At 38.4% G+C, this 139,766-nt stretch overlaps 8 protein-coding genes across 9 annotated transcripts; 4 read left to right on the forward strand and 4 right to left on the reverse strand.

The window, feature by feature from the left end:
* Nucleotides 1-3,997: 3,997 nt before the first annotated feature.
* On the forward strand, nt 3,998-8,513 carry LOC149841442 (protein TIFY 6B-like). Of its 2 annotated transcripts, none has more exons than XM_090003838.1 (7): nt 3,998-4,185; nt 5,665-5,849; nt 6,117-6,424; nt 6,519-6,618; nt 7,035-7,368; nt 7,696-7,753; nt 8,030-8,513. In XM_090003838.1, exons 1-7 carry the CDS (start codon nt 4,062-4,064, stop codon nt 8,175-8,177), a joined length of 1,257 nt encoding a protein of 418 aa, XP_089859964.1. In that variant the 5' UTR covers nt 3,998-4,061; the 3' UTR covers nt 8,178-8,513. The 2 variants fall into 2 exon arrangements, with proteins under 2 accessions (XP_089859964.1, XP_089859965.1); XM_090003839.1 differs by having other exon boundaries at nt 7,699-7,753.
* Nucleotides 8,514-21,135: 12,622 nt separating this feature from the next.
* LOC149841443 (ADP-ribosylation factor-like protein 8c) lies at nt 21,136-29,293 on the reverse strand. Its single transcript, XM_090004803.1, has 6 exons — nt 29,075-29,293; nt 24,296-24,377; nt 24,183-24,215; nt 23,742-23,863; nt 21,804-21,965; nt 21,136-21,443 (listed from the first exon to the last, which is right to left on the reverse strand). The coding sequence occupies exons 1-6, from the start codon at nt 29,113-29,115 to the stop codon at nt 21,326-21,328; spliced, it is 558 nt and encodes a 185-aa protein (XP_089860929.1). The 5' UTR covers nt 29,116-29,293; the 3' UTR covers nt 21,136-21,325.
* Nucleotides 29,294-50,972: 21,679 nt separating this feature from the next.
* Nucleotides 50,973-52,321, reverse strand: LOC149841444 (uncharacterized). The gene is made up of 3 exons (XM_090003840.1): nt 52,176-52,321; nt 51,935-52,064; nt 50,973-51,857 (listed from the first exon to the last, which is right to left on the reverse strand). Exons 1-3 carry the CDS (start codon nt 52,306-52,308, stop codon nt 51,086-51,088), a joined length of 1,035 nt encoding a protein of 344 aa, XP_089859966.1. The 5' UTR covers nt 52,309-52,321; the 3' UTR covers nt 50,973-51,085.
* A 14,588-nt stretch (nt 52,322-66,909) lies between these two features.
* Nucleotides 66,910-69,782, forward strand: LOC149841445 (Tetratricopeptide repeat (TPR)-like superfamily protein). Its single transcript, XM_090005264.1, has one exon. It carries the CDS (start codon nt 66,910-66,912, stop codon nt 69,040-69,042), a length of 2,133 nt encoding a protein of 710 aa, XP_089861390.1. The 3' UTR covers nt 69,043-69,782.
* A 4,666-nt stretch (nt 69,783-74,448) lies between these two features.
* Nucleotides 74,449-76,938, forward strand: LOC149841446 (non-specific lipid transfer protein GPI-anchored 9-like). The gene is made up of 3 exons (XM_090005265.1): nt 74,449-74,788; nt 76,467-76,499; nt 76,802-76,938. Exons 1-3 carry the CDS (start codon nt 74,449-74,451, stop codon nt 76,936-76,938), a joined length of 510 nt encoding a protein of 169 aa, XP_089861391.1.
* Nucleotides 76,939-97,181: 20,243 nt separating this feature from the next.
* Nucleotides 97,182-100,809, forward strand: LOC149841447 (glucan endo-1,3-beta-glucosidase 3-like). Its single transcript, XM_090005266.1, has 4 exons — nt 97,182-97,236; nt 98,259-99,515; nt 99,976-100,003; nt 100,647-100,809. The coding sequence occupies exons 1-4, from the start codon at nt 97,182-97,184 to the stop codon at nt 100,807-100,809; spliced, it is 1,503 nt and encodes a 500-aa protein (XP_089861392.1).
* A 6,219-nt stretch (nt 100,810-107,028) lies between these two features.
* On the reverse strand, nt 107,029-110,524 carry LOC149841448 (GDSL esterase/lipase At5g37690-like). Its single transcript, XM_090005267.1, has 5 exons — nt 110,305-110,524; nt 109,550-109,677; nt 108,982-109,221; nt 107,570-107,819; nt 107,029-107,423 (listed from the first exon to the last, which is right to left on the reverse strand). The coding sequence occupies exons 1-5, from the start codon at nt 110,522-110,524 to the stop codon at nt 107,155-107,157; spliced, it is 1,107 nt and encodes a 368-aa protein (XP_089861393.1). The 3' UTR covers nt 107,029-107,154.
* Nucleotides 110,525-111,978: 1,454 nt separating this feature from the next.
* LOC149841449 (F-box protein SKIP28-like) lies at nt 111,979-128,435 on the reverse strand. The gene is made up of 2 exons (XM_090004804.1): nt 127,733-128,435; nt 111,979-112,700 (listed from the first exon to the last, which is right to left on the reverse strand). Exons 1-2 carry the CDS (start codon nt 128,252-128,254, stop codon nt 112,101-112,103), a joined length of 1,122 nt encoding a protein of 373 aa, XP_089860930.1. The 5' UTR covers nt 128,255-128,435; the 3' UTR covers nt 111,979-112,100.
* Between the last annotated feature and the right edge of the window lie 11,331 nt (nt 128,436-139,766).

The raw sequence follows: 139,766 nt of genomic DNA on the forward strand, positions 1-139,766 counted from the left end.
ACTCCTCATTTGCAATCATGAACCATGGAGAGGCTGACCAACAATTCTGGGGTAGTCGGGGAATCCTGCACAACTCGATCGGGAAGAGGCCATTGCAGTCCGGTGGAGAAGGCTGTGCTTTTGGACGCCACCCAAGCCAAGATGGATCAAAATCAGCATTTGCTGCCTGTTCGGCACTTCGGCTTCACGACTGACAGCCACCATTATGGATACTTCATTAAAGCCAGCTACTGCTTCACAGTGACTATCTAACCTATAGGATAAGGAGTGGTGTGGGTGGTACCACATTCTCAAGTTGGTGGAACCCAACTCGTGGGTTGTTTTGGAAAGTGAAAGAATAGACCTGATAACCAAAACCAAAACCAAATACCAATCCTCCAAAGTACGTACCAAGCCCCTTCATTCCCATTGGAGCTCTTCCCATCCTTGTATAGCTTTGATAATTTTTGTATACATGTTACCAACGGGGGGCTCTGCATGTCTTGCAGGATCAGTTAGTGTACGTCACCGGTTGTATAACAGGTAGGGGTCTGCCTAACCCCAGCTTAATAATCTGTAGATATATATATATATATATATATATATATATATATATATATATATATATATATATATATATATTTTATACATGTTAGATTTCACTCTAAGACAATGGTGAAATATGTTATCAAATTGGTTAAAGGGGGGCTGCACAAGTCCCGGACTTGTCCCCATTGAGGGACGACATATAGACAATTGTATGGTATTCAGTTTAATTAATGGAACCTGGTAGAGGTCTTGCCTTTTAAAAAAAAACATTACAGAACGGGTAGCTGATTTACTAAATTACTGATCAAGATTAAACTGGGCAATAACTTTTGACACCGTTCTCTGTTTCTGCTACAACTGTAAAAATACGTCAAGCATATTCAATTGATTTTCTTTCCCAACAGGTTTGTTTTTTTTCGTCGCCTAAAAAATTAGACATCTTTGTTTGTTTTTTTTTTAAAGGCAAGCTGGGGTTGGGTAGCAGAATCCACCCCATGTGGCAGAGGGATTCGATCCTGGGCCTTCAGCTTGACACAGTACCCCGCTTTACCACATGGGATACCACGTCGTGGTAAAAAAATTATACATCTTTATCACAACCACTTTTGCAAATTCTCGTTAGAAAAAAATCAAGCCCCATGTAAGTTGTAGTTTTAAAAAAAATCAGTCGCCGTGATTTCGATAACAATGCCAAAACTTTTAGGTGACAAAAGAGCAAATTGGCGACCAAGCACACAGGCTCTGCTCATCTGGTAGGGGCGACTTGTGAATGTCACCAAGTGAACAGAATGTCACAAGTTCGAAACCCATGTATGGCATCCCCTTGCTGCAAGGTTGAAGCTGAGTGCACTCCCCAGTGAGCACGTCGACCTACAGGGTTTTACCAAGGAGAGGCCAGCCAATGTGCTATCGATCGGTGATGGAGGTTTTTTCCCTTGAATTATCCAAAAGAAGAAGAAGAGCAAATTGGTCATGTCTGTCATATATTTTCTAGTTTGCAGCTAGTTACGGTATTGTGCTAAAAAGTATTCCTATGTGCATGATTGTGGGATGTTTCAATTTGGCAGTTTTTCAATGAAAGAGTAGGTATGCAGTTGAAATTTACAAAAAAATAGTTACCTCACGTGAAATATCAACTAAAATGTGGGCACTGGGGGAAGCACGTCTCGGTTGATTTGGGGAATCGCCCGAGTCGACATCCCTGGCTTCAACACGTTGTGAAGGACACTTTGGTCACGTGCCCTATAAATGATGACTCTTACGCTAACGATCTGATCCTTTTGAGCGATGCGGTAAACCCGGACGTGGTCAGATGGACGGTCAGAAGCACGTGTTTTCCATCGATCCGAACGCTGTACGGGACACGTGTCGTCCTAGAAGGCGGTGACAAAGTGACTGTGTGGTTTTCCCCACGCTCATCCTTCACGTGGACGCTTCTTTGGTTTAGGTGCATGCATCGTCAGCTGTTCGCACCAATTTTTTTTTTAAGTGGTCTCCCAGGTAGCGGTTTCGCTTTTACAGAGACAAAGGCGGCTTTTATGAAATTACCAAAACGGCGTTCCGGTTTTTTGATGATGACGATGACCGTCTCTGTCGACGGGTCGGGTTTGGTTCGGACCCGGTGAAACCAGATCTAGCCCCAATTTTCGGGTATTGTATCGGATCCGGACCCATGTCTATTAGGACTCACTATAAAAGAAACTATACCCAAACCCGATAATAACTACATGAACCAGACCGGGGCCATACCTGAGAAAATAATATTTTTTATTATTTTTACATTGAAAAAATATGGGTCTTAATCGGGACTCAAGTCAGGCCCAGGTCTGGTATAAAATTTTACAAACTATACTCAGCTCCATGTATAATCAGACCTTAATTTGAGTCCGGAGCCAGGTCTTCTTGTTTATCACCATACCGGGACCCTATAGGGTTTGGTACGGGTTGGATCTCGGTAAATGAACTGGCTGACACCCCGTAAACTTTATATTAGATCCGCATTGGAGTCCGAATATCAGGAAGTTGGCCCAAACTGAACCCGATATGATGGAGCTGTATCCGAACTTTAAAAGCAAACACCAGATCCAATGAGAGGTTTAAAATCTATTGTACGGGGACACGCTCCGGCACATGACACGCAGTAAAAAAAAATTAATAATATTATTTTAATGTGTTAGACTTTTTTGTAAAGGGTATTTTAGTAAATATGTCTAAAAAATACACCTGGGAAATTCAGAAAAGAAAAGGGTAAGCCCGTAAGGGAATACCGCGTGCCCTCCACTGGTGGCCTTTGGAATTACGCACGTGCGTGAGAAACCACCGGGCCCACATTCTGGGACGAGGGCAGCCAAGTCGGCAGGGTGGGGCCCTCCTCGGTGGTGACGTGGTGGGGTCCGCGGGAAAGAAAGGAGCCAGGGAATGTCGAATGTGGATGGCGCACATGCCGTTGACTGTAGGGTGACATGATCGGTTGGTAGACGCTGATAAGGCCGGAATTCATGATCGGACGGTCCAGGTTCGTCGGCAGTCAGAAGTTTTGAGTGTTAGAAGGAGAGAGAAAGAAAACCAACAAAAAAAAGGGAAATTTTCAATTAAATCAACTTTTTGCCCTAATTCAAAAATTGGGACCATGTTTCAGATTTTTTTTATATGAAGCAGATTTTCTTGGAAATTGTGAAAACCAGTTTTTTTTTTTTTTAATTACGGCTGCAAATGGATGAGATTAGGTCAGATATCTTTTTTTGCATTTTTACTCAGAAAAACGGCCTCAGGTGCAGAGACTTAGTCACGCTGGCTCAGTCTGCCCTAATAACGGTGTCAAAAATAAAACTTTGAGGACTTACCCCTCCACCCTAGGGAATCACCAAGCTTCGCCTTAAGCAGGAGGTGATGCTCATGAGATTTGAACCTCGACTGCCCATCAAACAGTCTCTGCTCCACCGGGGTCATATCCTGTCCGTATCTGACATATTATTAAAGGGTTTGGATCTTGAAATAAGAACCGAATTTAAGTTGAAATCAGATTGGACTTTTTCCAGATTAAGATAGTAGATCAGCCTTTTATGTTGGATTTACGTTGGATAAAATCCAACCTGTTTGCTATTTTTACATATTACATGTTTCCAACCCTCTTTTGTTGCATCCTATCTGTACAAACATATTAATTTTAGATCTGGATTCAACTTCGCTACATCTGACCAGGTCCAGGCTTATATCCTTTTTATAATGTTTGGGTTTGGATCTGAATCTACTATTATCTGATCCATATCCTACCCATTTGCACTCTTATTATGAATTTCTGATATGGAAAAAAGAGATCCCTGTTTAGGAGTTTTTAGAAAAGTAGAGCCCGATATTGATAATTCAAGCAAATTTCTAAATTAAAGCAAAAAAGTTGAACCTAAATGAATTTTTTTGTGCGGGTAACGTTTCATTTGGTGCGGATCGAAGCTACCGTTTTTTTTATATAATTCTTTTTTTGTTCTCTCTCTCTCTCTCTGTTTTTTGAGCGTTTATTTGTGAGGGTGGTGGTAATGGAGAGGGATCTCATTGGGGTATATGCGAGAGCGGCGGAGCCTGCTAAAGGCGAGGGGAAGGTCAGAGATCTCTGCAGACTCATGGTGAAGCACTCGGTGGAAGGTCGTCCCAAGGACTCCAGTAAGTTTTCTTCTTCTTCCTCTTCTTCTCTCTCTCTCTCTCTCTCTCTCTTGCTTCGGTTCTTTCGAGTTTTATGAAGGTTGCAGCAATAGCACCTGGGATTTGGAAAAGTTCCACGTTTCTATATGTTTTCTGGGTGGTTCTATTAATGGATTCGGTGGGTGTCGGTATTTGTTTTGCTATTTTTGGTTATTTTTCGAGTTTGTCTTTCAAGCTGAGGTGTGGATTCTGTTCGTGAATCCATGGTGCTATATGGAGTTTGTGTAAATGGTTTTTCTGGGTATTCTGATTTCTTTCTGTTTGTACTTTTTTTTCATATTTCTGAGACCTGGATTTTGGATTCCGTTCATGAATTTGATGAGTTCGTCTGGAAATTCTTGTGAATAGGTTTTGTGGGTAATTTGTAGTTTTTGTTATTTGTACTTAATTTTGGAGATTTTGAAGCGGATTTGGATGATACTCATCATTTGATCTGGTTTTGTGGACTTCTCGGATAGATTTGTGCCATTGTGTGTGCGTCTGCGTGTTTTTGGTACGTTTTTATACTTCTCAACCAATTTTCTGAAGTTGGTTTTAGATTTTTTTTTTTATGAACTGAAGATATGTATATAGTTTTTATGGACTGGCAACTGATCTGCTGCTATGGATTTCATCAATTTGTGTTTATTTTCGGGATATAGATTTTTTTTCTTTTGCGGTTTCTTTGGAGGGATGATATGAATGTTTTTGTTGGGTATGAACGTGTTTTTAAATTTATAAGGAATGCTTTACTAAATGTGAAGTTAAATGTTCCTTTTCTCTTTCCTTTTTGAGGGATTCCTTTGTTCTGTTGTTTCCAATCTTGGGGGTTTGGTTTTACTACTTTATTTGCTCTGAACGTCTCTGGGGCTGAATAGAGCTTGCTTCTGCTTGTTTTTAATCTTTCATTTCATAAATGTGCAAAATGTAACGGCAGCCTTTGTCTTCAAGTATGCCCTCTTGAATGGATTTGTGAATGTGTAACAGTCATGTTTAAACCAAATTAAATGCTGATTATAATGCTTCAATCGTTGAAACAAATGCCTTGTACACTTGGAACTTGAACAGTGGTTTTGATTTCTATCTGTGAGCACGAGGATTCGATCTTTTATCTTTGAAAGACAGTGTTTGCTCGCTGATTTATGCTTGGTTTACAACTCTGTGAGATGATGATGGCTCAGAACATGTAATCAGTGTGGTTAAAACCTGCTCCGAGCCTCGCGCTCGGAGGAATCTGTCGAGGGTCTTGGATTACTTGGCTGAACCTTGAGCTATATCCGGGACTGGGATTATTGGGGATCTTTTGTCTATATACAACTTATAGTTGTGCTTTGTTTAGAACAATTGAAGTTTCAGTGAGTGGGTAGAGAATGCTTGACAAATGTAATTTTGGTTCCCTTGCAGTCGAGTTTGATTGGTGCCTTTCTTTGTTATTTTTTTCCCTCTTTGCATCTTTCATAGGGAGCTCTGAAATGCAGTGGCTTTTCTTGAACGAGGCATCCTTACAACAGTTCATGACGATCGAGGGTGGTTATCAGGAGAAGCATAAGAAAATAGGATCTGATCAACTTTCTTCGTCTGGGTTTCGGGCCATTTCAACCGCAGATGCATTTGAAGCTAGTCACAGAGTTTTGACTGCAACCAAGGTCTGTCATATAACGAACGATATAAATTTGTTGTTACGGTCTGTTTGGAGACCTCATGACCAGACTTGGACTTGGCAATCCAATCTGTCTCGACTTTGAGCATTGGGTTGAAGGTTGGAGCGAGCATGCTTCTGCCCAAGTCTTTGGTCGTTCAGGTCTGGTTTCGTCCTTGATCTGTCACCAATATTATCTGAATCTCCAGTTGGGTCATATTCTTAAGATTTACCTGATATCTAAGTTTTTACTGGTAAATCTTTTTTGTTTCAGAAAAGCTTCACATTAGATACCAATGGCCCACACCTTGGGCAAGGGAGCCATTTTAGGCTGCCTTGTGCTACTTATCCTCTCCAAGCTGTTGGTCAGGGAGCCTCTGCATCTCATCTTTCACCAGAATTAAAGGCATTTCCTGTTTCAAACCACTCTATTTCAGCCTCAGCGAGCAGTCCCTTTTATAAGCTTTATGGTGCAGCTTCAAGCGCATCCTCCAACAATCCTGCATTAGTGAAGCCCTTTGGAAGGATGCCACATTCTGGCTTACCAGTTGTTGGATCTGTTTCTGCACCTTTTACTTCTAGGTAATGGTGCGACCATGGGAGTTCAAGCTCTGAGATTCCTTTATATTGGACATGTGCATGAAGAGCCCGTGCTAAAGTCAATTTGTTTTCTCAGGAGCGTTTCAGGTGCCTCAGCCAAGCCTATTCCAACTACACAATTGACAATATTTTATGCTGGTTCGGTCCATGTCTATGATGATGTTCCTTTGGATAAGGTAATTTTCTCTATTTCAGCCTAGAATGCCAAATTATTGTTAATATAACTGATTAAGCATTGGCCGGTTGGTTCTTCAGTTGAGTCACCTGACGTCTGAGTTGGGCATTCAACTTGGTGAGGTTACATCTCTTGCTTGTTCAGCTTGTTTACAGAAATTTTGGCAAATTGTTGTTCCAATTTGGGCAAAGTTGGACTGCGACCTTTCTGTCTCGGGCCGAGTTGAGCTGATGCAGTTTTCTGATCACTTGATGTTTTGCCAATTTGTTACTTTCACCTGATTATTGTATAATTTTCTATTTACATTTAGCTTCTCGCTGTAAGAAGCGTTATGTTTTGGACCTATGGTATAGATGAGCAAGTCTTTATGATCTGCCTAAGTTGATTTATAATTGTTAATCTTCCAATTAACTGTAGGCTCAGGCTGTCATGTTCTTGGCTGAAAATGGGACATCTTCACCTGGAAATGCTCAGAATCTTATGGTCCAAGTACCATCTGCAGCTAAAGCTGTCACAGATGGTTTCCATGTGAAGACAATGGCATCGACTTGCTCCAGGCTTTCTAGCCCCGTTTCTGGAACTTCACACCCGCAGCCATCAGCTGGTCATTCAGGTGTTCAATCCGCCGGTGGATCTACAAGTACGGATGAGGTGATGGGATTTAAGACCCTCAGCCCTTTAGCTTGCAAGACCCAACAGGAGCCTTCAAAGATAACTCCTCTGTCACAGGCTGCAATTCTGGCTCCAACAGGTACCTTTCCCTCTGTTTTTCCTAGTTCTCCAAATTTGAGAAGAAAAGCCAGATGGTCAACATGAAGTTTGTTTGGTTAGATTCAGTTGTCTGAAACTATGGATAAATATCCTATGGATGCTAATCACTACCTTTGAGAGATTTGATAAAAACTTGACCAGTATGTTGGAGTTGCATGTAATGACAATGGATAGCGGGCGGAGCGGTCCGCCCAGATCTTTTATTATCAATCAACGCTTCACTAGATGTAATCCTCAATATGACTCGTCGAGTCTTATTGCAGGACTTTTTATGTTGCAATCTAAATTATTTAGTTTGCTTGAGCAGCAGTTCCTCAGGCGCGGAAAGCCTCACTAGCTCGATTCTTGGAGAAGCGCAAGGAGAGGTAATTGTCAAAATTGTTTGTCTTCTGTTTTTTCATGGTATAGTTAGGTGATATTATGGCTTTCCACAAGAATGGTTATTGCTATCAGAAGATACAAATTCTATGTTGAAAACAGAATTTAGCTTCATATTTCTAAGAGCTTTTTTGGGCTTGCAATCAGACTTCTGAATTCTTAAAAACATTTTGATGCTGTAATTTCCCTAGCAGGTTATCTTCTTAATTTCCTTCTTTTTTTTCTTCAACTTGTGATCCTTTGTTCATGCCTCATTTATGCAGGTTTGCGACTGCGGCACCATACATTAAGCCATCGGAAGCTTGTAATGAGAGTAATTGTGCTGCACTCAGCGCTCGCCAACAACTGCACCGGAATGAAGCCCAGCATGAAGCGACTGCAGCAAACCAGTGTGGCACCTTAGTCAGCTGAGAAGTGGGATGAAGGGGAAGCGGCTGGTGAAGAACATCAAAGAGCGATGTTCTTAATAATCTACAAACGTGCATTTCCTTGTTATCATCATCCTCTTTTTCCTTTCCCTGTATTTCAGTCAGGTTTTTGAATCCGAGAAACCTATAGCACGAATATTGGTTTCAGGGTGTCAACAATTCATGCATCAGCAAGTAGCACAAGAACATTTAAGTGCATGTTTGTATAATTTTTTATCAAAAATTTAAGTTTTTGGCAGCTTACATTTGGGATAATATTGGCTACTCTTCACTGTACTGTACCCTCTAATAGAAACTGCCCTTTTCTTTACATTTTCTATATTTCTTTTCTGTGGATCAAGCCCTATCGATATGATATATATGGTTTGTTTAGTCCAATTTTGTTTTTTGGATAATCCAATCACATTATATAAGTAAAACTTTTAGGGCTTCGAATTTCACTGTCCACGATGCCATAGAATTTCACGCTGAATGAACAAAATCATGTTTTTACGTGGAAACCGCTTAATCCCAAGTGCATTTCCCACTAAATGACCATGTTAAACGCATCTGTAAGGTCAAATTGATCAAAGGTTGCACCTATGAGTTTCAGCTAGAAAGTACGGTACTCTAGAGTGTAGTGAATGCTTTTCCCTAGCATTCTGATCACTGCCATCCATGTACTCTTTGTGGATGAATGAATCTGATTCATATAAAGAGAGAAGAATATTACAGCAGAGAAAATGAATAGCCAATTCTTTGGGTGTTGTGCGTATCCGCCTGTATGCATAGTATCAGCAGAAAATAGATACGCTTCACTCCTAAATCAGCTGTTTTTAATTAATATAAAAAATGCTAAAAATTAATTTTATTATTATTATTTTACTAATTTTAGTACATGTGTCACGTTATGATTAACACGTTATTTTTTTTTTGTCTGATAAAGAATGATTCACTTGAGTATCCGATACAGCTGAATTGGTGGCCCAACGATTCACGGCCGATGCTGATACTGCCAACATTCCAAAGTTGTGTCTTCTTCTAGGGAAAACTGGAATAATTTTACCAACCAAATATGTTTGCTGGTATGAATCGAGATTTTTATCGGTTTTTTGGTAAATTGGCATGGTCCATTTGCTATGAATCGATTGTTGGATTATCTTAATGGAATCAAGAAATGCTATTTTTTTATAGTTGAATATTTATGAAAAATCTAAGTCATTGATTTTTAACCCTTAAAAGATCTTTTTATACATAATTATTGGATGATCCAAGAGTATTTTTATAAAACCAAGAGTCTAGATGACATTCCTTTCCTAATTTTTTTTAAAAAAACAAAAACAAAAACAAAAACAAACCTATAAAAATCTTGGTTTTTGATTGGTTAACATATTTCAGTTACCTCTTCCTCTGTGTGGTGGTTTAGTAGGGGAGGCTGCACATGGGGTGCCTTAAAAATTAAAATAATATACAAGGCATTTAGTGAAGTGGTGGGCCACCAATCATGTTATTGTGCTTCCTATCTAATCTTGTATGGTCAACATCAACGGGATGGATGGAGGGTGAGGATGCCGTTTACATCGTGTCGGTAATAAAAACAGAACATGATGTCTATTCTTTGGAATATTTTAATTCAAATAAATCATAAATTAATTAGGACATGTGAATGCAACACTTCACATGCATACTAGCCCAAGTCAACGCAGATTTTCTTGCCGGCAAGCATTGTAAGTAAGGGTGTCAACGGGTCGGGTTTACCTGGACCTGACCCGGACCAAACTTTATTGAATCCGGGTATGGTGACAAATAAGAAGACCCGGGTTTAGACCCGAAGGTCCGATTAATAAATGGACTTGGGTATAATTTGTGAAATTTTATACCAGACCTCGGCCCGACAAGTTCCAATTAAGACCTGTAATTTTTCAATGTAAAAATAATAAAAAAATATTATGTTATCGGGTGTGGTCTGGGTCTGGTTCACGTAGTTCTTATCGGGTCCGGGTATGGTTTCTCTTATAGTAGACCCGATTAGACTCGGGTCTGAACCCGATACCATACTAAAAAATTTGGTCCAAGTTTGGTTTCTCGTAGGTCCGAACCAAACCTGACCCGTTGACACCACTAGTTTTAAAGGCACAACGCATGTTTAGGGAAGAAAATTAAATTTGTGAGTCCCATTTAGGAGTTAAGCCCTACAACCATGGTCCTTCGGATCCCGTTCATTACATGGATGAACATTACCCTCAGGGGTACGTACTCCTGACCCTGATCCACTCTTGTTTGGAAGCCTCGAATAGAGAAGCAAATTGGGTCGGATCCAGTAGCAGGGTTTTGTGCTTTTTGGCTGTTTCAACCTGGTCCGGATCCCAACTCTCATGTATTTAGCTGATCCGAATCCGATCCATTTGCATCCCTAGCCTCGAAAGTGCCAAGGCAACGTTTAGTGAAGTGCAGTTCAGCAATGTTCCAGAGGAATTTTCCCATGTTATATTTTTCTTTATGAGTGTTGGAATTCTTATCTTCCAACCGTATATGTAGAAGGGGGTTTTGTAGCTTCGGAAATGTGAAACGCGCTTCCCAAAAAGTGAAGGAAGCTGTAAGGAGTACACTTGCATAATACGAGAATATACGTAATAGAGTGTCCTTTCCACTGACCTCTTAATCATTTTTTAGTCTGTTGGTTTTTTCTCTTATCATTTCTTTCTCGCTTTCTCCTTGTTTTTAATGTTTTTTTATATTATTATATGTTATTTTTTTACTAAACCAAGACTTATATTTACTTCTCTCTTGAATCTATCTTTTTTTTTACTCGTTTCTCTGTTTTTTTTCTAATAACAAAAGAAAACCCTCACCGAGAACCAGGTCACTTAATGGGCCTGCCTCTAAAACTCCAGGTCAAGGACACTACCACCCAGCCTTACGTTCTCCAACAATGATACTTCTCATGCCCACTTTTTATTTTAGTAGACATGGTTTTACATAAGTTTATTTTTTTAATTATTCCTTGTTCCATAAACCCTTTAGAAAAATAAAAAATCAAGAATATCACAGAAATTCATAGCCAGAATAATTGTCGCTTTGGACTTTTGGCACCATGGCTTAAACCAACATGGCACATAAACTCTTCAAGACAAAATAGAGGACCAAAATTAAAATTAATTGTGTAGTAACTAGTGAGGTGAAAAGATCAGGTGCAATATGATTGCACAAATATTTGTGCATTAAGCACCTGATCACCCACCATTTGTTGCACGCATGTCCTTACCTTTTCCAATGTTATCGTTATTAGACTTAAGAGGATCCTTCAACAAATCGTTATGTGATTTACGGTGTTCTTCAATAAATCGCTACACGGTTTTGAGGTGTTCATCCGCAAATGTTGTTAGGGTAAGGATTTAGTTTCAAAAATTGTGGAGCCAGCATAGGCAACTATATCATGCAAGATTATCGTGTCGTGGGTTATTTCCTGTTTTCTCTAGATGAAGATATCGTCTATCTCGGGCAATTGCTATTGTTGTTGTTGCTAGTAATTTTTTATATATCGTATAACCAACAGTGAGTAAATATAATATGAGACAAAGCGACTATTTTTTTCATAGATGTAGGCTGAACAGCCGAACCACGTTAACATGTTTTCTTCATGTGTATGGTTACATTCTCTAACATGGTATTAGAGCATGATGCGTTGAAATGATTGACTTCGTATTGAGCGGAGGATCAATAGTCGGCAATGCTGTCAATACCATCGAAGGTTTCACTGCTGAGAATTGTAGGAGTTCCTTCACTCAAGTTATCGATAATAAGGTTAGTTACTATGAGCCGAATCATCTTCTTAAAATCACTAATACGCAGTTCTCTGGGACCGATTATCTAAGCTGGGCAAAAGCCGTTAAGTTATTTCTCACTAGAAGATCCAAACTTGGATATATCACTGAAAAAAATGAAAAACCAGAACCCTCCATTCTCACTTATGAAAAATGAGAATCTGAAAATGATATGATCATGAGTTGGATGTTAAACTCTATGAAACCTGCTATTGCCAGAAGCTTTTTATTTATGAACACTGCAAAGGAAATCTGGGATGCGGTTAAAGAGATCTATGGTGAACAGTTCAATCTTGCAAGTGTCTACGCGCTTCAATTGGAAATAGCTAAATATACTCAAAACGACAAACCCTTTAGTATGTACATTGGTACACTTAGAGGGATGTGGGACGAATTGCTTCAATATCGTCCCCCTACTGGTGATATCCTTGAAAGTAAAAAAAGGTTTGAGGAAGACAAAGTGTTTAAAGTTCTTGCAGGTCTCGGCCCGGATTATGAAAACCTTCAAAGCTAGATCTTGATGACAATATTATTTCCTTCATATAACACGGTATGCGCAATGATTCAGCGCGAAGAAACCCGTCAAAAAGTTATGAATCTGAATATGCAAATTAAAGAAGAACAGGCCAAAAAAATGACATTTTAGGTTGATGTAAAACAAAGTTATTCAGCCATAGAGCCTCAAAAAAACATAAGATTGGTCCCAACCAAGGTTGAAACTCAAATGCTCCTATTGTAAAAAGTTGGGTCACTCCAAAGATCGGTGTTGGGATCTCGTGGGTCGACCCAGCCATAACAAGGAGAACAATACTAAGTACAATGCTGCAAACTTTGTTACCAAAAATGATCTTACTCATTTTTTTCAACATATGGCTAAAACTAACTTAGCATCGTCATCTTCCATCAATGATGCTCTTGTCGTACCTCAAGGTAAGACTCATACCCTTCTTTCATGTATTACAAACAATGAGTGGATTATAGATTCTGGAGCCTCGAACCACATGACAAACCATGATAAAGGCTTGAGTAGCTCAAGAAAACCGGTATATACCACCGACGGTTCTCTCATGACGGTCACCGGCATGAAGAAGGTTAAATTTATGAATTGTGATTTCGATTCTAAAGTCCTCATTGTTCCTAAGTTTGCTACCAATCTTATGTCCATAAACCATATTGCAAAGTCTCATGATTGTTTGGCTGTTTTTTCTTCTAAGGAGGTTGTCTTTCAGGACAAGAGATTGAAGATGATGATTGGTAGAGGCATCAAACAGGATGGTCTATACATCTTCAGTCAACCAAAGACAGTGTTTTTGAGTAGTACCCAATCAAGTAATACTTATAGCCTTTGGCACTCCCGCCTTGGACATGCTTCTGCTAAGACTATAAAATCTTTGCTACCTGATTTGAATAATAATAGCCTATAATGGGATGCTTGTGAATTTGCTAAGGCCACCAGGCTTCCATTTCAAAACACCTCTAATAGAAGTAGCAATTTTTTTGAATTGTTGCATTCTGATGTGTGGGGTTCAGCCCCTGTAGACTCTGTGTTCGATTTTAGATACTATGTCACATTTATTGAAGATAGATCTCGGATCACCTGGGTGTATTTCCTAAAACATAAACATGAAGTGACCAAAGTTTTAAAAAAAAATTATAATCTTGTGTGTACTCAATATGATCACAAGATTAAACGTCTGAGATCTGATAATGGAGGAGAGTATATTAATGAAGTTCTTGGTGATTTCATGTCTAAGCAAAATATAATGCCTCAAACTACTTGTGCCGAAACTCTACAACAAAACGGGGTTGCCGAGAAGAAAAACCTTCAACCGATGGAACTCAAGTGTGACAACATGGCTGCAATATACATTGGAGCAAATCCAGTTTTTCATGAGAGAACCAAACATATAGAAGTTGACTGTCATTTTGTTAGAGAGAAGATTCAAGCTAAAGAAGTATTTGTGTCATATGTTAGCAGTAAATAGCAGTTAACATACTTTTTTACTAAATCCCTAAGCCGTGAAAATCATTTCAAACTAAGTTCCAACTTGGGCTTGATGGATATCTGCACACCAACTTGAGGAAGAAATTGTTGCACGCACGTCCTTACCTTTTTCAATGTTATCGTTATTAGAGTTAAGAGGATCCTTCAGCAAATCGCTACGCTATTTGCAGTGTCCTTCAGCAAATCGCTATGTGATTTGCAGTGTTCTTCAGCAAATCGCTACATGGTTTTGAGGTGTCCGTCGACAAATGTTGTTAGGGTAATGATTTAGTTTCCAAAAATGTGGAGCCATCATAGGCAACTGCATCATGCAAGATTATTGTGTCGTGTGTTGTTTTCTGTTTTCTCTAGATGAAGATATCGTCTATCTTAGGCAATTGCTATTGTTGTTGTTGCTTGTTTTCTATATATCGTGTAACCAACAGTGAGTAAATATAATCTGAGACATAGCAACTATTTTTTCTCGTAAATGTGGGCTGAACAGCCGAACCACGTTAACTTGTGCTCTTCATATGTGTAGTTACATTCTCTAACACCATCTGGGGGACAGACCTGCCAGTTGTGGGAACCAAGGCCTGATGGAGGGCAATCAGGTGCTTAATGCACAAATTGTGTGCAATGTGATTGCACCCGACCCAGACTCATTAGTGAGAGTAATTGATTAATTGCAACGCCTTCTAAAAAACAAATGGTCAAGGGAATGCTGTCAGTATGGGTATCCTATCGGCCCAAAAATAATAAAAAATTATTATGTGTCAATAGTAACATGACACATGTTAAAACTATTAAAATAATTTTACAAATGTACTTTTTGTGTTTTTTACATTTATTAAAAAATAACTGATTCAGGCTCACAGTGTATCAAATTTCTCCGATGTACCGGCCGATACACACACTGATGCTGATAACATAGGAAGGTACCACAGTATGAAACACTTCCAAAGTCTCTCTTCTCTCTTTGTGGTTCATGTGATAACTTTGAGTAGCGTGAACTCTAAAGAAAATAAAGGAGTTGTTTTCATTCACATTCACGTGTGAATTATTTCATCCATATGTTTCTTCCTGCCAAAATTATATATAGTAGATGAGCCATGTGAAGCGTATCCGGGACCATCTTCTGTGGGTCATGTGGTTGGTGAATCCATTTTTGTATAAATTTTTTTTTTATGACAACGAACCCTCGCCAAGAACTGGGCCACTTAATGGACTCGCAGCGAGGCAAACCCCGAGTGGAGCCCATAACCACCCTGCCTTACGTGGCCCACCTTCGAAAACCATTTTGCATAATTTACAATTGGGTCACACCTTAGATCTGCTGTATGTAGTGATTACTTTAATTGCAACATGATCATTACGACCTTTAACCCAGAAAACAATGGTTTCATCATGTTAGATCAAATGATCCGCAGATGGATCCACTATACCAACAAAGGCCAGCCCCAAAAAAGGATTGTTTGTATTCTATGACATATGATGTCGCTGTGCATCATATGGCTGTCCTAGCTGTCCAACCGAATGCATCTTTTCTTGAATCTATAACCCGAAGAAACTGCACTCGGCACGAAGATCTGGTCGCACTGGCTCAACCTATCATACTTACGGTCATCATGCCAGCAGCATAAAACTCCAAGTCTAGGACCCCTGCCCCCGGAACCTATGCTGCGTGTTGATTTGCATAGAGGGGGCAACACTCACGAGAATCGGGCCTTGATAGACTGTCTAGCAGCCAAGGCCCCACTCAACTACGCCAACCCCCCTTGGGCCAACCGAATGCATCTGGATGGCTAGGATCATATGTATGAACAGGTGAGAATGTGGACAGCCAGGATGTATTCGGTTGGATGGGTAGGATCTGACATACTGTACTTCTGCACATTGGGCAGAAAAATGAATGGAGCAGAGCTCATGGTTTGGCTCGGTTTGACTCATCTTGAACTCGTTCCTGATTGAATCATGTAAATGGCGACCTTAACCATAAGCTGCTCACTAAGCATATACATGACAGGTAAGAGACTAATTCTCCACCCGGACGATCACTTGAAACTGTTATTTTTATGTAATGAATACAAGTTCACCTTTTCCTCTCTTAAAAAAAGAAAGAAAAAAGAAAGAAAGAGAGGTTAGATTCTCAAATCCCTGACCTATAAAAAAGAGAGTGTAAGTTTTCATACAGAAGCCAGCTGGGTCATGTGGTAAACCAGCCGAGCCCAAACACATGGTGTTCAGTTGGTTGGGCTTATTATCGAGTCCTATGTCAACATTTTCCTAAGTACCCCAGACAAACTTCATCTTAGATTGGATCTTTTTGGGATCAATCTTAGGTCTGGTCCTAATTGTGACTCAATGTCCATCTCTCTCTCTCATAGTTGTGTTCAGCAGGATTGATTTACTAGAAATCAACATTTGGATCGTACAATTTGGATGAAAAAATGGTATTTAGAGCCTAAAAAATTATGAAAATTGTAGGTTGTTGATTTTTGAAACTTTATAAAAACCTATCCATGCATCAGAATCAAATGTTCCAAGAAGTGATTATTATAAAAACAAACATACAAATCACATCTGTAGTGTCAGAATTTCAAAAAAAACACTAGAAATTTTACGAAAATCATGTTTTATATTTAGTAGGTTTTGTATTTCGTAGGTTTCCATTTCTCATATATATATAAAAGAGACCAATCAATACGACAAAAAGTTGAATCAAAGTGGCTTGTGCCTGCGACTCGGTATATATATATATATATATATATATATATATATAGAGAGAGAGAGAGAGAGAGAGAGAGAGAGATGCAAAAGATATGTCGTATGTGCAAGTTGAAGTCTGATAAGGGCAAGATGCAGATATAAAGTTATAGCTCGACATGATCCTTATATACCTTTATAAATTGACGAAAACTTTCATGTTTGTTTTTTTGAGAAATGCAAGTAGAAGTCCAAGATCCGGCCAACTTGGCAAATAAAATAATTATGAATAATTGAACGGCGGTCCTTTTTTTGGTTTCATTCCTAAGGAAATATCTTTGTACTCTGATTGCCTTTGTAGCCACCTTACAAATGTGGTGCGTGTTTTCAACATCATGAATTACGACGTTTTCATTGGATTCTAAATGCAGCAATTGAAGAGAGAGTTGCCTTTATGCCTTTAACTAGTGTGCTTCGTAAGGGCTTGGGTGTCGGGGACCCTACCCCGAGACTACCCGCTTCGACGGGGAACTTCATCATCAAAAGGCAGAGTTGTTCATTCAAGACTAAACACAGCAAGTTGTTGGTTGTCCTTTTTTTTTTCCTATGCCAATGAAATCCAGTCACTGACTGCACCTTGGTTGGCTTCTAGTTGGTAAAACCCTTGAGGTTCTGTTTTTTACTTTGCTAAGTCTGATTCTCTCCAACTGGTCGAGCAGTAGGTGCAATGATTTACTTCATGGGCCAGTCTCTGGCTCAAAGTCTAGAATGGCTACCTGTGCTTAGGCCTGAGAAACAAGATGAACCAGCTTGGCTTGTATAGAGCTCATTCAAACTCAAATGTAAAATAAGCTCGGCTGGCCAAACATGAACAATAGGTGTTTGCCTCAGCTCGGTCAGTGCAAGCTCGTTAAGTAGTAATAAATATATTTTATGTCACATAATGTAGTGTAAAATAAATAGCTGAATTGAAGTGTTTGGCTTGCAAGCAATAGGTTTAGAGTTTGAATATTTTTTTATTTTTTTATTAAAAGCAAGCTGAGAGAGTTTGAATATTATTGCTTCCAGCTTTAAAACAATTTTTTTTTTCTGAACGATTCATTGAACTTGCCTCAATAGGTTGAAAGGTCAAATCGAATGACTTCCAACTTTGAACTAAATGAACCAAGTACAGCTCATCTCAACTTGCTACAAAACGAGCCTTGCTTGAAATGCCTCAGTTAAGTTTATTAAGCTAGCTTACCAACCCTTACTGCACCAGGAAAAAGGATAAAAGAAGCATCTGACTCTTTCATGCATGCCCTACCTGACTCACAGGAAACTGTCACAAAGACACGGGTATATAAGAGAAGCATCTGAGTCTTTCAACTGTCACAAAGAACAAAATACGCATCATTCCTGTGCAATTTTCTATTAAAAATAGTATACCAAAGAACATGGCAAGTTGAAGAATCCCAGTGAACGAAGACAGGAAAAGACAGTTGAACCTTTAATCATTGAGATTAACGGTATCAACGGGTTGGGTTGGGTTCGGATTCAGGTAGAACCAGGTTTAATCAGGTCCATTATCATAGAAACCATACCCGGACCCCATAAGAACTACATGAATCCGACCTAGACCATACTTGGTAAAATAATATTTTTTATCCATTTTATATATAAAAATTGAGTTTCTTAATCGAAACTCAGGTCCGGCCCGGTCTGGTATAAAATTTCACAAACTATACCCGGATCCATGTATTATTCGGATCTTCGAGTCTGAACCCGAGTCTTAATCGGGACTTCTTATTTATCACCATACCCAGACCTTATAGGGTTTGGTCCCGGTCTTGTTTGGGTAAACCCGACCAGTTGACACCCATAATTGGGATTGAATGAGATAGCTGGATGGTTAAATCATAAACTGTGGGCTCTCTCGGGTTCCAATTTATGGAGGGTTGTTCCTCAGCTTGCCTATCACAAAAAAAGAAAAGAAAAAAGAAGGAATGTTTTATCGTCTAGGCAGTGATGTGGACTGAACTTTAGTGTTGTCAGTCAATTGGGTTCTAAAGTGTTGATGGTTCATGAATGACATTAAAAGCATTGAAGAACACTACATTGACACAACTTGCTGGTTTGTTTATGGATAGAATAAATGATGCCAGCATTATTCATCGTTCCATAAAAAAGAAAGAGTAATTTATAAAAGCTGTTCAACTTAACAGCTATTTGCAAAAGGCGCCTAATATTGCAGTAATAGAAGACTATTTTTTTATATTTTACTGATGAAGACTTATATGGCACTAGCTTTTGGGCATACTTCATTTTTTTCTTAACAGTTTTGCCCTTTTGTTGCCTGAAAAATTAGATGTCCTGTTTAAGTTGTCCCTAATAAAATTAGGCGCCACGCAAGTTGCCCTATGAAAAAAAATCAAGTGCCATGCAAGTTCTCGCCTAAAGAATCAGACACCATAATTTCTATCAAGACATTTGATTTTTCAGACGACAAAAAAAAGTAAATTGGCCATGTTTGTAATATTTCCTAATTCGCGACCAGTGGTGGTTTTGTGCCAAAAATGAGTACCATCAATGTCATTGCTCGTATAATTTATGTTTCAAAGACATGCTTGGTCTTAAAATTATTTAGTCATCTTTGTTTATTCAAACCAAGTGATTAAAATGCCCTTATTGTTGATTTGTTAACCATAAATCATTTTACTACGTAACATGAGTTATCCTACAATAGGACAAAATTACCAGTATACACATTTGGAAAATATTTTAAATGCATTTAGATAAAGCAGGAGGTCGAGTGTAATAACCCAAACTTTGAGTGGTTTTTTATGAATAGTCAGTAAGTTAGGTGGATTTTGTTAAATTACTCAAAAAAAAGGGCAAAAATCTTAGCTCAAGTTAGAAGGTACAAAGGTGAGTTTCTAAAATGTCATGACCCAAAAAGAAATTTCTCCCGAGGATACAAGCAAATAATCTGATCAATGGTTAAATTTTTCATATGATCTTCATCATGGTGAGCCGAGTTAAATAAGGTGAGCACGAGCTGGCTCATTAACAAATATTTATTGAAATAATATAAATTGGACTATAGACCTACTAACCCAAGCTCAAACTGACCCTTTTATTTATTTATTTTTTTATGTAAAAGGAAAAATCGAAAACCGGGTCACTTAACGGGCCCACCTCCTTGAAAGGTAAAACTTTGGGTTGAAGACACAGCTACCCATCCTCATGAAACAGCAGCCCCCATATGCCAGCGGGATTCAATCATGGGCCTTCAGCTTGACACAAGACCCTGCTGACCACATGGGTTAACTGACCTTTTTACAAAATAAATACTTTGTCTTGAAGCTGTATGCAATAGGTTTTGAATTTTAAACTTATTGCTCCCAAACCAAGCACTTCAAACATCTATGTTCTATGATATAAATGTGTAAAAAATATTTTTACTGATTAATGAGAGTACACATATTACATATATTTTTACTTTATTTTGCAAAACTATATATATATACATAAAATATATGTAAAAAACATATAAAATATAATTTTACTGGTTTTGTGCTTTCTATGTGGGTATGTGTGGCGGCACACGTATGGGTCGAAGCTGGATTACATGTGAGAGTGGCATGCATCCCGCAAGAGAACCCCCCTCACCTTGATACATCAACTTACCTTCTTGTCATGTCCACTTACATCTATTCTTGGAAAGATACACGAAAATGGCCTATCATGTGTCCTTTTAACCGTGCCCTTCTGACCCAGGGCGCTGTCATTAATTCATCTCATCATGTAGACACAATTAGTCTTAAAAACCTACCAACGGGGGCTCGATAGCGGATCCTGTAAAACACTGGGTGAGATTAGCAATCTCACCCAATCTTTACAGCCACAAAACCCTACCGCTCCGTGGGTCCCACTTGAAATGAGCTACAGTACAGTGGGGGTGGGTTTTGTGGTTGTAAACGCTGGGTGAGATTGATCAGCTCTCCAGCGGCTCCATTTTTTTTGGCACGAACAGTTAGTATACGTCACCATGTGTTGGGACATTGCAAGTTCGATTGCCAATGGTATATGGTTGTATAACTGGTAGGGCTCAGTCCAACCCTAGCTTTCTCTATCAAAAAAAAAATAGTCTTAAAAACGTTCTTTTATTTTTGCTCTTGCACATTCTCACAGCTCAGCATTTTTCACAAATGGCTTCTGATAACAAGAATGTTAAGTTCCGTTGTCTCAAAGAAAGCTATAGCCATGCACAGACAGGAAGAAAGGGGCAGTGGTAACGTCCAGGAACCAAAGGGAACTCAGCCCAAGCTTTTCTGATGGAGCACAAGTGGAGGTCGTCTTTTATACCACAGATTAAATCCTTGAATTCTCTGGGGTTTCAGTTCAGTATTATTCTACAAAAATTAGCTCAACGTCTTTCCAGTGAAAAAGAATCACAAAGAATCAGGTACAGAGCCAGATAGAGCTGATCGTTTTATAGGCTTGTACAGAACAAAACTCAAAACTGAACACCACACAGAATGATCCACCAGACAGTGTAATGAAAAATTAACTAAACTGGGCTGCACGTCTGTACATAATACAACATACACAGATACGAACAAATGCAAAACCACAAGACGACATTACCAAACTTGATTATTTTGCTGATTTCGAGTGTTTAATAAGCCAGTCGATAACAACGTCTATGTTGATGGAATCCTTGCAAGAAATCATGTAGCAGCATACCTCCCTGTGTTTGACCGACTCCAAGGCCCTGTTGCAGATGACGATCATTAGGGAGGAAACATTAGTCACGATAAAAAAAAAAAGAATAAGAATGAAGATTAAAAGAGGAGTGCAGAAACAAAGGAGAAATAAGCAATAATGGTCGGAGCAGCACATGGAATCAGGAGGAAGGTTGAATAGCTAAGTGCTGAAGACATAACTGAAGTGTGAGTAATTACATGGAATGTTAAACTGCAAGTAACCAGATATTACTTGAAATGCCCTGTAATTGTTTGATACATTTGACTAAGCAAAACAAAAGCAGAAAACAATCACATATGGACAGCTCATACGTTACAACAGAAATAACACATAAAATGCATACAGAGAAAGCAAATTATAAACTCACATTTGATCCACTAATGCCTGCTTTGACAGAGCTTCAGACTTGTCAATCTTATTACCAAGAACAAGCAATGGGATCCCATTCAGAGATGGCTTTGTCAGCAGGTCATGCAGCTCGCTTTTAGATATCGGAATGCTGTCTCTATCAGCAGCATCAACAACATATCTGCAGTGTGCACAAAGAAACCATAAATTAGCTGACTGATGGAGACAACAAAGGACAGACCAGACAAATGTGCCAACGATATAGAAATTAACTGAAATTATTTCCACAAGCTGAAACTAACATATTTACTCAAGGTTTGGACTCAAAAGGTATGAGGAATAATGAAAAGATAAGAAAGAAAAAATGCAAACATGTAATTAACTTCAAAAGTTGAAGCAAATTGGAGTAAAGGTTGACACCAAACAGCGACCTATGCTTAAATTCCTTTAAATGTTTCGTGTAACAAAACAAGATTCACATTAAATCCAACATTGAATCGATTAAACTGATTCTCTTTTAAAAAAAGCGCTTAACAATGAATTAGCGGGTCAAACCACCCTGAATGATATTCACAGGAACATTTACAGTTCCATTTTACCTCATGTTTGAATAGATTAACCTGTTTAAAATATTGAACTAAGATGCATTTGGTGTTACCAGGGTAGTGGATTTAAAAACACAAATTTGAAGCTGACTAAGTTGACCTGAACAAATCTGGCTTCCATAAAAATAATACTTTCAACTTGACCCACCCAAGTTGATATATGCAACAACATTTTGCAGAGCAAAGTGAATACATAAAATACTAAAATTGTCATGCATGTATAGGTGCATGTATTCCTGTGCACTGACTTCAAAGTAATGGGGTGGCTCCTCCCAGAGAAAGAGGGCCTTAAACATGATGAAAGATATTGGTGAGGATTTAACCATTATACAGCTATTATGTAAAGGGGGGGGGGGGGGGGTGCGCGCTGCTAAAACATGTCTAGCACCAACATGTCTTAGATAGGAGTGCAGATGAAGTAAAATAAGAGCATAAAGCCTAGATGAATTGCATAACCAATTAGCTAGTAAAATTTTACTGATCCAAAGTGTATCATAATCTACTAGCAGATAAGAATGGGTGACAAAGAGTCCTGATAAGACTACAATGATGATACATATAGAAACTTAAGTCAAGCACGATGATCAAAGATCTTCTCACTGTTGATTAATACATATCGGGAATCTAAAAATCAAAGGTTCATATAGCATCTAAATTTTACAATAAAAAAATCAGGTTTTCCCATTGAAATGGTTTGATCCCAGGCATGTTTTCTAGTAAACAAGCAATGATAAACACATCTGCAGATTCAGATTGAGCAAAAAACCACCTGTAACATTGAAAACCAAACTGTCCATCCCACATTGACACCATAAGGTGTTAGGAGTGAAAAACTACTACTACTACAAGAACAACACACACGCACACACACACTTAACCCTTTTTTTCCATTGTTGATTGAAAAGCTTGATCAATCCTGCTGTTAACCACCTCTGGAACAATATATTCTTTTCCTTGATATATCTAACATGAGCTTACCATTCTTATTTTATAAGAATCCCTCCGGCCATCATGTGTGCATCACCTGCTAACCTGGTCTTGCATGGGAAAAATTATTTCATCAGGTCCCCTACCAGATGATACAATCTTTCAATCGATTGCACACCACTCCTATTAGCATGACATAGTTCATGTTTCATGATATCATTCTAGTCCTCATGCAACCATACAGTGAACAATGCCACAAATCCCATAACTATCAATTGACTAATCCACTCACTGACAATTAATACTAGCATGGTCGGATATTTTTCCTAGGGCTAGAAGAATTTATTCGGCTTCCTTACATCTTCACTTAAAATGGACTTTGGATATATGTGTGTGTGTGTGTGTGAGAGAGAGAGAGAGAGTACAAGATTGAAGAGACCCCACGACAGTAACGCTCCCACATGGTGCGAAATCTCCGTTGACCTCCAAGATCCCACAGCTTAATGGTCACATTACCCTTTGTAACCTTCCGCATGTTAAAGCCTACCTGGTAATCAGACAGCACAAAATTTTAACCTATGCACAAATATCTTCCGATCCTAAAATACCGATGATTTCACAAGGAATTTCTAAAACCATAAAATCATAAGAATATCTGGGTGTTCTTAAAGCAACATATATACCATGACATTTTGTATATCTTCACGACATTATCATGAGATTATGTCAATAGTGGGAACTTAGAAAAAATTGGCAATTTAAGAATCTAACCAGATATCCACTTTCTTGAATAATCTGGAAAACAACATTATGACATATAAGGACTGAAAGGATTGAAATAACATGGTTAGAGAAGTGCTGCTTACTGTGGGGATCATGTCTTCGCTGTAGCCTCCAGTCTGAATGGCATAGAGAAGAACTATGTCAAGAAAAGAAGTAGCTACCAAAGAGGCTAAATGAATCATAATTAGTTACTCACAGCAATGGCATTAACAAGTGATGTTTTCCCAGCATTCTGCAAGCCTATTAACGAGAGCTCCATTTCTTGTTTGAAGAACAAACTGCAACATATCCATCATGACCGACAACATTTTCAAAAGAAAATTAACATGTATATACCACAACTGAATCCCACTCAGTATAAACTATATTAAAGCATATTTGGTGGTAAATCATCTGAAAAAAAGCTCAATAATTATAAGAAAATCCAAGATATTTCACATAATGAAAACACAAGCCAGAAATAAATATTAAGGAATCCATCCATCTACATGGAACAAGGATGTTGCTTATAGGAGATAGGACAAACCTAGTGAAATAGAGTAACAGAAATACTGAGGTTCAAACCCATTAGGTAGAATTGGCTCAGCATGGCAAAGCTATACGGTTAACATTAACAAGGCAGGTAACAGAAGATTTGTGCAAATACAATAATGCCAACAGTTAGAACAAAACTGCCAGGCAAAGCAAATGGGAGACTTTTGACAGGATAGATAAAGCATGGACAGCTAGTTTTATTGCAAAAGGACAACCAATAGTTTGAACAAGCTGACGAAGTATGGCACAGTGATGAACCCAAAGTTAAGACAATCGTGTCACAATGCAATGTACACCTTTTTCAAACCAACTTTGCCTTCGATGGCTAATTGGCTATGGGGCAGGTTCTTTTTATGTTACGTAATTGCAATGATCTTTTGTGGAAAGACAAGCCACCTGATTGGTTACCTGTAATGGGTGATCAAATGTAAAGTTTTATTTTTACTTTTTAATAGAAATCAGGGGTAACCCCCAGCGTCCTTCCTTCAAAAAAAAATATGAATACTAAATTCGGTCTTTGCAAGAGCAACAAAATAACTATGCCAAAAGAACCTAACATGGGTGATATATGAAGATCTAAAGTCTGCTATCATTAATTTAACAGAAACACAAAATGAGACTCTATAGTAGATCTTCTTCAAAAAGCTCATCTTAACTTCTTCAAAAGGAGGAAAAAAAACTCTATAGCAGATATTCATCTCACTTTAAGCAAAAGTGAAATCATGGTTGCCAAAAGATTCTACTAATCTTTAGAAGCTTGCTTCCAGGGAAGCTGCTTTGAAAGCAGGAAACTAAGCACTTCCAAAACTCAATTCTTTTTATGGGAAGCATACTTCAACAACCGTCCAAACTATCATCTTATTATAAGAATATGTACACCATCAAGACTCCTTCTATGTAATTCACAAGCTATGTCACATGGGTGCGGGTGCGGGGGTGCGGCACTTTCAAAAACCTTGGGTGCGGGGGTGCGGCAAATATATATATATATATATATATATATATATATATATATATATATATATATATATATATAGAGAGAGAGAGAGAGAGAGAGAGAGAGAGGGGATCCGGGGTCCCCCCCGGCGCGGGTGCGGCAAAATTTTTTTTTTTTTAAATTCCACAAACCATTTCATAGGGCAATTTTTTTTTAAAAAAAATCCAAAAAATGGACCAAAATGACCCTAGGTGCGTTGACCGCACCCAGGTCGAGTTGACCGCATCGGGTGCCGCACCCGCATCGCGTCACGTCGATGCGGCACCTGTCTGGCTGAATCCCTGTGACATAGTTCACAAGTATGTTAAGCAAGCCTTCACCTATTATTTGTTGCTTACTAGCTATTATAATATTAATAACTGATGATTTGGTTCCCATATGTCCAAACAGATTTTGTTTTATATTCGATATACTCAATCCCACCACCAGTCGAAGGCCTTGGATTTATGATAAACTAATTTTAGGTCTGATAAGTATTATTTTAACATATACTTTATATTTTTAAAAATATATAATTTAGTTGATAAATTTAAATGAATTAGTAGTATTATATAGTATAACACAAGGTTGTAAGTATTGTATCGTTACCCGTATCGGTCGGGCCTGAAGTAACATTGTATCATATTGTATCGTAAATTTTTAATAAATTTTTTTAAAAATTCCAAAAAAATAGAAAAATCACATCACATAAAACAATGATGAATCGCACAAAATACAACCATAAATTCGCATATGAAGGCAACTACATAATTTAAATTAATAACAAACCATGCAACTGATAACTGACAATGTAAATAAAAGAAAACTACATAATTTAAATTTTAAACACAATTAAAGCCTTACATTTAACCAATAAGAGTTCATGATAACTAAAAACATTACATTTAACCAACATCTTACATGCCAATCTTCATCTCTAAAGTTCTAAACTCTAAAGATACTAAAACTAAACTATCTTCTATAGCCTATTTGTCAAACTTTAGGATAGTATTTTCTTAGTTTTGCGTCCAACTGTTGCTCAATAATCTTTTTATGTTGGGCCATTTTTTTGGCAAGTGGGTCATCATCATCATCTTCAGAATCTGGAACAATGGTCAGAAGTCTTTCATCGTTGCATTTTTGCAAAATTCTTCTTCAAATTTCTTATATTTCAGCAATAACATCAGTACAAAAAGTTGCAGTAATAAATGAAGAATCTCATGGACGTATATTTTGATCTTGACATGCAATATGTTGCTTAAATCTATGTAGCTCACCTCTAATAATAGAACCACAAAACAAACATCTTAACTTCAATGGTAACCCTAATCGTGGTACATTATCAATGCTTCTGCAGTATTGTCATGCAGGATCATCTCTAATATGACATGAACGTGAAGACAACATTGAAAGATCTAAAATAAAACAAAACTAATTAAAAAGCTCAATAAAAAGCAAAAAATAAGAAGCAAAAAACACACATTTTCCCAAAAACACTCAATAAGAAGCAAAGAATAGAGATTTTGTACCTTAACCCACTTTCTTGAGTGAAAAAATGATGGAAATGCACTCTTGATAAAATCGCAAAAGCCCTCTCTCATGCGCACGAATCGGCCCCCAAATCGATCTAACGAAACTTAAGGTGCGTGGGTTTCCTTCTAACGGACTCTAGACATATGGAGAACTCAACCCTCAAGAAGCCTTTTAAACCCAAAATGAAAAAAAGTTAACTTTCGGCCTTTTTTAAGTACGTCGACACTGTGTGGTACGATACATACAATATGCATAGTACGATTCAGTACGATATGGGTGTATCATATGATACACCCGATACGGATACGAGTGTGTATCGTATCGCAAAACACAAAATTAACAATATGCATCGTATTGTATCATACAATGTGATACAATACGTACAAGCATGGTATAACATCTATGACTCATATTTATGCAATCTAAAAAACTTCTCAATTCACTTACTAAATGTTTTCTATTCTCTTCTCCTTTCCCACTTCACATGCATTTTATAAACCCTTTATTTCTTGCTTCTATTGCCAATGTTGCTTCTCGATTTTGCTTTCAACTTTCACAACCTTGGCATAACTATGTTTTGTCAATAAAACATTTCAAATTTTGAATGAATTTCAGCCAAAATCCTCTAGAGGAAGCACAAACAGAAACAAAGAACAAGTAGCATCATGAAAGTTTTCTACAATATTAGATTTCATAGAGCACAATCATGCATTTACAGGATACATCGTAAGGTGCCCTCTAATATTTGTAAAAATCTTGACTCAAGTGATTGTCATGGAAACTGGAGAAAACAAGAGGGCATGCATCTGTAGCAAATCTTGAAAAAGACAGTGCACGAATATTGCAGCGGCCTAGATACAAATGAAAGTTGGAGGAAACTAGAAGTATCGTAATCACATCTATCACCTGCTACAAAAGGGACTAAAACAACATCTTTTCACTTGAAAATGCAAAATGGAGGTGGCTACCAAGTACCAAGCCAAAAAATGTATTGTACCCAAGGAAGTAGGAGAGAAATATGACTATCAACCCTGTCCTTGGTACTTTATATGAAAATCCTTTTTTTAGACAGCACCGTGGTCATAGCAAGAAATGATTAAACAAGAAGATCCGACCACGCAGCCAACCATTCTTGTATCATGTCCAGACTTATCTTATCAAGCAGGACAAGTAACTGCATTACGCACTACAAAACATCAAACATGTTCACTTACTTATAATCATTGGGACGACAGAGAAAATGCACATTTTTACCAAACTAACGAACGAATTGCTAAAGTACATTGTGGCACCATATAAGTAGTAATAAAACAAATGCTTCATCCGTTTAGGGATCAAAGACAACTACAAAATGTAACCAGTGAATCGTGATCTATCACATAAATAATCTCGTAATAGAAAGAAAATACATCCGTTTTCTTCTATCGCATCATTAACAGTAGCAATTTGAATATCAGAACCTAATAATCCCAACCGTTCTCTTTCGTAGAGCATCCTTTTCTCGGACGAATCTCCAATAGTTAAGATTCAAACAAAATCAAGACGCATGTAGGAAACAGAATCCCAGGGGGAGAAAGAACTATAACCTTGTGGATCCTAATGGCAGAAGAATTTTATGTGTTATCATCGGCAACAAAGTTTTCCCCAAAAAAATAGATATAAGCAACAAAAATCCACCACCTGAATTCGACATAATGAGTATTTGTTTCCCGGATCATCATCGGCAAGATCATACACATCAAAATTTATATCATACAATCAAACATGTTTCTACCGCACATTCAAACAACACCGATGCCTAAGAGTTCTCGTTTCTGGCAATTTCGTCGAGAACAGAAGAGAAAAAAAACAGGAGTCTAACCAGAAAACTAATAATTCAGGGGAGAATGAAGAAGAAGAAAGGGATCCGGGAGAATCGAGAGAGGGCATTACCTCCGAAGCCAGTTGAGAAACCACTGGAAGACCCCCGCCATCGATGATCGTGGAAAATCCGCTGCTGGATCTCCTTGAGAGAGAAAGATTGAGAGATCAAGAAACCTTAATTGGGCCAAGAACAGGAGATCTGCAAGGAGTTGCAGGAGCCCCAATTCATGGCTCAATTCTCTCTCTCTCTCTCTCTCTCTCTCTCTCTCTCTCTCTCGTGAGAGTGCTGGACGCAGTTTGATGGACCCTTATGGGCACCCCTTAGATTTGCCGGGTTGTGTAACCCGGTTTTGTTTTTTATTGAAAACGGTTCCGTAATTTATTTTTGAATCTTGAAAACAAGTTCTGAATTTTTCGTTGCCACGGCAATAAAGAAAGAATTCTATTCCAAAAATACCCTAGACATTTTTTTTAGTTGCAGCATGTATCCCTAGCTTTTGTGACAATGGCAGCAAAAAAGAATGTGAAGACGTGAGGTTTGGGTCTGCTATTGGATCGTCATAAAGAAAAAAAAGTTTGCACATGAACTGGGTGAGGGCAGGGGTAAAGCTCGCTGCCAGGACGACAACTGTAAACCTTTGACCAGGGGTTGGGGGATGTTAACTTTCGGGTATAAACCGATTCTGACTGGATCGGATTGGGTTAGGAGTTAGTGATTAAGTCCAATTAGCTAATCAGTTTGGACCTATAGGATCCCAGTTTCATTTGAACCTAAGTCTGGTTTAGAAACTTCCTTTCCGCAACCGGGCCCAGATTATGATCAGATATTTTTCAATTTAAAAAAATAACAACAAAAAGGATATGCAATTCTAATCGGACTCAAGCCTGGTTATGCCTAAGGTAGGCTAAGATAAACTCAGACCCAGACCCAGACCCAGACCCGATACTAGCATCTTAAAGTTGGTCTTTTTTTTTTTTGAGAGGGAAAGTAAACTCGATTTTTATTTAATAAAAATAAATACCACCTACTCCTCCTCGGCGGCAGACCACCTTAAAGTTGGTCTTAGTTATGGATCCCACTCCCCCAGGTTTAGTGCAAGTCTGACCCGTTGACAGCCCTAGTTTGGCATTTGACATAATGCCTGCTAGCTCGAACTGAGATGGAACATGATGCCCCCAACAAGCTCAGGTCTGATCTTCTGAGCATTAAAAATGTCAGCAAAAAGTGACAAAGTTACTTAGAGAAATACAAAGAGAGAGATCACTTGGTGGAAAAGTTCAATTCTTGATTTTCAATTTCATACCTTGAACATAAGATAGGCATTAGGAGGGCTTAATAACGACACTCACTTCTAATCAAGAGGCCTTTCATTTTTCAAGGCTTATACTAATTCAAACATAACACCTATTATATCAGTGTCTAGCTCTGCTCTGTCCAACCGTGAATTGGATCGGGTCCCAAATGTGATGCCTTATACCAAATGTTGTACTTACTCGATGATGCCATAAATGCTATTATAGCACCTTAGGGGCGGGTCTCATTGCAGGATATAACTTGAATCTGGATACGGAGAAAATAGGTCCTTATCGATTGCCTGGATCACAAAACTTTGATTTGGGTAATCCACAACTCAAACCGGGTCTTAGACATTTGAGTCTATAATAATGTTTGAATCCATCCAAATATCTTGATATAATGGATTTGGATCTGAATACACCATACTTAGATCTATTTGGGTCAATGAGGTCTTCAACACTGGAATCCATTTTGCTTGACTAGGGTATTGCATTGTATCAGAACGATGGGATCAGCCAAAACGCAATTCATATATGACTATCATAAAATCTGACATTTATATATATTTTGATTTGTATTTTAGTCATATTTGGATTTTACTCATTCGTAGACTCGGAATTGGATGCACAACTTGATACCAAGTCCAGATCCAATTATTTACATGATCCAAATTTGTCTATCAAATCTGACTAAACATATTTGGATTTGGCTTGATATCCAACCTGAATCCAAACTCGTTTGCATCCCTAATTAAAGCTCTAAACAATGTTCACAAACAAAGGCTTGAAGTATGTGATATTTTGTAAATACCACATTTTTATTTAAAAATGATAATGCTGTGATAAGTTAAACGTTTAAAACAGTTGATAAAATATCGCTTTTCCTTTCATATTTTTTGAAAAAAATACGAAATTTGCCACCATGCTTGTGGGGTATTGATAACGAAACCTAGGTCAGATACAAGTTAGATTGTCCTCACTCACACCTTGCACCGGATCATAAATCTGCCAAGATCCGATCCACATCCGCAATTTCCCATGCCTGATCTAGCCAGTGTAAATTAAGAACGTGTTTGATAAGCAGGACCCGGCCCTGCCCAAGCACTGTCCTGCGTTTAATACGATAGGCTAGCTGCGTTGAGAATAGGACGCATACATCTGCATAGGACGAGCTAGTTGCCCCCCAGGGTTGCGACTGGCAAGTCCAGGACAAACGCCACGCGGTCGAACCAAGTGGTGTTTGTCCTGCAATGCAACGACGCCCTAAAAAACAAGGATAAAATTGGGCTTGGATGTGGGTTATATATTAGAGATCTTGATTTGAGCTAGGGCAATTAGCCTAATTAATAAATTGAGCTAAATCATATGCTTTTAATGTTCTTAATTTATTGCCCACGAGGGTCTGAGTTTTTGGTTAGGGGCGACAATGGTTTGTCACCGGACATGGAATCGTAAAGGTTCGCAACCTAGGGTGTTGTCCCTTGCCCCTTGGTTAGGGATGGCAGTAGACTGGAGGAAATGGGGCCCCGCCCTGCCTAGTCCCATTTGGACCAGGGATGGAGGACATGAAACGGGAACGAAGGCAGAGATGGAGCTTAAAATCAAAACCCGTGTGGAGGCGGGGATGGACTTACGCTTCTCCCGCCCCGCCCCATCTCTGATCCTTATTTAGGGATGGCAATGGACCAAGGGGAAATGAGCCCTTACCCCGCGCATCACCCGGTTTAGACCGGGGATAGAGAACATGAAATGGGGATGGAGGTTAAAATCAAAACCCGTGCAAGGATGGAGGGCAGAACTTTGAGATGGGATGGGGGTGGAGACCTTGTCCCCCTACCCCGGTCCACTGCTATCCCTACCCTTGGTCGAAGCTATGTGTACCGTTGGGTGAATCTCAAGGGTTTTACTAACTGGAAGCCTACTAAGATTGGTGATTTTGAGCAAAAAGTTTCCTTAGCTAAGAAATAAAATAAAAAGATCAAGCTTAAATGAGTTGCCATGTGCAATATCAAAAGACCAATCACATGGAAACCGCATTCAAGTGTTATGTTATGAAGCCCATGTAACTACTTCCCTATATAAGTATGAAATAGAAACCTACAAAATACAAAACCTATTAAATGAAACGTGATATTATATATATAACATTTTGGTAATGATGCCATTATCTACAAACTTTTTTTGTTGTTGTTTTTCATAAAACTAACTTACGTTTTGCTTAGTGGGAAGTGGTTCTTGAATCATGTTTTTATAAGGTTGATCTACATGTTTTGTTCATTATTTTTCTTCTGAGTTGATTCATTACTCTTTTCTTCCCTGTTCTATATATATCGTTTGCTGTCTTTTTTGTACAATTTCTGATTAATAAAAGGTTTGGCCTTAGGTAATCACAACCCTCTCCCCTATATCTTATTCATTAAAAAAACCTCTGAGTCCAGTGGGATTGACTCCGCCACAAAAAAAAAAAAAAACCATGAGCTTTTTGCCCTTAATAAGTCTTTTTATCGACGAGGAAATTAGAAAAGAAAGGCTAGGGCTGTCAATGGGTTGGGTAAGTATCAGGTATCCAACCGTACCTGAACCTGATTTTTTTGGGTATGAGCATAAAAAGTGTCGAGCTGAATAATATTGGAGTTGACCGAATCTGACCTGACCAATATGCGGTTTATGATTTTTGCAGGGTATCTCACCAAATCCGAACTTTTTGTTGCATATCCAACTTGACCCAACTGTTTTTTTTTATTAAAAGTAAACTTTTGAAATTATATGGATCCGAGCTTAGGATTTTATTTTCATGACCGGGCAAAACCCGACAGCTTGTTATTTGGTCAGATTTGGGTACATGGGTTGGGTACTCGACCCATTGACAACCCTACTCAAAGTACAGTGATTTGGTAATGCTTATGTTTAGGGCTGTTTGATTGTCCAAGATGCCATTAGAGTAAGCTACCAGAGAGAGGGATTGACCCAGGCTTGACCTGTTGTGGTGTTGGATCAGGGCACTCCCGCCTAGGTCAAAATTGACCCATGTGCGTCATGGGCCTGACCTACATTAGGTCTGATTGGGACACGACCAGACCCAATATTTAGGCATGATAGAATAGGCCGGACAGGCCTGAAGCCGGTTAAATGACCTCTTTCTCAACTGATGCATTGAAACATTGATATGTAAAGCAAATGGCGGTCATCAGAAACTAAAGACATAGTATAGGCCTCAGGGGTAGGGATCGTACCCTCCAAGTTTTACATTGCTGGTATGATGACTGTAGGTATGGCAGGCTGAGCCCGAGCGATCAGGTCTTTGTGCTGGATGCGATTTGGTGTAACATTTTTTAATGCATTTTTAAAAGGATATTTTGATGAAAAGAATGTATGAAAGTTGGTCACCAAATTTTAAAAAGCTAAATCTCACAACTAGTGAGAATCAGGATCGAACTCGAGGAATGGGTTGATAAAACTTCGTATTTCACTCAAAACGAATTTATTTATTGCCTTAAAAAAAATTAAACTAATTAAAAATAATTACAAAATGAGAATTAAAGGATTATTACAAACCCCAAATAATGCTAAAATTGAAATTAATTACAAATCTTAAATGTGGTAAAAAAGGCCATAATTAACTAGGAATTGAAAATGCTAAAAAAACTAAAAATGAAGATTCTTTGCATTTGCTTCTTCACTTCAATTTTAAATCCGCTTCATTTCAATCATGTGGAATCAGCAAATAGTGTCACCTCCTACAAAAATACATGAAATGCAAAATATACAATAATTTAGATTTCTACCTAAAATTATAATTCTGCCACTAGCTATTACAGAATTTTCTATCAGAACAAGTTTATGACTCAGTTTCTCTATTCATCAGAGTTAAGGAAAATGCTACAAAAGATAGCTTTCAGGTCACTTCTGCAGAAGTTTGGATGCATCCGCAGGCCACCTATGCCTTTGAAGATTTAAACTCTTGGTCATTGGCCATCTCCTTAGAAGCAAACTCAGTCAGTCATTCAGAGTATCATAAAATACATAGCATAATAGACCCCCGGATTGATCTCGACTGTTTTTACGTTTCATGCCTTTTGCGTACCCATAACAGCCAGCTAATAATTAAAACAAAATACAACTTACATTATTATGAGATGTGTGTACTGTGACGTGAATTACTTGTTTGCTTTGTAGTTCAACGTACTACTTGTTAAACTATGCACGTCTGTTGTGGCGCTGCTCTAGTTGGTGAAACTGCTTACATAGTTTTTTGCTAGTAATAACTAGTTGCTCGTACTAGTTAAATGCTTATGATAACAACATTATGCTAGTTGCAATATATTAGCATGTGACTTGCTTTACTACTTGGTTGAACTACGTGGTGCTTGTTGTGATGTAGCACTTATTGGTTTGCATCTCTTATGACGAATGTGATTGCTTACATCTGGTAATCTACTAACTATTTACAACTAAGACTAATGTAGTTGCTTGTCTTATAAGCTGCCTACATCTTGTGATTAATATATAATTGTTGTCGTGTGATTTCTTATCGCGTGTAACTTATAAACTGGTTGTTGTGCAATGACTTGTATCTTGTGATTAATGTAGTTACTTGCTAGTGGATTGAAGAATTTAGTGGTAATTACATGCATTGTGAGCTATGTTTATTCAGTTACTCTGCTTACTATGATTGACTGCTTGGTGGAGTTAGTTACTCCCTACCTGTAAAATTAGTCGGATTGCTACAATTGCTTTGCTTGTTTAATACTTTATCTGTTACTACTTGCTTTATTTGAGTGTTGCTTGCAATACTTAATAGCATGTATGGATAGCTCTGCTAGATTTGCTTCTCCTATTTAGTTTAGTAATTATCTTGCTTATTGCAGTCTTTGTTCTTTTTTGTCTTTTGCACCCCTACTAGTTTTTCATGAAACTGACCCATTTCATGGGCAGGTGGTGAACAAGATGATGCAGCTTGTGATGACACGATAACGTGATAAGATCAAGATGAGACTCTTTTCCTGACGTTTCGCTCTTGAGGATATTTTGGTAAATTTGGTAATAAGAGTTTCTTTGAAAGTCTCTTTTTGATTAAACTGTATTATAAAATCTTTTTTATTTGTTTCAATAAATAAAATGAGTTGCAAATTTGTTGTACAATTCCTAACTATTGAAACTGCATTTTGAAACCATTTACTTTCAATGGTTGTACGGAATTTAAAAATGAAAGTTTGTGTTGTAATGCACCCAAGGTCCATTGACTTGTTATTTCAAAAACCCTGCTTTTTGATGAATTATTATCTGATAAATGAATGATTTAGGGCACCAGGTGTAGAACACCCCTCGAGCTTACGTATTTGAATCCAAGAAGCCTCATATGATAATTGCACAGAGAGTTTTGGCATTCTAGCTGCCCTATTCACTTGAGTACAAACACTTCAACCCATGTCTGGGCCCAATGATTAGAAATTCAATCACATTAGTGCAAGCACTTCAACTTGTGTATGAACCTTGCTTTTAAATGCACTACAGCTAGAAGTGTCAAAATACTATTTGTATGCTCTTTCTTTTTTTTCTTTGTTAACATTTGCTTATTTTTGAAAAATTCAACACATCTATATTTATGTAAATCATAATAGATTTTCACAGTTATAAACAAATATTTTCTTTAAATGCTATATAAGTAACATTTTCATCTAAATTAATTTTTGGAAAAAAAATTTACATGGGGCTTAAAATTCATTTCAAAATGTCAAAGATATGCAAAAACCATCACATATTGCTAAATTTTTGCTTTAAAAATGCTCAGTTTTTATGAGTTTTTCAAAAAATTTATTCATGGACAAAAATTTTTAGGTAGATCATACATTCCCCCATGCTTGAATGTCACTGTCCTCAGTGACACTCCCCCATGCTTGAATGAAACTATATGAATGCATGAATGCACATAAAGACATAGGAAAGCAAAAGAAGGAAAAGATACAACCGAAAAAAATGCTAGAACTCTTTTTATATGGTGCCTTGTGATGTGAAACGCAGACTGTCTTAGTCCTGTAACTCATTACACTATGCATGATCTATCATTCACGTTCATGACAAAAAAAGTAAAAGAACTAAAGCAATAAAACAATAAAACAACAATACTACTAACTTACAACACTAGTGTGGGCTACCTCCCACTAAGCGTTAAGTTTTACGTCTTCGTCTAGATGGATCTCTGGTTTTTCTTCATCGTCCATGAGATCAATGGACGGATGGTCATGCTCAATCTGAAGGTTTCAGATATATTGTTTCATCTTTTGCTCTTTCAACCACATTATCCTCAACTGGTCCCAGACTCACCCTATGGTAGCTCTTTTTCTGATTTTCAATATTATCATCATCCACACCTAATTGTAATTCAGTGTAAAGTGTGTGTGAATGTGTTGTAGGGCAACAAATTGAGCATTTAAATATGCCCTTATCCAATTGTGGATCAAAATGCTTAACAGAGAAGCATTCATCATTTCTTGAATTTCTCATGACAGTATCAAAGATGTTTATTCTGACTTTTTTATTGCTAAAGGAAAGATTCATGTCCCCTGTTCTACAATTTATACATGCATTGATAGTAACCAAGAATAGTCTGCCTAGAATGATAGGGGTTTGATGGGTGATGTTGGTGCCTTCCATATCTAGAACAAAGAAATCTATAGGAAAATAAAAATCCTTGACCTTTACTAAAATATCTTTCAAGATTCTACGAGGAAGCTTGGTGGACCTATCAGCCAACTGAAGAATGGTCGTAGTGGGTTTTAAATCCTTAATCTCAAACATGTCATATAGGAAGCCTGGCAAAATATTCACACTAGCTCCAAGATCGAGCAAAGCACGCTCGATATTTTTGTTCCCAATAACACATGAGATGATCAGTGCCCTAGGATCTTTAAGTTTATGTGGTGCTTGGTCCAAAAGCACTGAGCTCACCTGTTCAGTCAGAAAAAATTTCTTCGGCAAAGATCTAGATTTTCTTTTCTACATACAAAATTCTTTAAGGAACTTTGCATATGTTGGCACTTGTTGGATGACATCAAGCAAGGGAAGATTTATATGAACATGCTTGAAAATGTCAATGATTTCTTGTATTTTGGCACCCTACTTGTTAAAAACACTTGGTTTATTTAAGGCTTCAGAAAATGGGGATTTAGGAATGTATGAAGGAGAAGGCTTAGGTCGTGGGCCTTAGCCACTTTCTTTGGGCCTAGAAGAAGAAGTTGATTGTTCTATGGGTGGGTCTTTGTATTCTTCAGTCGCCTTCTGAGGTGGGTGAAATTCCTTCCCACTCCAAAGGATCATGACAATGTTGGCCTGCTCTTGATGAGTCTCTGCCATGTGCAAGTCATTATGCATTGGTTCTTTACCTCTTGGGTTACTCACAGGTTGACTTGGCAGTCTCCCTCCGCTGTGCTTACTCAAGGCCTCAGTCAACTGACCCATTTGAGTTTCTAATTTTGTTATTGACTGTGTATGTGAACAAAGGTTGACCTTTATGTCAGAAAAGGTCTCGAGGAGCTTCTCCTCAAAAGATTGACTTGCTATAGGTTCCTGGGGAGAAGGTAGGCTCAACTGAGGAGGTTGTATGAAAATGAATTTTTGATAACTTTGATGAAAGTTAGCTGGTCTGACCTGTGGGTGGGACTTGTGGATTTGTCCATGAGAAGTTGGGGTGGTTTCGCCAACCTTAGTTATAAGTGGGTGCATATGGGTCATGTGTAGGGCTGGCGAAACCTTGGGCAACATTCATCTTTTCCTGAACAAATTTATGATAGAGTGGTGATGCAGGACAATCAGAAACATAGTGTGCAGGGCTAAAACATAGCTTGCATACTTGACTCACTTGATTCAATGAAGTTGGGTTAACTAATAATTGATCTATTCTTTTAGTCAACTGGTTCACTTTTATATGAAGGTTTTGGTTGGACTCAACTTCATAAATCCATCCTTTTTTCGGACCACTAGGATCAGAAGTGGTCCTATCAAATCTTAAAGATAAAGCATGGTGCATAGAATTATCACTTAATGTTTCAAATAGGGACCAAGCTTCGTCTTCATTTTTTAGCATGAATGTGCCCCTTTTTTCGGACCACTAGGATCAGAAGTGGTCCTATCAAATCTTAAAGATAAAGCATGGTGCATAGAATTATCACTTAATGTTTCAAATAGGGACCAAGCTTCGTCTTCATTTTTTAGCATGAATGTGCCCCCGCAAGCAACATCCACCATTTGACGGTTCTTTTCAGTAAGACCATCATAAAAATATTACACTAATTATCATTTTGGAACTTGGTGGTGGGGACACTTCTTAAGTAGGTCTTTCAACCTATTTCAGGTTTCGTGAAATTTTTCTCCCTCTATTTGAATAAAACTGGTTATTACTTTTCGAATCTGGTTTGTTTTACCTATGCAAAATACTTTTTCAGAAATTATTTTTGCATTTATTCCCAACTGGTAATTCTAACCATGTTTAAAGATTTAAGCCAGTGTTTAGCTTTATCTTTTAGAGAGAATGGAAAAAGTGTTAACCTCATAGCGTCATCTCTAAAATTGTGCATCTGCACAGTAGAACAGATCTCCAGAAATTCATTGAGGTGACGATATGGGTCCTCATTACTAAGGCCATAGAACAAACGTAGCATCTGTATCACACTGACCTTAATCTCAAATTGGTTTACTCCCACATTCGGTCTCGTGATGCAGGTTGCAAGGGTATAGACATTATGAATAACATATTCCTAAAGTGGACGGGTAAGTCTTTAATCTTCCTTCATGGGGATAGATCGATTGGATTTCCTGACTAAAGACTCGGGGTCCTCAAATGGAAATACAAGCTCTGGATCTTTTGACCTACACCCTCGCATACACCTAACGCGAAACTGGTGTAAGCAACCATCCTAGATTTAGATTTTCTACCTAATTAAGGTGCACTCGTGATCAAACCACGCAAACCACGAAGCAACAGTTATTTTGAAAAGTAAATAAAGCACGTAAATAATCAAACAAACAACACGCACTTGCAATTATGCAATTGATTTTCAAAATGTAAACTAAGTACAAGGTACCAATCAAACACAAGTCGTCACCTATGATAGGTTTTTCCTATTTGGGTGAGCCGTGCAAGAAAGTAAACTCGGCACTATGGCTTTGCAAGCAACGTGGATCTAATCCTAATTTGCAAAAAATAAACTATCAATCTTAATTCAAGTGCAAGAATTTAAACTAACAATCCTAATTATTTCTCAAAAATCAAATCTAACAATCCTGATTAAGGGTAAACAAACAATTAGGTAATAAATGAATATTTGTTTTTCAATTGCCATTCCTCAGCAACGACAAAAAAAAATTGGTGTAACCTTTTTTAATGCATTTTTAAAAAGATATTTTGATGAAAAGAATTTATGAAAGTTGATCACCAAATTTTAAAAATTCAACTCTCACAAGTAGTGAGAACCGGGATCGAACTCGAGGAACGGGTTGATAAAACTTTGTATTCCACTCAAAGCAAATTTATTTATTACCTTAAAAAGAAAAATTAAACTAATTAAAAGTAATTAAAAAAAAGAATTAAAGAATTATTACGGACCCCAAATAATGCTGAAATTGAAATTAATTACAAAGCTTAAATGTAACAAAAAAGGCCCTAATTAACTAAGAATTAAAAATGCTAAAAAAATTAAAAATAGACCTTCTTCGCCTTTGTTTCTTCACTTCAACTTTAAATCCACTTCATTTCAATCATGTGGAATAACCAAATGATACCACCTCTTGCAAAAATAATACAAAAATACATGAAATGCAAAATATACACTAATTTGGACTTCTACCTGAAATTACAATTTTGCCACTAGCTATTACAAAAATTTCTGTCAAAACAAGTTTTTGTAATTTGACAGAATCAGATAAAAATTGGATCCCAATCCTTCTCAAATTTTTTAGATATGTTCTCAAAACATGAATGAAAAGATTTCAATTTACAGAATTGAAAAATTCAAAGTAGAACTTGATTTATTAACAAATGAACAACAACTTCAAAACTCTAGAAATTGCTCTCAAAATTTCTGACAGCTTCCAAATTTTAACAAATTTACTTTAGAAAAATAGATTAAAAATAAATGAAAATTTCACAACAGAAATTAGATTCATTCATAAATTCAATCCATTTTATAGATTCAGATTTGAATTCCGAAAACTCCAGATATAACAATAACAAAAACAAGAAAAAATGTAGGAAATAAAAGTTGCAGAAAATAGAGATGCCAGAATATATGGCTAGAAAAAGCTCAGAACGGCAGTCAATCGGACTTCGATCGTGCTGAATTTTTGCAGAGAGCAATTAGACTCAAGCACCAATCAGATCCAATTTACGGATTGTAATTTGAATTCTGAAATCTTCAAATATACTAAAAACAAAAACCTACAGAAAATCAGAAAAAACAAAATTCCAGAATTTCACACTTTGATCTATTGCATTAGATCAAAGGATGAATACTTAGAAATTCATGAAAATGAGATCTAATCATTTAACTAATCTAATTATAAACTAGAAACAAAAATACAAGAATTAAAATGCTAGAATTAAGATCTAACTGCAAAATAAAATGGATCTATCTAATGCTTTAATTGAATTGAGATCAATTAAGCATAGAATCTCATCTTGTTTTTGAATTTTCTCAAGAACAAAAAAAGAACTTGATCTAAAAGAGAAATTACAGCAAATCAAGAAATTGCAGAACTTAAAAAATGAAGAAAAATCAAATTAGAATAAAGAAAGAAAACAAGAACAACTAAGCTACTTTAATTCACAAAGAGAGGTAAGAAAAACTCACTAGATCATCAAATCCAATGAATTCGAGGAATGGGGGTTAAGAAGAATGGCCTTCAACGATTTGGATGTGTCGATCACTCTTCCGAATTGACTTTCAAAGAAATCTTTATTGCTGAAAATAGAGAAAAGAAAAAGAAAAGAATAAGAAGAAGAAAAGAGGAGAGAGAAAGAAGAGGGAAAGAAGAGCAAAAAAGAAATTCTTTAGAATTTAAAGATGAAAAGAAGAAGAGAAGAAGATGTTGGCATGAAATGAGCTAAAGACCCTTTCACACCAACCCTAATGTGGATATTTATAATGGTTTTAAAATTAATTATAATTAAGTTCTAATTTTTACAAAATTTTAAAAAGAAGTTTAAAATCAAAATAATTGCTAGGCACAATTTTCAAAATGAATTTCTCTAAAACTTTGAAATGGATTTGGTTAAAAATGTTTGTTGAATACATTAGAATTGGATTCAATATCCAATTAATGAGTTCTAGACTGGATTTAGGTCCTAATTGCATTGGGATTCGCTCTAAAATCCTTAAAATGATCGTAACTTTCTTATTTTAACTCTGAATCGCACAAAATTCGAACCCTAGCTTGTTTGTTCCTGAAACATCATAAGCATGGAATGTAAATCAATAAAAGATGCATAAATGCATGATTTTATGTATTAAGAATCAATGCATTATCACGATTCAAAGAAAGTGTTGATTCATCATTTGCCATTTTAATTTTAATTTTTGCTTTTTAGAAAAAAAGAATTATCAAAGGGAATGAGAATGGCGTCCAAATGTAAAAAAAAAATGCACGTCTAAGATTCTCAATAGTATGTGTGTCACCTTACTAAAAATGGTCTGGATTTCTAGCATAATTATTCCAATTAGTTCTTTTCTTGTTCTTATTTACTTATAGAAATTTTAAAAATGTGAAAGTAAATGATTTTGTATTGAGGGGCTGGGAGTGTCTTCGTGAAAAGATCACGTGCAATAAAATTGCACAAATATTTGTGCATTAAGCACTTTGTGCACCTGATCACCCTCCATCTTCAGGACAGGGCAATCAGGTGCTTAATGCACAAATATTTGTGCAATCATTTTTGCACCCGATCGCGACTCAGTGTCTTCATAGTGCGTGCGGATCAGGTGCAATCACATTGCACGGTCCGAGTGTGTCGTTGCATCTGTTAGCCCTCCATTTGTGGAAATGAGCCTGTCAGCGATGGGGCCTAACATAAGATGGAGGGCAGATCAGGTACCGAGGGGCACGCTAAAGTGTGCAATGTGATTGTACTTGATCCACCGTCCTTAAACTCACCTAGAATATGTATATATTATAAACAGAAGAAACAACACCCGGCCCAAAGACACCCTAAATATAGATTTCATCGCCCATAAAAAATAGTAGAAGTGTCAAAAACTCACCGTTCCCCACCACATTGGAAAACCTTGTGGTGGGGAACCGTGAATGAGGTAATGAGGTAATGCTTTAGCAATGCTTACATCATGCATCAGCCTTGCTGGTGTTGCAGGCAAGTTAAAAACGGTAATTTCTCGTGAGTTTTTTGTCAAAAATATCAATATCATATTTTAAATGCAATATTTATGATTTTATCGGTTATTTATCATAAAAAAAATCATGTGTTTAAATTTTGAATATTTTTATTTATATTTTTTAAAAAATTTTATATTTTCTCACGAGTTTTTGGCTGCCGATATTTTTCCGTTTTTAACTTCTATCACTATATGCTTTCAACACCTAAAACTAGGGATGGCAGTGGGGCGGGGCGGGATGGGGGACAAGGTCTCCACCCCCGCCCCGCCTCAAGATTTTATCCTCCACCCCCGCCTCTATCCCCGGTGGGGAATGGATTTTATCCTCCATCCCCACCTTCATTCCTGTTTCATGTCCTCCATCCCTGGTTCAAACGGGGATGAGGCGGGGCGGGGTGGGGATATTGCGGGGAAAAGTGGTGGGGGGTGGGGATCGTGGCGGGGCGGGGAAAAGTGCACGTTCATCCCCGCCTCCACCCCCAGACGGGGATGGATTTTAACCTTCGTCTCCGCCTCCACCTCCGCCTCCATCCCTGTTTCATACCCTGCATCCCCGATTCAAACGGGGTGAGGCGGGGCGGGGCCCGCTTTCCCCCGGTCCACTGCCATCCCTACATAAAACCTTACTTTTGGCTTCCTGTTGAGCCTATAGGTCATGAGTAGAATAGAAAATATGAGGCCAGACTCCGCTTTTGAATGCAGCCATGAATAAATAGCTTTCTTTTTAGATGGGTCCCATGATTTTTGTTTGGGGCATTTTTTTTATTGGCAAGCTGGGGTTAGGCAGACCCTACCAGGTTACATCGGTTTACGCATCAGCTTAGATTTATGTTTTAGATGAGCGGTATCTACAGTGCAAAGAATGGACGGTTAAAAACAAAGCAAACTGATGGTGTTCTGCATGCCGTTCATCACATGGATGATCGGCCTGTACTGATACTCAACTGAATCATTCTGTATCGGCTAAATAATAATAAAATTTTATTTTTTTATCCATCATAATTCGTGAAAAAATATTAAAATAATACTAAAAAAATAATTTTTAGTAATTTTTATATTTATTAAAAATTAGCCAATGAGGCATATCGAATTTAGTGCAAGTCACTTTGTGTTGGGGCGTTGCATGTAGGGATGGCCCTATCTGTATAACTGGTATAGGGGTCTGCTTAATCCCAGCCTTATATATATATATATATATATATATATATATATATATATATATATATATATATATATATATATATATCGAATTTCTGCGGATAGGATGCATACGATACTGATAACATTGGTTTATACAAATCAATAAGCTGTTTGTGCACTTACAAAACACTAGAATTTCATTGCCAAAAGCATTGTTGGCATAATAGCAACCAAAGAGTTTCAAGAACATAAGAATAATCTAATTAAATTTCAATTGAAAATAATAAATAAAACAAGTTTAAAAGAAAATGAATACCTAGACTTAATTAATCTCTTTAAATATCCCCTTAAATTTCCTAATGCTATTTTTTTTTTTAGATAAGATTTAGTTCTGGATTAAGCTAAAACGACAAATTGGATTTATCACCATCTTGAATCTCTTGAGCGTTGGTTGGTTTGCATCTTTGCTCCTCATTCTTTTCTTTAGAGAACACTTCAATGAGAATGATGCAGGGGTGGAGTAGAAGAGCTAGGTCCATAATGGTTCATTTGGATCCATTTTTATGTTTGATTTTTTTTAGTTTGTTTTGGATATTGAGTTTAAATGATGGATTCATATCTAATTAGAAAGTTCATCTCGATAGAATTATCCAAATTAGAGTTTATCAATCAGGTAATTTGTTTTTATTGTAGTTAGGAACTCTTGTCTGCAAAAGCATGAGAAATTCTAAGAGTCAAATTAGAGTTGGATTATGAGATAATTCAGTTTTCAAGTGTCCAGTTAGTTTCCTGTTATTTCTTGTGTTTCCTTTCAGTTGTCAATTTATTCTAGATATTATTAGATATTCCTAGATAAATTCGTAGTGGGTAGATTTCTCTGCAAATTCCGTTTTTGGTTTTCATCAGACAAGGATAAAAATTGATAGCCTTGAAGTAGTAGCAGAAGAGTTGCAATTCATCATCTTGAAAAGGAACATGAGCAAGCAGCATCCCCATAGAAAATAATGACTTTAATTACAGCCCTTAATATTATATTTATTCAATATAAGAGTAACACATTATTGGATCCATATTATGTTCAAAACAGAATCTCATTGCAGGTTTTTGAATTGGATGTGACCACACAGATGTGTTCTCTACTATTGCTTTTATAGGAACTGGATTTTTATTCGGATCAACAGCTTGGAAATTTCATAAATATTCTCAAGCATTAAAAAATTGCATTTTTCTTCATAAAAAAAAATCCAAAGTGCCAATTCCTAGCAAAGGGAACGTGACGAACATATCTGGAGGGTCATATTGAAAACTCACTAGTGTGTTTAACTGTATCAAATGGGTTGGATTCATTTCAAGTTATATATATTGTGAATCTGACCCAATTAGATCCGGCATTAATGGTTCCGGACTATTAATTAGGAGTCGGACTGAAAAACCGTCCCTAGCTCATAGGCCAATTAGAGTATGAGAGCTTGTGCCATTTATTTATGCACAAATTAGAGTAATTAGATTTGGAGAATTCGCATTGGCGAGATTTTGTGCAGGATTCCTCAATAGACTTATGGTTCTATGTAGGGGTATCAACGGGTCGGGTTTGGTTCGGACCCAGGTGAAACCAGACCTGGCCCCGATTTTCGGGTATGGTATCCGGTTTTGACCCGGGTCTAATTGAACCCACCATAAGAGAAACCATACCCAGACCTGATAAAAACTACATGAACCAGACCCGGGCCATACCTGATAAAATAATATTTTTATTGTTTTTACATGAAAAATTTGCAGGTCTTAATCAGAACTCAGGTTGAGCTTGGGTCTGGTATAAAATTTCACAAACTATACCTGGCTCCATGTACTAATCGAACCTTCAGGTCTGGACCCGGGTCTTAATCTAGTCTTCTTATTTATCACCATACCCAGACCCTTATAGGGTTTGGTACGGGTCGGGGTAAACATGACCTGTTGACACCCCCTAGTTCTATGGGATGCACTTGATATAAAGAGCTTATATTGAAAATGGAAGTAATTTTTGGAATTAGTGGATCGGTAAAAGATTGTACAAGAGTTCCAAAAGTAAGCATGCTCCCATAAGCGTAGGATTAACTAGGTCAATCATACATAAATGTGACCTGAAGTAAGGCATTGTTTAAATTTTCCTTAATGCATATGTTTTGAGGTACTACTAAACGTCCAAAGCCTGCTTCATAGAAAGCTCACTTTGGAAGCATGAAGTCACTCTCAACTTGCTCATGCTACCAAAAACTTTACGAGGAGCTCAATTCCAAATAATGAAAAATTGTTTTCTCAATATGAGATTAAATTTTTGTAATGTTTAGAATTTAGAAACACAATTGTGTATTAAAAAAACTGTCTTCTCTTTCTAAAAAAATATGTTTTTGTTATAGAACCTCCATAAATGATGAAGGGCTTAAAATATGCATTTTGAAAACATATATTTTACTTTTCTCATGTTCGCTGTTTGGAGAGTAGTTGATGTCATATTGTATATGACCAAACATTGGTTATGTTCAATCTCCATCAGATATTTCACTTGGGAATCTTGAGATATGTGAGTGTGGGGCGCATGCAGACCTCCATGAAGTGAGATGTGAGGTGGTGATGAAATATAACGCCATATACAATATGAAAACAACTGCTCGCACCTAATTGCTTTGTGATGGGATCAGGTGCAATCACATTGCACAAACCCCCCCTTGGGGACTTCCCATACTTAGATAAATATGCAATAGAGACTAGGTACTGAGGAAAAGAATAGAAGGCTGGGGAAATTGAGGGACAGCCTCCATCAAGAACAATCAAAATTCCATGATGAAAGTGAACACCCCAATAGGAGATGCTTGGCTAGGTTTTGTCCCTTTAGCTAGTGGGTGGGGCTAATGCCATCCAGAAATGTGGAGCCCCCTTGAGCCCATACCACCTCCAATGATGGCTGTCCCACCAAATTTTTTCTTCAACATGGACAAGACAAATAAACTAATGTATATAATGGCCATGTGAGAGGTCCACAAACCCTTACCCTTCACAAGGGCTAGACAAGTGTGGAACCCATCCACTAACTTTAAGAACATGCCACCCTTCTAAGATGCAACAATATGCATAGCTCACCACCACTCCCCACCAAGGAGCCAATCCAATCTGTGGGCTCGTGTGTTGACTCATGTTTCCCCAAGACCTGTATATTTCTTGGCCTCACCTTAAACCCTAAATATTGGAACCCTATCTGCCAACCCCTCATTAATAGGGGTGGGCAATGGGCCAGGCGGTCCGAATGGGCCAAGCTGACTCGACTAGCCATGGGTCGGACTCGAGTTATTTATTAATTTTTTACTTTTTTTAAAAATTAACTATCACATATTAACTTGGTAGGGTAACATAGTAACTATTATTATTTACCTAATTAGTTGCATTGATTTTTATGAAAACTAAAAAGATAATTACTTTAGTACGTACATGGGAAGTTAGGAACTTGTTAATTATTACTATTTACAAATGGATTTGGGTCAGGCCAAGCCAAACCCGGCCTACTTCACATTGACCCATTAAGACTATGTGCTGCTCTTCAAACCCGAGCCCATTAAAAACCGGGCTAAAACCTGACCCGTTAGTAAACGAGCCAAACCATCTCTGAGCCAGGCCATACTTAAAGTCTGACGGGCCGAACTCTAAACGGGCCCAAGCCAGTTTCAGCCGGATGCCCACCCCTACCCATAAACTTCCACCTTTGGAGGTCATAGAGAGATGTATAACAAAAAATTAGAATGGTCCAACATGAACTCATATAGGTCGATGATGTAGTTCATATCCTTTGGAGGGTCTGGACAAAGAGATATGTACAACAATAATTGGAATAGTTCAACACAAGGCTCTATATGTCAATGCCAGCTCATGATTTAGGTCATATGTAAAAAAACTCGTTAATAATTTTTAATTTTTTATTTCTTGGTTAGGCATTAATTGATTAATTAATCATGAATTATTAGCCATAACCCAAAAAAGACCAACACCAAATCATGAAAACATGGCCTACCCTTATCTTAGGCCCCAGGTTTGAAACACAAACTTATGACACCCAAAGACCTCCCTCAAGAGGAGTCTAGAAATTCCAAACTTCTGTCATCAACCCATGTTAGAAATATAATAAAGAGCAATCATAAAGTGTAAACATCTTCATCTTGCCTATTCACTCTTCCACTTCCAACCTAAATGCTATTGTATAATGGGGACCAAGTATATATTACATAATCCATGCATGTGAGCCATCATTGTGATGCGAAATGACCTTTACGTTTTAAAATTTCATAAGGTACCCTAGTGCCTACTTTTTTTTCCCTCCCATTCACACACTAACCTTAGAGCTCGTTCTAAAGGTCAATTCACAAGAACATAAGAGGATGTAGGTTTTCTAGTGAGTTCAGCTTGATATGGACTTGAATGGTAAGGGGCGTGTGTGCATTGTCAAAGATCCTTGTATGTTCACATGAACGTCAAAGGGAATGTGGGCAACAGGGCAGTATGTGGGCAACAGGGCAGTGGTTCCCATAGTGACTGGGGGGATTTATGAAAATCTCATAAGAAATTTGTAAGAAAAAGTTTCAAAATATAGCATATTTGTAAAGTTTTGGTGATTTAATTTTCACACCAAAAGTGCTTTGAAAATGTTTAGTCTCATATCTCATAGGGAGAAATTAATTTTTTCAGGTGATTTAAATAGAGTGTTTGTTCTTTATTCTTAATTTTGCTATACCTTGTGTGTTAGGGTGACTTGGAACATTGTGGTGCTTTGCACATATTGTGTGTTAGGGTGCTTGAGCGCAATGTGACATTTTGATGGTGCACTTTGCACGCTCGCAGTGGTGCGAGGCGCATGTGAGGTGCGCTGAGGTTCACTTTGATCAAGCTATTTTTTGACTTTTTGTTTTTTGAAAGGTCTGGCCCTTTGAAAGACTTTGAAATGCATTTATATAGCGTTTATGGGGCGTTGTGACATCTGGACGGTTTTAGAGGTCCTTGATCGTTAGTCAAAGGTGGGTGACTGTTCATGATCATTTTCGTTCTATTTTCAGGCCATTGGATTTATGGCTTTTAATCTCATTTATCACAAAATGTTTTGGCCTTTCTAAAGTCTATAAATTTCTTCATATTTTCGTCTTTTGGATCATCAAAATTTTTTATTCTCAAGCTTTCTCTTTTTTATTCTTTTGTTCTCGATTTGGCTTGCCAAGTTCAAGTGTGTGAGAGGCCACCTGATTTTGTGAAGCAGTGACTCTCTTGAGGTTTAAGCCTACTTGTATCCTGAGAACTCAATCGTAACAAACCTTTTTCACTTCTTCAGTTTCTCAAAGTGGGGTGATTGAAGTTCTAAAGATAATCATCTTAAGAATGTACCTCTAGGCTAGGGATCTCGATTTTCTTAAAGCCTGTTTTTGACCACCAATTGTTCCAAGAAAATTACCCGCAAGTTTAAAATGATAATTTCTCGTGATATTTTCAATTTCTCACAAGTTTCACCAACCCAAGGCCTGCCAATGTGGATTTGATGATGGGGTTTTCTACCTTGGTCAATTAACCCAATAAAACAAAAAGGTTACATTCTGATCTTGATTTATTCAACTCTCCTATGGACTACTTCCTCTTCTCTTTATTCCTTTTTGTCTCCAACGGTTAGAGAAAAGAAAACACATAAAAAGAGAATAGTAAGTATTATCACTGGCATAATTGCTCATTTACCTAGTGACCAAGCAAGTTGCAGATTTTTTCCTTGTTGCAGGAAACAAAATAACACAGAATATTCAAGAAAGACTTGGTATGACTGGCGAAAAAACGAGTAACACGTTTTTGAAATATAAAAATAAGGATCTGCAGTCCAGTAAAGGTTGACAAATTTTAAGAAATATCTTTTAGTTATTAATTAGTGTCCTACTACTGGCATCTTTTCGAAAATAATTAAAATTGCATTTCCCAGCTATTGCCATTGACATTTTTATAAAGATTGCTTTATATTAAGCATCCAAAATTCATGTTTTTTGTCGAAATTCAACAATCAATTCTTCGCTAATGGACCATGTTGGGTCAGATTTGCAAAAAGCATTTAAAATACCTTAGTTCATAGTCTAGTTCTCTCACACACACATATATATATATATATATATATATATATATATATATATATATATATATATAGAGAGAGAGAGAGAGAGAGAGAGAGAGAGAGGGGGAATTCAACGTTCATTTGTTATAGAGACATTTCATTACTGGAACCAACAAGGATTGATTTAGACGGTGTAAACTATTCTAGCTATGCTTAGAATTTTGTAATCGAAATTACTAGTTCATGTTGTAGGCCAATAGTTTAGTATAACTAGAATTTGAAGTCTAACTGAGCACAAGTTGTAAGTCAACTAGTGAAATATATCGATTAAAATTCATACAGTAATGTTGTTGAATCGTGTTCCATGATTGAATGGTAGGAGCAGTAGTTAATAATTTAAGTGGATGATACACAGTAAAAGTAACCATGTTTAAGGGACTCAACAACTATGGCATCAACAATTTCGCACAGTAAACTTCTTGTCTAAAAATGGTCTTCAAATCACCATACTCCTAATCCATGCATGGTGGTGCCTAACAATTAGGCGAGGTTGAACTTCTACGCCAAAACTAATCATGTGGTTACCCATGTGGTCAGCCGGGTCCTGTGTCAAGCTGAAGGCTCAGGATCAAATCCTGCTTGTGCATGGGGCTGCCGTTCCTTTAGCACGGTTGGGACAGGCAAGACTGGGTGATTGTGTCTTCAATCCAGAGTTTTTACCTCGCAGGGAGGCAGGCCCATTAAGTGACTCAGTTCTTGGTGATTGTTCCTCGGCATAAAAAAATATCATTTTTATCAAATATTCATATGCTGGAATCATATCAAAACAATAAGAGATTTACCATTTTCCCTTGGGGGATAAAAATTTGAATAGTGCAGGGGCATCTTAGATATTGTGATAGAGAAGTTTGTGAAGTAGGAAATATTTGAAAAGCAAGAGAAAAATAGTTCACTTTTCTTACTACAGTACAGCCTTTTCTCAAAAAAAAATGCTCATACTACAAAGAAAAAAACTTCAATCTGCACAGAGAGATAAAAGATGGGCCACTTTTTGCTTTCCTTTCCCCTCTCCTTTATTTCCATTAACTCATACTACAAAGAAAAAAAACAGGAAAAAGAGAGAAACTAGATTACAGGCATGAATGATATCATGGTAATGGTTTATAACGTGTGGTCCAATTCGAAAAACGTTCTCTGACACGGAAAACTGAAAGGATCAAGTGCTAAACTTTCATCTTCTTCATTGATAGTGGAAGACATGGTCTGCATGTTCAACCCCCACATGCTAACATCATCAGCATCATGACTCTGCCAAAGAAGCATGTTGCTCATATCTAGCAGTTCAAATTGCAATAAAGGTTCCTCATACTGGTTTCTCCATTGTAGCTCCCCACGATTCATGGCTAATGATGTCGATGATGTTGATGATGATGGCGGTGGTAGTGGTTGGTATGTATCAAGATAGTAATTCCATGAAGAGGTGGTAATAGTGGAATCACTGTACTTGCTTGTGCATGAGCCCAAAATCTCATGGGGCTCTATGAGAGGGAATTCATCAGTGCAAAAGATTGATTTACCAGGGGCTGTTAAAAGGGGTTCAGCAACCATGGGAACAAATGGGGATTCCACAAACAACTCACTGCTGATGCTTTTCTCTTCCTCTGTTATGGTGGAAACAGATGATTGTGTCAGAGTCTTTTGGGCATTTGGTTCTGAATCTTTGCATGTGGCAGAGGAGGAGGAAGAGGCTCCCATGTTTCCTTCCTTTGGTGGTGAAGCAGTACTGCTAGGCTGATCATTAGGAGGGGAGATCGATTTGTGGGTAACAGGATCAATCCCCATCTTCTTTAGCTTCTTCTTGATGTGGGTATTCCAGTGATTCTTTATCTCATTGTCTGTCCTGCCAGGCAAATGTGCAGCAATCTTGGACCATCTATGCAACCAAGATTCCCATAAGTTAGCAAAACTTCAACACATATATTTTCCATATCATATGTAAGAGAAAACAACCTGTTGCCAAGCTGAGCATGGAGATCTATGACCGTCTGCTCCTCCCACTCTGATAACAAGCCCCTCTTCAAGTCTGGCTTCAGATAATTTGTCCATCTTAATCTGCAACTCTTTCCACATCTAAGCAATCCTGTAACAGAAACCATAAATGAATGCATGTTAATGAAAGAACTTTTAAAAAATTGACAAATATATGAAGTCCAAGAAAAAATAAGGAAATCACAATATTTTCAGGCGATACCTGCAAGTTTAGGGACTGCCCTCCAACAGCATTGACCATTAGTTAGGATGAAGTTGATGAGTTTCTTATCTTCCTCAACAGTCCAGGGTCCCTTCTTTACACCAACCTTATCACAACAAGGCTGCCTTCCCATTCTTTGCAGAACTTTAAGCAAAGCCAGAAAGATGGATCGGTATATATATATACAGAGAAAGAGAGGCACCTTCTACATTAAAAATAACAAAAGCCACCCTCCTTGTGTTTTAAACAAAAGTCTAAGAGGTACACGTGCGAGGGTGTTAGCACGTGCGAAGTTATTGTCTGATAACGGCACTTGAGCTGTTATTTTGCTTACATTGCAAGCGTGGGGAATAGTCCATGAGGACTTTCTTTCGGGTACACACCAAGCGAGCCTCTCTCTCTCTCTGACGGGTATGGTTGTTTTCAGGACGGTGGGTGATCTGGACCAAAAGAAACATCTTATTCATGGGTATCAAATTTGATTTCAGAAGGCTTCGTCAACGGGTCATGTCTGATGTGTATCTAGATCTTAAATTACATAGTAGAGAGGAGGGGTCTGATTTGCTTGTACTCTGAATTGTGCACAGCTACCATCTAGATTGTGGCTGTCTTACTCCTATGTTTCTCTCTCATCCAATATTTTGTTGAATGTATTTTGGTAATGTTGAATGATGAATGCTCTCTCTCTCTCTCTATATATATATATATATATATATATATATAAAAAGAAACTGATGAAATATGTAAATTAGCATAAATCAAGATTTGCTTGAAATTGATTATTGAATCATCGTAATCGAATCGAGAAATGTAAATTTGTATGCTTGAATATTTATGAAATTTTTCAAGATCCTTCTTATACATCATAATCAGATGATCCAAGAGTTTGTTTCTATAAAACCAAACATTTATATTGCATCCTTGCAGTGAAATTAAAAACAAAACCTATGAAAATTTTGGTGCATACCAGTTTACATATAAAAAGGTGCTCTCTCTCTCTATACATTAACAAGACGCGTGCATGGCATGCCTTCATTTTGCCATGTCTCGAGTGCCGCATGGTAACCCAGTAGAAGGTAATGCCAACAAAGAACTTGTGGTGTTGGTTGGCTGGATGACACATTTTTTTTTTCATTTTGTGTAATATGAGAATTTACATCTGAATTTTCTTCCTTATTACTGCTGAAGTCTGACCCCATTTATTCATTCAGTGGCCACCAAGATGAATGTGTAGAACCAAAAATAAAAAAATAAAATAGGTACATTATATTCCTACATTTAACAACCTGCCCCTGTATTTAATTATCTAATCAAGTAAAGAGGGTTTTACAATGTAACAAATGTACTGGATTAATATTATATGTAGAAACTAAGTGCCATATTCATGTTTGGTGAAGTGGAGATCGTAAGGTACATGTAGCTTATAACTTAGCCAGCATAATTTGTTAATTCAAGATGATTCCCTGTCATTGATGCCGCTTACTTTAGGTTCTGTTTGTTACTTTGGAAATTAAAAGTGCCAGATTACTCTCTTTCTCAGTATAATTAGTACACATATATAATGGTTTTTAGCTAATTTTGTTAAATAGGATAGAGTGATAGACCCTTTGATAGCAGAAGGGAGAGATAGCGACCATTCCCTAAAATTTCTTGACTTTCAAAGAGTGCAATAGTGGAGCTCAAGGGATAGGTATCTATTTTAGGGCAATGACATGAAGTGAGCATTTCCAACGCAAATAAATTACAAATTTGACCACTCACTTATGAGGTGAGACCCCTTGCCCTTGCCTTGACAAGGACTTTGAAAATCTGAGGCTCACCTTAATTTGTCCCTTTTCATAACACTTTGTTTTCTTTATGGAAGTCAAATGGCTAATACATTTAAAAGCATTCATATCCGATCTGCTGCCAAATAGCAGCACACATGTCACGTTACAGTGCTTCACTTATGGCTCTTGGCAGCTTTTGAGGTGATGAAACAAAAGTTTTTGAGGCACCATCCCTTGACCCAACCTCCCTACTAGAGGGGGTGTCAATGGGTCGAGTTTACTCGGATCCAACCCTTACTAAACCTTATAGGGTTAGGTTAGGGTGATAAATAAGAAGACTCGATTAAGACTTGGGCCTGGATCTGAAGGTCCGATTAATACATGGAGTTGAGTATAGTTTGTGAAATTTTATACCAAACCCAAACCTGACCCGAGTTTTCGATTAAAACCCTCAATTTGTCAATGTAAAAATGATAAAAAATAGTATTTTGCAGGATATGACCTAGGTCTGGATCATGTAGTTTTTATCAGGTCTGGGTATAGTTTCTCTTATGAAGGGTTCGATTAGACCCGAGTCTAAACCCGATACCATACCCGAAAATTGAAGTCGGGTATGGTTTCACCCGAAGCAGATCAGGTCATGCTGAAAATGAGCGTTTTTGCTCATGCTGACATCGTGGCCATCCGATTTGCATTTTAAAAAGCTCAAAAGTCAAGAAAACCACGTGGCATTCATCCAAAATGCAAACAGACGGCCACTATGTCCGCATGAGAAAAAACGCTCATTTTCAGCATGACCTGATCTGCTTCGGGTTTCACCTGGGTCCGAATCAAACCCGACTTATTGAGACCCTTACTCCCAACCCCACCCTTGCATGCGGGTTACCCAATTAATCCACCCATGCCAAGCCAAGGCATGGACCCACAAGACCAAGCTGGGTTGGCCCTTGGTCTATTCGATTCAGCTTCGAAATTGGACAAAATCTAGCCCAGTCTAGTTTAAGTACAAGTGGATGGAGCCACTAGTCTCCTGTCAAATATGTGGGACTGGTTTTCCTGAGTCATGTCTGAACAGTGCACCATCCTGCTGTACTCAGGGGGGGGGTGTTTGATTGCGTGGACAGCAGTGTCTTCGCCTTATGTGCCCAGCACAAACGGCGGATGCGTGGCATGCCTGGAATATGATGTACCGCTTGCTCAGTGGGATACACATGTTCCACTCCTCTCCCTAGAGCATTGGTTTCGGAATACTTGGGACAAAAACTAAAAAGATAAAAAATACAGTTATAAATATCGGCTATATTTTGGTGAGGCTATTTCTCATGATATTATAAGTTTAAATGATAAATTTTAGAACAATTTTAGAGCTTAAAAAATGTATATATATATATATATATATATATATAACAAAAGTAAATAAGAAAATATTGTGTTTAGACAATAAAATACATATAATAAAAATAAGTAAAAAATATAAAAAGAAAGAAGGAAAACATATTTAACATGTAGAAAATAAACAAAACCAGTAAAAATAATTGATAATATCATGATATATATAATCAAATCGATTATATTTTCAAAATATCATAATATTTTAACTATAATATTGTTTGCTGAAAATACATAGATAACATTGAGATATTTTTGAAAATATTGTCTATATATATGACAGAGATAACATTGCGATATTTTTGAAAATATTGTCGATATATATGACAGAGATAAAAATAATAATAATTTAAAAACAAAACACCTAAGACAAAAACTTGACTTGTTCAAAAACACCTCTGCGTCCGATCAGTAGTGTCCAAACAACACTGTTCTACACAGTTCTGTCCACACAATCAAGCGCTCCCTCAATAGTCAAACCTGGCTAGCCATGTGAATGAGCCGAAAGGTGAGCCAAGCTTTAGATTGTTAAAGAGGCGCGTAAAGCTCAAGCTTCTCTCATGTGTCTAGCAAGTGAAACCTGAACTGTTCACCAGCTTTACATTGAATGAGCAATCTTAAAGAGTCCGGATTGGGTGCAATCACACGGCATAAAATTTGTGCATTAAGCAACTGATTGCCCTACATCAGGCCTTGGGTCCCACAATTGACAGGCCATGTCCCTAAGATGGAGGGTGATCAAGTGATTAATGCATAAATATTTATATCTGAACTTTTCACCATCTTAAAGCTCAGTCATCATGGGTATAATGTCGGAAAGACTAGGGATGCCCTAACTTATTAGAAATAAAGGAAAAATGCCCAAATCGTTTGTCATCACCAAATAATGAAGTCTGAGAATGACCAAAGTCATGAACTCCAATGTCTCAGCAGATAGGAGAAACGTCATATTTCACAAACTTGGTCACATACTGGATGACGTTCAAGTATACCTTTTTTTTTTAGTTTTCATTTTTTCAACAAATTTTTTTTCTAAAGAATTGACATCAAATAGTAGATTATTTTCACTTGTATATAGGGGTGTCAATGGGTTGGGTTTAACTGGACCCGTACCAAACCCTATAGGGTCAGGGTTTGGTGACAAATAAGATGGCCCAACTAGAATCCGGGTCAGACCCAAAGGGTCCGATTAATATATAGAGCCGGGTATGGTTTGTGAAATTTCATACCAGCCCAAGGCCAAACCCGAGTTCCTATTAAGATTTGTAATTTTTCAATGTAAAAATGATAAAAATACTATTTTATCAGGTAATCCTTATAGGATCCGGGTATGGTTTCACTTATGGTGGGTTTGATTAGACTCGATACTCAAATGAAGTTCAGGTCTGGTTCTACCTGGGTCTGAACCAAACCCGACCCATTGACAACCCTACTTGTATCATCTGGTGGTTGATGGAAGTAAACTAAATAAGCATTTCACTTCCATCAGCTGCTGTTAACTCAAGTGATGCAATCAAATTAAGATGAAGTAATCTGAGGATATTAAGGCAACCCATTACTTTCTAGTGTTTTTACCCATGACTTCATCTTTTTAAAATGCTGCAAGATAGTTTGCCTTTGTGTGTTAGAATTCACACTTTCCAGGACAAAGCATTCTTGTAAAAAAAAACTTTGCAGAATTTGATTGGTTCAATTGACTAGGTAACTCTTTCCAAGAAAATCAAAATAAACCATGTAAAAGTAATAATAGCCTATATCAGTTTTTTATTCATGCGGACAGAAAAAACACTCTAGAGGAGTGTAAACCCGGGCGCATCCCTGTACCCCAGTAGGGATGGCAATGGATCCAAGTAGGGGTGGCAATAGGGTCGGGTTGGCGTGTCAGCATACCTCAACCCGAACCCGACCCGTTTATTAAACGGGTCTGCTGTGGCAAACACGAACCCGACCCGTTTAATAAACGGGTAACCCGACACGACCCGCCAACCCATTTAATAAATGGGTTGGGTCGGGTAAATGGGTTTTCAGGTTGGCGGGTTGGCGGGTCGGGTTGGCGGGTTGACGGATCGGGTTGGCGGGTCGACCCACCCACCTAACCTGTTTATTAAACGGGTCAGCTGGGTTGGCATACCCCCAACCCGAACCCGACCTGTTTAATAAACGGGTTACGCGGGTCGACCTGTTTATTAAACGGGTTACGCGGGTCGACCTGTTTATTAAACGGGTTGGCTTAAGCCCAACCCGAACCCGCCTAAGAGGCGGGTTGGTGGGTCGGGTTAGCGGGTCGTGTCAGAAATTGCCACCCCTAGATCCAAGCGGGGGGTGGAGACAAGGTCTTCACCCCTGCCCCGTCTCAAAATCCGAACCTCCATCTCTGCCTCCATCCCCATTTCATGTCCTCCATCCCCGGTGCAAACTGGGATGAGGTGGGGTGGAGCCCCATTTCCCCTCGGTCTAGTGTCATCCTTTAGAAGGATTGGGGATGGGATGAGAAGGGGCAAGGCGGGGATCGAGACAGGGACAGGGCAGGGCGGGGGAAAGCATAAGTTCATCCCCGCCTCCATCCCGGCACGGGGATGAATTTTAACCTTCATCCCCGTTTCATGCCCTTCATCCCAAGTCCAAACAGGGTGAGGCGGGGCAAGGTGGGGGAAAGCATAAGTCCATCCCTGCCTCCATCCCGGGGATGAATTTTAACCTTCGTCCCCATTTCATGCCCTTCATCCCAAGTCCAAACAGGGCGAGGCAGGGCGGGGGAAAGCATAAGTCCATCCCCACCTCCATCCCGGCACGGGGATGAATTTTAACCTTCTTCCCCATTTCATGCCCTTCATCCCAAGTCCAAACAGGGCGAAGCGGGGCAGGGTTCCGCTTTCCCCGGGTCCACTGCCATCCCTAGACCCCGGGGAGCCACCAGCTTGGGCGTATGCAACGGGGGTAACACCCGTGGGAATCGAACCCGACTGCCCGTACGACAGCCGAGACCAGCCGTTCCAACTACGCTAACCCCTCGGGTGTAATAGCCTATTTCAGTTGAATAATCAAATTTGTACTTTGTTTTGATTGGTCGCCTTCACTGGATAAGAATAACAGAGAAAAGGAACATCTTTAGTTGTGAGTATGATTTCATCTCCCTAAGCTATATCACAGGGACATAGACATTTTTTCTGCGTGTCCCTCGTGACACGGCGGAACACCACTCGGTCATATGCTGACTTGGACATCGGCATTTAAGGTATTACTTTAATATTTTTAAATAATTTTTTATTATATTGTAAATTTATTTCAATACAAACTATTTTTAGTGTTAAAATATTCAAAAAAAAAAATTTTGATTAAAAAATTAAATAATTCTATAGGGTTTGGTCCAGGTCGGGTCCAGGTAAACCAGACCTGTTAACAGCCCTAATCCAGGTACAACAAAGGATAGAGGATCCTACTTTGCCTTTTGAAATTCCAACAAAACACATGAAGCATTTTGCCTTGGGTAGTTAATGGTGATTATCACTTAATCATTGTCTTTTAGAATAGCTATTAAAATATGAGAAGTAGAGTGTGAACTAAGCTTCTTCTTTTTTGCAAAGCCGACTCTGCAGATGCATTTCAACATGGTTCATTTGTTAAGAATCGATTGTTGGATAATGCTTTTTAGACAAAAAATCATGATTTTTGGATGCTTAAATATTTACAAAATTTTTGAACAGTCAATTTTTAAGCCTTAAAAATCTTGCTTATTTAAAAAAAAGGCATGCAGATCACATGGTTCTTTTAAAACCAGGCATGTGTGGATCACATTGGTAGAGTGTCAGAATAATGGGAAGAAAAAAAATTATGAAAATTTTAGGTTCATATTCTAATGAGTATGAAAAACAATGGAGGAGGCAAACTCTTTTTTTTTTTAAAGAAAATAGTGAGGCAATCTCACAACTTTATTTTTTTCTTACCTTTAATAAACTTTCTCAGGGCGTTCAATGATTGATGGAAGTTGGGCCCACAGTGAGTAGGTTAGTACATCAACGACCCCTTATACGAATCAACCTAAGCATGATGTATACATGACATCATCATAGATTCTGGTTCTCAAATTTGAGTGCGTACGTGGCCGGTTTAAGGCCGCATGGTACAGGATGCCGTTGTTGGGGAGTCCACATCCGCTTGGGGGTACCATCTATCCTTTTCCCATGACCTACTGACCTTTAACTAAGTGCCTGTTTGGGTTTATGCATTTGATGTTTCCAAGGCAAAATCTTGGTCAAACGCCCATGGGTTTATGCATTTGGGACGGGAAGTGAGGTTCTTTCTCCGTTATATTTACACTAAACGATGGATTTGACAGCTACCACCTGGCAAAGCACCTGCCGCTTCCTCAAAGGCATAAATGCCCATCCCACCCGCTAATCCCAAACAGGCTCTCTCTCTTTCTCTCTCTATATATAAAATGTTGCGTACCATGATTCCATACGGTGGTACAAACTCTTATTTGTATGGATCTAACCATGATAGATCCAACCATACTTATGTGTTTTAGCATTTTTATCATGTGTAAAATATCATAAAATCATACTTCTAAGATAACAAAAAACAACACTCACAATTCATGACAATAAGGATAATTTAAAAATGGCGTATAACATCATGTTCCAGTTAACTTTAACATATGAAAATGGAAAATAGAACATGTTAAACATGAAAAGAGGTTAGATTATATATTTATATATATATATAATTTTATGTATTAAAGTTGACTAAAATATGATGTTTTATACTATTTTTAAATCACCTTTATTTTCATGAATTGTAAGTAATTATTTTTTCACTACATCAAAAATAAATCTTACGATGCATTAGACATGATAAACCCATATGAAATAGTAAATAAACTATGTTAAACACATATATACAATTAGATTGACCGTTAGGTGGATAGATCAATACAAACAAGAGTGTGTACCACCTTGTGGTATCATGGTATATATATATATATATATGTGTGTGTGTGTATGTGTGTGTGTGTGTGTGAGAGAGAGAGAGAATGAAAATTGTGATGCACCTTTTTCTTGTTAGGATCCTCCTAAAATCATAGTTTTAGGTGTTTCATGTTAGATGTGTTTATCATTGTTTATTCAATAGAAAACATGTTTTTGATTAAGCATTTTATGCTAAGATGTGTATTTTAAAGAGGTAAAAAAATCAATGGTTTATATTGTACTAAAATTTGATGATAAAATATTTATATTTTTACATAGAATTAATTTGAAACAAAGTTTGATTTTTAATAAAAAACAATGATAAAACACATCTAATAGTTCAAATCTAGAATAAAACACCTAAAACTTATTTTTGAAGGGTCCTAAGGTGATCTAATGAAAAAGGGGCAGCAAAATCCACATATATAGTAGGCATTAGCTGCCTAGCACCAGGTTACCGGGCTTTTGAATGTTTTTTTTTATTTTTTCCTCAAAAAAATAACGATAAATACACCTAATAGTTCAAATCTAGCATAAAACACCTAAAACTGCTATTTTTGAAGGGTCCTAACGTGATCTAATTAAAAAGGGGCAGCAATATATATATATATATATATATATATATATATATATATATATATATATATATATATATATATATATATATATATATATATATATAGTAAGTGTTAGCTGCCTACCACCAGCTTACTGGGCTTTTAAAGGTTTTCTTTTGTCATGTTTTCCTCTAATATAACTGTTCACATGTGTTCTAAATGGTTGATTTTATAGGATCGACTCGTGTATCGTCTGATTCCCATGCACAAGTGTTTTTTTATAACATTTAAAAATTGATGGTCCAAAATTTTTATAAATATTTAAAGCTTATAAATATATGTTTTTTATAAAAAAAACATAACCGGACGACATTCATTGCTCAAAAAGCAGTCGCAAAGTGAAGCATCATCCAAGTATTTTTTTCTTGCAAATCGAAAATGCTTTTTCACTCGTGGTGCCGGCTAGTGGTAGGATGCTACCACTTGTCTTATATATATTAGGGGACCCATACCAAACCCTATAGATTCTAAGTATAATGATAAATAAGAAGACCCAGGTCCAAACCTGAAGGTCCGATTAATACATGGAGCCAGGTATATTTTGTGAAATTTTATACCAGACCCGGGCTGGACCCGAGTTTCGATTAAGACCCATAATTTTTTAATGTAAAAATAATAAAAAATATTATTTTACTGGCTATGGACCGAGTTTGGTTCATGCAGTTCTTATCGGTTCCGGGTATGGTTTCTCTTATAGTGGGTCCGATTAGACTCAAGTTCGGACCCGATACCATACTCAAAAATCGGGGCCAGGTCTGATTTCACCTGAGTCCCAATCAAACCCGACCCATTGACACCCATAATATATATATATATATATATATATATATATATATATATATATATATATATATATATATATATATATATATATATATATATATGAGAGAGAGAGAGAGGCGTACTAAGAGATTTGGTGGATTTCTATTATGGAACCAATTTTCACTAGTACAGGCTAATGTATCACGTCGTCATCGATATGCCTTTCAACATAGTGCTTCTTTTTATTTGTTATTTTATTTTATTTTTTAAACTTTGGTTGTTTCCTATGGGCAAACTGGGGGTTGGACCTTGTGGAGATTCCATTATGATAGTGCCAGTTTACCATCCAGGATCTGGGTTTCTCATTTGTCCCCAAGTTCAACATTTTGTATGTTGGACACTCTCAGCATTGACGATTAGTGGCCTGCTCCTTCAATTATTTCTACAATTCATGTTTTGCATAATATATATCTTTAATATTCAACGACTCCTTTGAAAAGAATAATAAAGAATGTTTAGCTCCACAACCTCATAGGAAATCAATTTTGGTTATGTAAGATAATAACATGTGGCGGTACACTTTTGTGTGTATATCCAACCACTAAAAGTTGGATCTAAACGCATAAAAGATGTGTTTTAGCATGATTTAATTACCATGCTAGTAGATTTAATCATCTCTAAGATAGTAAAATATCAAGGGCTCACGATTCATGAAGAAGAAGGTTTAAAAATGGCCTAAAGCATCATGTTCTACCACTGGGGGCTCAGCTTGTTTGGTAGGAGCTGTTAGTGCACGTCACCCTGTGTTGGGATTTTGCAAGTTCAAATCCCAATGGGTATGATGTGTATTGGTGGGGGTAAGCCTAACCCCAGCTTGCCTATCAAAAAAAATAGTAAGTAGATCATGATAAACATTACCATGATGCACAAGGTAAGTTTTTTGCTTTTCAGTATCAAAGAAAATATATATATATATATATATATATGGTTAATTTAACATTAAATTAGTTGTGTTTAACATTATATAAATTCAATCATACTAAAATACCTTAAAAAGTGATAATTTTAAAAACTATATGATTGCTTTTTAATGTAAAAACTTAAATTTAATGAATTCATAAAGTATGTTTGACTTTTTAATTCCCTTCAAGTTCAAAAGACATGCAGTGCCCAAGAAGTAGTGATACATCATTTAAATTATGATTCTTTTAAAGGTATTTTAATCATTTTTATAAAGTTGAATATACCTAATGTTAACTAGAACTAGTTTAATGTTAGATATATATATATATATATATATATATATATATATATATATATATATATATATATATATATATATATATATATATATATATATATATAGTAATGACTAGGTGCTAAATGAGTTTTTCAAGTCTTTTTCATTTTATTTTAAAATTTTAACTGTACAATTGTGATCTATGTACGTGCTTTTATAGGGATCAGCTCTTGAAGTGTGTTCGATTCCGATACATGGGTGAGGTTTTATAAGGTTCAAAAAATCAACGATTCAAAATCTTTATAATTTTTCAAGGCTCCAAATATTAGTTTTTCATCCAAAACACATGATCCATGTGTGGATTCTTCATAAATCGACTATGCCCAACACATTTATGGAGTCAGAACCGTGAAAAAACATGAGAAGGGCAAAAAAACCTATTCGGCACATATCCATTTCACACCTACCAATTTCTCTATATTAATAATGGGTAGGTGAGAAATGATCAGTGCTAAATGATACATGCTAAATGAGTTTTTCAAAGTTTTTTCTTTTTCTTTTTAAATTTTGACTGTACAAATGTGATTTATGTACTTGATTTTATAGGAATCAGCTCGTGAATTGTTCAATTTCGACCCATGGAAGGGTTTTTATAAGGTTCAACAAATCAATGGCCTAAAATCTTTGTAAATTTTTAAGACTCCAAATATCATTTTTTCATCAAAAACACATGATCCAAGTGCGGATTCCTCGTAAATCGACCATGCCTAACACATTTATGGAGTTGAAACTTCAAAAAAACACCAAAAAGGCAGAAAAATCCATTTAGCATGTATCATTTAGACACTATCATTTCACACATACCCGTTACTTCTATAGATAAATGGGTAGGTGCAAAATTGATACGTGCTCAATGAGTTTTTCAAGGGTTTTTCATTTTATTTTTTATATTCTAACTGTACATATGTGATCTATATATATATTCTTTATATATATATATATAAGGTAAGTGAAATATATTTACCAACCAAATATGTTTACTTGTATAAACCAAAATTTTCATAGATTTTTTTACCTTTTCATAAATATTCAAGTATAAAAAATCACATTTCTTGATCTTATTACGATGATCCAACAATCGATTCCTAGCAAATGGACCATGTTGAATGCATCTACAGGGTTAGATTTGCAAAAAAACCTATGAAAATATTTTATTCATACCAACAAACACATTTGGTTGGTAAACATATTCTAGTTTATATATATATATATATATATATATATATATATATATATATATATATAGAGAGAGAGAGAGAGAGAGAGAGAGAGAGAGAGAGAGAGAGAGAGAGAGAGAGAGAGAGAGAGAGAGAAATGTGTAGCTTTCAAACTATTTGTCTCAGACCCTCCCTGATAGGGGTGCACAACGGGCTGGGCGGCCCGATGGGCCAAGCTGACCCAACCTGCCATGGGCCGGGTTTGGGCCATGATTTTAGGTCCAGGCCCGTTAAGTATCGGGCTGAAACCCAGCCAGTTACATGCGTGGGTGGGGGCCTGATGGGCCTGAGTTATTTATTAATTTTTTTGATAATATTTTTAAAAAAAAATAAACTATTACATAGTAACTTGGATAATTATTACTATTTACCTAATTAGTTGCAAGTGAACTTACTATTTGTTAATTATTACTATTTATCTAATTAGTTGCACTAATTAAGAATTAGTTTTTCGTGTTGTATCATGAAAATAAATAGAAGTAAATGGGTTTGGGCCGGGTCATGGGCTTATCTTCAAACCCGAGCCCATTAAAAACCAGGTCAAAACCGAGCCTGTTAGTAAACAGGCCGGGCCGGCCCGATGCCCACCCCTACTCCCAGACCCCTTTAAAAAGAATACTTGTAGGCTTGTTTTGTTTAATCCAAACCTTCGGATAGAATCAATTTAACACGAATACTTGATTTTTAGTTAACCAAGTTTTTAGTATAGTATGAATAGTTGATTTTTTGTTCAGTTAAAACATGGAAAAATATTTAAACTAATATATATTTTCTACTAAATAAAACATTTATAGGTTTAGATTAAACAAAAAATGCATGCATGTTTTTTAAAGGGGTCTGAGAGATCATTGGTCTGGACGATACACATTACTATATAGTCATGAGTATCTCTTAAACAATGTGTTTTGGACCGCCCTAGACGCTTCTTAAAAAACAAACCATTAGCTAGAAATTGACTGTCCGATTATGTTTTTCTTAGGAAAAAAAGATTTTTTGGATGTTTGAATATTTACTAAAATTTTATGTCGTTGATTTTCAAGTCTTAAAAGGTTCTATTTATGCATCATAAATGGTTGATAAAAAAGCTGGCCCCTATAAAACCAAACAAATATAGATCACATTCATATGGTGAAATTTAAAAATAGAAGACAAAAAAAGTCATGAAAATCTTGGTTCACATAATCGGATGCAGGCATGGTGTTGATTTTTTTCACTGCTGAATTCGATGGATATCTTAATTTGATGGATATCCGAAACCGTTTACATATAAAAAAAAAAACAGGTTTTAGGGATAAGTTTTTTCACATCTGAATTCAAATAAATTTAACTAACATCCAAATAATCGAATATGGTATTGGCCACATCCGATCCTAATCCGAACTGTTTACAACCCTAGCATGTATCAACTCCTAATTTCCCCTTGAGAATGCCTCAAATTCTCTTTTTATAGATGAGAATTTGAGAAGACTTGAAATGGTTATTTTTTGAGACTTAAAGTGGCCAGACCAGTACATGAAATGCAATATAGTTCATGTCAGGTTCAGTATTACCCACAGGGTCCTGTGCCAAGCTGAAGGCCCAGGTTCGAATCCCTTCTGCCACATGAGACTTAAGAGATATCTGCTAGGGGTCTCTGCCTTACCCCAGCTTGCCTTTCAAAAACAAAAGAAAGTGAATGGGACAAGTAATTGGGGATCAAATGTAACACCACAGAAATCCTCAGACTTAATGCTAATGCACTTTTATGTTTTATATGTTAAATACAAGCGTGAGTAAGGGTGAACACCGGGCTGGGTAGCCTGTGGGCTGTTGGGTACCCGGCCCGTTTTGGGTCGGGCTCGGGCTGCATTTTGTAGCCTGGGCCTGACTTAAGCCCAATTATAATTGTGTCTGGCCGGGATGGGGGCCCTAATTGGGCCGGCCCCATGTCTACCCTTAGGTGTGACCTATGTCTATTGTAAATATAAAAAATCACCATCAAACACCCTTTAGGCTCTGTTTGGAAACTGAAAGTCAGAGGGAGCTTATGCATTTGAAAAAGTGGCAGCTGCCACAAAGAGGAGGTGGTAGTTACCAAATCTAAAATTGAGCACCACACTCATCTCGAGAAATGCCGAGATGGATGGCTATCAAGTAGGTCACTGCATGCCCACCATGCAGCGACGCTGCATATAACTTAAAGTCTATAACTCTATATGCATTATGACAGTAACTGCTCACATTACCTAATTCTTGGGGCCGGACCAGAAAGACCCAAGAATCTAAGATCCGACCCAGATTGAGATATGGACTGCCCTTGTGTGACAATATGGGTCGGATTCAGGAAGGGAATTTTATAAATTTTGGTTGTCCCGGGTTTGAATCAATCCGACTCCCCAATGTATTTTGGGATCCGAAATCCGAACGGTTTACATCCCTACCCACTTGCACCCAACCCGCATCAGATCTCTTCTTATTGGATTTGGTAATTCCCTATCACCTTTTCAGCATCCATGTCTACAATAACAGGTTAAACAAGGAACAACATCTGGATTTGGATGCAGATTGTCATGAGTCGGATGAATCGGTCCGTTTTACATTGAAAAGTTGGATCGAATCGGGTCAGAACCATAAAAAACTCAGAATTTTGTCTACCTGAATCCGGTCCATTTGCATCCCTTGGTTCTTACTTCTTTAGCGCACACAATCTCAAAGAGTGACCGCCTATTTCTATATGAATTCAAATCTCCTTCCCACCATCTTCCGGCTGCCCGTAAGGAATCCATTTGCATTGCTGAGGGTCAATTGCACCCATTTCTGCCATATTTTGGACGAAAGTAGAGTGCCTGGCACAACCCAGAATGCGTTTCCCAAATTCGATCTATTCGAAACCAACAGTAGACTCAAAGAGCTCATCAGATCAAGGGGTCTTCAGGATGCACGCCAATTGTTCGACGATATGCCTCAGAGAGATGAATTCTCCTGGACGACCATCATTGGTGGTTATGTCAATGGGGTTTTGTCAAATGAGGCCCTCGTGTTGTTCTCCAGGATGAGATTAGAAGGCTACTTGAGAATTGACCAGTTCGTCATCAGTTTGGTGCTCAAGGCTTGCGCCAACTTGTCTGAAATGCCGACAGGAGAGGGCCTTCATGGGTACTCTGTGAAGACTGGTTTTGTGAAATCTGTTTTTGTTGGGAGCTCTCTTGTGGATTTGTACATGAAGGGGTGTAGTATCTTGAATGGTTGCAAAATGTTTGACGAAATGCCTGAAAGGAATGCGGTTACATGGACTGCTGTTATGACCGGTTTAGTGCAAGCGGGTCACAGCAAGATGGCAATTGTTTATTTCAGTGAGATGCTCAAGGCTCATGTCACGGTCGATTCGTTTGCGTTTTCTATGGCTTTGAAAGCTTGTGCTGGTTTTGATGGTCTGAGGATTGGGAAGGAAATCCATGCACAAACTATTCTGTTGGGTTTTGATTCGAATTCATTTGTGGCAAATGCACTTGCATCTATGTATCAGAAACGTGGGAGATTGAATGATGCATTTTGTTTGTTTAGAGCAATGCGCATGCGAGATGTGGTTTCATGGACAACAATGATTGCTGCATGTGTTAAGGAGGGTTATGCAGAAGACGCACTGCAAATGTTTGTTCAGATGCAGAATATGAATGTTGTTCCCAATGAATTCACCTATGCTGCATTTGTCTCTGCTTGTTCTAGTCTTGCAGCAATAGGGCTGGGTAAACAATTGCATGCTCATGTTATATGTTGTGGATACATGGATTCAATGTCACTTTGGAATGCATTAGTGACCATGTATTCAAACTGTGGTTACATATCTGCTGCTTCAATAGTGTTTGATCAGATGAGTAAAAGAGATGTGGTTTCGTGGACTGCCATGATTGCAGGGTATTGCCAGGAGGGTCATGTCGGAGAAGCTTTTGAAGTTCTTTCATGTATGAGAAGGACAGGATGCAAGGCAAATGAATTCACATTATCCAGCTTATTGAGTGTTTCAGCTTGCATGGCAATGCTTGAACAGGGGAAACAGGTCCATGCTCTGGTTTACTCTAGCGGCTTAGAGTGGGATCCAATGATAACAAGTTCTTTAATTAATATGTATTCCAAATGTGGAAGCATGCAAGATGCTGCACAGGTGTTCTTCAAGAGTAGAGTAGAGGATTTAGTATCTTGGACTGCCATGATCATTGGCTATGCTGAACATGGTTACAGCAAAGAGGCAATCAATGTTTTTAAGCAAATGCTGCTGGTGGGTTTGAAACCAGATCATGTGACTTTCATTGGGGTTCTTGTGGCATGTAGTCATGCTGGTCTTGTTGATCAAGGCTTCCATTACTTTGATTGTATGAGTAAAGTTCACCATATTGAGCCCCAGAGGGAACACTATGGCTGCATGATTGATCTCCTTTGCCGGGCTGGGCGTTTGGATGAAGCAGAAAGTATGATCAAGAACATGCCGTTTAAAGTAGATGATGTTGTTTTGTCGACTTTGCTTCGTGCTTGTATGGTTCATGGCAACATAGAGTGTGGAAAACTTACAGCAGAACACATCCTTGAATTGCGGCCAGCTTGTGCTGGCACCCACATCACCCTGTCAAATATTTATGCAGCTGGTGGGAAGTGGAAGGATTCAGCAGAAGTAAGAAAGGCATTGAAGGAAAAGGGAGTTAAGAAGGAGCCTGGATGGTCTTGGATTATGGTCAAAGAAAGGATTTCCACATTTATGGCTGGTGATAGATCACATCCAGAAGTTGATGAAATATATGTCATGTTGGAATTTCTGGATTCAAGAACAACGGCAGTTCTAGATGAACTGGTGGAAAATGGTTCTGATTCTTGAACAGTTTTTCACAGTGAAATTTGCATGCTTAGAATTGTGTTGTGCATATTTGAAGAATGAGGTTGCAAAATGCAATGACATGTGACACTAAAGCTTGCAGCAATAACGATCAATTGCTAATGAAGAATCATGGCATTTGCTGCTGATTTGTATTGATTGTCAAATTAGAACCAGCAGCTCTTGAGCAAGAATGATGAGGAAGTGGAAACTCTGATGTACTAGGAAGACTTCATCTCCCTCTTTTGCGAAGATAATGAAGGATGAGATTGAACCTCTCTGAATTCCCATAAAAGCTTATATTGGTCGCATGTGTTTGGTGGAAAACTAAATCCTGAGCTTCTGAGTGTAAAAATGTGAAAAAAATATGGTCCAATGTAAAGCTCTGAAGGTTGGTATTGCTTGGCAGCCTTTGTCTATGATATCTAATCTCTTACAGGTGCAGCTATATGAAACATCTTTCTTTTTTAAATTATACAGACAAAAAGCAATATACAGCTACAGAAAAGAGGAGAGCAAAGAGAACTCACACAACAGCTGCAAGGCAACACCCAGTCAACAGTGACCATTACAAAACACAGTAACAAGATCATGAACTCCACAATTTAGCTACCAACCAGCTTGAGTCTAAATATCGCCAGTAGGTCTGCATCTTGGAGGCCCTCTTGAATGTGAAGGTGGATGGCCTTGGCAGGGGTGGTCTGGTACTCTGGATGTATAAACTCAGGTGACTTTGGAAGCTATCCTCCATTACTCTAGTGATTGTTATTTGCTGTGGCAATTTTATTCACTCACTGGAAATTTTAAATTTATCATATTGTTTAAGAAGGTTAAGATATTTCCTTGAAAGCCTGATAAATAAGATATCGTCTTCATTCTTCTATTGTTGTTTTATGTTCTCTTACTTCAGCCTTCTACTCTTCAACCTCTTTATATTCAAACTCATGAGGGGCTGAATAGTGTTCATTTTTATCATAAACATATTAGGAGATCCAATCTCACAAGTCATGAATTGCATTACAATTTCTGAGCTCATGAACTGATGTTGCTCCTTTCTTTTTTGTGTCAAATTTTCTTGCATAGTTGTATGTGTCACAGGCCTACTTCTTTAATAGGCTAGTGCGGCGCGACAGTCCTTCTTTACCGCCACAAGCCTTTCGGTCGTTCACTTGCCGCTACGGAAGCTTTGATAACTAAGAGAACAAGAGAGCAAAATAATAGAGAGAGAAATCACAATCACTTGAAAGCAATCACAACGAGGATGAACAAAAGAAAGCTCTTCACATTTGCATTCATTCACATTTTTGCTTGAGGGCACGTTACAATTCAGATATACAAGCTAACCCTTTAAGGTATTGATCAACCTGAACCAAAGTATATGGATAGCTCGGAGAAAGTTATAAGTGACTCGATACTTTACATCAAGACTCAACCAAAGCAAAATAGACTCTAGACACAACTGTACAAAGTAAGTCACAGGGGAACAGGCTCCCCCCTTCAAGTGCCCTCGGGGCCATCTGCTTCGTCGTAGGCCTTGACTTCGGCCAGATAGCAACTCTTCATCCGGAATGTTGGCTCCCACGTCGGTTTCGTTGTCTCCTCCTACTATACCAGATACTTCTTTGCTTCACCCAAGTAATTGACCTTGTGACGAAGGATCTTGCTGAAACGCTTCCCGACCTGTTGTGCTATCGAGGCCCTCTGCAAGATAGGAGCACATTGTGACACACTCCATTCTAGATGCCCCTCGTCTGTATGGAATGGTTTCAGGTTGCACACGTGGAACACCGGGCATACCTTGAAGTTTGGGGACAGGTCCAGCTTGTACGCTAGGTTGCTCACTTTCTTGGTGATGGTGAATGATCCCTCATACTTCCTGATTAGTCTACGGTGTCATCCATGGAAGATGTTTGTACGATGCGGGTAAAGTTTCATCAATGCCTGGTCTCTAACACAGAACCCAGCAGGACGACGGTGCTTGTTCGCCCATTTCTTCATCCTTTTGCCTGCTTTGTGCAGAAACGCCTTCGCCAGCTCGGCTTGATCGTATCAATCTTGAACAAACTGATAGGCAAAGGATGACCTTCTCTTCTTGTCTAGTTGTCTGTGTAGCTTCTTCAATTCAGTCGGCTCCATGCGATAAGGGACCATGGCAGAGGGCTTTGCTTCAATGGTCAACTCTAACTTATGATCGACTTCGCGTCTCTGCAACATATGCTTCGTTGGTTTCGGAGGCATCACTCCCTGAAACTCAACCAATCGTGGGGTAAGGGTTGGTGATATTGTTGTTTTCATCTTTCCTTCTTCGGTGCACACAGTGCCTAGGAATGTTTGATCTCCCCGTTTGACATCTTTCTTCAATTTCATAGCAGATAGCATTGAAGACTTACCTCCAAGAGTAAGACACTGCACCGTGTGTGAAAAGTTTGGCCCCATGATTATCAACGAGTTAAACTTCGACAACATCATCATATTATGACTACGAAGAAACTACATGCCCAAAATCATTCTGAAGTCGTTTAGTGGCATCACTGAGAAGTTGGCTTTGCCAGCCTAACTCCCAATTTGGATAGCCACATCCTTTGCTTCAATGATGATTGACTTGGCCTCAAAGTTCACTGTCCTGATGATCATCTCCTTTGGCCTAGGTTTCAAGTTCAACCGCTCTACCTCTTTTTGTGAGACGAAGTTATGCGTAGCTCTAGAGTCTACTATTATCGTAGTAGACTTCCCATTTGCAATGACTTTCAGATACATGACCTCTTTGCTAACAGACATGTTCTCGACTGCGCAACTTTTAACTGTGTTTATCGTCTGCATGACTCTCATCCTTGGTTGCACGACCTCGGTGTCACTACTCTCCCCTACACTGCATTGGCATGTCTATCATCCTTCATGAGGTGCTTTGGACATTACTTGGCGATATATCTATTGCCACAGAATCAACAAATCACAATCGACCCTTTGTTACCGTTATTATTGTGCTTTCTATAATTTTGCCTCTTGTCAGAATGGTCCTGGGTCGACGTCTCATCTTTATTGTCGCGTCGATCCTCCTTCTTGCCTCTGTGGTTCAACTTCTTCCTAGCCTTAGTCGATAGAGCAAAGGACTTACGTTGTGTATCCACTAGTCGCTCGGTCGTCACATACACATATTTCAAAGTCTCAAAATTGCTTATTTTCACTTCGGAGTGTGCCCAAGGTTATAGTCTTTGAGTCTGTCTTCATCCGACATATTGAGTACGTCTAATATGAGTTTTTGGAACGTCCTGATGTAGTCTATCAAGGCTCCAGTGTGCTTGAGTTCTGCCACCATTCGATAAGCTTGACGTTGTACATTTCTTGGCATAAAGTAGTTTCGTAGCTCAATTTTGAAGGCTTCAAAGGTATCAATCATGCAATGGTCTCTTTCCATATCGCTACACTTTCGTCTTCACCAGGCTATAGTATCTCCGTCAAATAGAGATGTTGACGCCTTCATCCTGAGGTCTTCAGTCAATACATTCTGAATATCCAAGTAGTCTTTCACCTAAAATAAAAAGTTTTCTATGACCTTGTTATTTTTGGAATCATTGAATTTAGCTAGTCTCCGCACATATATCTTTGATGGTCTATCGTCATTTCTGTCTTTGATGGTAACTGTCCGCTGCAGAGTGTGATTCTTCAACTGAAGCTCCTCAACTTAAGTTTGCAAGTTGGTCACTGCCGTAGTCATTGAAGTAACCTGTCTCATCAGCATGTTTACCTGATCTTGTAGGCTTGTCACCTCGTTGTCTAGTCCTTCGAATGACTCGACTGTACATGAAATCGCTTTTTCGTGCGAAGTCACATCAGCCACCAGTCTGTTGACGATCATGAGCATCTGCTCATGGTCCCGAGGTGAACCCATCTCATTGGTTTTGGCAACTGCCTTTCTTTTGGTGTTTCGTAAGTTTTATCTGATACCACAAATCATGGTTTGTCGGTGCGTATCTCGACACCGACTTTTGAGTCCTTTATTCAACTCGAGAATGAGCTTTGATACCATTTGTCATGGGCCTACTTTTTTTAATAGGCCAGTGTGGCAGGACGGTCCTTACCGTCATAAGCCTTTCGGTCGCTCACTTGCCGCAACGAAAGTTTTGATAATTGAGAGTACAAGAGAGCGAAAGAATAGAAAGGGAGAGACATCACAATCACTCAAAAGCAATCGCGAGGGTGAACAAAGGAAAGTTTTTTGCATTTGCATTCATTCATATTTTTGCCCGAGAGCGCGTTGCAGTTTTGATCCATGAGCTAACCCTTATCAACCTGAACCAAAGTACATGACTGGCCCAAAAAAATTACAAGTACAAGTTACTGGACAAAGGCTCAACCAAAGCAAAACATACTCTAAACACAATTGTATAAAGTAGATCAGGGAAAATTGTGAATCTTATTCATTTAACGTGCAAACCATCTTATATAAATCTCCTTGAATGTGACTAATCAAACAGCATTCATCGGTCCACGTTATATTGTGTTTTGCCTGAATGCACTGAAGAGACTCTGTTTTGGATTCCTACAAATAAATTCTGTTCTTAATCTCTGCTTTCGTTAGATCACTTAGAGAGATACAAAAGGATATGTCTATCCCCATTGATTCAATTATTGATGTTGAACATACATGGTTTGCAATCAATAATTATGAGGATTGTTTTTTATTCTCTGTATTGTATGCAAAGTGTAAAGCCTGATTTATACTGGTTAAATCCAATCCTTTTATACTTTTTAGATGAAGGAAAAATAAACAGCTTGAGCTTGTTATTTGAAATTTGAATCTTAATTAAACTCTTACATCGGATCTAGGTTCAGGTTAGGATTTGCCACACAAAAATTGGATTTGGTTTTGGATGCATCATAGTCCAGAGTCCAGACCATCTCGGACCCCTTTCACCCCACGGGAATCATGCTGTGATAGGCGTAGGGGTTGCGCAAGGTTAGCCATAATCACCGCGGGTGTGAATGTGGCAAACGTCCTCCATATTTTGAAACCATCGCCGCTTTATGGTGATATTGGTAAAGCCAATATAACGTATAAAAAAACACAATTTAAAAAATGTTACTACGATATTAATGTACAATAAAATGTTCTTGTAGTATCTTTATAAGTTATCTTGTATCTATATATGGGTGCGTATTATATATATATATATATTTTATTTTTATATACTTCCCATATCCCGATACATTCCGAAAAAAATATTTTTTTTTGGAAATGTAAAGATATTTTCCCTCCCTGGGATTTTCCCGCGAGATTTGCGACATTGAAGACTGATGGCTTGGGAATCTCAGCCTCGAAAACCTCCCACAGAAAGGAACGAGAAACAGAAACAGAAAAAAGGACCTGCTCTTCTTCGTCGCCTTCGTCTTTGGCAAAAGAAAGGAATGATGGCAAGAAAATTCTCACTCTGCTGTTTAGTGTCATCCGTCTTGTTGGTTGCAGCGGTGCCGGTGGGCCGCTGCGCGGATGGAGATGGCGGTAGGGCGGTGCCCTTGGAGTGCCTGCAGAAGCTGCTGCCCTGCCAGGCTTACCTCATGTCGGCGTCTGCTCCGCCGGAGTCGTGCTGCGCGCCGCTGAGGGAGGCGCTGCGGAACGACGCGAGGTGCCTCTGCCAGGTTTTCTACAGCGACCAACTGCTCAAGGGCCTCAACATCAGCCGGGCGCAGGCGCTCGAGCTGCCCAAGCGCTGCCGCTGGCAGCCCAACCTCTCCCGCTGCGACAACAACGGTATCATCCTTCCCTTATTCGCCCCTATATATATAGAGAGAGAACTGAACATATTAGGCCCTCTTTACTCATTCTGCCTTTTTAGGCCCCATAGTTTGAAGTATTTTATGATAGATCTGAATAGATGTGTTAACATGCTCGATTTGGTGGGAATCTACTCTTGGATCGTTTTTTTAGACCAAAAAAAAACTTATAAGCATTGATTTTGGATCACCTGAAAAACATGTATGCAGGTAAGATTCCGGTGATCCAAAAGCCGGTTTCCACTAAACAAACTCTATAGATCACATCTATGGTGTTAGATGTGAGAAAAAATACCCAAAACTAAGGTTTTTAAAGGTTCCTAACGGGGCAGAACGAGCTCATTATATATATATATATATATATATATATATATATATATATATATATATATATATATATATATATATATATATATATATATATATATATATATGAAAACTGAACATAGTAATGGGCTCCTCCTGCCTATCTTCTCGTTCTGCTCCCTAAAAAAATGTCATTTTTGGGTTTTTTCTCACATCTAACACCAGAGATGTGATCTATAGGTTTTGTTTAGTGGAAACCGGCTTTTGGATCACCAGAATCTGACCTTTATACAGGTTTTTCTAGTGATCTAAAATCAATGGATATGAAGGTACCAGTTTTTCCCGTCTCATACAAACATGTTTTTTCTTAGAAAAAAAATTATCCAAGATTCGATTCCCACTAAATCAAGCATGCTAAACACATCTAACGGCTCAGATCTATCATAAAATACTTCAAAACTATAGGACAGAAAAAAATGAGGCCTAACGTTGGTTCTGCCCCACTTTCTGGTTAGGCCCCTTGTAAAATCGTAGATTTTGGTGTGTGTTTTCTCACACTTAACACCATAGATGTGATCTATAGGTTTTGTTTAGTGGGGACTGCTTTTGGATCACGGAAATCTGACCTGTATACAAATTTTTTAGGGTGATAAAAAAACAATGGCTACGAAGGTATCAGTTTTTCCCAGCTCATAAAAATATTTTTTCTTCGAAAAAACATGATCCAAGGGTCAATTCTCACTAAATCTAGCATGTTAAACACATCTAATGGTTCAGATCTATCATAAAACACTTCAAACTATGGGGCCTCTCTGGGCAGAGAGAGAAAAGTCGGCTTAATATGTTCATCTCTCTCTCCCTATATATATATATATATATATATATATATATATATATATATATATATATATATATATATATATATATTAGAATATCAAAACTAAAGTGTGAAATGAGATTTGTATGGTTTTTTTCTTAAATGATCTGCTTGCTTGGTTTTGGAGTGACACTCTTAAATCATCCGATTCGGATGCATAAGTGGGATTTTTTAACGCTTTCAAATAAATGGCTCAGAATTTTTGTAAATATTCAACCATCCAAAAATCATGTTTTTCATCAAAACAACATGATCTAAAAGTTGGTTCTTAGCAAATAGGCCATGCTGAACACATCTACAGAGTCAAATTTGCAAAAGAGGCATCAGTATAAAGGGAACTGGAGAGTGGAGCTTTTTTCTAACAAAAAAGATGAAACCAAAGTTTTATTTGTGGTTCTACCTAAACAGTTTCCATGCCTCTTCATCTCTATTATTTGTTCCATGATGGTCTGAATGTACTTCATTCCTGCAGGAACATCAGCCTCTCCCCCATCTGGCCCCGGCGGTAAGTTATGTCCTATTCTTCCTTCCTCCTTTACCAGTTTAAAGTATGTTGCTTGTTTTCTGCCTAAGCTCAGCTTGCCTATAAAAAAAAAGTATGTTGCTTGTTTTGGTGTAATTTGTACTTTCTCGGCATAAAAAAGGCTACTGTATCTCATCCCATAGCAAGACTGAGTTGGTTTGGCCAACAGTGGACTGGGTTCAGAGACAAGGCTGGGGCTGCATAGGCCACATAAACCTGATCATATTCAAGTCGTCCCTTGGTGTTAGAAACTGAAACTTATTATGCAATCGCCTAATTTACAGGGCCTCCAAGCAGCCCCGCCAGTAACCCGAAGAGCTCGGCATCGAAGTTATCGCTCGTGTTCATGGACGCCTATGGTTTGGTAGCTCTCTACATCGTGTGGTTGTATCTTTCTCGTAGTCCATTTTATGACTCTTAATTTGATTGTCTTTTTAATCTAATGGATTATTTCTGGGTTTTGCCTGGATTTTTAATTGGGATACATTATGTAGGAATTTGTTAGATATTACATTTTTAGGGCTGGTAAACGAGCAGAATGAGTCAAGCTTGGCTACATCCTTGTAGCAAGTTGAGTGGAGCTCGTGATGAGCCTGAGCTTAACAAACTGAGCTCAAGTTGGCTCATCTGCAAAAAATATACATTGTTTCCAAGCTGGAAGTAACAGGATTTAAACTCTACATGTATTGAGGCGTGCTCGAACTAACTTGTTTACAAAAAAATGTTTCAAAACTGAAAGTAATAGGATTGAAACTCTAAACTTATTACTTGCAAACTGAACAGTTCAACCATTTGATATAAAAGATATGTAAAATATATTTATTAGGATGAACATATATGAGCTGATTCATGCTGAACACCTGATGTTCATGTTCAGCTTGTTCAGTCCTATTTCATGAATTTGAATAAGCTATGCTGAGTACAAGCCGAACCATGAGAGGCTAGTCTTGTTTCCCAACCTTGTTTAGAAGTGGTCATGCAGTTCATTGATGAAAATGGGTTTTATTTTTGCACCCGCCTATCTCAAGGAGTCAAATGATTTCTTTTTCTTATAATGTTAACAAACAAGAGTTATTTTGGGGATAAAAATTTTCATTGAAGGTAGCCATTAAGGCTTTTTTTCGATAACTAAGCTGGGCTTAGTCAGACACTTACCAGTTATACAACAAGCTATATATATTTATATATTTTTCAGTGTAACACCACCTTCCACCTCCTTTCCACCCCTCCCGCTTCATCCCTTCCCGCTCCCTTGCTGTGTTCCAATGATATAAACACCAGCAATTTCTGGATGGCAGGTGGACGGAAAATGGCTGGCCTTATCAGCCGGACAATTTTTTGGCCCATAACTGGCCAAAAATGTCTTAAAAATGTTTATTTTTGCATTTTTAATCGCTATCTTATCATCCCAAAGGGGTTTGGCATAGTGGCATGGCGCTTAGCCCGCTAGGCAAGCTGTGCAGGTTCAAATCCCATGGGCATCACCTCTTTCTCAAACTGAACGCGTGGCAACTTCCTGGGGTCAAGTGGTAAGCCCACAGTGTTTAAAGGTGCTAGGACAACAACCGTAAGTATGGAAGGCAGAGCCAACATGACTAGGTCTCCTATTCTACGGGTAGTTTCTGTGTAAACATAAAAAAATGGCTATCTTGTCAATTTTTGTTGAGCGTTCGTCACGCCATGCATCACTAGGATGCTCAACATGAGTGACCTTCATTTGAGCACCTAATGCGTGAGCAGCTATGCATCACTATATATATATATATATATATATATATATATATATATATATATATATATATATATATATATATATATATATATATATATATATATATTGACTACTAATGAAGTAAAATCACTCTTTTCTTCAAAAAAAAAAATAACTTTTTTCGGATCAAATGTTACTAATGTGATCTACATGGTTTCTTTAGTAGAAAACTTGTTTTGAATCATGTGATTTATAATAAGTAATTAGGTTTTTAAAGGTGGTCAAAAAATCAACGACCCACAATGTGCCAAAATTTCATAACTCAAGAAGATAACATTTCACATTAGAAAATCACTCTTTTAAGTCAATACAACTTGCACCTATAATTTCTAGCTCATTAGTTCTTTCCCTTCATTAAGGGTCGGCCGACCTTTTTGAGATTTGAGGCCACCGCCTAGGGCCTTAAATGAAAAAAAAAGTATAACGCTTATATTTCACATGCTGAGGGCCTTGTGACGAGGGCCTCCAATGAAAAAAAATATAGATATATATGGGCCTTCAATGAAATATGCCTAGGGCCTCAACTTCTCTTGAGCCACCCCTTATTAGTAGAAAATATTTTTTCATAGTATATATACAACAACAACAACAAGTTGGACATATTCGGCGAAGGCCTAATGATGCTCCAGTTAGAAGGATGGAGAAATGAAAAAATATATTAGTTAAAAAAGGTTGGGGTAGGCCTAAGAAGACATGGATGGAGATGATAGGAAAGGATATGTGTAATAATCGCAAATTTTATACAATTACCTAGAAACTTTGTGTATAAATTTTATAATGAACATGATTTGGGCCTAGGATACGTTACCCGAATCCAAAAAGAAAAAAAAATATATGGGTATTAAAGTATAATAGCAAATAAACTTGTCGAATCCATCGTTGGACCCAAGTGGATCCAACCCATGGATCCACTATTATTCACGCGACCCGGATCCACTTTTTTAAATCCCCGGATCCAAATCGCTACCGGGTCCAGCGTCGCGGGTCGCGGTTCGGACCCGAACCCGGCCCACACCCTGCAAAAGGAAACGAGAGGGGGTTAAATAAATAAATAAATAAATAAAATAAAAATAAAGGGGCAACCCGATAGGGGTTGCCCGATAAAAATACAAAGGGGGAAAACCTTCTCCCCCGATATACCGAGTGTTAGGGTTCAGTTGAACCCTAACACGTCAAGAGATGGGAAGGTGGGGGAGCACACTGCAGCCGCCGGGAAGGTAAGCTTTCCTTCCTTTTCGGGAGGCCACCCTCCTACAAAGGGGGACCCCCGAACCCCTCTTTCTTCCTCTCTCACTACCCCATTTTCTCTCTCTCTCTATCTCTCTAACTTTCGGATCGGCCTCCGAGTTTTGGCCTGCTGCTCGAAGCCTTGCCAGGAGACGCCGACCGACCTCCTCTCCTGGCTGCCGCAACGCCTTCGTCGGGAAATGGTAGGTTACTGGGTTTTTTTTACGTAGGTAGCTCGCGTGCTCGGGGTGTGAGTGAGTGGGGGATCGAAAATCCCCAAATCACGAGGGGTGTGGTGACAGTTGGGGATTTCAGTAAATCCCACACCGGAAATCCCAAATCTTTGATTTGGGGGTTTCCACTGCTATAAAAAAAAAGATATACAAAAAGGGGGACCAAGTATTAGATACGAAATTTGGAAAGGAAATGGGTTTCGGGCGGCTGCAACCTCATATTTTGGGGGGTTCTTGCCGAACCCTAACCCGAAAGTCTCAAATCCAATCGATTTGGGTGGGGGTTCGACTCTTGGTTGTACACTGTAATGCATTTTATGAATCCTTAGTCATGTCAGTTACTATTTTAATGCATAAGTTGTTAAGACGTGAAGGGGTGCATAAATAATAGATTTTTTTTTTATAATAGTAATTTGCTTTGTAACAGGTTAGCCGATCCATTGAGTCTAGTTCATTTAAGATTACATAGCAATGTTTATCAAACTTCTGTGATGCTTAATTGAATCTGTGTAAATTAGTAACGTCTAACCTGTTATCAGATTAGCTTTCCGGTCATTTCTCTATTCATATGCTGTTATTAATTGCTATTAAGTCTGAATACCTATGCTTTTAACTACCTGTTATCAGACTTTATTCATTTTTATCAGAATTGAATTCCTCTGATTACATGTGTACATTGATGGTCTTATACATTTGGGTATCATTAAAGTAGATATACTTTAGGAATTTCCTGGTAATCATACAAATGGTCAGGGTTTGAACCCTTAGGGTGTTCGATAGACAATGGATTTGGGTTCTTCCTGAATAGTTGGTATTGGGAACTGTGATAAAATCACTGTGGAATGATTCATGTTTCATTCCTGTATATGCATGCTTCCTGATTACATTGATCAACCGGGTGACTGGAATAAATGTTCAACATTCATGATCTATGGTAGAAGTCACAATTATTATTTGATATTGTGCAAAGTTGCAGCGGATCCACACAACTTATGGTTCTATGATGTTTACCAATATACTTGTGAATAGTTAGATAGTAAAACTAGATTCAAACAGATTGTGGTTATGCGATTATGCTGCATGGCTTTCAAGAAAAAAAAATCTGGTTTGCCGGTTTTTAGGGTTGAAACGACTTATCAAAATTTGTAATATGTTTAAAACAGTAAATTGCGAGTTTGCGTGATTGACATATTAAAACAGTAAATCAGGAACATGTGTTTTTGTTAAAATAGAAAATCTCTAAGTGTATGACAGTCTAGAGATGTCATGTTATTTTGACGGTTTAATACTAGAGTAATACATTATTTTGGGGATTGCTGTTAAGTCTGAATTTTTCTATTATTTTGTTAGTTATGATCAGATCTGAGTACTTGAAATCATGTATAAGCTTATACAATTGTATGCATGATGTTGTGGGAAATTAAATATGTTGCAGTCTCATAAGCTTCTTTCTCATAGTGTGTTGGTTGTGATTTGTTTGAGTGAAATTCATTGTGTTTTCAGAATAAATTGGATTCAATCATATGCTTCTTAGTGATGTTGGAGATACATTCTTTGGTATGTCTTGTTCGGTTGATATTGCAATATGATGTTAATATTGTTATTTAATATGCTATAGCATATAAAAGATAGTTTAACTTAGTAGGGTATTACATTGGAAAACCTTGCCTAATGGGTAATATGGGTGAAATGCCTGATACGGTTGCTTGGTGCTTGACGGTTTAGCACCTTCAAGCCTTGGAGATCTGCCTTCAACCTGAAAATACAAATTTAGGGAGAAGAGAAGAGAGAAGAGGGAGAGAGAAAGAGAAAAAGGATGCTGAATGGGAAAATAGGGTACGTGATATCGATACCCTCTTTGCTGTATGTATTTATAATAAAACAACACAGAAATTACAAGTATGCCACATTCGTTTGGATCTGTTCGGATATGGATCCTGAAATCGGATCCATATCCAATACAGATATAAATCTAACATCCCCCCTCAAGTTGTGCATGATATTTCATCATGCCCAACTTGTTCTTAAAATACCAAAACTGTGATCCAGTAAGTCCTTTGGTGAAAAGATCAGCAACTTGTTCAGAAGTATGTATATACGCAGGGGAGATTTCCTCATCTTCTATTTTCTGACGGATGAAATGTTGATCAATCTCAATGTGTTTGGTACGACTGTGAAGGATGGGATTGAATGAGATTTTGATGGCACTTTGGTTGTCAACAAGCATGTTAGACTGAGCAATAGGAAGAGACAATTCCCCAAGAAGATGACGAAGCCAAGTAGCATCGGCTGTGCCAGCAGCCATGGCCCTATATTCAGCTTCTGTGCTGGATTTGGCAATGGCGCGTTGTCTGCGACTACTCCAACACACAAGATTAGAATTAAGAAAAACACAATAGCCAGAAACAGAGCGGCGTTCATCAAGATCGCTTCCCCAATCAGCATCAGTGTATGTAGAGATAATATGGCCATCCACAGTAGGAGAGACGCGTTTATAAGTAAGTCCATCGCCAATGGTCCCCTTGAGGTAACGTAAGATACGCTTGACAGCTTCCATATGAGCATCTGTGGGAGCATTCATAAACTGGGAAACCTGATTGACGACATATACAATGTCGGGACGAGTGAATGTTAAATATTGAAGTTTCCCAACAATACTGCGATAAAAAGTAGGAACAGGATATGAAGGACTGCCATCTGAAACGTTCAACTTTGTATGCAAAACACTGGGTGTGTTAGTGGGCTTACAATCAGTCATACCAGAGGATGTAAGAATATCAAGGGCATATTTGTGCTGAGAGAGGGTAAGGGAATCCTTAGTCCTGTCTAATTCAACCCCCAAAAAATATCTGAGGTCCCCAAGGTCTTTCATTTTGAAATGTTGTTCTAACACTTCTTTGATCTGGACAATATGAGAAGAAGTATTACCCGTGAGAATAATGTCGTCCACATATATCAATAACCAAGTAGTGATCCCTCCTTTGTGATAGATAAAAAGAGAATGGTCAAGGGCGCTCTTCTGAAAACCAGCTTCTTGAATGTGAAGAGAGAACCTTTCAAACCATGAACGAGAAGCCTGTTTTAACCCATATAATGACTTGTGCAACTTGCACACCCATAAATTAGGATCACTAGTAGCATATCCTGGTGGCTGTTCCATGTAAACATCCTCTTTGAGAAAACCATGAAGAAAAGCATTTTTGACATCAAGTTGATGTAATGACCATCCAAAAGTAACTGCAAGAGAGAGAATAACCCGGATTGTACTCATCTTAACAACAGGGCTGAAAGTCTCATCATAATCTTCCCCATGTTGTTGAGTGAAACCTCTGGCTACAAGACGAGCTTTATACCTATCAATACTTCCATCTGGTTTATATTTGATTTTATAAACCCATTTGGATCCAACAATATTCTTATCCTTTGGTCGAGGAACGACTTCCCATGTTTGACATTCATTCAAGGCTTCCATTTCTTCATTCATGGCTTCAATCCAACGGGAATTGTGAGAGGCCTGAGAATAACACTTTGGTTCAGTCTGTTTATGCAAACTGGTCATAAAAAGTTGAAAATCCAAAGTGAAAGAGTCATAGCTTATCCATCTATCCACGGGATGTCTTGCTCGAGTGGACCTTCGTGAATGAGAAGGAACAATGGCAGAGTCAATGGTAGGGGCAGGAGTGCGACGAGAATAAACCAAGCCAGAGAACCTGTCTAAAGGAGGATCATCCATCTGAGCATCAGACATGTCTGCTTCATTATGAGTACTATCCATCTGGGCATCAGACATATCTGCTTCAATGTGAGTACTGTCAGAAGAAACTGGAAAAATAGTCGGTTGAATTCCACCACTTAAGATATTTGAACACAGCCATGGATCATATAGTCTAGATGCTGAATCATGAACGGCCTTGGATGAAGTATGAAATTGCAATCTGAGTTCATCAAAAACGACATGTCTTGAAACATGTATACGACCTGTAAGGGGATTATAGCATCTATAGCCTCGATAATGATCCGCATAACCCACAAACTGACACATTATAGCTCGTGTCTGAAATTTGTTCCGGATGCTGGAATCAACATGAACATAGCAAATGCATCCAAAAACCCGAAGCTCATCATATTTAGGATGCTCATTATTCAAAAGAAAGAAAGGAGATTTCCCAGCGAGAAGAGCTAGAGGCAGTCGATTTATAATATAAACAGCTGTGTGAAATGCCTCAGTCCATAGAGTCATAGAGAGATCAGTGTCATGAAGCATGCTTAAGGCAGTCTCTACAATGTGTCGGTGCTTGCGTTCTGCAATGCCATTTTGCTGTGGTGTGTGTGGACAGGATATCTGTCTAGTGATGCCATGATTCAGCAAGTATTCGGTAAATTCAGATGATAAATATTCACCACCACCATCACATTGAAAATGCACTATGTTGGATGAAAATTTATTTTGGATGAGGGCATGAAATTGGGCAAATAGATGAAACACTTCAGATTTGTGTTTTATGAAATGTATCCATGTATAGCGAGAAAAGGAATCAACGAAAATGACATAGTATCTACTGCCAGAAGGAGATGAGACAGGAGCTGGTCCCCAAACATCGGAGTATATCGTTTCAAACAATTTAGAAGCTCTTTTATTTATGGAATTAAAAGGAAGAGCATGACTCTTACAGAGTTGACAACTTGAGCACATGCCTGACTCACTAACAGATTTCAAACTGGATTTGTGTAACAATCCATTATTAACAAGACTGGCAATAAAAGAATGACTACAATGGCCTAATCGATTATGCCAAATGGTCGGCATATCAACTTGAGTCAAATTGACTTCATTCGGATCAACTGAAGGAGAAACAAGCGGACTGGACTTGGACACTGGAGGAGCTTCCTTGAGGACGTACATGTTGCCTTCACGAATTCCTTCAGCGAATATTGTCTTGGTGAGAGGGTCCTTGACAAAAACAGAGGAAGGAGTGAATTCAACTGATGTGGAAGAGTCATCAATGAGTTTAGATACTGAAATGATGTTTTTCTTAACATTAGGAACAACTAAAACATTTTGTAAAGGAAGAGAAGTATTTGGCAAAGACACATGTGCATTTCCAATGTGAGTGATTTTGTGATGGGTGCCGTCACCTGTAACTACAGAACCTCTTGCTAAGTATGGAGAAACACTAGATAGTTTACCTGCATCATCAGTCACATGGGCGGCAGCACCGGAGTCCACATACCAGACACCATCATTGTTTTGCTTGAGATTCAGATTAGAAATCGCCGTCATTAGGAGTTGTTGAGCATCAGGTGTGAAGGAGGAGGAAGACGATCTAGGAATGGCAGAGGGGTTTGGCCTGTGATCACGTCGACCTCCCTTAGATTTGTTCTGAGGATTGTGCCAACATTCAGATTTAACATGTCCTCTCTTGTTGCAATAAAAACATGTAGGGATGCGCTTCGGCAAGTTAACATGAGTGCTGCCCTGAGGAGTAGGGAGAATACCCTTTCCTTGTCCAGATGTATGACCCAAGATGTGTGCACGCTGCCCTGACGTACCATGTGTAGAGGTGACTAAAATACTAGCCGAAGTAGGAATAGAAGCATCATGCCTGTGAACTCTACTAGCCTCATGCTGAATCAGTTTTGCCTTTAAGTCTTCAAAAGAGGGTAAGACAGGGAGAACCTCTAGGGCAGTGCAAAATATATCAAACTCTGACCCTAGACCACTAAGGGCCTGCTGGACTTTATCCTTGTCTGAAATAGGATGACCTATAACAGCAAGTTGATCGCTTACATTTTTAATTTCATAAAGATACTCAAGTACAGATCTAGAGCCTCTATTGATACTTTGAAATTGACGCTTCAATTGAAGATATCTAGCTTCTGAAACTTGAGAGTATGTCTTTGCAAGTGTATTCCATAGTTGGAAAGCCGAGATATCATCATCAATGCCTGCAAGTACTTCTTCAGAGAGAGTAGAAGTAATATAAGCCACTAAAGCCTGGTCATGTGCCATCCATACAGCATATGCTGGGTTAGGGATATTATTTGTAGCGGTCCCTGAACTGGTAGCCTCCTTTGTTTCACCCAAGATGAATTCAGGCGGGACTAGGGTGGAGCCATCAATGTGACCATACAGACAATGGCTCTTAATGAAAGGGACTATCTGACGTTTCCACGTCAAATAGTTGGAATGGGTTAACTTTTGGGAAATGAGTTGGGAAAGAAAACTCGAAGAGAGGGTAGACATTATGATGCTGATATAATATTGCCCTTAAAAAAAAAATAATACTCGGCTAAAAAAAAATGAGAAGTTCAATACTCAGCAGACGTGGACAGGCAAGGATGCTCGACTGCTAATGCTCAACTGGAGTGAGATAATCAATGCTCAGCAGTCATTGACAGGTAAAAATACTTGACTGCGTGTCCACAGATGCTCGGTGGAACGAGGTTTGATCGTGATGTTGCTCGGTGAAATGAGATTTGATTGGCAGCTGCAAAGAAGAAAAACCAGCGAACCAGCGAGGTCTGATTGACAGGCGTGAAGACTATCTGATCGTGATCAGTCGTGGCTCGGTGGAGCGAGGTTTAATCGTGATCAATCGTGGCTGAGAGGCTGAAGAATGCTCGCTCGATCGCAACAGGCGTGAAGACTCGCTGCTCGATCGCGACAGGCGTGAAGGCTCGCTTGATCCTGCAGAATACTCGTTCGATCGTGAAGAGGACTTGCTCTATCGTGACAGGCGTGAATACAGGAAAAAGATCGATCACGGATGCTCTGATACCATGTTAGAATCTGCACCTTCAAGCCTTGGAGATCTGCCTTCAACCTGAAAATACAAATTTAGGGAGAAGAGAAGAGAGAAGAGGGAGAGAGAAAGAGAAAAAGGATGCTGAATGGGAAAATAGGGTACGTGATATCGATACCCTCTTTGCTGTATGTATTTATAATAAAACAACACAGAAATTACAAGTATGCCACATTCGTTTGGATCTGTTCGGATATGGATCCTGAAATCGGATCCATATCCAATACAGATATAAATCTAACAAAAGGTACCGAAGTATTCTGGATAATGATCATAACACTAAAGAGAAACTTAAATTTAATTCCTTTGGCCTGACTGGTTTAAAGGTACCTGGGCTTGTGTGTTTGACTGGTTTAAAGGCACCGGAGCACTCTGTGTGGGTTTATGCAATTAATATAGAAAGGAATTGGGATGGTTTACACACCTTGGTAAAATGACCAAGGTTGGGATCTACTGCTAAGACAGTAGAAGGAAGTTGGGAAATGCCTTGTACTTCGGGAAAAAAATTAAATAATTAAACCAACTCCCTCAGTTTCGGGCTTACCTTAGAGAGAGTAGGTGGTACAAAACTTCAGGGACATGTGTTTTACTGTTTCGAGCGTAAAGCGACTCGTTGGTCCCAATCCTCGGAGTTGGGGGACCCGAACTACCAATATGTTCTAGGTGGTAGCTCTTTGTTCTTCTGCAGAAGTTAGGGATGCATCCTGTTTTGGGTTTTGGCCTTTGAGAGTTTCTCTCAGTCACTGGACGCTCCTTTGGGATTTCAGTCACAGTTAGAATGTTCGGGTTAATGAAACAAGTTGAATAATATACCCCTGAACGTTCTCTTCTGTGATGGTTGCCTCGGCTCGTGTGTACCTGCGGGATAAGAAAAAAAAATAAACATCAATTAGAACAGTTAGGTATCACTGTGATGGAGTCATTAAAGAGACATTTGCATATTCTTTCAGCATGCTTTATATTCGGTGCTTGTGATGAAACAACATCCTAAAAAGGTGCAAATATGAGATAATTGAATACATATTGTGGATGTTACATAGATGTTATGCATGTTCCTGTTAGTGTTGTTACAAAATTTGCTTTAATTGCTTAATACCTTACTTGCTTAATTGTTGTAGTTGCATAAAATGCTTTACTTGCTTAATTATAATTATTGCAAAATCTACTTCTCTACTTAGATATATGTTTGTTATTGCTATTGCATCGACTTCTTTATGTGCTTACGTATAGGCTGAAAATCACACACGACACCCACATCACATACTTGACACATGATCTACTTGCAAGAAAAATTATAGTTTTTCCTACTTAGACGTGGTAGTTTAATTCCTATAATTTTTATCATTTTCAGCCACAGAGTAGTTCTATGAGCGAAGCGGGATGAGGCGTTGACCAAGACTTGATCTACTTGTTCCCTGGCGGTCCTACTTTCTTTCAGATTGAAATGTTTGTCTTGAGACTCATAATGGGATAAACTTTGATGTTGGATTCTATTATTATTGAAATAAAAATAAATGGTGTGGTTTGCTTTTACCTTCTTGTATCGTTCTGAAATGCTTAACTCTGGAATTATTAGTTGTTTTCACTTTATAAAAAAAAAATCCTAAAAAATCTGGGTTAAAATTTTGGGGCGTTACAATATGAATGCTTTGAACCTCACCGAGGACATGGCATTGGATAAAAATGATTGGAGGAGAAGGATTCATGTAATGATCTTCTCTTTTGGTTCATATCGCCGACCCCAATTGTTTTGGGATGAAGGCGTAGTTGTTGTTGTTGTTGTTCCCATAGCATATATATATATATATATATATATATATATATATATATATATATATATATATATATATATATATATATATATATATAACCTGTGATGTCCTAGCACTTGGTGACATTTACAAGCCCTCTCCAACCATATGAGAACAATAGGATACAAGATCTAGTCATCCATAACATCATACCCATCATTGATATTGTTATTTGGTTATTTTGATCAAATCTAAACTCTTGGATATGAAGTATATGTTTGTTTAGATCGTATATCAGCAAAATTCTACCTGTTTGAAGGATTTTTTGCAATTTAAAAATCAATATCTATAAAACCAACTATTTAAAAGGTCAAATTCCTATCAAATGGACCATTTTGAATCCATCTGAAGGATCAGATTTAACCAAAAAGTCGATTCCTTTCAAATCAACCATGCTGAATCCGGTGATATTTTTCCAAGACAACTTGCAACAATGATCTGATAAAACAAATGCAACAATGAGATCCATGTAACTAGAAGTAATTATGCTGCAGATCAGGGTGTATTGTTGTATATAACCGATTCTCTGGTTATATTCAATCTTCGGTACACATCTAACTGTTCCCAATGAGATGCTGTGGGCAGTGTTGTCAGTGTCGGTGTGTATTGGCCGATATCTATCTTATCGGCTTGAATCGGTTGATATGTATCATATCGCCAGAAAATCAATACGATACTGACCTGAATTAGCTATTTTTTAATAAATGTAAAAAATAGCTTAAAATTATTTTATATATTTTTATGGCTTTTACACGTGTCACGTTCTGATTGCCACAATGATTCACTTGAGAATCGGTTTTGCTCGATTCACATGAATCGTTGGCCAAACGATACAGGTTCGATTCCCATACTGACAACATTGTCTGTGGGAAAATTATTCTGACCCACTCTTTTGTATGTCCTATCAGGTGATATGCCAAAACACAGTTTTTGTGCTTTGAAATCGTCACCATTATTCATTGACAAAAATAGCACCCACAAAAAAAAGTGCTGATGTCATTGTTACACAAATAAAAACTACCGACGGCAGTGATTTCAAAACACAAAAAGATTGTGTTTTGGCATATCACCACCTGATCCAAACTCAGCCCAAAGGATGTGCTTAAGAGCCGCAAGTGACAACTTATCGTACATAATACATTATTTCGAATGTACGTGTTTATTTATTACGATGATTCCACTATTCAGCAATTTCCGTAGTGATTCTTCATTATTTCTGTTGCCAACTTTGTTTCTTCTTACTATTGCTAGATTTTGCCATTAATTAAATGTATTTAATGTTCCATCTACTGCAGTTATTCATGAGGTTGAAAAACATTTACTCTCTCTCTCTCTCTCTCTCTCTCGTGTTGCCTTACCATTGCACCAAGTTACCACTACACCAAGCAATGATCTCTCTCTAAAACTACCATCGCACACCAAGCAATGTTCTCTCTCTTTAAAATTGTTGATCGGTATCGATTCAGATTGAATCAGCCCAAAGATGATTCAAAAGGGGCTGATTCAATTCACTTTTCATATTTTTTAGGTAGGTTGTTTTTTTTTTTAATATTTAACCAAGAAGGAGACAACGACCTCCGTAATAGGTGGTTTTTTTTTCCTGTTTTTTTGTCCATCATCTTTTTTTTTGTCTTTTATTTTTTATTCTTTGAATGATCATTTTTGTGTTCTATTGATCAATACCTCTCTTCTCCTCCCTCTCACAGCCTCGATCATATCTCTCCTTTCGGTTGTGGCAGAGGTGGAGAAGTTACCCAAAGATCAACGTCCACAATAGATGTGGTTTTTGGAAAATTATAGTTTTTTTTTTTACCAAGCTCTATGGTTAAATAATCTTCTTATTGCTTTGTTTTTTGGAAAATATATTTTGAAAGAAAAGTCTATTTTATGAAATATGTTTATTCTTACATTCAACATTTTTGAAAAAACACATTGGTTTTAAAATGTGTAGAGTTGACTTAAAAGGCAAAGCCTCCTTGAGACTTGTCAATTGAACTTTGAACTTTAAACTTTGGATTCTTATTCGACTCAGTATAAATCAATCTTTGACTTTGACTAATCTTTGTATCACTTAATTTTGAATAATTTTATACTTCATAATTTTTTTTAAAAAAAACTTTTATTTTTTTAAACCGTTTGATAGTTGATTAGGACAATTAAAGGTAATTTAAAACCTATATGAAGAGTGACAACTAGCCTTAATGGCTAGCTTCAACATCTTTGGCATGTTGGGATAACGAGTGAGCACAAGCAACCCATTGTGGTGGTCATTTGGGCCTTAAATGGGTGCATGCTATTTGTTTGGACATTAAATGATTGCATGCCACCTGTTTGGCTTTGTTGAGCTCATGCGAACGGTCCTCTAAACCATTCCGTTGACGTATATATAAACTCCAAGAGTCTCAAGTCATTTCCTCAGCGAACTTAGCCCTTCTCCTTTCTCTTCTTCGTGCTCTCTCTTTATCATTTTCTTGAAGTTTTTTTGGGTGACCATGTCATGATGGCCAGCCTTTTCTATGCTAAGAGTGACACGTTGAGGTGTAAGCTTGGTTGTATCCAACCTTATTGCATCCGAGTTCACCACTGGTGAGGCAGCTGTCGCATTTGAAGAATTTAGATCATTCAAGTGCTATTAGAAGGCGAACAAAAGGGCGGTGTGTGTGTAGCTCCAGCTACAAGGTGGTACAAGTTGAACTCATATAGCATATTTAGGCATGAATGGAAGAAAAGTTATACAACACCCAGAAGGGAGACACAGTCGATGGTGGCAACGATGCTGCCACTGCACAGACGATGACAAAAGATGCTCTGGTGGCAGTAGACGACGTCAAAGGGTGCTTCGATGGCAGCATACGAAGGCAAAGGTTGCTCCAGCGACAACAGACGATGACAAATGGTACTTCGGTGGAAACAAACGATGGCAAAGGAGGGTCTGGTGGTAGCTGACGACAGCAAAGGAGGGTCCAAGACGACGGCAAAGGGTGCGTCATCAAAGGGAACTCCCATTACAGCAGAAGTTGCAAAAGTTTACTATTTTGGGCGAAAACAGAATGTTTGGACTATTTTAAGAGTTAAGATCATCCTCTCTTTTCTACATTGAGGACAATTTAGTCCTTTTCTTGAACTGATGTTTCACTTTTCTAGATGGAAGGTATTTTTGTTCTTTTCTCAAATCGATGCTTCACTTTTCTAGATGGAGGGCATTTTTGTTCTTTTCTCCAACAGTCGTTTCATAATGAGAATAGCGGTAAAGGATACTTAAGTCTTTGCAACTCTGATGCTAGGTGACGCCGTCACACACGGGGATACGATCCCTACGTGCTTATATATGTGGCATTCATTCGGATCCTCGAACACGAGATGTAGCTAACGATCGTCTTGGGGGCGGGGGGGGGGACATATAACCTGCTTCGGTTTTCATATTAATAATATACTTGAAATGACTATAAAAAAACTATCATGTTCTTGAGAAAATAAATATTTTGAAAAATATGATTTTAACCTTAAGTAAATATTTTTATTATACCATTTTATCTATTGGTATTATAATATTTGGTAGGGCCGTTGCACAATTGCAATTTTTTTTTACTTTGGCTTTAGCCCAAAATGTAATCATGGCAGTCAGTCTTATCATCTTTTCATAATTATAGTTTTAACATTAAAAATAATTTTAGTGCGCGCATTTTAATCCATTTGCATTAGTTTGTTGGCTGGGAATATATGTAATTGCAACTTTTTATATTGTCATTCAACAGAGATTATGATGACAAATTATTCATTTAATTTTTTATTTTATTTTCTAAAAAAAAGAACAAATAACTCTCGCTTAGTTGCTCTCATTCACTATTCACCTTCTCTGAGCTAGGTGAGAATCTCCATCGATCATCGCCTGCTTCTTAGCTTTGATCTTTACATTCTCTCTTTTCCTGTTCTCCATCAACTTCTTACCACTCTTCTTCTCATTATTTTCTCTTTTTTCTTTGTTACTTTTGCATACTCATAGGAGGCCCCTCATGGTCGGATTGTGACCACTAGTGATGGCTTGGTGGGCTATGATTAACAAAAACAAGCTTACTGCATACCTGCATAGGCCAAGATCTCTTTCTCTTCCTTTTTTTTCCTTTTCTTTTTTTTTTCTTTTTCTTCTTTCTTTTTTAGTGGCCCTTTGACTTGGAAAATGGGTTGAGAATGAGAGAGAAAAGAGAGAGGGTGGCATGGAGTTAAGGGGGTAGGTAAGGCATTAGTGTGGTAGATGAGAAGAACGTCGAAGGCAGTCGAGCATATCGTCAAGAGTGGAATCGGCATTGGAGTTGCCGACTACCACTTCTCGATGGTGATAGACCAAACATGAAACTGGCATCGACAAATGTCATGCCAGTTCCACGATTTGCATTTTTTCTCTCCATCCAAAACAGAGAAAAACCTATGGATTGAATATTCAGATATGGTTGTGATTTTGTTGATAAACTATTGTTCATGCAACTATGACTTATATAAGATATTAACATGGTTTTACCAGTTTTGGTTGCAGTATGAGCTCATCTAGAAACTTATATAAGTTGTATCAATTTGAACAAAAAAAAAATCCAGTTTAAGACTTAGAATGGCTTTTGATGTCTCACAAATCAAGTTAAGGGTATAAGTTTGAGTGAGTTGGGGTGATACAATGCATCTTATTCTTTTTTTGCAGTAGCATCTCTTGAAAATGAAGCTTTTAAGAAATAGACTTACTCATGATACCACTATGGAAAAATCACTTGAGGACCCAACAGAGACCATGCAACATGTGACACACATTCTTGCAAAAAACTCAACATTGAATCTCTGCCAGTTAAGCAATTTGATTTGTGTGGAAAAAGTAGCCTTATTGAGAGACAATAGTTAATAACCAGACTCGTTAAAAGCATTCAAAATATGATTGGCTATGTGAACTTTGGTTTTACACAATCAATGTGTCTTATATTTGTATTGTATGTCTATATTAAAGTGAGCACACCTTTTTTTATGCTTGTAATGGTGACTAGCATGAGCAACTTATATTAAAGTCAGACCTATAATACATCTTTCAATGTAGTCTCAGTTATTATACTAGTAAATATCCATAAATTGAGTCAAAGTCATGATTTACTAAACAAGTTTTTTTGTAAATCTTATTTTTGGTACATGTTTGTAATTATTATCTTTGTTAAATTTTATTTTTTTGTATTCCTAAAATTTTTATAACTTTTAAAGATTTATTTTAAATAAAATATTACATAATGAGGGACGGCCTTATCAATTAAAAATGTGTGGTTAGAGGTTGGCATCAACTGAGAGATGTTTTCTTAATGAAAGACTACAGTGCCTTTACTCTATAAATAAAGCGTCTCACTTTAAGAATGAACAATAGAGAAATTCTTATAGTTAGCCGTATGTCATGTAGACAAGAGGAAGGCTTATATCTGCCATATTAAATGTACTTTTAAACCTAAAGTGGACACAAAAGCTAAGCCCAGTTCTTTTTTTTATGGTGGTTTAAGTTAAAGTAAGTCGATCTAGCATTGTGCATTGTTTTTTTTTTTTCAATTAACATGAATTTGTAAGTTTTGGTTGAGAAAATATATGATTTCTTTTTTTGATGTTTTTATTAATTTATATATATTATTTATTCAAATTAGTACTTAGATCCTATACATATATATTTGAGTCAGATTATACCCGAAATTAAATAACACTTAAATTAGTCAGCTTGCAGAAGTCATAACTTCGCAATCATATGTCATAATTTAGTATTTTTTATGCATTAGAAAGCTTTTCCAATTTTCTAAATTTTTTATTTTTAAAACAAAAGAAAATTCATCTTCTTTCGTGTCTAAAATTGCATGAAAATTAAACGGTTTTTGTTTTGACAGATTTAGTTGTTTATTTAAATAAGCTTGATTTTATTCTAATCATAACTAAAACCATATTTATGATTGTTGAATATAATTACATATTTGTTTCTAATTGTAAATATCTATTATTTGAAATTTGATTAATCTAGATAAGCTTAAATATTTTAATTAATTATTTATGATCATATTTTCTAATTTAGATCATTGATTTGGTCAATGAGATTTTATTTATATATTTAAATTGATATGTCATATGGATCATGTATAAAAGTGCATAGATTCTCTCATTATCATAATTATTTTAAATTAAAAAAGTGATTATTTTTCATTAAAAAAACAATAAATATATTTAATTGCAATCATATGTGAATATAACATTATTGATAATATTTTTTGTAGAACATAAAGGACGCTTGAGGGTGTGTTTGATCTTCGTAGAATTGAGGGTGAAATTTAACATCGGGCCTATGCTAGCTAATCTCTGGTTTTGCTAACAAGGAATTTCAAATCCTTAATTCCAAGATTCTCAAAAGGCCACTAAATACAAAGACCTCTGGCCAAAGGAGCTAGGAGGCTCGAGCCAAAGATCTATGTAGTACAAATTTTACGATCTATGACAAAAGGATTTGAGATCGCCTTGAACACAAGATTTGTAACAATCAAATAAAACTAATTAAGTGCTCTAAGGATTTGCCACCATGCTAATCTTATTCAAAGGGTCCCATATGCCTTGTATTATTTGATTTCTCTTTCTCATTTGATCACATTCAGCAAATGTGAGGTAAACAAAAGCTCTCATTCCATAATTCACACTTGTCACTTAGGCTTGTTCTACCCTTATGCATGGGAATGTAGGAGCAAGAAGTTAGGCAATGTTGAGGGATAAGGGCTGAGAATGTACCGAATACCAACGGTTCTATTTTTTTCTTTTTCAAACAAAAAAACGGGCATTGGGACCAAAGGAATGAAAGAGGACAAAAAGAAAAGGAAAAGAGAAAAGCACTGTACGTAAATGTGACCGTTGATCGGACCTGGCTGGCACATCAGGCGGTTCTCGTAAGCCGTGAACCCAACGGCTACAATTTTTGTTTTGGAATTAACGGCCGTACATTGCAGGTCTTTTCCCATTGCCTATGTTAGGGGCAGGTGACACGTGATGGATAGAGCAAACCACATGCTTCTCTATCATATCATATGTAGGCGTGTCAACGGGTCGGGTTTATCCGTACCTGACCCGTACCAAACAGTCAAGGTACGGTGACAAATAAGAAGACCCAGGTCTCGACCTGAAGGTCCGATTAATACATGGACCCGGGTATAGTTTGTAAAATTTTATACCCGACCCGACTCGAGTTCTGATTAAGACCTGTAATTTTTCATTATAAAAATTAATAAAAAATATTATTTTAGCAGGTCTGGTTCATATAGTTCTTATGGGTCCGGGTATGGTTTCTCTTATAGTAGACTCAATTAGACCCGATACCATACTCAAAAATCTAGTCTGGTTTCACCTGGGTTTGAACCCAACCCGTTGACACCCCTTCTAGTATGTTTCAAATATTTCTTGGGGAAAATAATTAAAATTAAAAACAAGTATTTAAATAAATTAGAAAAGCACAAAAAGTATGGATGAGCTATTGACTTGGTTAAGCTGAATCGGCTAGCTCAATTTTTCAACTTGGATCTCAAAGTCTTTTTAAGTATGGATGGCAACATATATCCAAGACAGTAGCTCAAGAAGGGGTATCACCTGATCATGTGTCCGTACTATTTGTTTGGCTTGATCAGTATCCAATAAAACTTTATTTGTTTAATTGGACTCTGCAGGTTCATTCAATAGGAGCATGCTTTGGATCACGAAGTTGACAATGAATAGCTAGATGGTTGTTACATCACACTACCGTAGTGAGCTCGAATCCTATGAGATTACCCCCCCTAGCTTACCTCTCCAAAAGAAAACGACCTTATAAAATTTATGTGCAACTTTCAAGGCAAAATTTTCATAATTTTTACCATACTACATGAAGTTCATTCTCCGTGCTAATTTTTAGCTCATGAAAGTTTCATCTTTTTTTTTTTTTTTGAGGAATATTAAAAAATACACCTAAAGTTTTGACGAAAACGAAAAAAACACACCTAATTTTTTTATATTATTAAAACGCATCTAAATTTATGCTCCGTTAATTAAAAACACATTTTCATCAGTAACTCCAGTTGAATTCTTATAAAAAAGTTCGAGTTGAGTTGATATATGAAGTTACTGATTTATTTACCAGTGGAGACTCCGCTTGTATGGTAGGACCAACACGTCACCTTGTGCTGGGATGTTGTAGGTTCAAAACCTAATGGTATAGTTGTATAACTGGTAGGGGTATGCTTAACCTCAGTTTGCCTTTTAAAAAAAAAAGTTACAGACTTATTTACCCTCAAAATAATAACTTTTTTGATTAAATCACATGAGACCCGTATTTTTTTTTTAAAGGAGCAGTCGAATGTACCCTTGGAAACTAATTCGTCTTTTTATCAGCGCCTCCCAGGTGCGTTTTTTGAAAATTTCTTTTTTTTTTCTCCTGTTTTCATTGGCCACGGTGCAATTTTTTTTTTTTTACTTTCAAGTCGTTTTTTTTATTTCCAAGCCTATGTCTGGTAATATGACCATTTATTCAAGGCAATATCGTCATTAAAAAAGTACGACATTTTTGTCATTCATGGACAAATGTAAGGGTTCCCTCGTAAATCTGCCCTTCCCCCTGCTCACGGACAGAGGCACAGTGTCTGAAGGAGGGATATATAAAATCAAAGAGAGATAGGGCTGCTCTCTCTCTCTCTCTCTCTCTCTCTCTCTCTCCTCTAGGTACTGTTTTCTCAGCTCTATCTTTTCCCATCATCCCCAGTCTAAGCTCCTCTGTGTAGCTCTCGGGGGCTGAAGGAGAGTGGAAGGAAGCAATGTCTATCATTCTCCTGCTCCTCTTTTTTGCTATATCTGTGGCCGGAGATGAAGGTACTCAACTCCCCATCTCTCCTCTTTCTATCCTTACTTGGGTTTATCATCTTTTCTCATGAGGGGTTCTCTCCTTTTGCCATTTCTTCTGTGATTCAGAGAGTGCTTGGTCATTTTGTTTCAGTTTATTTCTTGGTACCAATCTTGAGAATGGATGAAGGCAAGGGTGATCTCTCAAACTAGTGAGAAAGGCCTTGTGCTGCTTTCTTTTCCTTTCGTCTCTGTTGTCAGTGTGTTGTGTTTGTGACTTTGTTCTCCCTGGTTTTTTACTCCCTAAACTACTCGACAGCCCTTCTGGTTTGAAGTGAAGGAAGATAACCTTTTGGGGAGCTCAAATCAAACCACCCTTGGTACTGGGGAATCTATCCCCATCAGGGTTTCTCAAAGCTCGTACCAAAATCTGCGGGTTGTTTATTTGGAGTAATTTACAAAATGCCCTTTAACTTATCATCTATTTACAAGAAACCGACTGATGTTTCTTTTATTACATTTACCACCTGTATTTATAACCTACGTTTCTTGGTCCGAAATCAATTAGTCGGCCTTTGGTTATTCGAAAAAAATGACTGAAATGAGCTCATGTTGACTTGTTCCACAAAAGAAAAGACCATAAGATGAACAGAAGGAAAAAAAAAAGAAAAAAAAGGATAAATGCCATTTTATACTTCAAGCAGGTATTTGCAATGCATTTAAATAAAGTAGGTAGTGAAACGTAATAAGTCAAAATTTTTGGTAGCTTTGTGTAAATAAGTTGTTTTTGTAAATAGTACGAGCTTTTTATCATGGGAAATCTGCTTTTGCAGAACAACTCTTTCCTACCAAAATTGTTAACATCAATTAGGGGGTAGTATGCTATAGTGCCATCTAAAAGTAAAGTGCGTTTCCTGCGTTTTCCACACATTTCAAAGTTTTGTTGAACTTTTGTATAGATGTCTGCGAGTGGGGTGTATGGAGGAAAATTATTCAAAAATCTTTGAATTCAAATTTCTGAAAACGCTGCTGTGCTTTCTTCACACAAACAGGGGCCTTCGTGGGAGTGAATTTAGGAACGTCTGTGAGCAACATGCCGTCCCCAACGCAGGTGGTGGCGCTCCTCAAGACTCAGCAGATCAATAATGTCCGTCTCTTCGACGCTGACCGCGGGATGCTGACGGCCCTCGCCAACACCGGAATCCGGGTTACTGTAACTGTGCCTAACAACCAGCTGCTGGCAATCGGCCAATCCAATTCCACTGCTGCCAATTGGGTGGCGAAGAACGTGGTCGCCTTCTTCCCCGCCACCAACATTACGGCCATTGCCGTCGGCAACGAGGTGCTAACCACTCTCCCCAATGCTGGCCCCGTCCTGCTCTCTGCCATGAAATTCATCCACTTTGCTCTTGTAGCATCCGATCTAGCCTCAACTGTTAAGGTCAGCACTCCGCACTCGTCGGACATCATCCTGGACTCTTTCCCGCCGTCCCAGGCATTTTTCAACCACACTTTGAACCCGATACTTGTGCCGATCCTTCAATTCCTGCAGCAGAGCAACTCATACTTCATGCTCAATGTCTACCCATATTATGTCTACATGCAGAGCAATGGAGTTATTGCACTTGATTATGCTCTTCTCCGACCCCTCCCTCCTAACAAAGAGGCCGTCGACTCCAACACTCTGCTGCACTATACTAATGTCTTCGATGCTATCCTCGATGCCTGTTACTTTGCAATGTCATTTCTGAACTTCACTAACATTCCCATTGTTGTCACGGAATCTGGCTGGCCATCTCGTGGTGATCCAACAGCTGAACCTGCAGCTACAATCGACAATGCTGATACATATAATAGTAATTTGATTCGGCATGTACTGAACAATACTGGGACTCCAAATCATCCTGGCATTCCGGTGAGCACGTATATCTACGAGCTGTATAATGAAGATTTGAAACCTGGGCCTGTTTCAGAGAGGAACTGGGGGTTGTTCCAGGCTGATGGAACTCCAGTTTATACTCTGCATTTGACTGGATCAGGGGTGGTTTTGGCAAACGACACGACCAATCAAACTTATTGCATTGCTATGAGTGGAGCTGATGACAAGCTCTTGCAGGCAGCATTGGACTGGACTTGCGGACCAGGGAAGGTGGATTGCACGCCAATCTTACAGGGTCAATCATGTTATGAGCCAGATACGGTCCAGGCCCATGCCTCATATGCTTTCAATGCTTACTACCGTCTGATTGGAATGGGTTCTGGAACCTGTGATTTCAAGGGTGTAGCCACCATCACGACTACCGACCCAAGTAATTCCTTTTCCTTATTCTTCCTCTTTTTCCTTGGTTAACATGTTGATTGACGAATATGTAAATAGGCTGCATTGCATCCTTTTGAGAGTTTACTCAGAACATCAGCTTCAATTTTTGGTCGAGTTTTTTTTTGGGGGGGAACCACAAGTTTCATTGACCATTTTGAATTTTATGTCCTACCAAACTTCTTGATCAATAATGTGTGACATCAAAGTTGTATTTCAGTAAAATGTACTCTGATTCAATTTATAACCTAATGATCCATATATTTGATATTGGCTGGAATTTCCTGTCAAGACTTTTTTGGGTACAAATAAGCTGGAAAGTTGTGAATTTGATGCTACTAGTAGGCTTGTAGTGTGTTCTAGGAAGCTTTTTCTTACAGTGCTCATGTTTATTCTGGCTTGTTCTTCTGACTTGGTTTCTAAAGTTTTTCTCCTGTTGGTCTTCATTGCAGGTCATGATTCCTGTGCGTTTCCTGGAAGGTAATGCTTTGATTTCTTTCTTGCCTTCTTGGTGTTCAACTATTCTTCCAAGTGCTTTTTTTTTTCATGTTGCACATCTATGAGTCTTGTCTTGGCGTTTTCTTTACGCTCTACGCTATATGGGTTTGTCATCCTTTTGTTGAACTTGTATTGTCTTCCTGTATCTGATATAAGGCTTCCCCTAACCAGCGGCTTGGGAATACTTATTAATGAAACTGAAAAATTTGTCTTTGCCAGTAATGGTAATTCATAGTAGTTTTGCACAGCATTTCATCTTAAAAGAGTTCTATCTGTTCTCTCTATATTCAATAGGTCCGGTGTATTAATAAAACAGCTACTTCATTGGATAGAAGCCTGCAATGTGCTTGGCAAGTTACTACCACCATATGCAGTCATTAGTTATTTCCTTGTATGAGTTACAATAAATTCTTAGTTCATATGTATCAACAGTCTAGCTTTTGTTTCATTGGATAGAAGCCTGCAATGTGGTTTGTGTGATCTTGTTTAACATATATCTTTTAATAACAGAATACTAGTCTTTAGAGCAGGTGATTATATTTTTCTTTAAAAGTGTGTGATAGGCCGTGCAGAATTTCCATCTTATATAATATTGATATGGATGATGTTTGTTGGTTCAATGCAGTGGTGGCAAGAATGGCACCTTTGCGAGTGGCATCGCAATTGCTCCTGCATCTAACTCCACAGCAGCCAGCAGTGGCTCTTCTAGCCGTTTTGTCTCAGCTGTTGCCCGTGGCCTTCTGATTGTTGAAATTTCACTATCCAGTGCTGCCATATTCTTCTTGTAGTCCTTGATCAACCAACATCTTGAAGCTGCTGGTAGTGCTATTTTTTATATCTTCTCGGGATAACCAGCAAGTTGTTGTGAAGGGAGAGAGAGAGAGAGAGAGTTAACTTGATTTGGGAAGACAGGAGTCCCCCCGTACCAAGGAACATGTGTATATGTCATGGCATATACCAGCTCGACACGTGTAAAAGCTTCGAGTGGGGGAAATAAGGAGAATGCCTCCTCGTTTTGCCCTTCCATATTAAAAAAAATGGACTAAAAAGGTTATAAAAATGTTTTCTTCTTTAAAGTATTTCGGTTTAAGGAGTGAATGTTTATTGCCAGAATATGGCCAGGAAACCCGATTTATTATTGACTTAGGTTGTAAAATGAAGGTTTTCTTCATTCTCTTTTTGGGAAAAAAATAGTTTTTATTATTTTTGCAATGATTTTCATACTGAGCTCGTGGTTTTTGTTTTATGTTTTAGTTCTGGGTTTTGATTGAAATCATGCATATCTTTTTTTGCTCCTGGGTTGTTTTAGAGTTGTAATAGACGATGCCCATTTTTGTAATTTTGATGCTTTCAGAGATACGTGACATTGAAGTTCAAAAATTGTACAATTTTTATTCTTTGGTATTTTTTATTAAAAAATTTGGGGTCCAATGTTGTTTTTTTTTGGCAGCAAAACATGTGTTCCCTGTAATCGGATTCTTATAAGAAAGATAACGTTTTTTTTTTAACTTTTTAGTATATTTTTTTAACATGAAATAGCAAAATGAAGAGACATTCTCTCTATTTTCTCAGTCGATGCCTTTACACGTGGTGAGCTGCACCTTCCCTTGGTACAGGACTGCCACCCTGTTTTTTTGTATTCTTTGAATCACATTTTGTTTGTTCACTTTGACGTCTTTAATGTCTATGCATTTGTATTGATTTTGTTTCTTTCTCTTAGTTTGTGCATGCTATTGACTTTTTTGGAAGTTTGAAAAAAATCTGAAAGTAATTTGGTGCTCAAGGGTGCACTTCCTCTGCAAGCTGGATGTACTTAGCACTCATGAGAGTGTAGGTGTTCATCTCAAGAAATGTTGAGATGGATGGTCAGCAGTAGTGGAGCTAGCATACAGTGCTTCTGCATTAAAAAAATGACCTAAAAAAGAAACGGTTGATCTTTTTAGGCTTCTAAGTAACAGAAACTTTGTTGTTTCACCCATCCCAGTTTCTTTGTCTCACCTACTATAATATTAATGATTCTTGAATGCGCATGTGTTGTTTTAGCCCACACGATTATGAAGGTGGTATGCATACGCTGTTGGCTGTTGGATAAAACTGTAAAGTTTAATGAGGGCAAGTCAATAAAGTCAAGGAATAAGCCCTGCTCTTCCCTTGCTCAGCCCAAAGCCTGGTGACTCTTTAGGGGCAAGGCGTGTGCCACGGGTTTACACCGTCGGGGAACGATCCCGAACATAAGTACGGCTGGCTTAGCCAGCGCATCGGAAAGCATCCCTTTTTCGGGGTCAAACAAAAGGATTTTCCCTTGCCTTAGGTGCCTTGACAGGAGAGGGTGTTGAGTGTGCAAACCCCCCCCCCCCCCCCGAACATGCATAGTAGGTTTTGGGGTCTCCACTGAGCGTCGCGTGGCGCTCAGTGGGGTGTATGTAGGAGTCATACATCGCCGTACACCAGCCTGTGGGATGTACGATGTTGTACGGCTCCCTTCGTACACCCCATTAAGTGCCACGTGGTGAAGACTCAAGAACACGCACCGTAGCTACAGTGTGTCTTTCTGGGGGGATATATAACCTGCCCGCCCTTGGCGGAGCTCCTCATTTAAGGGAAAAAACATGAAGATTGGTGGATGTGGGTCCAGAATCTAAAGGAAGAGGTCATTGCAGATGTGAATCGCCGCTAGGCTGCCTTTCAAGTCACAAACAAAATCAGAAAACTCCAGAAGTCCCTTCCTTTATGGATAATATCTCATGGTGGCTGCAGATTCTATGAAAATTGACATGGATGAAACTCTATATATCTTCTCTGCAGTCCTGGAGTTATCTAACTTAGATTCAGCATCCAAATTAATCATCTCTTAACAAATCTTTACTTTATATGAAGTGATGCAAGAATGGAGACAGAGATCTCACATACTTTTTTTTTTGAAAGTCCAGCTGGGGTTAGTCTGACCCCTGCTAGATATCTCTTAAGCCCCATCTGGCAGAGGGATTCGAACCTAAGTCTTCAGCTAGCTTGGCACAGGACCCCGCTTACCACATGGGAAAAGGGGACCCAAATTCCAAAAAAATTCCACTTCTACGCATCTCACCCCGAAAGAATCAATGGCATCCCTTTCCCTCATATTGGCAAGTTGCATCAGCCTGTTTCAATGATCCTTTTTTCATATTATTGCTGCACCTCTCTTCCTGATTTTGATTTGCTTTTCAAGCTGCTATGTCCTAATGCATCTCAACTGATTGAAGCCCCATTCCTTGATGGCAGAAGTCAAGGAAGTTCTTTGGGAGTTGCCCTGTGGTAAAGGGCCTCATCTAGACGGCCTCCCCCAATGTTATCAGTATCGGTGCGTATATCAGCCGATACACATTGTATCGGCAGAATTTCGATACGCTGCAGGGCCAGTTCGAATATTTTTAAAACGAACGATTCAGGGCCGATACTAACAACATTGGGCCTCCCCACTCATTTTTTCAAATTATTCTAGGAGGTTTGCAAAGATGACATTTTTTATCCAGTCTTTGAATTTCACTCAAACGGCTGCTTGCTCAAGGAGCTCAACAAATCTATCTTCATTCTTGGCCAATGAAATCGTCCATTTCTTATCTTTTTTAGTTTTTGAAAGTCTAGCTGGGGCCAGTTATACAACGATACCATTGGGATTTGAACTTGCAACATCTCAACACAAGGTGACGTGCACTAGCTACTCCTGCCAGACAAGCGGAGCCCCCTTTGTATCCATTTCTTATCCTTATTGGGGCGTCCCAGCTTCATCGAGTGATATCTCAAAAGCTTTTGACTCAGTCCGGTGGCCTCACTTGAAAGCATGCTCGTCAAAAATGGGCTTTGGGTCTCATTTCGTGAGTTGGATCTTTGAGCTTGTTTCTACAGCCCAAATAACTTTGTCTGGTAATGGTGAGGCCCAAGAATTCTTTTCAATTGGCAAGGGATTGTAGATCAGCTCCCTTGCCTATGGATTACCTAGGTTTCAAAATTGTTCTAGGGTGTGAGACCTCGCCAATATGGTCCACTCTCGAAAGAAAAATCATGGCAGGCCCCATATCTTTCGGAACCGGCGAGCAATGTTGTCAGTATCAGGATCGGACCTGTAATGTTTGGCCAACGATTCAGGTGAATAAGACGATACCGATTCTCAAGTGAATCGTTATCTGGCGATACGATACATATCAGTCAATTCAGGCCAATGCCGGCAATAGCTACATTAATCAAACATGTGCTAAACTCTATCTCCCACCATTAGCTTGCTCTCTTTCATATGCCTAAGAAAATTGAGAAGCGTATTGATAAAGCCATCCGATCTTTCCTTTGGAATGGTTCTTGGCCTTCTAAAGCAACCAGTGCCATATGGAGCTGAGAAAATCTCAACTAGGAAAAATTTGTGTGATAGAAACACCAATTTTTCTTAAGAAAATATCAACACTTACCAAAAGCCATTTGTGTTGGAAAATGCTTTAACGTGTTAAGCAATATGGCAAAAGTACCAAGTTTTTGGTATTATATCTGTTTGTGAGATGATCACGTATGATTTCGAAATATTATCAAGATGCTTGTGACAAAGGAGCAGCCCCAAGCTGATTCATACCCGACCAGTTTTCGGCCCCATCCACCTCACTAAGGGTCCTCCATAGGGATGTCAACAGAACCTGACCCGTACCAAACGCTATAGGGTCCGGGTATGGTGATAAATAAGAAGACCCGGTTAAGACTCAGGTCTGGACCCAAAGGTCCGATTACATGGAGCTGGTATAGTTTGTGAAATTTTATACTAGAGCCAGGCCCGACCCGAGTTCTGATTAAGACTCACAATTTTACCGGGTATAGCCCGGATCTGGTTCAAGTAATTCTTATTAGGTCCGGATATGGTTTCTCTTATAGTGGATCCGATTAAAACCAGGTCCAGACGGTATGGTTTCACTTGGGTCCGAACCAAACCCGACCCGTTGACACCCCTAGTCCTCCCCAAAGACCAGTACCCTAATCTTGCCAGGACCTCTATAAATTTCCCTTTTCTGAATCGCGGTTTCTCTCTATCCCCTCGTCAAAATCCTAACTTTTCCCAATAAGCCGCCCATCTCTCTCTCTCTCTAATGCGCCCTTCGGCCGGAAATTTTCTCCGGCGCGGCCGTCGGAATGCTACAGCCATTTCCCTCGGGCGAGCACGAAGTGGTGCGCTACGGATCCGGAACTCCTGGACGTGCGGATTCCTATTCGCCGCGGGGTCTCTCGCGTTTTCCCGTCTTCTTAATCTGAACATCGTCTGGTTTTTCTCCTTTCTTTTTCGCTGAATTCGTCTCTTTTCTCGGTTTCGGGCTCGATGATGACTAGTTTTGCTTTAACCACACCGAACAGAGGTTGATCGGTGCCTGGCCCCAGCCGATCGGCGAATTTCACGGCTTGCTGGTCGCCCGACGATCGGTTTCCTTAGTGGAGAGATCGCGAGCTCGAACTCTCTCTTAATGAGACGGTGAGGACACCGGTAAGGCGGAAATCGGCCGATCGTTTTGGGCGCTCACCGTGATTCCTCTCCTGTGGAAATCCCTGGCCGTTACCCTGAGAGCTCGATTCCTCGCCCTCTTCTATGATCTGTTTTTTATTTTTTTGCCTTTTTTTGTGAAGGGTCCGCGCTTTTTTTTGCATTATTTTGTCCTTTTTTCCGGCATTTTACATGTGGTCTAAGTAAATCCCTTCTTTTATCCGCTTATTTTTCTTCTTCTTCTGCTAATGTTAAAAAAAAAGTGGTATTTAGTAAAGAGGATTTCTTTAATTACTGAAATTATCTTGTGTAAAGCAATATTCTTGCAAAAGGAAATTTTTTGATCCACAGAACACAAATTCTTTATTCCGCGGAACTGTTTTTAAATCAATGTTATAAATCCCCTTCTTGGAAAAATCTTGGATGAGGCATATCTCATGATATATTAAAAATCTTGAGAAAATATTTTCATATATATATCATACAGATGTAAATATTGTATATTAGGCTACTACAATATTTGAACTGAGATTTTAATGGTTTTTTTTTCTTAAATCTGATCTGCATGCTTGGTTTTAAAGGGACCGGCTCTTGAATCATACAATTGTGATGCATAAACAGGATTTTTTAAGGCTTAAAAACCGATGGTTTAGAATTTTTGTGACAGGCATTAAAAAATCATATTTTTTGTGGAAAAAACATGATCCAACAGTCGATTTCTAGAAAATGGATCATGCTGAACCCATGTGTGACGTTGGATTTGCTAAAAAAGGATTGGAAATGCCTAATTGACACTCTGTTCTCATATTTCCAGTTCTCATATTCTAGTGGCCCTTATATATTATATATATTAAATATATAATTAGCAGATGTCTATAGCTCGGATAAGGTTTCCTGATGATGATGATACAAAACATATCATGTCTAACGGCCCTTATATATTATATATATTAAAAATATAATTAACGGAAGTGATTTAGCTAGAGATGATGACCGATCGGGTGCTATCACATTGTAAAGTTTTAGTGTGCCGCTACACCTGCATCTTGCCGTTGGGCCCTACAATTGACAGTCTGCCTTCCAAAGATGGAGGTGGCACACTCAAAGTGTGCAATGTGATTCCACCAGATTCGCCCTCAGCTGAGATAAGGCTTTGTGATGATGATTATGATACATAGCATATCATGATAAACATGTGATTTTCAAAATAGGTGATATTCCATTTGTTTGTTGGCAATATATTGGCTTTTCAGAATATGCAATGTTTTCAAGATATTGCCGATAACGTAGTTTTTAATATCATAAATCAAATGTTCTATGAATCAACAGTCAGTTCACAAATCACATTTCTTGATTCCATAGTTTTGAAAACCAAACGTTTTGCACATCAAGAGGCATTACGAATCTTGATTCCATGTGATAGGATGGATTTTGCATAAGTCCATGAATAAAACAACTTGTTGGATGAAAAGAAAATACAATCCATGAATGAAACAACTTGTTGGATGAAAAGAAAATACAATCTGGACTCGGGTAAAATCACAACCACCAAATCGCAAGTTCACAACCTTGAAATGCAAACAGCTCGCTTCGTGCACTTATTAGAAACACCCGCTCCTTACTGAAGATGTGAATCTGGTGCGTGTTATCACCGTAGGCGGCGAGATGGTGTTGGTGCAACCGAAGGGGCCATGCGGGGAGGTGGTGTTGGTGCAACTGAAGTGGCCATGGCTCCGAGTTGCAGGTCTGGGTCCTTAAACAGCTTATCGGCGATCACAATGTTGGCTGCATCACTTGGGTGATACGCATCCCAGAAGACGTAGTTGTGCCGACTGCTGCAGAGTCTGGTGTTGGGTAAGCAGAGTCCACCCAGCATGCCATCCACATTGCAACAGGATGTGTTTGAATACGTGAAACCTGCACATTTTTTTGTAAACCCAGTAAGTCATGGATTAGTTCATCATCAGCCTTATCTCAACTACATGAATTTGGCTAACCATATCATATGATTGAGCACAGAGTGAATTAAGAAGCTGATGATCCTTTGAAGAGAATATTGTTACCATAAGCGGTAGGGTTCTCAATCAATTCCATGACGATTCCGTAGGTGTCTGCGAACGAGAAGTCTGCATCCGGCAGGCGGCCGTTGAGCTCTTTAAGCTTGCCTTTGACACCAGTGTTAAACTGTGTTGCCAAATTGTTAACGTTCACCAAGCATTCTCCAGTTGCAGACTTGACCCTCTGCGAGGGGATGCAGCCCAAGGGACCCAGCCCATGGAACACAATCTTCCGGGCTCCTAGGTTGTGAAGCCTCTGGCACCATATGTATGATCATATGAGTACATTTTTTTTTTGCTTAGAAAATAAAGTAGAATTGGAGTATATTTAGGATGAGTCCATCTTAAAGCATGAGCTGATAGTGGTCCTATCCAGGTGGGCCTGGATTCAGATCTTATTACTATGATACTTGTATCTGGATCATCACGTTAATAGACGTAGCCGGATCCAGTGGAGATGGATTTTGGATGTCACTGAATTCTTGCCCAATGTTAATACCATGAATATGGTACTCCACGTTCATGACTTGGTTTGACCAAGTTGGTTCAGGAAACTATCAAAGTCCTTGACTAACCCCCCTTTTTCTGTAGAAATGCTTTTCTGATGGTTGGAGTAGTTTTCTGGAGAACGTGTTTGGACCTCCTTCCATTGGACGCAAAACATGCCCTAAAGTTATACCAAAGAGGGCTAGTTCCATTTCCAGCATATCCGAAGGGACTAGGCCTGGGTTCTTTAACTCAACCACAGTGCTAGGCATGCTCTCAGTATGAGAACTTAACCCATTGGTGTGAAGATTTGATCGAGTGTTCGACCAGACTCAGGCTAAAGCCGTCTGCCTGTTTTGTATTGCAGCATACTTATAGGACAAAGTCTATCTGGCATGTGCCCACAAAGACTCCGACTCATATGGTAGGGGCGGCCTGTGAATGTCACCAGGTTTAAGGGGTGTCACAAGTTCAAAATCCATGGGTGGCATCCCTTGCCTCAAGGTGGAAGCTGGCTACTCCTCTGTAGGCAGGGGGGACCTCAAGGGTTTTACTCACCGGTGGCCCGTAATTTGTGTGTGTGTGTGGTGGTTCCCTTGGATTATCCAAAAAAATTGCATATGCGGTGTTGAGTCACAACCAAGAGCCAAACCCTGGTGGAGCTAGGTTTTGCTCATGACTCGACCGGACTTGGGCCTTTTTTTTTTTAAAGACCAGATGGGGTTAGGCAGACCTCCACCAGTTATTCAACTATACCACTGGGTTTTGAACTTGCATCGTCGGACCACAAGGAGACGTGCACTGACAGCTCCTACCCCCCCCCCCCCTCTTTTGGTGACCGGACTTAGACCTTGCCGTGACCTGGTCAAGTATGTGAGCCCAGTTGGAATTAGGTTTATAAATTTATTAGGGATGAGAGATGGAGCAGTTACCGTGAGTTGTCCATCTAGGGTGGACATAAGGTAGGCTACGAATTGGTCTGTGTTGTACTGTTGAGCGTCGGCCAGAAAGGGCTGCAGGAAGTTGTTCACGAAATCGTTGCTGCCCAACCCTATGAAATAGATCGCTTTGTTGCATAGCTTTTCAGCCTCTTGTGTCCCAATTTTTCCCTTTATCTCTTCTTTCGTTGCCGCAAAGTAATCTATTTGGTCATTAAATGACAGACGTTGTATCTGCAATACCATGGAAAACATGGATATCTGTCAGCAACATCACCCCTTGAGATTTCCATAATAACTACACTGGATCCTTTCTTCCACGATTAAATGTCTTGTGGGTGTGTTTGAATTCCGGGAATTTAGTGAAATTGGGGTCTGATTCCACTGAATTCTACTAAACCATTGACCATTTTTAACCACAGAGAGTTGTATTGGATTCCAACATTACTGAATTCCTTGAACCAAACACGCCCTTAAGAAGGTCAAAATGCCAAGATCATGGGCACAATGAAGCCAAAAACCAGATTTAAAGGAAAAGAAAATGAGGCTCTGTGGAATTTACAAAGTAAACTCCGGTCTCATTGAGAATGCCTGCTCCACCAGAAGCATAATTGACTCCTCGAAGTATTGCATCATCGTTCCCAGATAAGGAGAGATAGGGTGGAGGAGAGGGAATCCCCAGTTTTTCAGCTGCATCAATGAATCACGAATTGGTCAGTCAATTAAAATTGTATACCTTTTCTTGACAATCAAAATCCTTCTAATAGATAGTAATGCAAGTGCAGGAGTCCTAGCTTCGGAGTTTTATGTTGCCAGCACGATGAGCATAGGTATGGTAGGCTGAGCCAGCGCGACCAGGTCTTCATACCGGATGCGGTTTCTTCAGGTTATAAATCGAAAAAAAAAAAAACTAGTTGCTAAAATGTGGCAAACTCGATGAAATTGGCAATGTGTTGCTTGAGGCCAAACGCACCCCAAATGAATAATAATCAATATTCAAAGGATGCAAGTCAGCTGGACAATGGAACTCGTCGGCCAAATTGTGCCTGAGTACCGTTGTGCAATGCAATATTTGTCAGAGTTTTTTCTCTCAAATATGGAACGCAAAATTCATGATTTTAACACCAAAAAACTATCTTCTTAGGAAAAAAAACTGTGGATAGTGATTACAATAAAATGGGATCATCATGTCCAAACTATGTCTTAAGCAACCATGCATACATACAAACAATGAATAATATCATCATAAATTTGCATGCACATCACGAGAAAATGAACATTATAAACTTAAGCAAGATCTAGGGTTGATGGTATTACATATAATGTCACCGATTGTTCTCCCATTGGTGAACCTTCCCGTTATGCCACCTTGGTAATCTATGCCATACCATGGATAATTCGCCTTGGCCAGAGATGCTAGGTAGTTGTTGTTTCCAACTTCAGTTAAGGAGTCCCCAAAGATGTATGTCACTGGGGAATCTGCTTTAGCCATGGCTGATAAAACCAACACTGATGTAACCCATGCCAAGGCTGCCATTGTTTCAACTCAATTGGATCTTGTGAGATGCATGCCATGACTACTATGGGAGCTTTATAGTGTGTGCTTGCGTTGGAGTAGTCATGGACAGCTATTAACTCCAAAGCCTCAAGTATTGTTTCCAACGTAAGAAAATTGACCAATAAAGGATGTTTGATGAATGAGGCCATGAATATTTTCTCACCAAACAAAATATTTCTTGAAGTATTCATAGTGACGGTATTGGCCAAATCAAGAAAGCGGGCAAATGAACAAATAAAATAAGAGATTTATTGCCTTGTTTGGAGATTTCTTAGGACAAGGTTTGAGTGCTGTAAAGCAGGTAGGCCACCACCCTTGGAATTTGGTGGTACTATTGTTTTTTTTTTTATCTGGTGGTACTATTGTTGGTATCATTGAAATCCTGATGACCGAAGAAATTACCAAGCTTAATAAATGGTTATCTAGAAAGCATGACTAGATGATGAATGAGTTTTATTGATTTGTCTTCCCCAATCTTATCAGTATTATCGGCCTGTATCGGCCGAACGCTTTACGCCTGATCAAACGGCTATTTTTAAATAAATGCAAAAAAATACTGAAAATTAATTTTTTTATTTTAATATTATTTTATTGAATTTAACATGTGTCGCATTATGATTGACACGTAATATATTTTTATTATTTTCTCACCGATACAGAATGATTCACTTGTATCGGGTTGATACAGCTGAATCGGTGGCCCAACGATTCAGGGCCAATACCGATACTGACAACATTGGTCTTGCGCTTGCACTGCAAGTGTACATGGTAGGTCATTTATTATGCAATTTTTGATGTTTGATTTTGGAACTTATTAAGGGTAGGCATTTTGTTGTGCGTTGTCATGTTTTCCAAAATCCTTCAGTTGGCTCTTTAAAAATACATCTCCAGTCTCTGGTATCGTAAGGCAACCACCAGTCAAGTTGGTTCTTTGTTGAGGCAAACTGTGGGCATGTTGTCAGGGTGGTCTTGGGCCGGATTTTGCCAGGATGCGGGGCGGGTCCATTAAGTGGCCCCGTTCTTGACGAGGGTTTCTCGTAATAAAAAACATAAAAATCATCAAGCTACACTAACTACAGTGATTCTGCTGCCGGGGTTGCCAACTTAGGTAGGAAAGGCACAAAATATTTGCTTCTTTTTCTTCAAGATCAGAACGTAAACAAGCACTCCAAAGAATAACAATTATAGCTCAACAGTATATATTTCAGCTATCTCTCACCCTTAAAGGTGTGTTGGAAGCACCCCGCTTACTCATATCAGTGCAAAATGCTACTTTTTTGGTTAAGCGGGTGCATCCAAAAAAACTCGGGGGCACATTCAGCAAATATTTGAGAGTTTTGTTGCAAGCTAGAAAAACAAGGATTTTGAGCATTCTCTGTATTTTGGACTCCAATTTGGATGCTCTCTGAAAAAACTTTGTACATTCAAATCCATTCAAAACAAGAAATGTAGCATTTATTTTCATATTTTTCTCCAAAAAAAAGATACATAATTATGATCTGCCATATAAGATGGGGAAGCATATTACTGCAATCCAGTTGCCAGCCTAACAGATTCACATAGATTCAGGAGAAATGTTTGAATCATAACAAAGTTGGCACATAAGCCCAAATTCAGTTTTTATCAGTGAGTGACTCTTATTCCGTCGGCAACCAGACCGATTGCAAAACATGCATTTTGGAAGATGCATCCAGCATTCCTCACACAACAGATCAGAGCAGAATGTTTGTCCAAATTCATCCCATTTGAGGCAACCCCCACAGTCATCACACCTTGCTATACACAGCAAGCATCCACGGCATTGGAGGAGCTGGTGACCCTTCCTCTCCAGGCATTCTTCCCTTGTGCAATCAAAGATGGGATTGACCTTCCTGCACTTTGGACAGACATCAACATCGATCACGCCACAATCATCGCTTTCTTGCAGAACAGAGTGCCTGTCGCCGTAATATCTATACATGCCATGCAGTTTTTTCTGCTCACTCTGCTTCAGCATTGAGTTAAGGCTGTCAATGTGCTCTGCAGTTAGACTGTTGAGGCCATGAAGAGCCAGGCGCTTCAGAGGAAGTGGATGATCACCCCTTTGGTCAGCAAGCGCCCTCACTGCTTTCACCAAACCATCAGCAGTAACATGAACACATCCCGGTAGGGAAAGCTATGAAAAATAAAATAACCAAAGTTAGTGAAATATATGCATAGACTTGCCTAGACAAGTCAATCAACCCTAAGCAACAGTTCAGGCCTCACTCCTCAATGTCTTGAAATAGATTGAAACAAGTCTTGCCAAACCAAACACAGAAAAAAAAAATCCCAAGCAGATCATCCAAAAGCAAAAGCCATGTACTTATTTTGTAAAGGAGAAAACAAAAGTTTGTACCACAATTGAGCATGAACATAGTGAACATAGAATTAATACTGGATGAGTTGGACTGTATTATTGTTTTTCAACATGTTAAGAACATAACAAACAACAGAAAGAACAGTAAAAAGAAACATGACTTGATCAAGAGAAGTTAAAAACTTGAATTAATAACTTCAAAGCTGAAACATATAAAAAAGATCCTGGGTGAGTGCCCTAGTCTGCATAAGACACAGTCCGAGCAAGCCACCAGTATGACCTCAGGGGGGGAATTGATCCTGGGCAAGACAGGGTCCCACCATCTTCCCAAGAACTGCATTAACCACTGGGAATCCTGTGGTGGGCTCTATCGACTAGACTTCTGTGCACCAGATGGATAGATTACCTAACCAGATGATTTTTTCAATATATGCAGATTTTTTATAAATAAAGTTAAAGGCATTCTATATATAAGGATCAAGCAAACGCCAGAATACAATATATCCCTATTTATGCATGGGTTATAACTATAAAAAAGTCAATAAATAGAAGTACCCTTGTTTATCCATTCTGTTCTTAGACTAAAAGGAAGTGCAATAAAGCGACAGTAATGAGTAGACAGAACTGCAAAATGAGTTACATTAAGTCAGCAGAGTTCATAACAGTGTCCAGAAACAACACCTGCACTCTTGTATTGGAAATGAAGATACTGATCCTATCTGCTAGCCTCATACTAGAGCTAACTAAACTTGAGGTTATCTAGAATGAACCTAGACCAACTGAACTCAACTAGCACTATTTTATTATTAGGTTCTGTTTTTCAATAACGAACAATAGCTTATATATGATTAGACTGCATACGACATGATAACTTATCAGAAACGTTAAGCAAGGGGTAAACTATAAAAGTTGCCTAGCTCATCACTTGTACACAAAAAGCTGCCCAACATTTCAATATTGCATTTAACCATTTCAGTTTTTCATTTTCATTATAAAGACACCTGGTTTTAAAATCAATTAGTTGGCCATCATTCTGGTGGATGTCGGACACATGAAGATCTTATGATTTGCAATGGCGTGTCTATACCTTTGAGATTCTACATGAGAGGAACCACACGAATCATTAACACTATCCATGGGTTGTTGATGGTTCTCAACAGATGGCTGAGAAGATTCTTGGCTAGTGGAAGAACTTGGGTTGTAAATGGTTCTCAACAGATGGCTGAGAAGATTCTTGGCTAGTGGAAGAACTTGCTTGTAGCCTCTCGCCTAGAGTACACTTTTGTAAAGTGTGGAAACAAGCAAGAATGATTGACTGCCCCTGAACTTTCAGCATGTGGTTGTACAATTGAATGAACTGGCTGATGCTCAACTTTAGTTGAAGCATTGGCTGAATCTGACATGACATCCTCATGGGCTACATGTGTAGAGACATGTTCACTCGGCCAAAAACTGGAAACCATGTTGGGCTGAATGTAACCAGATTCTTGAACTCGATTTCTTGGCCTACTTTAATAAAAAATAGTATATCTTGAAATCACAATATGGTTAGTTTCATAATTGAAGCATCTATACACCATGAATTCATCATCATAGCCAAGAAAACACTAGGAGTAAAGTTGTCCTTTAATGATTGATGAGCATGGACATAGCAAAGGCACCCAAAAGTTCTCAAATATGAGTAATCTAGATCCTTTTCATATAGGAGAAAATATGGAGTGAACTCATTCAGACTAGTGAGGGACATGTGATTGGTTAAATAGATGGCAGAAAGAAAAGTCTTTATCAAGAAATCTAGTCTCAACTTAGATTTAATCATCATGGTGAGAGTTGTTTCCCTTATGTGCCTATGCTTTCTCTCCGCAATATCATTTTGTTCAGGTATCTTCCGACAAGACATTTCATGCAAAATGTCATTATCATAAAGGTATTGTTTAAAGTTATTGAAAGTGTATTAACCACCACCATCACTCTTGAGTGAAAATTTTGCAGGAAAAGTGATTTTCAATGTAATTTTTAAATCATTGGAAAATAGAAAATACCTGATCTTTACTCATAAGAAAAAATATCCAAGTAAATATATTAAAATCATCTATGAAGGTAACATAATAATAGGACTCAGAATGAGATAAAACGAGTGCAAGACGCCAAAAATCATAATGTATAAGCTCAAAAGGAAAAAATGACCTTTTTTTAGATCGCTTAAAAGGAAACTCATGGTTCTTACAAAGATGACATTTAGAGCAAGAAAAATAAATTCTATAAATCTCAATAAGATTCTTATTACATAACTTGTGAATAAAACTTGAGTTACAGTGACCAAGCCTATATAACGAAACACCAAGAGTTACACAAATGTCACTTATGGACAAATACAAACACAATGACTACTCATGGGTCAATCAAGAGAATACAAGTCAACCACTCATGGGCACAAAACACATAAAAAATATCAGTTTTGTATTGACAAAATGCCTTTAGAAAGCATTACATAGAAGCTATGTCACACGGACTCGGCTAGGGAGGTGCCGCACCCGAGTCGACACGCCCTGACATGGGTGCGGCTTCGGACTCGGCCTGGACTCGGTCAACGCCGAGTCGGACTCGGTCAACGAGTCGAGGCCGAGTCCGTCCACATTTTGGACTCGGTCAACTTTGACCGAGTCCAAAAATGTCCATTTGTCCCTAAAAATTGATTTTTTTAATATTTTTTATTTAAAAAAAATAAATAAAAAGAGTCAGTGCACAGTGCTGTGCACAGTGCTGCAGTCACAGACACAGACTGTGTGTCTGTGCACTTTTTTAAAAAATAATATATACATATATATATATATATATATATATATAGCCGAGTCCCCGTGTCCAAAAATTTTAAAATTGCGCCGCACCCGTGTCGCACCCACACCCGCACCCGCACCCATGTGACATAGTATAGAAGAGGGGTTTCATCCCCTTTATATACAAGTAGAGAGAAGCATGCAACCATTGGGATCTCCCCAACGACTAGAAATGTAGCCTTTGGGGAGATCCCAACGGCTCTCTAGCCCAATTACAAAAAGGCCCAAGGCCTATTTCAAAAGTACATCAACAAAATAAAAAACAAAAAATACAAGAAAAAAGAGAAATATATGTACAATGACCTCCCTATATGAGTAAAAGACTAAAATACCCATATACATACATACATTGACACTTCCCTTCAAACTTACAGTGTGATTATCGAAAGTTTGCCTAACATGAAATGAAACCTAAGAGAAGGAAGAGCTTCAGTGAAGAAGTCCGTAAACTGATATTCAAACATGACATGTGGCAATGAGTTAGTTTTCTTAAAAAATTCTTCTATGTGTCTTATGCGCTCATAAAATATATGATTCCCAACAATATATATGGCACTTTTGTTATCACAGTATAATCTTGATGGTGTTGTTGATAGTATGCCCATGTCTTCTAGTAAGCTCCGCAACCATACAATTTCTGATGTTGTGGTAGCCATAGTATAATACTCGACTTTTGTGGATAATAAAGATATTTTTTGTTGCTTTTTACATTTTCAGGACACCAGCAAATCTCCTACAAAAACACAGAAACTAGTGGTTGAGCGTATATCATTAGGATTTCCTCCTGAGTTAGAGTCAGAATATGTAACCAATTCGAGATGGGAGGAGGAAGACAATAATAATCCTTTATTAACAAAATTTCTTAAATATCTAACAATACGCATAACGACACTCATATGAACTGAGGTAGGAGAGTGCTGAAATTGACTGGCAGTGTGAACTGCATGGGTTATGTATGGTTTGGTGATAGTCAAGCATGTTAAGGCATCGATCATCTGTCGATATGGAATGAGATTGTCCAATGGAGTTCCATTATCGATCATTATCTTTGAGTTGATAATCTCAGGAGTGTTCACTCTTTTCTCATCAATTAGTCCAGACTTGTCAATAATATCAAGAGTGGACATAATCTCAAGAGTGTCCACTCTTTTCTCATCAGTTAGTCCAGACTTGTCAATAATATCAGTAGCAAATTTAGATTGAGTTAACAAGTATCCTTGGAGAGAATAAGATACTTCAATCCCTAGGAAGAATCTGAGAAAACTTAAATCAGTTATTTCAAAATTTTGTTTGAGTACATGCTTAATATGATTTAATCCCTATTTGTCTCCTGAAAAAGGTGAATAGTGTTTCGGGTCTGGATCCTGTACCAGACCCGAATTCACTCATGCATTAGCCCAGACCCGAGTTCATTCATGTATAAGTTTGTTTTTTTATTTATATCCGGGTTCGGATATTACGCCCGACTCGACCCGACCCGACCCACTGTGTACACTTAAGTATATTAATATAGGCATTAGGTCACGATTTCTGTAATGAAGAAATCGTGAGCCGCAGCCCCCCTCTCGTAATCTTTTCTTCGTCTCTCTCTGTCTCGTTTTCTCAATACAGGTACCAAGGTGGAATTCTAACATGGTATCAAAGCCGAGATCTGTCTAAGGGCCGGAAAAAGTTTTCGTCAGGTGCGACAATCGGAGTTTAGCACATCTTCATCTTCTTCCTTCAGCGAGCTCCCTTCATCTCATTCATCTTCTTCAGCCGAAGCATCAAAAGCCGAAATCCTTCAGCGAGTCCTCTCCATCCCCTTCAGCCGAACCCATCAACAACCCAATCTGAAATTTTGAGGTTTTTTTTTTCCGCTTCTCCCCTTATATACTCTTCTTCTTTTCTCTTCTTCTTCCCTCATTCTTCTTCTTTTTCCTGAATTATTCTGTGCACCCACACCTCAAGTGGGTCTGTTTCTCTCTTGGATCTGAGGCTCATGTGAATTTTGTTCACCCAAACCCAAACCGTAAAAGGAGTGGTTGTGTTTCACGTGAATCGCTGAAATCGACTCACGTGAAACACCAGACCAATCACGATCCTTGTTTCTTTTATTGATATTGCCTGTTTGATATTTTTTTATTGCTTGTCTGTTCGATCTTCCTGGGTCCACCCTTCTTCTCGTACTTGCACATTCAAATATATGTTTACTGTATAGTTCCCTTCCTGATTCTTATTTCTGCAAATATATTTAACGTGTGAAGGTGTTTTTCACACGTCGTTGAATAGCAGTTTTCACAAGTTGAACCTGAGTTCCTACATCCTCTGATTCTTTCAATTTACGACCCTCTGCTCCAAAAAAAAAAGTTAGAATTTTTGTGGATACTTCTGTTGATTCTAATTCTCAATGGATTCTTATCACTCTCGATCAAATCTTTCTTCAAGTTTTCTCAACGAGCTTGTTTCTAAAAAGTTAAACACCTCAAATTTCTTGATTTGGAAGAGACAAATTAATCATTTCATAAGGAGTCAAGGCCTCTTAGGTCACCTGGATGGAACCACTTTAGTCCCACCAGAATTTATCCCGAGAGAAGAAAAAGATGACCAAGGGGCGAGTTTAATCGTGTATGTCAAAAATATTGAATTTCTCAATTGGGAAAGAAAAGATCAATCAGTTGTTTCATACATCACATCAACTCTGTCTCAAGAGATTCTAGTTGTCACTCCTGATAACTGTACAATGCTACAACTCTGGGAACGACTGGTTCAGACGTATTCGTAGGTTTCTCAAGCAAGAGTGGTTTTTCTAAAAAGGGAATTTCAGTTGCTAAGAAAAGATTCTATGACCATCATGGAATATTTGAACAAGATAAAGATCATCACAGACCAGCTTACAGTTATAGGGTGTGTCGTTAGTGATAATGACATGGTGCAACAAAATCTGAGTGGATTGGGATCTGACTACAATATGATAGTTACATCACTACTGTGCCTTCCTGTTCTTCCCACCTTCGATGAGCTACGAGCCAAATTGATCCAGTATGAAATGACTCTAAAGGGATTCTCTGAAGAAACTTATAATCATCCAAATAATCAAGAAGTTTTGACCACAGGAGTGACTTATGGTAGAGGACGGGGACGAGGAGGACAAGGGCAAAGTGGACACGGAGGGCGTGGTTTGCTTCCCACTCCAAACATGTCAGCTCATGCGCAGGGACCAAGATCCATTCCTACTTGCTTCCTTTGTAATAAGAAGGGGCATATCAAGGCGAATTGTAGGCATAATCCAGAGAATAAAGGAAAGGGTCCGCAGACAGAAACCAAAAGAAAGTTCACAAATACCAGAGACAGTGGAGAAATTAAAGATTTGCTGATATCTGCCTTGTCAGAGTTAAAATTGAAGTAGAGTGATGAAGACACATGGTTTGTCGATTCAGGGGCAGCAACTCATGTAACCGGCGATGCAGGTAAAATTTCTAACCCTATTCCTTATTTCGGAAAAAGTAAGATTGTCACTGGAGACGGATCCCACCAACCTGTTTCTCATGTTGGAAAGACTGTCATTCCATGTCACATTCCACTCTTACTCTTTCTGACGTTCTTCATGCTCCTGACATTAAGAAAAATATTGTCTTTGTCTCCAAACTTATTGATGATAATAATGCTTTAGTTGAATTCACTCCCTTCTCTGTGCAGGTCAAGGACCTACGCACGAGGGAAACATTCGCTGAAGGAAAGAGACGAGGCAACATGTATGTCTTTGAAGAAGCTCCATGTCATGATGTTCGCCCTGCTCACCTGATTTCGAAGCCTTCGTTAGAGTCGTGTTCATCCTCTTCTTCTAGTGTTTTTAGTATCTCTGAATGTAATAAGTCATTCTTATGGCATAGTCGGTTAGGACATTGTGGGAGTCATTTTATTGAGAAACTTGTTTCTAATAATCTCATTCCAAAAGAAAGTCTTAATGGGGATGAGAGTAGTCATAAATGTTCTAGTTGTCTTTCATGCAAGAGTCATGTATTGCCTTTCTATTTCATTAATAAGAGAGCTTCAAAACCTTTTGAGATTATTTGTTCTGATGTGTGAGGACCTGCCCCAATTGCCTCTGAGTCTGGAAGTAGATATTATCTAATCTTTGTTGATAGTTATTCGCGATACACTTGGATATATTTCATAAAAAATAAGTCAGAAGTCTTCTCTTTGTTTCAAAAATTCCTTTCCTTGGTCAAAAATCAATTTTCTGAGTCCATTCAATTTTTTCAATGTGATGGAGGTGGGGAATTCTCATCTCGTGATTTTATTTATTTTCTTCGAAATAATGAAATAGGAAGAAGGGTGTCCTGCCCTCACACTCCTCAACAAAATGACATTGTTGAACGAAAGCATAGACATATTGTTGAAAGTACCATGAGTATGCTTCATGACAACAATCTTCCCATCAACCTATGAACAGAAGCTTTTCATTCTGCCGTGCATGTGATAAATAGATTGCCCATGGTCGTTCTGAAAAATAAGTCTCTTTATCACTGTCTCTTTGGAGCTCATCCTAGTTATCATGATCTGCGTGTTTTTTTATGTGTTTGCTATGTGCATATTGATCGGTCTCTGAGAAACAAGTTTCAGGACAAGGCCCAGAAGTGTAGGTTTGTGGGATACGCAGATGACTACAAAGGATATCAGTGTTATGATCCCACCAACAAACGTATCAGAATCTCAAGAAATATTGTCTTTGATGAACAAAATTTTGATGACAGAGCTGATGCAACGAATATACCAACTGAAGTTTGCTATCCTTGGTTGAGTTCGGAACTTTTTGCTGGCTCCAATGAAGCATGTTCATCAGATTGCGTGCAGCAAGAAGAAGAGATGTCTGAGAACACTGAGACGTCGGGGCCACAGAATTCAGAGAAAGTACCGAGCAGATACAAAGGCATTGTCTATTCTAGAAGGAGACCGACAACATCAAGTCATTTAGATCATGTCTCAGTCAGCAACTTGACTCCTTCTCACACTCTTGAGGTCAGAAAATCAAGCCGCATACGACATCCCATTGACAGGTGGGTTAGCTATAACAACTTCTCCTTGGATCTTCAACTATTTTTAATTGCTCTCAATAAGGAAGATGAGCCCACTATGTACTATCAGGCAGCCACTTCTACCAAGTGGGTAGAAGCCAAGAATGATGAAATACAAGCCTTGCATGAATGTGGAACCTGGGAAGTTGTTCCGAGACCACCTGACAAAAATGTTGTCGGATGTAAATGGGTCTACAAGATAAAGTACAAGCCAGATGGAACCATTGAACGATACAAGGCAAGGCTCGTGGCAAAATGATTCACTCAAGAAGTAGGGCAAGACTATGATGAGACTTTTAGTCTGGTTGTAAGAATGGGAACAATTCGAATTATTATTTCTCTGGCTGTTGAACATGGATGGAAGTTTAGTCAGCTTGATGTAAAAAATGCTTTCTTGCATGGGGACTTGAAGGAGGAAGTGTACATGGAGCAACCCCTTGGGTATCAAGAACAAAATTGTAAAACTCATGTGTGCAGGTTAAAAAGAGCTATCTATGGTCTGAAGCAAGCATCTCGCTCTTGGTTTGACAGCTTCTCACTAGAGATTCAAAAACATGGATTTTCACGTTCCAAGCTGGACCACTCATTGTTTATTTTCAGAAGTCAGACTGTGACCACTCTGTTATTAATATATGTTGATGATATTGTTATCACAGGAAACTCTTCGGCCCACATCCAAGAAGTAAAAGGCTTACTAGGTCAGAGGTTTAAAATGAAAGATCTTGGAGCTCTACGCTATTTTCTTGGTGTAGAAGTTGATAATCAGGCTCATGGCTTGGCACTCACTCAGCACAAGTACACCGTAGATGTTCTCAGCAAGGCATGCATGAAAGACTGCAAACCTTTTAGAACTCCGAGTGTGCTTCATCAAAAACTTAGCGCTCATGATGAAAATCTGTGTGATGACCGCACCAGGTATCGAAGCATAATAGGAATATTACAGTACCTCACATTCACTAGACCTGATATTGTTTATTCAGTCAATCAAGTGTCTTAATTTATGCATGCGCCATGTACTGGACATATGGAAGTTGTCAAGAGAATCCTTAGATATCTTAAAGGGACTATTGGGGATGGATTGACATACTCACCACAGCCATATGGCAAAGATGATCATAGACTCACTGTATATTGTGATGCAGACTGGGCAGGAGATCCTGATGAACGAAAATCTACATCAGGATATTGTGTCTTCATTGAAAGAAATTTAGTCTCTTAGAGCAGTAGAAAACAAAAGGCTATCGCTAGATCAAGTACTGAGACTGAGTATAGATCTATGGCTGCTGCTACTGCCGAAGTCACATGGATCAGACATCTACTGACTGAAGTAGGAGAAAAGATCTCCCACACTATCTTGCTATGTGACAACCAAAGTGCTATAAACATGTCATTCAATCCAGTACATCACAGTCGTGCTAAGCACATTGAGATTGACCAACACTTTGTGAGACAGAAAGTTGAAGAAAAAGAGATTGAGCCTGAGTTCGTCAATACTGAAAGACAAGTTGCGGACCTATTTACGAAAGGGTTAACCAAGGATCGTTTTTGGACGCTTAAAGGCAAGTTGTGCATGGTCCATAACCATGATCAACTTGAGGGGGGGTGAAAAAGGTTAATAGTGTTTCGGGTCTGGATCCTGTACCAGACCCGAATTCACTCATGCATTAGCCCAGACCCGAGTTCATTCCTGTATAAGTCCATTTTTTTATGTGTATTCGGGTTCGGATATTACACCAGACCCGACCCGACCCACTGTGTACACTTAAGTGTATTAATATAGGTATTAGGTCACGATTTCTGTAATGAAGAAATCGTGAGCCGCAACCCCCCTCTCGTAATCTTTTCTTCGTCTCTCTCTCTCTCTCTCTCTCTCTCTCTCGTTTTCTCAATAAAAGTACCAAGGTGGAATTCTAACATTTCCAACTGTTATGATCATGTCATCAACATAAAGAAGCAAAATCACAACAACTGCAACAAATTTCTTAACAAATAAAATTTTGTCACTATAACATGAAAAATACCCAAGAACTAAAACGATCATCTCAGACCTTTGGTGCTTGTTTGAAACCATATAAGGACTTTTTAAGATGAATAACTTTTCCAAACGGAACCTCATACCTAGGTGGTGGATCCATATAAACTTTTTCTGTTAATTTTCCATTAAGGAAGACATTTTCTACATTCATTTAGTAGATAGGTCATTACCTAATAGCAGCCACAACTATAAGTGTTCTAACAATAGTCATTTTAGAGATGGAGACAAAAGTCTCATCGTAATCTATCTCATATTCCTGTGAATATCCTCTAGCTACCAACCTAGATTTATGTTTTTCTAAAGTTTTGTCGCTCTTAGTTTTAACTTTGAACACCCGCCTACATCCTATTGATTTCTTCTCAGGTGGAAAGTTTGTCAATTCCCAAGTTCTAGATTTTTCTAAAGCTTTTATTTCTTCACACATGACATTTTGCCATTCTGGATAATTTTTGGCTTGATTATATGAGGTTGGTTCGAAATAGGAGTAAATCTTTGCTAGACATGCTCTATAGTCAGGAGAAAAGGACTCATATGTTACAAATCTATTAGGTGCTTTGTGTGGTCTTTTAGAGTGCCTAATGTTTCTAGTTTCTTGGTCTTATAGGTTAGAATATTTTTCTAAGACATTAGGATGATAGTTTTCTTGTCTTCTTTTATATTGAATGGTTTGAGAAGAATCATGATGTCCACCACAATGAGCATGTATTTGAAGTTCATCATCATCAATTTGATTTTCTTCTGATATCAAATCACTATCATTCTTAGAATCTAATTCTAAAAATGCATATTCAACTTCTCTCTTAGGCGCATCGTTATCAAAAAAACTTGTCTGTTCCAAGAAGGTAACATTTCTTGAAACGTACAATTTATTATTTTCAAAATCATAGCATCGAAATCCTTTTTGACTCCCACCCTACCCCAAAAATACACAGGGGATAGCCCTTGGAGATAACTTGTCATTTTTATTAATTAACACAAAACACATACACCCAAAGGTCCTTAATCTAAAATAATCATGCAAAACTTTAAAGAGTTTTTCGTATGGAGGTACATTTTGAAGTTTTGAGGATGAAAGTCGATTTATAAGATAAACTGCATTAACTACTGCTTCTGCCCAAAAATGTTTTGGAACACTTTTGGAGATGAAAAAAGTCCTTACAGCTTCTATTATATGTTTATGTTTTCGTTTGGCTAGTCCATTCAGTTGAGGTGTGTTTGCATATAACTTTTAATGCAAGATTCCATTTAAATCCAAACAACTTTTAAAATCATTTGACATTTATTCTCCCCCTGAATCAGAACCAAAGATAGATAATGTTGTTTTGAAAAGGTTTGTAACTAATTTATGAAAATTTTTGAAGTTTTCAAATACTTCATGTTTGTGCTTAAGAAAATAGATTCATGTATATCGAGAATAATCATAAAAAAAAATAACATAATATGCATTTCACTGGGGCCGGCCCCAAACATCAGAATGTATCAATTCATGTGGCTTCAAAGCAAAAAAGGTTCTCTCTTAATAAGAAATGAATTTCATCATTGCAAGTATACAATCAGTACATTGGATTTTTTTCATTACAAAAAATTCTCAAATGAGATACATTAGACAATTTAGCAATACCAGGATGGCCTAATCTTTGGTGTCACAAAATCAAATTCAATTTTTGTACATTGAGAGAAAGGGGTTTCTTTTGAATAATTAATTGATCCATGTAGTAAGGTCTTCTTCTTTATGCCCTTCCCCAATCTGCTTCTCGGACTAGAGATCCTATATTACGCATTGGTCAGATGTGAAGGAAATACTATAACCTTGATCGATGATTTGAGAGACAGAAAGAAATTTTAAGTTGAGTTTTGGAATAATTCTTATTTTTGACCATGCCCAACACATTTATTTTTTAATACATAAAAGCCAACTTTGAATATCACTAAATTACATTGTCAACATGCAAGGACAAAACTGTAAATCTACTACCATTGTTCATGATATACAATTAAAGGACATGATCTGAACGAAAATTCAAGTATAATAGTCGACTGATTCAGGCAAACAAGGATCTCCTCCATTTGCATGCCTGTCTAATTCATCCTTGAACAGTAAACCACTTTGGGAGCATAATAATTGAATCCTTATGGAAATAAACTTGGTAACAGTCAAAAAATTAATTCTCTCCAACACAGAAAATGAACTTGGCTAGCTTTAATATATTTAGACTGTCCCACTTTCCTAAGGATCCATGATATTGCCTCTATGGCAATACTACATAGATTCAGGAGAACCATATATAAATAAAATGGAGGAGTTCAAAAATTATTTAACATGTTCTTGTTATGAGTTCATTGATTTCAACAGTAACCACAAAATATAAGTGCATCAACTTTAATTTTGTTTTTCATGAACATACAGAAAAAAGTTAAATCACAGATTGTGAGAAAAGGATATCACCACATTTTTCTCTAAAGGCATGATGCATAATTATTGCACTTTATAACTATCAAGCTAGGAATTAAAGAAAATTATTTATTTATTCCAAGCAAATAAAGTGCAAACATACTTATTCATCAAATAAAATAAAATGAAAACAAGCCCAAATAAAAAAAATGTCAATCGTCCTTGTCAATGACATCAAACCTGAACAACCCATGTTCAGGTACAAGACTTCTTGAAAACAGAACCCGGTCGGGATTTCTGATGGTTACAGAACTAGCTCGGAAGCGAATGTCAAATTCCTTATTCACCAACATGAGAACTCACACAATGTTGTGTCTCATGGAGGGAACATAAAACACATCAGACAAAGTGATATTAGCATCAGCAGTGGGGAGAACATATGAACCAACACCCAACACATCACAGTAAGTGGTATTTCCCATGTAGATCCGATGCTCTCCAGGCTTACATTCTACCATGTTACTTGTTCCCTCTTTGAATGTCGCAATATGTCGTGTAGCCCCAAAATAGATCCACCACTCGTCAATCTGCTTATTAGCAATGAGACATTTTGTGACCACGCAAGATATATGCTTGTGTCCACCACCATGATGATTGTCATCATTCCCACGCCTTGAACAATTTGTCTTGAAATGTCCCGACTTGCCGCAGATGAAACAGTTGCTGGTAGCAGGAGGTTGTGGTTGTCACTTATGGGACTTATAGGGTTGGGACCTATGTCACATAGGTGCAGGTGCAGATGCGGCGACGCGGCACTTTAAAAAAAACTTGGGTGCAGGGACGGTATATATATAGAGAGTAATGGGTACGTGCTAAATGAGTTTTTCAGGGTTTTTTCTTTTTATTTTTAAATTATGACCATACAGATGTGATCTATATACTTGATTTTATAGGGATCAATTCTTGAAGTGTTCAATTCCGACACATGTATGAGTTTTTATAACATTTGAAAAATCAACGGTCCAAAATCTTCATAAATTTTTTAGGCTCTAGATATCATTTTTTTCATCGAAAACACATGATCCAGGTGTGAATTCCTCATAAATCGACCATGCCCAACACATTTATGGGGTTGGAACTGCAAAAAAAAACACTGGAAGAGCAGAAAAATCCATTTAGCACGTTTCATTTAGCATATTTCATTTAGCACATACCCATCTCTCTCTCTCTCTCTCTCTCTCTCTCTCTCTCTCTCTCTCTCTCTCTATATATATATATATATATATATATATATATATATATATATATATAATTTTTAACAGTTTTAAGTTAACACTACGGGTATGTGTGTGCATTTATGTATTTATATATATAATATAGATAAAACTGGACTTGGTTAGGGTTAACTTAATCTACTTTTAGACAGAAATGGATCACTTTGTGGTTGACTTCACCTGACACAATGGAAGCCGTGTCCAAGTGTCGCACCTACATGGGTGTGAGTGCAGTGCCCTGTTACAAGAGTCCATGTTACATACTCTTTTTTAACTTATGCTCAAAACGATGGAACTTGCCCTTGTTTGCATTGAAGTGCCTATGACTGAATTCACCCTGTTCGTGGGTAAGTAGAAGCTCATGTTTAGTATCATGTTTTATGTGTTGCTCTTCAGCTTCCAGTTTTATAGGTAGGTAAGGACACCGGTTCGGAGCTCAACATAAGGGCAGTTGCCACCATTCTCCAGGCTGGTGGTAGGCTAATAAGTATGGCAGAGACTTGCATTCTATCGGGAATGGTATTGCCAGCGATGACAAGATCCTTAGCCATTACCAACATCTTATTCACGCGTTTCCATCACACTCTCCTTCATTCATTTTAAATGAATTATACTGTCGGAGGAGAAGTTGAATGTGGGACTCAGATCTGGTGCCATACTTTCTTTAATTGCAGCCATCATTTCTTTTGCAGCTTTATAATCCTCAAAGACTCTAATGAGGCCATTCTGCGTGGAGGTCAATATGGCATTCCTAGCTAACAGGTCATCCTGCATGATGCCAGTGTGCCATGGCCCTACACTACACTATTATTTTGCAAGCATTTTGAAATCTTACACCCTTACACTATTATTCTGCAGATTTCATCCCAACGTCTCAACTACAGCAATTATCATCTTTACCACATTTTTTTGCATTTCTAGTTAGCATTTCTATCTTTCACAACAAATTTTCCCATAGTTCATTCACCACTGTAATCATCAGAATAATATCCATATTCAACCTCAAATTCAAAAAGACCATATATTCTTCACAAATTCCAGACAGCTAAATAACAAGAGCAATGAAACCATCCACAAACTTCTTGGAATATCTACACCTATTTTAATCTAGAGTTCCATCAAAGACCTAACAATAAGAAAGAGTTCGTCCACAAAGAACTAAAAAGGAATTCTTTTGTTTTCCATCCGTGATATAGCTCTTAAAAAGACAATAACAAGAACACACTAAATCTTTGGAAATTTTCACTTGCTAACCTCGGAGATGCGTGGATTTTCATCGACCACCCGCCGGAGCCCATCGTCGGTAACCATCCAGCAATTCCTCAACGTCAAAGATCGAAGATTACCCTGCGCCTTGGCTGTGATCTCCGCTAGAGCATCGTTCGTGAGCTTCCAACTCAACGGCCAATCAACGCAGATGTCCCGCCACAGCAACGGATCCCCGTTAACCGCGTCCCTTAATGATCTGCACACCTTCTGAACGCAGAAGATGTCCCTGAGCCCTAGATAGGCGAGGATGAAAAACATCGCCTCGTGAGGCGGCGCCGGAGCTCCGGCGGCATCTCCTGGAGGTTCCAGCCTTAAATCCGGCGAGGACGAGCTCGGACCGTTCAGATCTCCCGGAAATGCCGGGAACGGGCCGTCCGCGAGAAAGAAACGGCCGGAGAAAGAGGGGACTAGGGCGTCCTGCGGGCGGGAGGAGTTGGGATTCGCTTCCTCCGTCGCAAAATCCACCGCGTTCTTCCGAGATTGAACGAAATCGACGTCCGTCTCCATCGTTGCTTCTTCTTCTTCTTCTGATCGTCTGTGCAGAGGAGAACTTTTCTAAATTGGATGACGACGCCGGACTAGGCCTGAAAAGAGATTTTCGGACGAAATAGAGAGCCGGAAGTGTGGAGCCACGAGGGACGTACGTGATGAAGAAAAAAATATCCAGATCAAATGATTCTGTTCACGTAAAAGAATCGGGTTGGTGACAAGTAAACATTTAAAACGGCAGAATAACGTCCGCCAAATTCCCGCAAGAAAATGAAAATAACTTTTTTTGAGGAAAAAAATTGGTCTATCCATGTGAAACTCTGAATCCTATGATTGATAAGAAAAAGCTCACCCACGTGGCCAGCCGGGGTGGTTGTGAGGGTGAGTTGAAGGCACCAATCCAAACCCCCGTTTGTTTTCATAACTTTTAGAGAAGGCATGGTGGTCGTGGGCTCACCTAGGGTATTTCTGGCTTTGACAAGGGTTCTTTGTCATAAAAAAAGAAAAAGAAAATGAAAGGTGCTTGTCTTTCTCATGAAAATTGTGATTGATGGTTGTTTATTCACAAATGAAAGCATTTCACTGAGTGTAGCCATTTCTCTTGAGATGTAAAATATGTTCAATGTACTGATTTAAGGCTACATGTGGCCAGCATTTTAATGTAGACATAGATGTACCAAAAACTTAATATGCTTTGCTCTTTCAAGTAACTTAAGGGTATGTTTGAAACTTTGATGTCTAGTCCCGCACGTTACCATCAATCTTGAATGTGGCGGACGCAAGGAACCTCTCTTGTTACGATGAAAACAGGGATGCAGTGGGCAATCTCCCATCTCATTCTCCTGTTTCTCTCTCTCTCTCTCTCACCCTTGTGCAGGCCGAGCGAGGCCACCAGCGATTGAAGATGCCACCGGCGATCGGCCATGCCATTGGAGATTTGCCCACGGTTCTCTCTCTCCTTTCCTTCTTTCTTCCCCTTCTTCGTCTTCTTTCTCTCTCCCCCCCCCCCCTTCTTCTTTGTTTTTCTTCTTCGATTTTTCTTCTTTTTTCTTTTTCTGTATTTATTTCTATTATTTAGGATTTTTTCATTGATTAGGTTTTTTGAATTAAAATTTTAAATTAAAGCTTTTTATAATTAATTTGATTAAGGGTTTCTTGGATTTGATTAGTTTTTCATTGATTTTTTATGATTACATTTTGGAATCATTTTTTTAAAGCTTTTTATAGTTAATTTGATCAGGGGTTTTCTTGTATTTGATTAGGGATTTTTATATTTTCTTTGATTAGGGGTTGAATTAGAGATTTTATTTAATTTTATAGTTTTTTTTATAGGTTAAGTTTTTTTGTTTATTTATAATTTCTTTTATTTTCTTTGGTTAGGGTTTGAATTAGGGTTTTTTTATTTAATTTTATGTTTTTTTCTCATAGTTTAGGTTTTTCTTATTCATGATTTATTTTATTGCATTTTAAGATTAGTTAATTTGATTAGGGCTTTTCTTGTATTTGATTAGGAATTTTTTTATTTTCTTTGGTTAGACTTGAATTATGGATTTTTATTTAATTTTATGCTTTTTTCTTATAGTTTAGGGTTTTGGGGTTTATTTATGATTTATTTTATTATATTTTAAGGTTTTATAATTTGATTAGAGATTTTTATTTATTTTCTTTGGTTAAGGTTTGATTTAGGGGTTTTTTATTTAATTTTATGGTTTTTTCCTTATAGTTTAGGGCTTTTTGGTTGATTTATGATTTATAATTTTGTGTTTTAAGCATTTATGATTTAATGAGATTTAATAATTTGATTTTTTATAGTTAATTTGCTTTTACGATTTGATATTTTTATGATAAACTTTCATAATTAGATGTGATATGACATTGATTAAACCATTTATATGTAAAAAATATATCATTTCTTATTTTTCTCAAATGACTCAAATTGTAAATATTTTTTAGTTTTTAGATCCAATCAAAGATCCATATCTTGGGCTAAAATTCATAATAAACATGTCAAAACACTCATATAGAAAGACGCATCAAGTCGTATGAACTAAAATGAAGTTATCTGACTCATCATCCATGTGTATTCATGTTGTCCGCATATATCGTAAAACAAGCATTGAACACAATGAGCACAACCTTTTGTACAGTCGAAACAACCATTGAACACAATGACTATAACCTCTTTTACAATCGAAACAAACATTGGACTTGATAAACTTGTTAACAAGTTTGTTCTATTTTTTTGTTCATTTTGTCCAATCCTAAATAAGCCATCAAACAAGCCCTAAAACTACGGTGAGTACTTGATGCATGTCACAATAGCAAAAGAACAAAGATATGCTAGTTATGCATATTTTGATAACAAAAAGATCATGGATGCATTTTTGTTGTAATAGATATGAAAACAATTGGAATTTCCAATAAAAAAATATACTAAAAAATCAAATTCAAAACAGCTAAAACTTGTAAAAGCCCCATCTTCAATCCACATGGTTTGCCTGTCATGTTTGAGATAATCTCTATGGGCATCACAAGGTTATGTTAATTGCTAAAGCGAACGGTTCTTTGCATATTTTTTTGTTTTATTTTTAAATTTTGACTGTGATTTATGTACTTGATTTTATAGTGTTCGATTTTCATACATGAGTGTTTTTATAAGGTTTAAAAAATCAACTGTCCAAAATCTTTGTAATTTTTTGAAGCTCTAAGTATCATTTTTCATCAAAAACACATGATCTAGGTGTGGATTCCTCTTAAATCGACAATGCCCAACACATTTATGGGATCCTAACCGCAAGAAAAATATCAAAACAGCATAAAAACCCATCAAGCATGTATCGAAAGCACCTATGCTCTCTCTCTCTCTCTCTCTCTCTCTCTCTCTCTCTCTCTCTCTCTCTCTCTCTATATATATATATATATATATATATATATATATATATATATATATATATATATATAAGTCTATTATATCATACAATCTAGACCCACCCAGGGTTTTCCTCAGTTTAACGAGGATTCCTCATCATGCATAAAAAACGAGAATGAAATGTGCTAGTCATTCTCATGAAAATTGTGATTGATGTTGCTTCTTCACACATGAAAGCATATCATAGTTCATTGTTTCTAACATTGTATCAATTTCTTTGTAAATTATTCATTTAGCATACTAATTTAAGGTGACGTGGCCAGCATTTAATGTAAATACGGATCTACCAAAAACTCAATATGCTTCCTCCATGAAACTTAGAGCTATTGTAAGTGCTTGATGAAAGTAACAATGACAAAAAAAACAAAGATATGTTAGTTATGCATACTTTGATAACAAAAAGATCATGAATGCATGTTGGCGGAAATCTATGGTGTGTCATTAGATATGTAAACACTTCTAATTTTGAATAAAAAAATACACTAAAAATTGAATTCAAAATAACCAAAACTTGCAAAAGCTCCATCCCAATCCAAACGGTTTGCAATCTTAGGTGTCATGTTTGAGTAGGGATGGTAATGGATTGAGGCGAAGGTGGGGGATAAGGTCTTCACCCCCGCCCCGTCTCAAAATTCTGCCCTTCATCCCTGCGTACATCTCTGCACGGGTTTTGATTTTAACCTTCATCCCTGCCTCCATCCCTGTTTCATGCTCTTCATCCCTGCTCTAAATGGGGCAAGGTGGGGCAAGGCTCTATTTCTCTCCGGTCCACTAGCAATATCTGATCATTCCATTTGGTTACTTTTTATGTGAGCATAGTCAATGTTCATAACCAAAAACATAGGACGTAATCTGCAAATTATGTAGTATTGAGCATTGAGATAATGATGCAACACCCTAGGCTGATAGTTTTCCATGCCAGCGAGCTTGAAATCTTGGTTGGGAGCCTAGATTAAATCTATTGCCAATTTTTTGTTGCATCTAGTACAAAACACTGGTAGATATCTTGTTTTGTATGTTGGACTGCTAAAAATAGTGAGCAGGGTAGGAGTAGGTATTGTGAAAATCTCTACAAAAAGAGATTGTGTGTAACACCACAATACAAGAAATACAAAGAGTGCACAAAGGCACAAAGGAGAACACTCACAAGTGCACGGATACATGCACAAAAGCATGAAACAAAATGAACTTCAATTCATAAGTTCCCAAGAGGGGCTTTACAAAAGCATTGATATTGCATATGCTCTCACAAAAAAAGATATGTTTACAAGGGCCACTAAGGCCTATTTATAATGCAAAAAGAAGCCACAGGGTGCAACTCAATATGACTGTTGGAGCTGCACCCAACGGTCACATTTATGACTATTAGGGCAGCTCCAACAGCTATATGGAGTTGTCCCTTTCACAACAGTCAAAAAGAAAAGTGTAAAAAGAAAAAGGTATAAAAGGTAAAAGTAAATAAAAAATGAAAAAGTAAAAATGTGCCCATTAGGGTGGCTGACACCTATTGAGTAAAAAGACTGAAATACCCTTGATGGGTATTTCAGTTTACAGTTAAAAGAGACATAATATTTTAACAGGTATGATCTTTCATTAATGGGTCGTTAGCCACTGGTTTTATTATCAGTGAGTCGATTTGGCAAAAGCTTGGCACTGAGGGAAGGGGGAGGATTATTGTGCTGCTTTTGTTATTAGTAATTCCATTGAGGGATAGCTCAGTGGCTTGTGTGTTTCAGTGTATCTCTGTATGCATTTATGTTATAATTTTTTTATGTAACTTGCATTTTAAAATGTAGTGTTACCGCCCCAAGTGGGGTTGGCGTTGTGGGGCCTTGGCTGCTAGACGGGCAGTCAAGGTTCGAATCTCATGGGCATCGCCCCTCTTCGCAAGCCAATGTGTAGCATAGGCCCTGGGGGCAGGGGTCCTAGCCTCGGAGTTTTATGTTGCCGGCACGATGACCGTAGGTATGGTAGGTTGAGCCAGCGCAACGAGGTCTTTGTGCCAGGTGTGGTTTCTTCGGGTTATAAATTTTAAAAAAAAAATGTAGTGTTACCTAGTTGTTACTTGTGCCTAGGAATATCAACCCACATCAATTGCTAAACACTTTTATCCGTCCATGCGGATGAGCCTGCAATCTCAAAATCATAGGATATCCTTGAAGCTGCAGCATACCTGTGCAACTTTTTCTGAACTACTAAAGCCAAAATTGAGTAGCAGATGATGACCTTTAGTTGGTCAGCATGACTTTTAGAATTTGTTCCAGTCACCTGAGTTGTGGGAACTGGGATGCAAGTTGCTGCTGCTCAAAGGCCTCGGTATCCTAAATGTAGGACCATTTGAACCATGTAGACCAGAGTACCCTAAGGCTGCTGATTGCGACCAAAAAGTAGACTTCAGTAACTAAAGGTTATTTTTCAAAACTGTTCTTGCTTTAGAGCTGGTAATCTGGTTGAAGCTTTCAGATGCCTTGTGAGCAATCTGTCACTTCAAAGACTTTTTCATGATAACCGTGCTTCTCTTTCTTTTCTTCAGGTTGTCTTGCTTGATATCCTGAACAATTTTCGTGATAAAATTCTTCCTTTGATTTCTGAAGGAAGTTTCATATTTTAACATATCTGAGTTTAGCATTTCAGTTTAAGCCTGATGTGATTTTTCCCTGAGAGACCATCGAGTATTGCAACTCTTTTAACAGTACAGAAGGCAAAACATTCCTTATGTAGGCCTTTGATGAATGGTGTTAATCACAGTGGGAATAAAACGTAGTTTCCCACACTAGGAGGATGCAGGTTTGAGTCATGCAGCTATTCAGTTCCAGTTTCTTCTTATTACCTTTTTTCTTACTAAATTGCAGGAAAACTGGTTTACTGTTGTGGAATTGTGCCTAGTATTCCATGAAGATATTACACCCTAGAACAAAAGAAAGGTTATAAGCTAAAGGATAGCCAACTGAATGGATGATAGTATCTTGAGATAACTGATCAGGTAGCGTGATGGGCAAAGCTCTCGTTTTTGTTCTTGAGAAATCTTTACCAGTTGAAATACAAGGACATGTTGGACTAATGGTCTTGGTTATATATGTTTGAAATAGAACATTTGGATTGTTTTGCAGAGTTGAGCGTGAAACACTGATTCATAATGAATGTACCGTGTGTGTATGTGTCTTTCTATCAAACCTCAAAGTTTTAGCTTTCCCTCTATTAAAGTTTAGAATAAGAACATTTTGACTAGTTTGTCATACCATGCTTGCAAAGAAGTGTGATGCATCAGTGAGGTTCTCAAATATTAAATTGATTCCAGCTCTATTCCAGTGCAAATTGGTGAATCAACTAAAATTTGACAAGGAAAGGCTTAGTATGAACTTAATGGTCCTGTAACCCATGGAAGTCCTAGCAGCTTCGCTCTGCCAGGGGCCAAAGATCCAGGCTGTCAGAAAATTTCTGGCTCAATTCCTTATGTTTTATGGAGGGTTAAAGCATATTGATCACGGGTAGGGCTGGACACTTGGCCGGGTAGCCCACAGGCTCTCGGGTACCCGGGCTGATTTGGGTTGGGCTTGGGCCTCATTTTGATGACCCAGCCCGAATGATGTCGGGCCGAGCCCGACTCAACATGATATCAGGTTGGGCTCGAGCATAGCACCATGCTTGACTTGGGCCCTTATTATGGGTAAAAAAAGAAAAAATGCATCTTTTATATTAATATACTCAAGTCGGGCTTGTATTTTACTAATCAAGATCATTCTGGGTCAAGTCTCAGCCTGAACCCAAAACCCAACCTGCTATGGGTTCTCTTATAAAGGGAGAAATATACCAACAGGGCTCTGCGTGGTTGGTAGGAGCTGTCAGTGCAAGTCTTCTTGTGGTGGAACGGTGCAGGTTCAAACCCCAGTGGTATGTTGAATAATAACTGGTGGGGTTTGCCTAACCCCCAGCTTGCCTTAAAATAAAAAAGAGAAATATATTTTTTTTTATAGGCAAATGGAAGCACTTCACTCTACCTCTCTCTTTGTTGTGAAAAGATCAGGTGCCATCACATGCCCCAAGGGCCAGTCAGGTGTGGGCCCACAACCTAATGGAGAGGTCAAAAATAAGGTGCGCACAAATATTTGTGCATTAAGCACCTGATCACCCTCCATATAACCTGATGAATGGCTATAGGGTGCTTAATGCACAATTTTTGCGTAATCATGTTGCACCCGATCCTCTCTTATTGAAGGGTCGATAAGGTGCCTAAGGCACAAAAAATGTGCCATGTGATGGCACCTGATCCAGACTTCTCTTTGTTATGGGACTATTCACCCATAAGGTACTTTTTTGCATGGTATGCATAATGAGAAATGCAAAATAAATGAAATTGCTATTGACAGGCCTCTCTCTTCCTCTCTTAAATGCAGTCTCCTCCGAAAAGGAATGTTTATAAGTTTTTTAGACTTTTGACTTTACCCTTAACTGGAGATTAGTTCCATATGATGAAGTTGGAGAAAAGAAGGCCCTTCCAAAACCAATAAAATGAGGATCTTCACTGCTAAAAACAAATTGAGCTGCTCTTAACCCATGGGAGCTTTATCTTATCCAAAACACACACATTGTTCCCTTGTGACTTACATTGTACAGTTGCGCTTAGAGTCTGTTTTGCTTTTGTTGAGTCTGATGTAAGCTGCCCGGTTCAGGTGAATCAATACCCCGAAGGGGCAGCCCGTATACTTGAACCAGTGTTGTGAGAGGCGTAGGCCTCAGTACTTGAAGTGTACGCCTCACAGGCGAGGCGCACGCTCAAGGTACTCAGGCGCACCCTCAATACCTGAAGCATTCTGGAATTGCTTTGAATACATAATTATCTAAAATAATTTCAAATATAACACTGTTTGGATTGCCCTCACTAAGATTTCAGCTAAATGTTTAATGCAAGTTTCAATAGCATTAATAGCTCCCCATTAATTGAGTGGTGGTAAACCACTCAAAAACTTGCATTAGTATAACTAACTTAAATTTACATATACATGTATATAAGTAAGAGATGTGCGCAAAAGTGCATTGCTAAAAAACTATAGTTTCATGATAGTTCTATTGCATGTATGCATTTGATATGTCCAAGAAAAAATATTTATATGCATCACTAAGATTTTTTTTTTGTTTAGGCCGTTTTTTATGGAAACAAATTCAAGGTTATAATTTAAAAAAATTGGGAGCTATTTATTTTTCAAGTCCTTCAAAAACCTTATATTTACTAAATCAACCATCAAAAAAACTCATATATGTATATAACAAACCCATATATGTATATTTATATTAAAAAACCATTTACTAGGGCTATTTTATTAATATTATATATTATATTATTTTAATCATGAAGCTTACGCTTCAACGCCTCGAGGCTTACGCCTCGCTTCATAACATGCTCAATGTCTCGCTTCACCTCATCACATTTAACAACCTTGAGTTGAACTGTAATAGCCTGCGGGAAAAATTGTGAATAAAGTAAATGGGTTGAGTTTTTTTTTGTTCACCCTCATTGTGATTGCTTCTTGTGATTGCAATTTCTCTCCCTCTATTTTCTCTTGCTCTCTTGCACTCTGATTACAAGATTTCGCGATCGGCAAGCGAGCTGACTAGTAGGCTTGCGGCGGTGAGAAAGGACTGTCGCGCTGCGCTGACCCATTGAAAGAAATAGGCCCATGACAAGTGGTATCAGAGCGCGTTCTCGTGCTGGGGAAGGGACTTTAGAGTCGGTGTTGACAGACACGTCGACAGGCTGCGATTTGTGAGCAAAACATCGTGGCGCCTTATCAAAACTTGTGCAACACCAAAGGCAAGGCAGTTGCCGAAGCTGAGGAGATGGGTTCACCTCGGGGCCAAAAAGAGTTGGCTGCAACTGTTAACAAGCTGGTGGAAGAGGTGACTTCACATGAGGAAGCGATTTCACGGGAATGTGAATCATTCAATGGACTGAATGATGTGGTGGCGAGCCTGCAAGAGCAGGTAACCTTATTAATGAGGCAGGTCACTTCGTTGACAACTACAGTAGCTGATTTGCAGACTAAAGTAGGGGAGCTTCAGTTGAAGAACCGTACATTGCAGCGGACGATGACCCTAAATGGCTGAAATGGTGAGAGGCCATCAAGGATTGATATGCCAAGACCCACAAAATTCAATAGTTCTCGTGACAGCAAGGTCATTGAGAACTTTTTGTTTCAAGTAGAAGACTACTTGGATATCCAGAATGTGACCCTTGAAGATCTGAGGATTAAGGCTGCAACGACCTTACTTGATGGAGATGCTATCACTTGGTAGAGGCGGAAGCGCAATGACATGAAGAGGGGTCAATGTGTGATAGACACCTTTGATGACTTCAAAATGGAGTTGTCAAACTACTTCATGTCAAGAAATGCGCAGAGACAGGCATACCAGATGGTTCGTGAGCTCAAATACTCTGATTCGTTACAAGAATATATCAGAACGTTCCAGAAGCTTATGTTGGAGTTACCCAACATGCTAGAAGACGACATGCTCAACGGGTTCATTGTGGGACTTCAACCATGGGCATAGTCTGAAGTGGAAAAGAGCAACCCCCATATTTTGAAAGATACATATGTGGTGGTCGGGCACTTAGTTGACACTCAGCGTAAGCCTTTCACCCCATCAACCAAAGTCAGGAAGAAGCCTGACCACGGAGGCAAAAAGGGTGAGCAGCGCAATGATAACGGTGAGGCGTCGACACGCCATCAATCCGAAAAGAAACAAAACTTCACAAAGCATAACAACAACAACAAGGGTGCGATTGTGACATGCTGGTTCTGCGGTGATAGACATATCGCCAGGCAGTGCCCAAAGCGCCTTGTAAAGAACGACAGGCAAGCCAATGCTGCACAGGAAGAATGCAGCGATACTGAATGCAGTGATACTGAAGCGATGCAACCAAGGATGGGGGCCACGCGATCGATTAACACAGTTAGAAGTTGCGCGGCTAAGAACATGCAGGTCAGCAAGGAACTTATGTACGTAGAAGTCATTATGAATAGAAAGTCTACTTCAGCAATAATAGACTCTGGGGCCACACATAACTTTGTCTCGCGGGAAGAGGCAGAGCGGTTGAGCTTGAAAACTGGGCCAAAGCAGAGGACCATTAAAACAGTAAACTCTGAGGCCAAGGTCATCCTTGGTAAAGCAAGAGATGTGGCTACTAAAGTGGGGAGTTGGGTCGGCAAAGCCAATTTCTCTGTGGTGCCCCTAGACGATTTCAAGGTGATTCTGAGTATGGAGTTTCTGCGAAGTCAGAATGTTATGATGCTGCCAAAGTTTAACACATTGATGATCATGGGGTCAGACCTATCCCACACAGTGCAGTGCCTTACGCAGAAAGACAAGTCTTCAGTGTTATCGACATGCAACTGAAGAAGGGTGTCAAGCATGGGGAGTAGACAATCTTAGTTGCAGTGCGTGCAGATGAAGGGAAGGTAGAAGCAGCAGTGCCGCCGACCCTAGCCCCACTATTTGAGGAGTTTCGGGGGGTGATGCCTCCGACATTGCCAAAGCGTCTTCCGCCAAGACGTGAGGTCAACCACAAGATTGAGTTGACCCCGGGAGTGAAGCCTCCCGCAATGTTTTCATACTGTATGGGGTCAGCTGAGTTGAAGAAGCTGCGCAGGCAGCTAGACGAGATATTGGACGCAGGCATTGTTCGTCCATCAAAAGCCCTATTTGGTGTCCCAGTCCTTTTCCGGATGAAACATGATGGCTTCAAACGATTATGTGTGGATTACCGAGCTTTGAACAAGGTCATGGTGAAGAACAAGTACTCATTGCCACTGATAGCAGACTTGTTCGATCAGCTAGGCAGTGTCCGTATCTTTTCCAAGCTAGATCTGCGATCGGGTTACTGACATGTGAGGATTGCTGAGGGTGATGAGTCAAAGACAACTTGCATCACCCGCTATGGTACGTACGAATTTCTAGTAATGCCATTCGGGTTGACAAATGCTCCAGCCACGTTCACGACTTTAATGAACCAGATCTTCTACCCTTACTTAGACAAGTTTGTGGTAGTCTACTTGGATGATATCATGATCTACAACAGCAACATGGAGGAACATGTCGGGCACTTGCGAACAGTGTTTCAGGTGTTGAAGGATAATGACCTCTATGTCAAACGAGAGAAGTGTCTCTTTGGGCAGGAGCAGATCAGCTTTCTTGGCCACATTGTGGGGCGTGGTGTGTTGCGTATGAATGGGCAGAAGATAATGGCCATCCATGAATGAGTTTCTCCAAGCAAAGTGCCAGAATTGTGGTCATTCCTTGGTTTGACAAACTATTATCGGTGTTTCATCAAAGGCTATTCCTTCATTGCTGCGCCCCTCACAGATTTGTTAAAGAAGAATCAGGTATGTCTCTGGACAGGAGCGTGCCAAGATGCCTTCGATGGCTTGAAGAAAGCCTTATTGAGGGATCCAGTACTGCGACTGTCTGATCATTCGAGACCCTTTGAAGTCCACACGGATGCCTCAGACTTTTCCATTGGTGGAGTTATTATACAAGATGGTCATCCAATTACATATGAGAGTCGCAAGCTGAAAGATACAGAGAGGCGTTATACAGTGCATGAAC

The sequence above is a fragment of the Nuphar pumila genome, chromosome 4, assembly GCF_984573655.1.
Source record: "Nuphar pumila chromosome 4, dmNupPumi1.hap1.1, whole genome shotgun sequence".
Taxonomy (NCBI): Eukaryota; Viridiplantae; Streptophyta; class Magnoliopsida; order Nymphaeales; family Nymphaeaceae; genus Nuphar; species Nuphar pumila.

Excerpts from the sequence above, each read along its gene's own strand:
- LOC149841446 (XM_090005265.1), top strand. The coding sequence starts at position 74,449 with ATGGCAAGAAAATTCTCACTCTGCTGTTTAGTGTCATCCGTCTTGTTG. Across the intron at positions 74,789-76,466 it reads CTCCCGCTGCGACAACAACG|GAACATCAGCCTCTCCCCCA; the intron begins GTATCATCCTTC and ends TCATTCCTGCAG. Across the intron at positions 76,500-76,801 it reads TCCCCCATCTGGCCCCGGCG|GGCCTCCAAGCAGCCCCGCC; the intron begins GTAAGTTATGTC and ends CCTAATTTACAG.
- LOC149841442 (XM_090003838.1), top strand. The coding sequence starts at position 4,062 with ATGGAGAGGGATCTCATTGGGGTATATGCGAGAGCGGCGGAGCCTGCT. Across the intron at positions 5,850-6,116 it reads GAGTTTTGACTGCAACCAAG|AAAAGCTTCACATTAGATAC; the intron begins GTCTGTCATATA and ends TTTTTGTTTCAG. Across the intron at positions 6,619-7,034 it reads ATGATGTTCCTTTGGATAAG|GCTCAGGCTGTCATGTTCTT; the intron begins GTAATTTTCTCT and ends AATTAACTGTAG.
- LOC149841444 (XM_090003840.1), bottom strand. The coding sequence starts at position 52,308 with ATGGGAAGGCAGCCTTGTTGTGATAAGGTTGGTGTAAAGAAGGGACCC. Across the intron at positions 52,065-52,175 it reads GGCAGTCCCTAAACTTGCAG|GATTGCTTAGATGTGGAAAG; the intron begins GTATCGCCTGAA and ends TTTCTGTTACAG. Across the intron at positions 51,858-51,934 it reads CATGCTCAGCTTGGCAACAG|ATGGTCCAAGATTGCTGCAC; the intron begins GTTGTTTTCTCT and ends TTGGTTGCATAG.
- LOC149841449 (XM_090004804.1), bottom strand. The coding sequence starts at position 128,254 with ATGGAGACGGACGTCGATTTCGTTCAATCTCGGAAGAACGCGGTGGAT. Across the intron at positions 112,701-127,732 it reads AAAATCCACGCATCTCCGAG|CTTTCCCTACCGGGATGTGT; the intron begins GTTAGCAAGTGA and ends TATTTTTCATAG.
- LOC149841448 (XM_090005267.1), bottom strand. The coding sequence starts at position 110,524 with ATGGCAGCCTTGGCATGGGTTACATCAGTGTTGGTTTTATCAGCCATG. Across the intron at positions 109,222-109,549 it reads ATGAGACCGGAGTTTACTTT|ATACAACGTCTGTCATTTAA; the intron begins GTAAATTCCACA and ends ATGGTATTGCAG. Across the intron at positions 107,820-108,981 it reads CCCTAGATGGACAACTCACG|AGGCTTCACAACCTAGGAGC; the intron begins GTAACTGCTCCA and ends ATATGGTGCCAG.
- LOC149841447 (XM_090005266.1), top strand. The coding sequence starts at position 97,182 with ATGTCTATCATTCTCCTGCTCCTCTTTTTTGCTATATCTGTGGCCGGA. Across the intron at positions 99,516-99,975 it reads CATCACGACTACCGACCCAA|GTCATGATTCCTGTGCGTTT; the intron begins GTAATTCCTTTT and ends TCTTCATTGCAG. Across the intron at positions 100,004-100,646 it reads TCCTGTGCGTTTCCTGGAAG|TGGTGGCAAGAATGGCACCT; the intron begins GTAATGCTTTGA and ends GGTTCAATGCAG.
- LOC149841445 (XM_090005264.1), top strand. The coding sequence starts at position 66,910 with ATGAATTCAAATCTCCTTCCCACCATCTTCCGGCTGCCCGTAAGGAAT.
- LOC149841443 (XM_090004803.1), bottom strand. The coding sequence starts at position 29,115 with ATGGCGGGGGTCTTCCAGTGGTTTCTCAACTGGCTTCGGAG. Across the intron at positions 21,966-23,741 it reads CGTGGGGTCTCTTCAATCTT|ATATGTTGTTGATGCTGCTG; the intron begins GTACTCTCTCTC and ends TGCACACTGCAG. Across the intron at positions 21,444-21,803 it reads CAGGCATTAGTGGATCAAAT|GGCCTTGGAGTCGGTCAAAC; the intron begins GTGAGTTTATAA and ends CATCTGCAACAG.